The sequence below is a fragment of the Artemia sp. Qi Xiang Cuo genome, chromosome 19 (genome assembly GCF_049724085.1).
Source record: "Artemia sp. Qi Xiang Cuo chromosome 19, ASM4972408v1, whole genome shotgun sequence".
Taxonomy (NCBI): Eukaryota; Metazoa; Arthropoda; class Branchiopoda; order Anostraca; family Artemiidae; genus Artemia; species Artemia sp. Qi Xiang Cuo.
Window position 1 is genome coordinate 32,729,003 of NC_142812.1, and position 144,179 is coordinate 32,873,181.

A 144,179-nucleotide genomic window follows, 5' to 3' on the forward strand; every position below is an offset into this window, starting at 1 on the left:
ACTATTTCATTCATTTGTCATCAACATTTATTGATTTAAAGGTTGCAGTGAAGAAAAAGTCAGATAATAAAACTCCAAATGCTGCCGATGTTCTCTCCTACGAGAACTGTATTCTACACAAACTATTCAAACAAATTAATGTATTTATTAATGGTACTTTGGTGAGCACTAGCAATAATTTATCAAACTATGCAAGCTACATACAATTTATGATGACCATACCACAGGCGTGTAAAGAGCTGAGAGGGACACGACTGTGCTATGAGTTTCGATCAGGTGTTGATACTGATGGTGATAAAGCTGTAGCCCAGCAGTATCATCTAATCTGAATATTAAATAATGAGATATACAATATATCCCAATGGTTACCCCCCCAATGTCAAGACTGACATAAAGTTACTGTTGGCCCCATCGAATTTCATTTTGAGAAAAACACTTCCTGCAGCAACCGATGCAAATGTCATTATCACATCGGCAATTCTCCACGTCCGAAAATAACAGGTTACGAGCTCTGTTGCATTGGCAGGGGAAAAGCTAAGAGCCAATGGTAACAAAATTAAACTTCTTGTCCCCCATACGATCACCAATCAATGTCACATTGCCACCGGCTCTCGTAGCTATAGCGATTTATTATTCATCAATGGAGAAATCCCATCAAAATTTGCTTTGGCCTTTGTGAAGAGTGGCAGTGCTGTTGGATCATGGACTGAATCTTCCCACGATTTAGATTTTTTTGGACTATCTAGCCTCGTTTGCAAAGTGTATGTTATTCCACTATACTCTCTATCGTTTGACCAAAAATCCTTTAGAACTCTCTACGAATTGACCATGCACTCCCTAGATCCGGACTCTTAACTATTTGAAAATGGAATAACCGATTAACTGTTTTCAAAAAATTATGGGGTTATTGTTTTGGATTTGTCGGGGACTCAGGATATGAACAGAGTACGAACAAGGAATGTAGGGTTAGAGTTTACATTTGATGATGCTTTGACTGAGAGTATCACGCTAATATCACTGAGTCAATTTGAAACCTATTGGGAAATCACACCCGACGGCAGTGTTCTACAAGACTTTGCACCGTGAACACAAAGTAAAATATCAACGTATTTAATAAGGATCCTTACATGTCGCAGTACAAGGTTTAGTGCATGCCTTTAGACTTCATTGAAAAAATTCGATGTGTGTGGAATACCTATAAAATTTTCAATAGCAGTCCATCGACTTTGAAGACCGGCCATTGGCCATGCATCTTTCAAACAGCGAAGAATATTGAATTTTTCGATCCTCTTGGCCTATCGTATAAATTCTACACTCCATACATCAGCAACTTTATTGAAAGCAGTGGGAAAACCATTATTCAAAATCAATGAAGAGTACAAGATTTAACGACTAAGACATTTGGCTTTCATGCACTACTCTTTTTCATGTTCAGATGTCGTGGCTACACCTACAAATAATTTCTCGATATCTACGTTGACTTGCCTCGATTGAAGGACTTTCTATTAGAAAATATACTTTCAAGCGTGTTTAATATTTATCTTACTGCCCTAGTAATAAAATTTCTAAAAATGTATGTGAAATTGTTTATTAATAAAAATTTATATAGGTGATAAAACGACTTTTCAACTCTTTAGATTTCATCTTTAACTAGGTATTTGTCGACAACAACTAGTGCAGGTAGATTATCTGAATTCACAGTGTACTGATCCTGATGTACTGCAATGTCAGGGTTACATTTTCTACAATAGAGTGTAAATTCACTCTTGTCATACCTCTTTGTATAGTCAATGATAATATTCTTATTCATTCTATAGAGTTCACATGTTTCAATTTGTTTATTTGAAGTAATGTAACAAATAGTGTCCTCAAGCGGTGAATCACATTCCGTCACACCCAAATAAAAATCAGTGGACTTATAATCATAGTAGTCATTGTCTTCACAACGATGACGTAGAAACCAAATTCTTTTGTTGTTCCAGCAGTTTAATCGTTGACCCGTTTCCTCCTCCCAGAACAATCTAAAACCACGACGATACCAATCTCTTAGCAGTAAACTAAAATCACGCTTAGGATTCTTTCCAATCATACCGGGATATATATTCTCCCACTGATTACATTTATCATAATTGCAACTGCAGCAGAGGTGGCCCCTAGGGTAAGTCATACACCTCTTCATGACAGAATTGACAACCTTCAATTTGTACAGCATATTCTTTATGCAATTTACATGGGTTGCTTAGTATACACTTTTCATCATACCCATCAATCATTGTAAAATTGTCACATGATGACCAGCTGCCCAGTGTGTACATACATAGGGGACATGTATGGAACATTTTTTTATGTGTTGATACTCTCACTGCCACAATGAAACTGAGCTAGCAAAAGCAAAAAAATTTGAGAGAGAGAGAGAGAGGAGTAAATATCTCCGTTGTCTCTGATTGGCTGCCTAAAAAACACGTGTCAGCTCGAAAAGAACCAGTCTGGTTGAAAAAAAAAACTTGGATTTGAAACAAACTTATGGGGGGAATACCCATTCATACTGCTATCTTTTTTGCAATGTTTAGGAACAGGCGGGGAATCCCCGGTCATTTGGAATGGTACCAACGGGACATAAGCAAATACCACATATTTCATAACGTGTCTAATCACGTGTAGAGGTCCCATAAAATAACTATGGAAGGAACATAGCGCTAGAGAATATCATGGGAGGGAACATAAGCCCTTAAAATAGCATGGGAGGGAACATAGAATAGCATGGAAGGGAACATATGCCCTTAAAATAGCATGGGAGGGAACATATCTATGGAATCACCGTTAAACCTTCTTCATGATATTAAACCAATAAGGAAGAAAAGAGTAGTGGCTATACGTCCCCCCAAATTCAATAGATACTTACTACTGAGGAGCGAGACGGTAGGAATAAATTGAAGAAAAAGTAAAGGTGGAAGACGGTGAGTTTTGAAGACGTTTGAGACACCGTAAACGTCAATGAGAACTGAGGTGAGCTGGGAGATCCTCAACTCTTTATATTGGTTGGATATACATTTTGGGAAACCTTTTGTAGAAGAAAAAAACATATGGATCAATTCCCGTCTGAAATCTGATATAAATCTCTAATTCTTTAGATGTAGAATTCTGTTAGGTTAGTATTAAATGACCCAAATATTAATTAATTAATCTGAATTAATTAATCAAACTCAAAACGAGCAGAAATTAACATGAGTTGGGCTCAAAACCCATGTGCCTTCCCAAGGCCAGAACATAATTTGCACTATACTGAAAAAATATAAATGTTTTTACTTTTATAAATTTAGTAAATCAAATAATAATAACATTCTAATTACTAAATATCAGTAATTATATGTACATCAAACTGACAATGCACATTCATTTGTATTTTTTTTTTCAGTAAATTACAAATTATGTTCTGGCATTGGGAAGGCATAGGGGGTTTGAGCCCAAGTCATGTTAATTTCTGCTCGTTTTGAGTTTGACTCGGTTATTTATTGTAATTTCTGTTCGTTTTGGGTTTCGTTTATTTATCGATGCTGATTTGTGGTAGTTTCACGCTTGGTAGATTTTTTTGTTTTATTTTTGCTCATTTTTGGTTTAATGGAGTCCTTTACTTTTCTTTGAAAAACCTATTTTGTGGAAAAGGTTGTTTTTAATTTATTTCGGTTCGTTTTATATTGACATAGTCTTTTCAGGGTAAAGAAAATAATACTCTAAATCTTTTCGTTTTTTTAGACTTTATAGTTTGGCCTGCTATTTGAATGCTGGAGAGAAATTTTCAGCAATTTTTAACAACATACACTCTTTTAAAAATCTGGACACAAATAGTAGTGTTTAATTTAGTTTCATACCTCCTCTAGTTGACCTGTAAAGAAAACTTGATACCATTCGAAAAAAAATGTTTACTTTCTTTGATAGCTTTGATACAATTACGCTATTTTGATTTGGTCAAATTTTAAGAGCAGAAGTAGCCCCGAAAGTTTGAAAATAATACCCTCAGTGGTTCTTGAGATACTGCTGAGATACCTTATTGGGAATTAGCATCAACACAGTGCATTCTGATTTAATCTTAAGGCAACGTTTAGTTTTTAAACATAATGGGCAAAGGAGAGGGTAGGCGAGGGAGGGGGATTAGTTGCCCTCTAATCACTTTCGACTATTAAAAAGGGCATCAGCCCTTTCTATTTTAATTGAATGAGCCCTTTTCGAAGTCCCCATGACAACTCTTTCAATACAAAGTGCCCTGGTCTAAAAAAAAAAAAAAAAAAATACATTGTACCCACATCGATCTTTACTTTAAGAATGTCAAGCCTTCCAATCCCTTTCGACTATTAAAAAGGGCAGTAGGCCTTTCGATTTCCAATCGAATAAGCCTTTTTTTGAGTTTCTACGACAACGCTTTCTATAAACACCTTATATGCTCCCAGGGCATAAATTACAACCCTTACCCTAAGGGCTGAGAGGGGGGTTGTCATCCTCAAAGACCTAATATCCAAAACTTTCAAATACGTTGAGCAAATTGGCTGTCTAAAAATTTTGATTTGATGTGTTTGGGGATATGGTGGGTGTGAGAGTGGCGTTAGTTGCTCTCCAATCACTTTCAATTATTAAAAAAGGCACTAGCCCTTTTAATTTCCAATCAAATGAGCCCTTTTGAAGTTTCTACGACAACTATTTCAATAAAAACCTTATATGCCACCAAGACATAACTAGCAACCCTTGCCCTGAGGGCTGGGGGGGGGGAGGAGGTTGTCCACCACAGACCTAATTTAAAGAACTTTCTAATACGTTGAACAAAATGGCCATCTGAAAATTTTTATTGGATGTGTTTGTGGGAATGGTAGGCGTGAGAGGGGGGTTAGTTACCCTCCAATCACTTTCGACTATTAAAAATGGCACTAGCCCTCTAAATTTCCAATTGAATGAGCCCATTTTCAAGTTTTTACGACAACGCTATATATAAAAATCTTATATTTTCCCAGGGCATAACTTACAACCTTTGCCCTGGGGGCTCTGGGGGGGTTTGCTATCCTCAAATACATAATTTTTAGAACTTTCAAGTAGGTTGAACAAAATGGCTATCTCTAAACTTTGATTGAATGTGTTTGGGGAAATGGTTGGCGTGAGAGGGGGGCTAATTACTCTCCAATCACTTTCGAGTATTAAAAAGGGCACTAGCCCTTTCAATTTCCAATCAAATGAGCTCTTTTTAAGTTTCTACGACAACTCTTTCAATAAAAACCTTATATGCCTCCAAGACATAACTAGCAACCCTTGCCCTGAGGGCTGGGGGGGGGGGAGGAGGTTGTCCACCACAGACCAAATTTAAAGAACTTTCTACTACGTTGAACAAAATGGCCATCTGAAAATTTTTATTGGATGTGTTTGTGGGAATGGTAGGCGTGAGAGGGGGGTTAGTTACCCTCCAATCACTTTCGACTATTAAAAATGGCACTAGCCCTCTATATTTCCAATTGAATGAGCACATTTTCAAGTTTTTACGACAACGCTATATATAAAAATCTTATATTTTCCCAGGGCATAACTTACAACCTTTGCCCTGGGGGCTCTGGGGGGGTTTGCTATCCTCAAATACATAATTTTTAGAACTTTCAAGTAGGTTGAACAAAATGGCTATCTCTAAACTTTGATTGAATGTTTTTGGAGAAATGGTAAGAGTGAGAGGGGGGTTGATTACTCTCCACTCATTCTTAACTATTAAAAAGGCACTAGCCCTTTCAATTTCCCAACGGATTAGCCCTTTTTGAAACTTCTACAGTAAATTTCTATATAAAGCTTATATACCCCCAGAGCAAAGCTTACAAGCCTTGTACTAAGGGCTTTGAGGGGGTTATCATCATAAAAGACGTAATTACCAAAACTTTCAACTACATTGAACAAAACGGCTATCTCAAAATTTTGACTGGACGTGTTTAAGGAAATGCCGGGCGTGAGAGGGGGGTTAGTTGCCCTTCAATCACTTTCGACTATTAAAAAGGGTACTGGCAATTCCAATTTCCAATCGAATGAGCCCTTTTCGAAGTTTTACGACAACTCCTTCGATACGAAGTGCCCTGGTATGGAAAAAGAAAACAAAAAATAAATAATACATTGTGCCAACATCGTTCTTTACTTAGGCAGCGCGACTGCGCTGCCTATGATTGTTAGCTTTTGGTTCGGTTCTTGGTTATGCCTCTGAAAGCTTGTAACTTGGAATTGTACAGAATCTAAGAAGAGGAAGTGTTATCCTTGATAGCATAGTCATATTTTTGGTTTCCTCAAAGAAGCCTGATAATTCGTAAATCAATATAGGAACTTTGGAATTTCCTAAATCCAATTACGAAAATTTCAGCGCAGATACCTAAATTGGATTATAATTTCCATTGTCCAAGTATAGTTTGGGACTTTATTGTCAAGTTTTATCATTGTGGTTGAAGTGGATATTTTTGTATTTTTATGTATGTAGAAAATGTGATTTTTAAGGTTACTTTGGGTAAAATCCCAGTAGAACAGGAACCCTCCCAGTGGAGTTTTCTTTGCACTTCAAGCAGAGTGGCGAAAACGTCTGCATTTCATCATTAAGGCCCCAGGTCTTTATTTCCTCCCAAAAAGAGTTATGTTTTCAGTTAATAAGGAAAGCATTTAATCTAGCATAAACTCTGTAATACCCTGTTTTTCCCCTTCGTCAAATGCTAGTTACTAAACATTCACTTTACTTTAATTTCTCTTCAATTTAATAATTTTTGAAAATTTTTCAATCTGACTTTTAGGCAATTACTTAACAATTAGAAAGGAGGATATTAATTAAAGTTAATTCAGTTTGCGCAATTGACAATCAGGATCGATACGATAGTTTATGAAAGTGATCTTAAGATCAAAGATTGTATATCAAATCGTATCAATTTGGTGGCCAGAAAGTTAAACAAAGTTTATTATAACTCTGGCAAAGACATAACCCCAGTTATTCGCCAAAGAGGGTTTTATCAAATACCATGTGACTGTGGCAACTACTATGGTGGTAAAACCCATCAAAATTTAGATAAACGCCCATAACAGCACAAAGGTGACATAACTAGAGCTTTACATTCTAATTGTACAAATATTTCTTTTGATTCTGCTTTAAGCAGTTAAATGTTTGATGATACTAGCCATAAAATGCTTTTTGAAATAAACTTCCCTATTGGGAACGATTTAGGCATAAAACAGGTTGTTCGAGAGGCAATGGAAATTAGAATCAAAATAAATAGTAATATTTTTGTAAATAGGGATTCGGGAGAATATTCACTTAATGCCTTGTATACACATTTAATTAAAAATGATTTAACTTATTATATTAAAAAACCAGTAAGCGATACCCCTCAGCCTGTTACAGATAGACCTTTTAGGTTGGTTACCAGAAATGCAAGATTAGCTTTAAGAGCTTGTTTATAAATGTTTTTTATGCCATTTGAATGAATTGTCTTTTTTCACTTCGCTTGATGTACCAGTTCTGGTTGAACTTCCCTGAAGTAATGCTGCTAGGACTGTGGTATTTTGATGTGAGATCTTTTATATTTGTTTTGCTGAGGACGGCCTTTGGATATAGGGTTCAAATATTCATTTAAAGTTGCATTCCACTATATATATATATATATATATATATATATATATATATATATATATATATATATATATATATATATATATATATATATATATATATATATATATATATATATATATATATATTTATATATATATATATATATATATATATATATATATATATATATATATATATATATATATATATATATATATATATATATATATATATTTATATATATATATATATATATATATATATATATATATATATATATATATATATATATATATATATATATATATATATATATATATATATATATATATATATATATATATATATATATATATATATATATATTAATAGAAATGATATTAACTCTTCCCAGGATCCCTAAGAAAGCTATAGGCGTTTTTTCAGTGGTTAACCTAAAACTATGATTTTTCTTCTTTCTTTTAGCTATTAATGTTTCCCCACTTTCCCAAGAACCTTGACACAGATCTGAACCTATTGACGAGGCTGACAGAGCTACGCATGCCCCCCAAACCCTCTATATACTACCACGAATATAACTCCTTTTTGCACACATTCCATTCCTTTGCACATATTCCTTTTATCATTTAAATTCTAATTGTACCTGTCTCCACCCCCCCTACCCCCCAATACCATTAAGACGTCTATAAATGATTCTATTACTATTTTAATCCAATATATGATTTCTTATCAATATTTTCTTGTTTATTTTTGAATAGCTATACCTTATCCTTTTAAGAATGGTGAAACAGCTATCGCCCATTCATAAAGCGTCGGATAACTACAAATCACCTTAGCAACAACCCTGAAACAACTACATAGGCTACAACTTTAAAGAATTTTTGCAAATTTTACCTTTCTTATTTATATGTTTTACCCTCCATTTCTCCTATTAATCTGAATGTTTTTTTTTTAGAGGTGGTAGTAAAGACCTAACGGTTTCCATAAGTGCCCTGTGCAATAAAAAATCTTTGTTTTATGCTTCAATAACATGAATATGAAGATTAAAATAATTATTTTCCCTTCAAATTGCCCCATCCCCTATCTTCCACATCGTTTTATTTGCTTAATATGATATTTTATATTTTTTTTTTTTTTAGGTTAATTTATCTTTCTTTTAACGCTGGTTTTATTTAAATAATAACGGATGCTAAAACTACAAACAAACGTAATAGATCTGCTTACATCCCCGATACAGTTTTATCACCTCTTATTTATTCTATGTTTTCTTTAGAGGATAATTTTGTCGGTATAAATTTATGACCAGTACTGATCATAAGCAGATATGTTAAGATAACAATTCTTACTTCATAATATGCATAATAATACTAGTTAACATATTTTCCAGGGGAAATACTTTTATCATCACCATTCTCACTGCTGTACAATTATTTTAAACAAAATTATGAACAATAAACATTTGATTGCATGTTTCTATTTCCAATTATTCTGTATAGGGAAGTTAAACACCATCACTGCAATCTACTAAAAAGATATAAATAGGCTACTATTAATAAATTTACGTTAGATTTGGTTAGATTAGCTAGATGGCTCTTGGGTGTTTTTTTGAAACGATTTTCAAGACTTGAGAAAAGATAGTGAGGATAAAGGTACTCCTTTTGGATAATATGTTAACTAGGATGATTTTTCATTTTATGAAGAAATAATTATTTCTTAACATTTCGCCTTATGAACAGTACTGCTCCTAAATTTATACCATTTTGTCTTCATAACTTTACTTCTAAAACTGTTAAATTTTTAGATTTTGACAACAAATTCTTTTGATTTTAATAAATTCAAGTAATTTTTTTTCACCCTTTCAAAGTTCTAAGTTTTTTCAATTTCCAGATCCAATAACTAAACCCCTAAAATTTCATAAAATTTAAGTTTATTCACAGTATCAGAGTTCTGAGAGCTTTTTATATTCAAATTTTGACAACTAACCCCTTTAAATATCACCAATTTCAAGTTTCACCATAATTTCAGAGCTCCAAGTCTTTTAATCTTCAGATTTTGAAAACCAAGCCCCTTATATTTATAGGAACCCACGGAACCCCTTTTCTTAGAGTTTAAATTGTTAAAATTAACACGAATTGCTCCTTACTTAAAGCTTGTTGTCACGAACTGTTTGATTTATTTTTTATATTTACACGAGGATTTCGTTTTTAAAATCTGAATGTTTCACATCTGCAAGGCTTGTGAATTACCGCGAATAATGAGTTACGAGCCAGATTCGAGGCACCATGAATAAAATTCAGCTTGAATTTCCTTGTTTCAATGGAAAGGTTGTAAGTACACTTCATGTTTATGTTTTCTCGCCGAAATTTAATTGCACAAAATATGAAAATCCTTTCAACCCATAATCATTTTGTAATTGTCTTCTTAGCTATTAATTAAAATCGTTTCTTTATTTTTTATGACTCTAGATTTCAATATGACTAATTTTTTCTCTACCTAAATTTTATTGAATTTTTTCAAAACTGAAACTTGTGAGAAAGATTTAAATTATCTTCAAAAATTTTATAACATACGGTTTGTGGATACAGTTTTTGAAAATTTTGTTGTTGTTGTCGTAGGCTAATCCTTACTATATCCGTTGAACTTCAGTAAACTTATTCAACTTTCATCGGAAATAAACTTCTTTTTCAGAATGCCGAAGGACGATCCAGAAATCACAAAGCTAAAAAATGAGCTTCAGTCACTTATTCAAAAGTTCCAGGTATGATGCTTACTTTAGTACATAAAATAAGTTTAGTATATCACTATATTAAACATAGTTGTTTTTGTGTGTGTGAGGGGGATTCAAGGAGGATGAAAGATTCGTATTTGGTTGTTTATATTGTAGGCATTTTGATGACTCGACTGTAAGTTAATGGGCTGGTAAGTAAATTTGGATTGGAACAAATTTTGGATTAGGCTATATTTGTTTTTCCATTTTTACTGGACTATCCCTTTAGACATTGTTGTTGTGTATTTAGTAAATATTTTCTTTAATAAATAAATAAGCTTAAAATGCGTGTAGTCCCAGGTCAGCGAAGGAGGAAACCAGGAGTGTCATTTAAGGGAAGGGATTGAAGGGAGCAAATTTTATAGGCTAAGGCACAAAATTAGATGTTGAGCGGACAGTTAGGTGGAATAACAGGCGGCGTTGGATAAAACTGCTGACACGGATCGTTCTTTCTGGAAAAATTATAACAAATTTCTAGTATTAATTCCAAAAATATTTTCCATTAAACTTATTTGGAAAGAAAAGCCTTGGTGGACCTTCTCATGGCCTTGTTCACGTAGCCTGAAATTTTAAGTGGATCACAGGGAAAAATCTAGTTTTAGGAACAACAAATCGATATAATTAGAGTTTTCTTCAAAAATTTGCTTTCTTCATTAAGGCTCTTTTAGTCAAGCCTATTAGCCCTGAAAGTTTTTTAGTGATCATGAAAACAAAGTCTAGCCCTTCTTAGGGTGTCACAAAGCTATACAATCTAATTGACTTTCCTCGTTTTGCTGAGTGTATATGCCCAGTAAGCTGCAAGGCAATAGGAGAGAACATATAAGAGCCTCTTTTGGGTATCAGGGATCCAACCAACAATTAGTTTTTTCAGTACTGTTGTCAATTTAAGATTCTCATGTCCCTGCCATCGTACCCTGTAAGTTAAAGCTGGTCTCATATAACATAATTTTTGGCCCAGATTCATGCGTCACATATTGATTCAATTAAATATATTTACTTTCTTCAAATAGTAAAACTCTGTCTCTAATACTTACTGAATTGCTTTTTTTCTGTAGTTGTGACACAGGACAATTAGTAAGGGAAAAGTTTAGTTTTGCATTATTATTAAATTAAAGTTATTGCAGCGTTAAAGCCAGTTTTATCGCAATGTTAATATAAGGTGTATTTCAAGAACAAGTCGCATTTGACCATACATGCGATTTGCTATGCCAGGAGGTAAAAGTATGACATGCAATTAGGAATATTTCACATATTTTCTGAAATGGTGAACTGATACAGCCTTATTTTGTTCAAAAGTGTTTGTGCCCAGATTTTAGGCAAAGCAATTTTGTTGTCTTTTTTTTCAATTGTAATGGGGTCTCCTTTGTCCAAGTAATTCCACACATGAGTTCAAAGTGAATTGAAAAAAATGTTTTCGTATCATTTTGGAAGTTTTTTCAGCACTATTTAGAATTATACCCAGTTTAGACTGGGCCATCTTTTTCTCAAATGAAAAGTTTGGCAAAAGATTCAATTAAAATACATGTCCTGCCAATGCACACAGAATAATAAACTAGTATAGTGGTGAGCATTCTTATTTCTTCAGATTTTTATGAACAATAAAATAAATCTTACTTATAAAATAAAAGGATAAAAAAGAACCCATGCCTACAACTTTTATATTTCAAATGCATAGAAATATATTTTCAACAGATACCAATTACAAAAAACGACAATCTTGCCAATTTGTAAGGCTCATTACGGCACGAAAAGCAATAACATGTGACATTGTAATAAATTTCAAGTGATTTATCCCTGATTTTAATGATTTTTTCTCTCCCCTGTAATAATCTTCTCCTTGCTGAAATATTATCTGATTTGCTGATTATCATACTGATTTACTGAATTCTTTTTTAAATTTTTTTTCTAGAAATATTACTTGCATATATTTATTGGCATCAAAGATAGCAATATGAAATTGAAAGTCGGCTACTCCACAAAAAAAAAAACTTTCCTGCGTAAACGTATCGAAAAGCTCATAATTTTTATGAAACAAAAAAGTAAGAAAACACAATTTTAGTAGTTTTTTATTCTTAGCGATTCTAAGAACATAATTCTGGAAGACTACTCCTCCCTCCGGGCAAGATTAGTCTCCTGTCCTATATGTAAATGTATACTACAGTGCCATCTTCCTTGATTCTTCATTCTTCTAGGATATAAGACTTTAAATAACAGTTCAAATAGGGACGAATCCAATTATTAGGCAGTGAAAAAACAATGAAAAAATGCTGGATATTTTGATCAAATATACAGTGACCGTCATCAGCAGATATACTAATCTGCTTAGATTAGTCATATATATTAGTAGATATATCTTAGTATATCTGCTGATGACGGTCACTGTATATGTGATCGAAATACCCAGTATTTTTCATTTTTTTCACTGCTTAATAAAAGGAATTTATTGCTATTTGAACTGCTTTTATCGTCATGGAAAGGCAGTATCGTCTTCGAAAATACCTACGGTATAAGACATATATTCGAAGATTCGGTCAGGAATTTTTTTTTATCCAGTGGGAAACCTGCTCCACCTCCATATTCTGGCAATATTTTCTCGGAAATCAAAATACTATCACCATATTTTCAAGAATTATTTTTGTATTTTCTACCAGAGTACCACGTGTAAGATAAACCGAATCTCAATTTTGTGTATTTTGCTTTTTATCCTCACTATTTGTTTCTCGTCTTTTTATGTGTTTTTTTTTTTTTTAATTTAGAAAGAGAAAGTAGTTAAAACAGGGATTCTAGAAACTGCATGTGACTTACCTCTTATCTTACCAGTTCATTACTTCGCTTTTCTTCTAGGATGCACAGAAAACAGCAGCAGATACAACCTTGGAAACTGTTTGTGGTAGCATGAGCGATGTCCCCAAAATACGCATGACAACGAAGAAAGTTCTGAAAGGGCATATTAATAAAGTAACCTGCTGTGACTTTGCCGGTGATAGTAGGTAAAGTAATTACCTGGATCACTTTAGGATTACTGAGTAACTTCAACCATTTCATATCATTTGTTTCTCCAAATCTTGCTACCACTGTTTTTAGATTTCTAAACTTTTATTTTTGAGTTAACATTCCTGTTTGAAGACTAAAAAAACACAAAAATAAAAAACTATCCTTGGAACCTCTTGGAAATTTATTTGACTTTGAAGGCTCAAGTACCTATTAATTATAATTAAGTACTCGTATTTTGTGCTTAATGAGTACTTTAAGTACAAGTATTTTAAAAACTCTGCAACACTCCTTTGATCAATGTGCAGTAGCTAAACAGAAACAAAAAACGCAGACAATATTTTTAACTTTTTAAAATTGAATTTGAATTTACTGTTGTGTCAAACCAGAATTTCTAGAAAGCCAAGTGCGAGATCATTATAGCCAGCAAATAAATATTGTCAATAATAATTTTTCTTCCAGTTTGAAAAAAAGTAGTTATTATCAGTAAGGGGTTCAATTAGTGATTTTATTTTAACTTAAGTAATAAGAACTCGTTCAATTACGCAATTATTTAAACTGCTCGGTTTTGGTTTTGTTCTTTCTTTTTTCCTAATGATAGCCAAGAAGCTCAGTGAGGTAGATACTTGATGTTTCTAAAGAAAATTCTGTAAGAAAACTAGTTTTGTCTCAGACTTGGATTTTTTTTGTTTCAGGCATGTTGTTAGTGGCTCGCTTGATGGAAAGCTCATCATTTGGGATGCTTGGACAGGTAATAAAGTCCAAGTGATTCCGTTGAGATCAGCATGGGTGATGTCCTCTGTTTTTGCAAAGAGTGGAAATTTTGTTGGTAAGATCATTTTTCTGAAAAAATATATTCATTTAACAAGTTCCAATTCGAACTTTAAGCTCTAAAATGTAGGCAGTGTCGTATTTTACATAGAAATTGGTTTGGCTGGCACGTGGGGGGGGGTCTAGAATTTTTTTTTCGCTACTCTATCGGGACTCTGAGGGATGTAATCAGAGATTTAAAATCAGGAACTCAGATGTTCTGATACTTTGATACTTAAGGCATCGAATATTAAGGATGCAGCTAGCCATGTCTGAAATCCTAGGAAAAAGGAAGGAAGTAAAGTAGATGAAATGGCCATGCCATGCCCATATCTTAGATGATTACGTGCTTGTAGAAAGAGAGGGCTTCCACAAGAAACTGTTTTCTTGATCTTGCAGCAGGACCAGGCATTTTTCCGCCTCGCCTGGCCTATGAAATCTAGGCGTTACTTGGGAATATGTAAGTTCCCCAGACCGTAATTTTTCCACACTCATTCCAAAAAACTATATACTTACTGGTCTCATTACAAGAATATCCAGGCTATTTATTACCAAAAACAAAAGGGGGTGGATTATAATCAATTTATATTTCTGGTTATTTTGGGGGAGGGGAGGAATGTTAAGTACTATATCCGGGAATATTTGTCCCTAGTTATCATCCATTTATACTAGTGACTTCAATGCCCATAGCGTTTCAGTTTTAGAAATCAATGATAGTATTTTTAACCATATATACGAGAAGTTTATATCTTGCCATTTAAAATATCTATTAAATTTATTAGGGGACCTGGAGTAGAAAGTCTTATTCCTGAGTTTACGTGCATTTAAATTTCTTAGGTGCAAAAGACAGCAAGCTTTCTTAATTTTAGGATCCAAAGAGTAGTGACCTGATGGTGATAGACCAATTTTAGTTTGAGCGCTTTTCTAGTAGTATCCTCAGCCATTTTCCTGCAATGCCATGCTGCTTGCATTGTATTAATTCTACGTCTTGGCAAAAAAAAAAAAAAAAAAAAAAAACTGAGCATGTGTGTCTGTTATTTAACATTTTTTTCAGAACCTAAGCGCAGCCTCAGTAATCTAAAATCCTTATTATTTTTACCGGGTAGGAGCTCTGTAAATCCTTATTCAAACAACAATTAAATATCAGCAAAATTAAACTATATTTGAAATTAAACTTTAGCAAACATCATTTTAAGAAGGAAAATATCCAGAAGGCAACCCTGCATTCAAGCCATTCTTCATCCAGAAGATTTGTACCATCGACTTAGTAAGACTAGACCAGTAGCACCAACTCACGAAAATGTGGGGGGGTTAATTTGGCTTTTTGCAATTATTTGGTAAAGTGATTGCAGTGCTTATGCAAAAAGCAAAGGGAGTAAACACCACCCATCCCCCAATCAATGCCCATAGATCAGACACTATTTTATGTCCGAACACGGAAGCAGAATACAGTGCACAGATACATTGCCAAATGTGTTAAGTATAGGTATGTTCATTCACATCTGTAATGCAAGAGTGAGATTAATGTGCCTTGCAAGTACTAAATTGACAATTCAGTTGGTGCTATGAAACATTTTTGTACATAACATAAAAAAAAACGTTTGAATTTCTTTAAATTTACTTTTGTAAATTCTGGATGGGTTTTAAAAACTCATTTTTTAACTTGTTTTTGGACAAAATTCGTGTCTATTATTCTTTAAAAAAGGGTTTCATTTTTAGAACGCAATTTTAGGCTTATCTTTTATTCTAATGCAATAGTCTAGTCAATTTATTGCTCAGTAGCTGCAGTTTTTTTTCACACTGGAAAAATCAGTAATTTTACAAAAAAAAAAAAAAAAAAAAAAAAAAAAAAAAAAAGAATTATACAAACTTTCACAAGGAGATTATGCCTGAATAGCCGGCTTTGAAGTATCTTCAAATTGAGGCAGGAAAAACTTTGTTAAATACAAAGAAACACATGGAGCATGTTTTATTTTTGGAGCATATATTTTCACTGCTAAAGCAGTGGAAATATGTTTTTTCATGCCTGTTCGTAATGATAGGTCACCAAATTTTTTGTTTTAGCTTGCGGTGGAATGGATAATATGTGTACGGTTTATGACTTAAATAACAGGGATAGCTCTGGAAGTGCGAAGATTGTTCGTGAGCTGGCCGGCTACGAGGGATTCTTATCTTGTTCCCGTTTTTTCGACGACAAGAAAATCATCACTGGATCAGGAGACACCAGACTGTAAGTGTTCGTTACTCCTTGGCTGTATTTCAGCATTTTTTAGTGAAAATATTGCTATGAAAAATCTCAGTACTCCATAGTAAACCTTTAGGCAGTTCAATACTCTCAACCAACATTTTCATGTGAATCTAAAGAGTGACCTAAAGAGCAAACCGATTCCTTTTACAAGCAGGAATAAACCAGTATATCCTATATAGCCCCCACGATTTAAAGGCACTGCTCAACCCATCCGGCTATGACGAGGTATTTGTAAGCTTATTATTGTTGCCACTTTATTAATAAGCTTGAAACTTAAGAGACTATCGTCAAAATTAGTCCGGAAGATGGTTCTTTGCATACTGTTATAGACCTCCAGTTAAACATTATACCTTGTAGAAAGTTATTTATTGGTGAACAGAATCTGACTGATAGTTAAAATGTAGACTTCGAAATCCAAATTTCAAATTAATATAAATTTAACTTTATTAAAATAAAGTGGCGAGCATGTTATTTGTGTTAAAAGTAAGTGGCAGTTGTGGATTCTAGTATAAGATAGAATGTTAATTACTTTGTTGCTGATCTATAGGCTAAAGTCTTTTTAGAGGCCACTTAATTTGCTGGTTACGGTGTTCGAGACGACACAGTCTGGTGGGTCGTTTTATGTGCAGAGACAGCTTCTTTGTCAACGTGGGGTTTCTTGGAAACCTTTACAGGGTAAGAGCTACTCTAAATAGGTTCGTCAAACTTGTGGTATGACGTTGACAGTTTAAAGGTAGGTTGGGCTGTTTTCGTTTCTGTAAATGTATGATCTGTGGGCTTTGTTTGCTGGACAGAAATGGGAAGTTCGGACTTGGCAGTCTTTGCAATCAAGAACGAAACAGTTACGACATTAACTTTTGTAGAAATTAAAATACCGTTATATCTGCGACGATAAAAAGCTTATTAATGATGCACCAACAACCATTTTTAATAAAAGCCAACATGAAACTTGGCACTTCTGTACGTTATTATAGCTAGACTTTTAGATCTTACGTTTAATTTTATTTCAGCTTTGGATTTTTAGTCCATTCCCGGTTATTTCGTGGATGGTGCTGGGATTTTTGTCTGGGTCGTACCGGGAGTGTGTTCAAACTTCTCTTTTTTTGGAGCCTTTGCTTTCTTTTCCTTCTTGGCTGGTGTATAAAAGATATTGGACACGGCATATGTATTTGATTCTTCATCTAACAATACAGTAATTTCGATGACATCCGAATTGTCACTTTGTAACTTCTACGACTCCCTTTCGATTGAATGTTTAATTTCAAAGTCTTAGAACTATAGTTCACAGCAACGCCGTCCATGGTTTCACATTCTCTCTGCTAGCGACCTCCGTATCTTTCATAGCTTTTTTGGGTTTTCAATGCCTAGGTTCTCATATTTCAGTATATTGTTGGAGATAGTTAAATAAAAACGATTCTAGTTGGAATGACGGGCCGTCTTTTCTAATTATATCATATAGTCATATATCTTTACTTGCTCCTGGGGGACCTTGTCCCTGTGGGTCCATAATAGAAACTGGGGCACTTTCGCCCGGGGTCATAAATACAGGCAAATGTCGAAGAAGACCCTTCAAATGTAAACTCAACAGGGCCCACTAGCTCTGCCACAAGTCCCAGATATAGCAGACCCTTTACTCTCAATGGGTTATATTGAAAAGTAATGAAAGTGCCAACATAGCGAGATTTCCTAATAGAGAACCACTTCAGCAGTGCGTAAAATCCAGATATTTACACAGTAGCCTCGTCAAAGCGCTTCCACAACCTTTTTGTGGTATCTGCGAGACTTGAGACTTTGCGGTCAACTCTATTTCTTACTGAGGGGTGGCACCCACCGAGGATATCATAGCCTAGTAAACGACATAGCATTCGCACGGGATTCTGATTAATGGACAATTCTTCTGGGCTTGGTTTGTTTTCACGGGTGTCTTGGGGCTGAACAACCTCTTCCTAGCTAATTTATCTATTATGGGCTGCCTCCCCGTGCTAGCATAATATTTGTAGGCATGAATATATAATGAGTCGGAGGTAATAGGCTTGAGATTGTCTGTGCAGGATTTCGACTCTTGTTGATAGAAGAGTATCGCCAAGGGCTGAAAACCATGTTGTGACCAAGATGGGTCAAGGATTGCACAAAGCCTCCATTCATAAAGGTCCCAGGGACTTCTTGCTGTCCGGTCCTAAACCAGCTTAAGCACTTCGGTGTAGACTTGAGAAGATACGTGATCCCCGTCCTGCACTGGTATCCGGGATCATTGCTTTTCCTGAGGCGAAAATAATTTCAGTGATTTAAAAAACATGAAAATTGGAACTTGGAATGTTACGACGTTAAGAAAAATGACTATCATATCGACATTTTGACTGACGAATTCAGACGATTTGAACTAGACTTATTAGGAGTTTCAGAAACATCCCAGGGGTAGGAAGAATGAAATTAGGCGATATAGAATTTGTTTACTCAGGCAGAAAGGATGGAGTACATAGACAGGGAGTAGCTAAGTCTAAGCAGTAGCTAGACTTAGCAGTAGCTAAGTCTGCTATGTCTTGTTTAGGCTGGGAAGATATTAATAATAGAATACTAATTGCTCATTTTATGACTAAAAAGTTCAGGGTATCAGTCATAGTAGTATACGCCCCTGTAGAACGGACTGACGGAGATACTAGTGAGTCAGATGAATTTTACTTACAGTTACAGGAGCAAATAGACAGTGTCCCAGGTAGAAATATGATGTTATTACTGGGATATTTTAACGCCCAGGTTGGTAGAAATAGGGATAGATGATATCCTAGCCTTGGTAATTTTGGTGTAGGAAAATAAAACAGTAATGGATACAGACTTTTGCATTTTTGTAGGTATAACAATCTAGTTATAACCAATACGGTGTTTGGTCATAAAATGGCTCATAAGTTAACATGGCATTCAGGTGATGGCAAGACAGCAAACCTTATTGATTATGTAATAGTAAACCGAAGACTCGCAGGATCAATACAAGATGCTAGGGTATATAGGAGTGCCGTTATTGATTTTAAAAGTAAATATCATCATCTAGTAGTGGCAAAGATCAATTTAAAGCTGAAATATCTGAAGGGTAACTACCTCCCCGGAAGTTATGATGTTAGTAGACTTCAGGATCAGAATTTGAGAGAAACTTTCCAGGAACAGTTGAATACTAAACTTAAGTGTTTAAAATTTGATAATGTGGAAGATGGTTGGAATCATTTTAGAAAAAATAATTTGTGAAGTTGCTGAAGGTGTATTAGGGAAGAAAGCTAGAACTGCAGCTAAGAATATTAGTGAAAAAGCTTTATGTTTAATGAAAAGGAGAAAGGCCGTGTACAGGTAATATCTTAGCAACCCATTATATGTAAAAAAGGATTGTAAAGAAAATTGAAAAAGTAATAAGATATGAACTAAGAAGGCGTGATGTGAAGACTATGCATAAAATTGTTAATGACCTGGAAGATACAGCTAGATGATACAATAGTAAAATATTGTACTGGCATGTTAATAAATTCAGAGGGAGTAGTCAATCCGGACTGGGCCCAGTTAAAGATAAGAATGGGGCCGCAATTAGCGATAATGAAAAAACTAGAGAGATGGGCCGAACATTTTGAGAATTTGTTTAACCGAGATAGAGTTGCATGAAAAGATATAGAGGAAAATGAAAAAGTTTGTGATACCTTGGATGTGAAAGAAGATATGTTTTGTGAGGAAGAATTAGCAACGGTACTAAAAGGATTAAAAAATAATAAGGCCCCAGGTGCTGATAGGGTGGTAAATGAGTTTCTTAAATATGGTGGCTCTGAGGTTAGAAATAAGCTAGTGAAAATTATGAATATGATTTTTTAAAATGGGGAAGTGCTTAGCTATTTTAGGAAAACCTTAATTAAGCGACTCTATAAGAAAGGTGATAAAAGTGAGTGTGGTAATTATTAAGGCATTAGCCTGGTCTTTGTAGATAGTAAATGATATAATAATATGATACTTTTTAGACTGAGAAATGCCGTTGACAAAGTTATAAGAGAAGAACAGTGTGGATTTAGAAAGGGTAGAGGATGTGTTAACTAAATTTTCACTCTTAGGCTAATAATCGAGAAGTACGTGATTTGTCAAACACCTTTGTCCTCAGTTTCATAGATTATGAGCAAGCGTTCGATGCTGTTGATAGAAGAGCTTTAGTAAAGGTTTTATCCCTTTATAGTATACCAGACAAATACATTAAAGTGATTAGTGCTATGTACGAGAATAACACCGCTGCGGTTAAGGTAGGAAATATGGTTAGCAGCTGGTTTTGTATTAAATCAGGAGTTAAGCAGGGTTGTGTTCTATCCCCCTTTATATGGTGATGGGAGACCACGGAATCAAATGGGGACGAAAAAGTCTCCTGGAATTGGATAATGCTGATGATTTAAGCATCCTAGATGAAAGTGTGAGCAAAATGAATGACGTATTAGAGGTTTTGCGAGTTCAGGGTGCTAGAATTGGTTTGAAAATTATGGTAGGAAGACTAAGTCACTAAGGCTAGGAATAAGTGAAGATGAAAAGGAGACGTTGGGTAAGGAAAAGATTTATCAGGTGGGCAGCTTCACTTCCCTTGGTAGTATTATTAGTAAAGATGGTGGGAGCAGTGAAGATGTTAAAAGTAGAATAGCCAAGGCTCAGGGTGTTTTTTTCACAGTTAAAAAAAGTTTGGAAGAATAGGAAGATAAATCTTCAAACGAGGATTAGAATATTAGAAGCTACAGTGATAACAGTGGTCAAATATGGCTCTGAAGCATGGACGCTCCGAAAAGCGGATGAAGATTTGCTAGATATTTTCCAGAGAAATTGCTTAAGGATTGTTCTGGGTACCCGGCTGATTTACCGTATTTCAAACAATAGGCTATACGAAAAGTGTGGGTCAATACCGCTCTCTAGGGCTATAATGAAAGAAAGGTTGAGGTGGTTAGGGCACGTTGTGCGGATAGAGGATGACAGATTGTTCTTTTTAGCCAACCGTCTAGGGCTAAACGGAAAGCAGGTCGTCCCCGTTCTGGGGTGGGTGGACGTCATAAAGAAAGATTTAAAGGAAATGGGAACTTCGTGGGCGGGTGTAAAAAGGGAGGCTTTGAATAGATTGGGGTGGAGGAGGAGCGTGCGTAGCTGTGTTGGCCTCAGGCGGCTTGGCGCTGCGGTGAGTTGTTAGCAGTAGTAGTAGAAAAAGGGCTGCTACTTCACTCAATTCAGTTTAAATTGTGTTGTATTTGAGATTAAACACATGTTCAAAAGTATATTCTTTTTAGTACTTTTTTTTAATTATTTTTTAGAACTCCATACTGTATCAGAAAAACATTTTTATCATTAGTAAAATGCATTGCAAATAATGCAAATAACGGACTTATCTTATGTAGCGGAGTTCTGTCCATGTTGCTATTCAGTTTCTTAATCGTTTTATCTTGATTTATTTTCATACCTAGATGAGCAATCAAAATTGAAAAAAATAAATGTGAGAAGTAATCTGAGAAGCAAACCTAAATGAGAAGTGAATTTTTTCAGCTTGCTTTAAATGTTTAAGCATCATATTAGAACTGCTAGAACACCTCAAATTTTAAATACATGTGCTTTCTTACTTTTAGTCTCGCACTTAAGACATATTTTGTGAGAAAATATACAACAATAATTTTAGGACTGTTTGGGATCTAGAAAGTGGCAAAAAGTTGCAAGAGATTAACTGCGCTCATGCAGGAGATGTTTGTTCAATGTCTATGTCTTCAGATCAAAATACACTGGTAACAGGATCAGTTGATAGAACTATGAAAGTATGGGACATGAGAAATATGACTTGCCAGCAGACCTTCTTTGGTCACGAGTCTGATGTTAACTCCGTCTGCGTAAGTAGTTTTGTTTTCTACACCAGTACCCAACTAATGCCGAACCGTATGACATGAGATTCTATCCTTCATTATTCTAAGTTTCTTGAGCATATTACTCATAACATATTACCGGAAAGTTAGCATGTGTTTCACCCATGTGAATTCCAGACCCCTCCCCCCCTAAAAATGATTGACATGTATCTAAAACAATATATGAAGTCATGATCTGAAAAATTGTTGACTTAATTAGTTTTCAGATTGACTCACATATGAAGATAGTTTTCCATAAGTTCGAAAGTTCGATAGTTCGAAAGTTAAAAAGCTGTGAGTTTCGCCTTAGATGAGTCTCCCACTAACGGCTATGAATCTTTCTCATTGAATTCATTCTTCTTCTTTTTTCGGTTCTCTTAACAGCACACGAATATTCGTTTCCATAAAAAGCGTACATTCTGGGAAATTCTTCGCTAGGCCTCTGTTTCCAGCCTGGATATTCCTCAGTTATTTTAATGTTATTTTAGAAAAAAAACTTTAATCAATGTTAGGCTGAACAGATAAGTGTCTAATCCCAGGATTCAAATTATAAGCCATTATAACATAATCCTTTTTTAATCTGCATATTATTTGTTCTTACAACTAAAAAGGTGGGAGAAAGGTATTGGGGGGGGGGGGGGTTAAAGTCAGTATTAAGTGTGGCTGACTACATGGACCTAATACCCTTATCTCATGAAATTGACTCTTCAGATTGAACGAATAAGTACCTTTGGACAGGCTTTTTTCACTGGCAAAGCTTCTCTGATTTACTACTCTATATAATCGTGTTTTTTTAGATTTTAAAAAGAATTTGACCGGTATGTAAGCATCCGCTGTTGCATAAAAATATGCATTTAAAAAAAAAGCTCTGAATATCACTGATTATGCTGTTACATAGCAAAATAAAGCTTCGTTAGCATTACTAATTTTCTTAATTATAGATGCATCCTAGTGGATTTGCCTTTTGTTCAGCGTCAGAAGACAAAACAGCACGATTTTTTGACATTCGCGCTGACCAGCAAATTGGCTTGTATCGCCCACCTACATCAAATTCTGGATTTACCTCGTCTGGCCTTTCTAGGTCTGGCAGATACTTATTTGCTGGTTCTGACGATTCAACAGTTCATGTTTGGGATATAGCGAAGGCTCAGCATGTTGGTAAGTCGTACAATAGTTTCCTTCTTAAATTCATATCCTTACCTATGTTCAATTGACCATAATTTTCTAGTTTTAATATGTTGCGGTTGCGAGTGTCATCACTGGCAACCAAACATACCTTACTTTTTTTTTATTATAAGTGTTTTTATTAGTCAATTTATGCCTAAACATAGACACGTAAGAAAGTGTGGGAATTAGGCCTTTATGACATCTCTTCGGATCTTTGCTGAGTAGTCACCAAATATACAAGCCATGATGCCACAAATAAATAGGCTCTATAAAGGCTGTTCAAAGTAGCAGAATTAATAAGCGATAATAACCCACTTAAGTGAAAATTGTGATGAATTTAAAGAGTAATTTTAGCTTTTGCTATTACTTTTTCTATTTTCTAAATGTTTATAGATTATGCACATCGAAAGACAATCAACATTCGTTGTTTCAGTTGAAGTTTTGCCCATGCTTCGAACTTCACACTAGAGGAAGTTAGTGAGCTGAACCACGATCAAATGGTATAGATCTCTTCGCTAGAGAATAAAAAATAAAAACCACAACTTCTCATTATTAAAATAATATTACTCCATTTCGTAAAAATGTTGACTTTTTTCAAAGTGATGTTTGTATTGCCTTCAGACACTTTCGCAGGAGGGAGAGTCTTCGATTCTATGTCCCCTCTTCCCCCGAAATCTTGAGGTTACTGCAACTTCCTATTATTTTTATGTTTTTGCATCATTCCAAATGTTTTTAATTTTGGCAATAGAAAGCTGTTTGGCAATAGAAAGATGGCAAAAAAAGCTGTTTATGACAGAAAAGTGTCATGTTTTTATCTTTTGGCCTTCGAGGGGGAGGTGGGAGCTCTGTGGGTACTCTTGAGTAAAATTCTTTGTCTTTCACTAAAAACAACAAGGTAACTTCCAGATTTATTATTATAACCCTTTTAGAACTTATTCCAATTATTGCATCTCATAAAAATATTGAGGTCAGTATATTTGAGACTATGTATATTATGTTCCAAGAGAGAGAGAGAGAGAGAGAGAGAGAGAGAGAGAGAGAGAGAGAGAGAGAGAGAGAGAGAGAGAGAGAGAGAGAGAGAGAGAGAGAGAGAGAGAGAGAGAGAGAGAGAGAGAGAGAGAGAGAGAGAGAGAGAGAGAGAGAGAGAGAGAGAGAGAGAGAGAGAGAGAGAGAGAGAGAGAGAGAGAGAGAGAGAGAGAGAGAGAGAGAGAGAGAGAGAGAGAGAGAGAGAGAGAGAGAGAGAGAGAGAGAGAGAGAGAGAGAGAGAGAGAGAGAGAGAGAGAGAGAGAGAGAGAGAGAGAGAGAGAGAGAGAGAGAGAGAGAGAGAGAGAGAGAGAGAGAGAGAGAGAGAGAGAGAGAGAGAGAGCTGGTGCCATTGATATAGCAAATATATACGGTAAATAGTGAGCCAAATTGGCGGTAATTTACGGCATTTAATAATGTCTCTTCTAGCACCAAGAAATATAGTTTCATGGATCTCCATAACTCTTTAGCGTCAATTATAGAACAAATTGGGTTCCAAGGCCCCCAATGAAAAATAGCAAGCATCGTCTCTATGCTTGTTTAGTGTGGCATAGTCGTTCATAAGATAACAATACAAAAGGGGATGGTCTATATAGCCATAAATTTTCGTCTATTTTCATATTTCAGCGCACGTAGTTCTGTTTGCCCATAAATATGTAGGAAAAAACCTTCCACAATTTTCAAAATCGCAGTGAATTCTGCAAAACGCGGTGTATGAGAACTAGGGATAAGGCTGAGTTCCAAAAAAGTTCAAAATGTCAAGGAGAACTTTTTAAGAACTCAGTAAATTTGAGCTTCGGAACTATATAATAAATTACATTGAACCTTGGACCATGGTGTCTCCCAAAAAAAGATGCATTTATGCTCGTGGAGCTGCCTAGTTTTAGAAATTTTTTTTTTAATTTTTTTTTTATCACGGAAGGCTATGATTTTTGGTATTAAATATTATTTTTCAGACTCTGAAATATTATATTTCAGAGTCTGGTCATTTCATGATCAGACTCTGGTCATGTTGATCATTATTATTATTATTTTTTTTTAACAAACAATTTTTTCTTGAAGCATACAGATGGAAAAAAAAAACGAAAAAATCCCTGTCACGATCTTCAACGGTGTGCACTTCAGCCAACAATTGCTTGTGAAAATAACCAATAAACAAAATCGTCGTTAGAAGATGAAAAACTTGCTGAAAAACTTGCTTTATTTTATTAATAGTAACAAACAAAAAAATTTTACAAGTTTGAATCCTTGTACTTAGCAAGCTATTATCAACAACACTTGTAAGAGTCATAACAAAAAGGCAACTACAACTAAAATAAAAGAAAAAAAACGACCCTAGCCTAATAGATGTGAATTAACATTGATTTTTCACTGACAAATTTCCATGGAACAACGACTGAGTGAGGAACTGTGCAATGGAGACACTGGACCAGCATTTGAGAAACTTTTCACCAATCAGATTCAAATTAAGAGAACTTAGAATGGCTCGTGACTTTGTCCAGGACCTGAACTCTACCTAAAGATACTGCTAATGTTATATATTATTATCCTTTATGATACGATAATAACAGTTTTTTTTTTAACCAGGTTAAAAAAAGTTCAACAATCAAAAGAGTCATAATAAACTCTTGTCAACTATTTTGTTTCCTTTTCAGGGAACATGCAAGGACACGAAAACCGAATAACATCTCTTTCTGTCTCAGAAAATGGAATGGCAGTTGCAACAGGATCTTGGGACAACTACGTAAAAATCTGGCTTTAATCAAAGCTATCCCCAATTTAAATTAGTTATGATTTCTTGCCATGACAGAAGTATTTCGAATTCAAGTATTTGAATTTTACCTTGTTCAAGTGTCGAAATAAATTTTTAAACCACAATTGTTTTTTTGGGCAAAGAATAAAACTTCCTTGAAAACGTAAGATAAAAAAAACGTCTCAATTTTGTTACTTTGACGGTATTTCTCGTTTATACGAAAGTCAGTAAACTTTGATTTAATTTCTTATCAATTACAGTAGTAACATATAAGAGTTTGTCTTTCTATCTTTTTTTCGTTTTATTGCAAGATTTGTGGCATCATAAATAACCTAATTAAATGATTCTGGTCCTGGGTATCGTCATTCTAGATAAGCAAAAGCTTCGTGGATAGCGTTTTTTAAATTACATAGAACTTTTTCAATGCATAAAATTTTAGAATGCTTAATGAAACTTTTCCAGTCAAATTAAAAATAGGACTAAAATTTACCCATGGGCCACATTTATTGCCAAATGTTTCTTTAACATTTATAATCCAAAATATAGATACATCGACTTTGCCAAAAAATAAACCTCAATTTCAAGGCTCCTGAAGAAGCTATTCACTCTGAAATTTGTCTAATGGTAGAAAATATATACTCTTTTCGTCTGAAACACCAACCCGTTGGCTCCAAAAGGCGAATATTGCTGTTCGAGAAAAGGTATATTACGCACAAGTTCTGTGACTGTTCGTGTCTAAAGAAAACCCAGACTGTGGTTTTGGTGTTTTTTGGCAGCTCAAAAAACCAACAAAGAGAAAAATCTATAAAAAAAAACAAAAAAAAACAAACAAACGAGACTGTGGCCAGTGGAGAGAAAAGAAAAACAATAGAAAAAACCCTACAATTAAGCAAGCCTCCAGAAACTTTCGTTTCAGCTTTAGCAGAGCATATTTGGCTTCAACCAGATCATTTTGTAAAATTTGATGAAGCCTTGGCTATTTCTAATGATAAGGGTTACATCCAATGGGCCAGGGAAGCCATAGAAATTAAAAACATATGTTTGCTAACTTTTCCATAAAGAGGGACATGGGTAATTTAAATATTGACCCAATTTATGATAACCTTCTAAAGAGTGAATCAAAATTCAATAAGGGAGTAAAGATTTTAAATAATCACCAGGGGACTATTTTACCTGCTAGACCAAAACGATTTGCTTCAGTAATAGCTAACAAAAGGATTATTTTTCAACTGAATAATTAAAGTAATTTATATGTTTTTTTATTTTTACACAGTTAATCTGGTTTCCTCACTTAATTAAATAAATTTTAGCATCTTTTCCCAACGGTGTTATTTTTGTGCCTATTTTAAATTTTTTTTTTTTTTTTTGGGTTGGGTTTTATTGGTTTTTAGTTTTATCTTGTTTTTTTTTTTTTTTGGTTTTTTTTTTTTTTCTTTAGTGCTGAAGACGCCTTTTTTGTATAAAGGCGAAATATACCCGTTGTTTTGTTTGTGTTGTTTTTCTTTTCTCTCCACTGGCCACAGTCTCGTTTGTTTGTTTTTTTTTAGAGATTTTTCTCTTTGTTGGTTTTTTGTCATGGCTGGCCAGTTCGGCTTAAGATCTTTCATTTTTGGCAGCTGCAGGCACCCTTCGGGTCGCATTTTTTCTAAATGATGGAGCCATATGCAATGTAGTCTTTGGTACGAGTCCGCGCGTTTCGTAGTGTGCAAATCTGGTACCGCAAAATACCTCTCCTCTTCATTATCATTGGGTAAACAAATTTTTATTCATTTCTGGGATGATGAGAAAACTTTTTGGTTTTCGCATATCAGTATCGGTTAGCTTCATTGATTACAAAATAATTCTTATACAAAATATAGACAATGGATTTTCAGAATCCCAGTTCGGTTACTATTGACGGACCCGGCTCAATAGTAACCAAAACTCTAAAAAACAGAATTTTGATATATCAAAAGAGTCGGCTAATTATGCTGATTTCAAATATATAAGTTTCATTAAGTTTAGTCTTACCATCAAAGGTTACGAGCCTGAGAAAATTAGCATGGCTTTCTAAATAAGGGGATAACACCCCCTAAAATATCTTAATCTTAATGAAAATCACACCATCAGATTCAGCGTATCAGAGAACCCGATTGTAGAAATTTCAAGCTCCTGTGTGATAAATGTGGAATCTTGTATTTTTTTGTCACAACAAAGATCACGGATGCAGGTTTGTTTATTCTTTTTTCCCCCAGGGGTGATCTTATCGACCCAGTGGTTCTAGAATATTTTGAGAGGGCTCATTTGAACGGAAATTAAAAGTTCTAGTGCCCTTTTTAAGTGAACAAAACATTGGAGGGCAACTAGGTCCCCTTCCACGCCCCTTTTTCTTAAAATCGTCCGCTCAAAATTCTGAGATACCCATTTTGTTCAACATGGTTGAAAGGCCGAGTAACTTTACCTTTGGAGATATGATGACTACCAACAGCCCCTCAGGAAAGGTCTTTAAATTAAATAATTTGTCCATAGTTTACATAAAGTATTTATTATTGCGAAGTATGCATACATTTTACGGATGTGGGGGGGATGAATTTTCTTCTGGGGTGATTTTCCACAGAGAGAATTTGCCAGAATTCCTATATAAAATTCTTCTTATGGCTTGCTTTCTCTTTGCAGACTCAATTTTACGCGTGCAGATGTTAAGGGTAATTGCCCGGGAAAAATTTAACCAGGATTGAAGTGTATAGAGAATATATCCGTGGGGAGGAGAAATTTGTCCGTGGAGTTGGAGCCAGATTTCTTGGTATTATTTAAAAAATGATTAGAAATTAAATAAACATACAAGTTTTTTAACTGAAAGTAAGGAGCAACATTAAAACTTAAAACGAACAGAAATTATTAAGTATATGAGGGGGGTTGCTCCTCCTCAGCACTTAGCTCTTTACGCTAAATTTTCAGTTTTGCTGAAGTCCTTAAGAACAACTCCTGAATCACAAGGTTCGTTTAATTAGAACAATAAGGTTTTTTTAAAAGTACTAAAAACTTTAGAGTAAAGAGCAAGGTGTTGAGGAGGAGCAACCCCCTCATATACGTAATAATTTCTGTTCGTTTTAAGTGTTAATGTTGCTCTTTGCTTTCAGTTGGAAAAACGTGTAAAGCTCTCAAGGGTAAGCAAACTGCAGCTTAGCCCTTGCTTCTGTAAATTTTATAAAGTTATTTGACAGAAAGACAATGAATTTCTCAACAAATTGACACATGGCTTTGTTTCAACGTTAATAGAAAAATTTACTGAGCTGCTGGAAGTACAAACATTTTCTTTTCCAAATCCCTTATGAAATATACCACTTAAATACTTTCGAGCTTTAAAAGGTTCAGCGTTAATATCTACACTGAAAAGAAGATTTCCAACTAAAAGTGTGAGACTCACACTTTGTTCAGACTTGACAAATCATGGGCAATTTTGGCGATGAGGAGCCTCGAGCTTCAGCTAGTTCGTGTTCTGATAATTGGTAGCTGAAACACAACTGAGGCTTAGAACAATTGGTTTCTATTCCTATAACAGAAAGTGATTAGTAAGAAAGATGTGTAGAGCATAAATCTACTAATTATCTGACAGGTGGATAGTCCAAATTAAAGATAACTCTTTTGAAAACATTATAAAACAACTCTATAACTTCTAGAAAGGTACATACTGATATTTTTCCTCTTTGACATCACAAATACCAGTTACTTTGCATACATTTCCCCCTGGTTTAGCATGACATTCTGTGGTTCCATGCCACCATTCATTAATATTTTTATAATAGCTCTTTTCATCACTACTATTCATTAGTTTCTCACACAGAAGGTTAAAGAATGAATATGTTTTTAAGCGTCCTTGTCTTCGCCACAGAAAATGCTCTAAGAACCGGGAGCTATTTTTAAAAACAGAGAGAAGCTCTTCTGCTAAATGTTTGGGACTTGTTGATGCGTTGACAAATATGAAAGACCCTGGGGGCGATAATGTTTGATAATCTTCTATGGATGGTCCTAACACCACTGGAATCCAATCAAACCTAAAAATAAGAATATAGAGAAGGCTGAAAACACAGAAAATAAGCTCAAATCACATAAAAATAACATTGGGCCGTCATCCACAAAGCTAAAACTTGCGATATATTCTTGACCTCACGGTGGGCTACTTATTAGTAATAAGAACATGTAAAGGTGCAAAGCAGAATTCACAAGTATGTACAATACAATGTAATTTAATCTAAAAATTCGCTTAAAATTGCCAAAAAACTTAAGAGGAAGAAGATAAATGATTCTTCGAAAAAACCAGCTCCTCTGATTTTAGGTTTTACAAAACCCAAAACAAACAGAAATTACAATAAATAACCGAGTCAAACTCGAAACTAGCAAAAATTAACACGAGTAGGGCTGAAAACCCCCATGCCTTCTCAAGACCAGAACATAATTAGCACTTTACTGAAAAAAACAACAAATGACCATGGATTTTCAGTTTAGTATGTGTATGCTGATATTTATTCCTTAAAGTTTTGATAATTTAATATTTATTAAAGTAAAAATGGTGAAAACATTTAAATTGTATTTTTTTTTCAACAAAGTGTCAGTTATGTTCTGATCTTGAGAAGGCATGGGGGTTTTCAGCCCTACTAATATTGAGTTTAACTCGGTTATTCATCGTAGTTTCAGTTGGTATTGGGTTTAATTTATTTGTTGATTATTTCTGCTCATTTTTTGGCGTAATGGAGCTCTTTACTTTTGTTTCAAATAACTTGTTTCGTGGAACAATTTTCAAAATTAATTTCTGTTAGTTTTGTATTGACACATTCTTTTCATAGGAAAAAAAATTATACCTTTTCGGTTTTTTCTATAACGAATCCATAGTTTGGATTGCTATTTGTATTTTTGAGAAACTTTTTCAACGATTTTTAATCTGGACAAAAATAATATTGTTTAATTTCATTTTATACCTCCTTAAGTTGATCTGAAAAATTAAACTTAATTTCACTCCCAAAACATTCTATCTATGCTCTTTGACAACCTGGATACACTTACACTCTTTTGCTTTATTTAAATGGTAGGAGAAGAAGTAGTAATAGTAGTAGCCTCGAAAGTTTCAACTTAATACCCCCAGGCGTTCTAAAGATATTACTGAGGTTAGTTTTAAAGCACAATTGGTCGATTGCTCAATTGTGGGGAATGATCGTTTTGAAACGACTGATATACGACAACACGAACGTTCTTCTTCGGTGAAAAGGTTTGGTCAGAATTAAGATGTCATAACGTAAATATTTATATTGGGGCATATCATCAGTTTTCTAGTTGTGGACTTTATCAGTGTAAAGCAATATCAAAGATCGTTTTACTAGACTCCAACTGCGGGCAAGGTTATATTAAAAAACCCGAGAGGAATTAGGTTTTTAGTGTACAAAATACACATAATTTGGTAAATGAATATCCCTTATTTCATCTTACAAATAAGGTATATCTAACGTGTATTCTGCCCAGAAAGATAAAACACGTGGGGACCCTTTGAAATAATGTTATTAGGTCTTCAAAATAATGAAATATTGCTAAGATGGATAAGATCTCTTTTCCAAAGAGCTTTTTCTTGGCGACAAAATCAGTTTTTGATATAGATTTCATATGTTCTTTCTAATAAGTGCTTCCTTGGCGTATTTTCCCTCTTATTTTCTACAAGATCATTTACAATTTTTATCTATTTTCTTTAGTCCAGTGATTGAAGCATCGATGAAAAAGTTCAATCCTTGGATGTGCAATTTTTCATGATTAAGGGCTCTTTTAGTATACTAATACAAATTTTGGCATCATGCACGGAAAAGTAAAAATGAACACATCGTAAAAATATTCTTAATATTCAATATTAGCTTCGATCCTTCTATGTAAAATATACTTATTTGATTCTCTGTGAAGACTTCAAAATTTCAACTTGCTACTTAACTAACTCTCCAGATACTAAGCTATGTTGCTAAGCTACTTTTTTCAGTATGTTTGTTCGGTACCTGATCTTTCATCCATCAAAATGCTACGCTGCAGCCTATATTTTCTACTTTACTCTGTATTAGAAAAAAATTCAATACCAAAACATTGTCTTACCCAAGTCCGATATCGAAGAATTTTTCAGTTATGTATTCTTTACAATGTGAGTTTTCAAACGCCAAATAAAAGCTATATGTATAGCTCAGTCTTCTGATACAATCCTCGCTCTCAGAGGTATTCTTAGGACAAATACTGTTATTTCCACATTTTCCCAGAATATCAACGGCCATAAATTTTTGTAGCTCTCGGACAAATTCCAATCGTTGGTTGCTTGCATCGCAATTCGAAACAAACCACGCAGCCTGAAGAGATGAGATTAGCAAAATGCGAATGAGAAACGAAATAGGCACTAAAAGATGATGCTATGTTTGAGTATGGTCAACTACACAATGGTTAGCAACCTCTGCTCAGTCACCTGAGCTTGACCATAACGGGTGTCGAAATATTTGAAAGCTGCTACTACCTATGTTGAGGATAAATAAATGCTCATTAATGCTCCCTTGTTTATTAAACAGTTTTTACTCTGGATAATTTCTATCTGCTGTTCAGGTTACCCCCCCCTTCCGTATACAGCTAGTAAATATCCAATCACCAAGACTTGTGGCATATCGTCAGGTGCTTGAGTTTAAAACGAATAATTAATAACGGAATATTTATGGATATGTGGTTTTTTAAAATATTAATCAATTATCAATAAAAATATTAATCAATAATCAATAAAAATATTAAATTATCAGGAAAATTTACCCACTTAAAGTGTTATTTTTATTAAAAAGTCATTTCCTGATTGCTCATGCTTCCTTTTACAGATTTAATGTCCTTAAATATTGTTCCCACCTTATTTATTGACGGATTCTGGCTGATTCAAAATTAATTAATATCTCAGGCAAACTTTTAAATCCCGTTTCTCTTCCTTTTAAAAGCAGACAATCGAACTCACCGCTTTTCTGAATTTTCTGACAATAGCTCCTTACAATGTATCATTACATTTATATCTTCAAACACATCAAACTATGTAAGTCTATTTTGAATAAAAATACTGATCAGAAGAAATTATTCACGAAATAAGACATGCACGAGCAGACTCTAAACAACTGCTGAAGTTCCTTCATTTTGCCCTCTTTTTGTTTATTCCATAAAAAATTTAAACATCCGTAAAAAATTTAAACAGCTTGCTTAATAAAAAATTTAAACAGCTTAAAATGGCTTGGAGCCCTCCTAAAATAAAACATTGACTACTCTTTATTCCTTTTTTAAGACAAGGAGTAATAAATATACTTTTATAAATTGTATGTCAATTTCAAACCCCTTTTCAACCCAATACTCCAACACAGGGACTAACTAAAATACTTGTATGCTCTATGCGCCAATTTAAAGCTACATATCCAGCTACACGTTGTTTTTCCTATTGAAACCATTGAAGAGAAAACTAATATGGCGAAAGCCTTATTTTTACTCTCCTATAAGATTGTGAGCATGTGATGAGTTTAGACCCGATGATTTGGAACTATCACTAATAAGAAAAGCCTTGCTGAAAAAGAGTAGACTTCTTTGCCCAAAAATAAATACTTTAGTTTTCCTCTTTATTTTGGATCCAGCCATTCATCAAAAACAAGATTTAGAAATGATCTGTCTCCTTCATTGATGTTAACGTCACCTTGCGCTGCAAAAGTAGATAATTCAAGCAGACAGAGCCTAGTATTGTAAAAAAAAAACTCCATCCCCCTTGCAGAACATTGGGGATGGGGGAAACTTTTAGAAAGAAAAACGTAGGCATACCTTAAAATATACCATAATATTTCGATTCTCGTACATGTAACGCCTGTACTTCATTTAATTATCGCTTTCCAAAAAAATTTTCTTTGACATCTTCAAGAAAAGAGCAACGCAAGGTGAAAGAAACAACATAAATGACCGCTTCTTTGAAAGCACACTTTTGAGTTTTAGTTGCTTGAAAATTAATTTGCTTATAACAATCTATTTGAGCAGGAAAAGGAGAGTGACAATAGTAAAAAAAAAAATTATAGAAATCGAATAAATAAATAAAAATCCACTACAACAAAATGAAAAAAAAATACATCGAACCAATTGAAAAAAAGGTGATAAAGGACATAATCACATACAAGCCTCTTCTTTTAACTTTGAATCCCAATTATTATGAGACATTAAAATATCATTAGCCCCTAACTTGCGAACAATCCTTCGCTGTCTCTAATACCTAGGCATAAACTATGAGGGTTTGCATTACTTAAAATATTGCTTGGTTCCATCTATACTCAGTTGCAGCTGATGCAGTATATATGACGGGAACTATAAACCTCTGGTTAAGGGTTTGCAACGATGAAACTTTTTGTGTTTATGTCTATATGGTTCCTAAAATTGTGTACTCAGGTACTCTGGAAATGGCATTAAAAAGTGCTATTTTCGATGGCATATGGCACTTAATTCAAGTGCTATCAAGCAAGGGCGTATCTAGTTTGTTTGCTTGTTTTTTTTTGTTTTTTTTGGGGGGGGGGGAGGGTTAAAAATATCTTTAAAAACGCGTCGAAATTTGTTTATATACATTTTTTTTAATTTTTAACTGGTCAGGCAGAAATTCCGGGGAGGGGGGGGTGTCTTCAAACCTAGTACCCCTCCTTTGGATACTATTTTGCTATCAGGACAATTTTTTAGAGCCTAAAACTGCGTAGATGTAAGCATTACTTTTCAAATACGCCCTTAACCATACCTTTGTGTTATTCTAGCAACCTGCTAGCACTGGCGAAAAGACGAAGATGAAGAAGAAAAAGAAGGAGAAGAAGAAACAGAAGACATATTAGTGGTGCCCTTGAACAAATGTGATTCTTCTTGTTTTCCAAGCTGGGGGACTGTAAACCACTAGTTAAGGGTTTTCAATAATAAGAGTTTCAATGGCATACTTATCAGTTGGATCTGATGTTAATTCAGAAGTGTTTCCAGCACCTTTCTCAAATGTCAATATTCTCAGAAGTAATATCAAACAGTTCGTGGTCGTATTGCCAGAAGAAAGATAACGGATGCGCGTTTATTTGTTTTGTTTTGTTTTTTTCCCTAGGGGTGATCGTATCAACCCAGTGGTCCTAGAATATCGTAGGAGGGCTCATTCAAACGGAAATTAAAAGTTCTAGTGCCCTTTTTAAGTGACCAAAAAAATGGACGGCAACTAGGCCCCCTTTCACGCTCATTTTTTTCCCAGTCACCCGATCAAAATGTTGAGATAGCCATTTTGTTCAGCATGGTTGAAAATATAATAAAACTGTCTTTTCGGATAACTTAATCCCCCAAAGTCCCCCGGGGAGGGCTGAAAGTTATGAACTTTACCCAATGTTTACATATAGTATTGGTTATTGGGAAGTATATAGACGTTTTCAGGGGGGATTTTCTCTGGTAATGGGGGGGGGATGGGTAGGGGGGTATGTGGGAGGATCTCTCCATAGAGGAAGTTTTCATGGGGGAAGGGACATTGCCATGAAGGGGGCGTCAGATTTACCAGCCTTATTTAAAAAAAAAACGATCAGGAATTAAATAAAAAAAACAAGTTTTTCGACTGAAAGTAAGGAGCAACATCAAAACTAAAACGAACAGAAACTATTAAGTATATGATTGGGTTCACTCCCTAGTCAATACCTCACTCTTTAAGCCAAAGATTTTTTAGTTGTTTCATAAGAGCTATTTATTCTAATTAACGGCCTTTGTGATAAAGGGGTCCTTTTTAAAGAATTGGAACAGAATTCAAACTTTAGCGTAAAGAGCGAGGTATTGACTAGAAGGTGAGCCCCCTAATACACATATTGAAAATATATGAATATAGAAGTTCATTACGTAAGTTAATTCGTAAGTTACGTGTATTTATTACTAATAAAAACGTTCGTAAATAAAATTAAACAACTTTCGAGAAAGCCATTTGTCTCCTCCTCAATACCTTGCTTTTTACGCTAAAGTTAGACTCTTTCTCACAACGCTATTTTTTAAAACAATAAAAAACTTTAGATTAAAGAGCGAGGCGTTGAGGAGGGGACAGCCCCTTTCATATACGGAAAAATTTCTGTTCGTTTTAAGTTTTAATGTTGCTCCTTACTTTCAGTTAAAAAAACTTGCCTTTTTTTATTTAATCACATTATTAAAAATCGCTAATCCTGAATGGAAATTCCTATTTACAAATAAGTGTCAATCGAAAAATATTTGTCACCAGGCAGTTTCATTTAAATACATTTTTGAAATTTCGGCTACTATGGCTCTGATGTTTTATAGTTGCTGCTTAAACTATGGTAATATGATAAAAAAAAAACAAATCAGAAACAAAAACAGACTGCCCTTTTTCAAATTTTGCGCAAGCACTGCAGCAAGCGTTAAACTAAAAACTTATTTGATACAACAAAACTGAACAAAGGCTTAAAAGGAAGAGGATCAAGTTTCAATTAAAGAGTTGTTGGAGCAAGAATATTGAGAAAGAGTTGTTGGAGCAAGACTATTCAATTCAAGAATTATATTATAATAATATATTATTATAAATAATAATAGTACTAATAATATTTTATTTAAACCCTCTATAACAAGAATTATAAAAATTCTGAAAAGAGGAGTAAAGGGTTAGAGAGAAAAAAAGACACACAATACACACAGACTGGAAAATTACAAAACTAGAAAATACGAGAAATGAACAAAGAAAAATTAGAACAAACACAAACATATAAGGAGTAAGAAATACTAACAATTCAACACACTATCAAACATCTTTATTAGAAGGACATAAAAATTTATGGATCTAATTAATTAACGATACCATTTGAAAGTTAGGAATTTTACTATTCCTACAAAGGAAACGGTTATGAGCACCTTTCATTTTATAAAGTATATTAAAAATACTAAATACTAATAACATTCTGCTGTTTCAATACCACGGAGGTAACCGTAAAAAAAACTTTGCCAATTTAAAATACACTGAATTCATTGATCTTTTTTCTAGAATCAAGAAAAAAGGCCACACAGGGGCCAAAAAGAAAATATGTCGGCCAAAGAAAATTTTATAAAGGTGGCCTAGTGTACATCGGTCGGACTGACTGTTCGATATGACTTTTTTTTAGGCTGGCACGTACGCAGAAGGGGGGGCCTCCGACCCCTTTTTTTATTTTCCAATAATTTTCTGATAGTTGTCACAGAATAAGGGATTTGAAGGATTTGCCCCCCCCCTGAAAGAAATTCCTGCGTACGTGCCTGCTTTGAGGCGTTTTGTATCACGAAGATTTTTGCCACAAGGAAGACAAAGATATACCAAAGACTTTTCTTCAGGAACTACGGTCCCGTCTATATTAGTAGAGAGAGGACCTCCAATCTGTCGGTTTATACCAAAAATTAAAAAGTTTTGGACAGTGCAATGGGTAACTCTATGGAATTTAAACTCCTAGAAATTAAAGTCACAGCTTCCTGCAACCCAGATAGATTCTCACCTAATAATAGAAGGTCATCAGCGTGTGAAATATGACTGATTTCAAGGCCATCTAGAGTGACCAAAGGAAGCAAAACCGTTGCAGCCGAGCGAAGACCTACATTAAAAATAATAGGGCTAATCACTGACCCCTGTTTAACCCCTTTGGGTGTCTTGCTCGAAGTTAAACGGCAAACTCTAATTCGACTGGTAGAATTTTGGTTCCATGACCAAAGAGACTTGCAAATGAACTGATTCACCCTAGTTTCAAAATATATAAAATGGATTGGAAGTGCAATATAGATTCAAATGCTCCAGATATATCGAGTGCGCAAGCGAAAGTTCTTTCTTGGAGTACTCATACTGACGAAGAACTGAAAGAAGTGTTCCGTGAGTATTCTGAATACCAGGACCTCTGCGGAACCTGAAGTGATTGTCCCCCATATTTGCTTTATCATAAACCTGGTCAACAATTATTTTTTCTAAAAGCTTCCCAAGAACCGAACAAACTGTAATAGGCCAGTAGGAAGATCAAACAGAAGGGTCTTTACCTTGGCTTGGAATACAAGAAGTTAGGCCTCCAAAAAAAGACTTTCACACATAATTCTGAGACAAAGCAGCTTGAAAGAATAAAGAAAAATGCAAGAAAAGCTTGCGAGAGCCATGCTTCAAACTTTCGGACATTATCCCATCAAGACCCACAGACTTGCCAGATTTCAGAAGTCGTACCCGGTTTTCAATACCAGAAGGTGAAACTGTAATAAAATTCCTATGGGGATTTAAATCACGAAAACACGATAATAGTTTTGATTTAAAGATGGTGTCTTGAGGAGGAGGGTCAGATGCAAAAACCTTAGAAAATTTTTTGATCCAATCATTTATTGAAATAACATTTGGAGAAGAGGTTGGAAAGGATGTCAATTTAAACACGTAGTGCCATAAATGGGAAGGGTTATTACTGAGATTAGATGTTAGTTCAGTGATTTGATACTTTTTCTACAAATGGACAAGCTTACGGAATATATTCTTTGTATACTTTTGAAGATGGAAAACGACCCCAGACAGTGGTTTATCAGCATCAATCCACACATTAAGACAAAAACAGTGACGTTCTTTTGCCTCTTTAAGGCCTGGATACATTGACCAGCCTATTTTCCTGGTATTCTCCTTATTCTTTCAAGAGGAACGGAAGCAGTGGCTGCGATTTTTAGTGCGCGAACTATCTGGACAAGATAAAGTCTAGGAGATCAGATGAGGGAGAAGTAGCTAGAAGATAGAAGGGACTTCAATTTTATCTAGTAGAGAGTCTAGAGTAAGCTGATAATAATATAGATTAATATGATTCCAATCCAGTTTTTCGAACCATTTGGGCACGGGGTTAGTAGGCAAGGGGGACTAGCAGCTCTAGATGAGAATGGTCATTTAAAACAAGTTCATCAGAGACGACCATCGAAAGAGACCGTAACTTGGATATATTGGTCACCGCAAAATCTATATTAGAAACGCTTCCAGAAAAGTATAAGTGAAAGAACGTATTTTGTCCATAATAAATAAGTCACTGGGCAAAGAGGACAACAAAATTTGTGAACAGGGTGGGGAAATTTCGGTCAAATCAGTGTTAAAGTCACCCAAAGCTAAAATCAATTAATTATTTACCCTTATTTTTGTTAATAACTTGAAAATAAAAAAAATAAACACATACTGCCGCAAATCTCTGATCTGAGGGAATATTGCGGTAATTTGTTGGTAAATAAACACAAATAATAACAAATTTATCCAAATCAACAGCCAGAAAAAATCTGAAAGTTCAAATGTGGCATTCACAAATGTGAATAGCAATCCTTAGAATTGCTAATTCGGCTCATAGAGATTTTTTTATCGGTCCAAAAATCAACTAGAATAACAAACAAAAGACCAGCAGTTACTGCTACACTTACCTTGAATTCCTTCCCTTTGATATTGGGCAATGAAGTATAAGGTTCTAACGACGATGAGTCGAAAAATCCATAAGGGGTAGGGATATCACTATCCAAGCGATATGTAGATGTCCAGTTGATTGCATTCTTATTGGACAATCTAGCGAAGTTGGTATGTAAGGGGGACTCGAGAGATCTGAAAACAAAGACCTGTTCGAAATTTAATATTTCCAAACAGGAAAAACCAAAACTACAATGAAACAATAAATAATTTCTTAGACCAAAAAGCCTTTCTATTTATAATTGAAATGAGGTGGAAATATATTCACAGATAAATCTTTTAATCTTTCAATGAATATTGAAGAATTGGTTGAAAGTAAGTGTAACGAACTGTAAGTAAGTGTAACGAACTGTAAGTAAGAAGCGACCCGGATCAATAGTAGCCGAAACTCTAAAAAATGGAATATTGCTACCAATAAATATATCAAAAGAATCGGATTTTATATGCTGATTAATTTAAAAAAACAAAGTTTTTCCGAGGGAAGTAAAGAGCGAAGTTGAAACTTAAAACGGACAAAAATTATTACTCCACAGCCTATTTAATATATATCAATAAAACTAGTATAAATAAACTAACTAATTATGTTTCTCTATGCTTTTAGGATTATACAAAACTAGCACTTTACTGAAAACACAAAATAATTTAGGACTATGGTACAGTAAAAGCAAACCAATTAAGAACGCTTTTTATAGAATCAAAATATTATCAATGCCTTTTTGGATCAATCCCTTTCAAGATAAGGGAACAATCCATTTAGGATTTTCTTTATTATTTTAAGTTTAATTTGGTGTCACTTCTGAACAATGGCTCAGTCGAATAACAGGCTCTCGTTTTGGTTCTTAAAAGGACATGTCATGATTAGTCAAACAGTTCGTGGTAACGAACTGTAAGTAAGGAGCGACCCGGCTCAATGGTAACCGAAACTCTAAAAAACGGGATTTTGATACCAATAGATACATCAAAAGAATCAGATTTTAATTCTGATTTCAAATATATAAGTTTCATTAAGTTTAATCTTACCCATCAAAAGTTACGTGCCTGAGAAAATTTGGCTGATTTTCGAAAAAAGGGGGAAAGACCCCTAAAAGTTATGAAACCTTAATGAAAATCACACCATCATATTCAGCGTATCAGAGAACCCTACTGTAGAGGTTTCAAAGTCCTATCTACAAAAATATGGAATTTTACATTTTTTGCCAGAAGAAAGATCACGGATGCGTGTTTATTTGTTTGTTTGTTTGTTTGTTTTTTTGTTTTCTTTTCCCCAGGGGTGATCGTATTAACACATTTATAATAGAATATCGTTGGAGGGTTCAATGGAAAGGCAATTAAAATTTATAGTGTCATTTTCAGTTGACCAAAAAAAATTGAGGTCAAATAGGCCCCCTCTAACACTCATTTTTTCCCCAAAGTCACCTGATAAAAATTTGGAGATAACCATTTTTTTCAGCATAGTCGAAAATATGATAAAAATGTCTTTTAGGATGACTTGATCCCCCACAGACCCCAGGGGGAGGGCTGAAAGTTATGAACTTTACTCAATGTTAACAAATAGTTTTGGTTATTGGGAAGTATACAGAATTTTTCAGAGGTAATTTTTTCTGGTAGGTGGGGGAAGGAGAGGGTCGTGGGCTATATGAAAGGATCTTTCCATGATGGAAGTTTTCATGGGGGAAGGGATATTGCTATGAAGGGGGTCCCGGATTTCCCAGCATTATTAAAGAAAAAGATCAGGAATTAAATAAAAAAAAAACAAGTTTTTCAACTGATCAACTGATTGTGATTAAGAGGTCATTTTTAAAGAACTGGAAAAAAAATTCGAACTATAGTTTAAAGAGCAGGGTATTGACTAGGGGGCGAACCCCCTAATATACGTGTTAAAAATTTATGAATATAGAAGTTCGTTACGTAAGTTAATTCTAAGTTACGTATATATATTACTAATAAAAACGTTCGTAAATAAAATTAAACAAGTTTCGAGAAAGCCATTTAACCAAATATAATATGCAAATTTTGTTTTAATTATTCATGTACGGTGAGCCAAAATCTAAACCTGTATTAATTCAAAAAAGTTCAAAAATTAAATAAAAAAAACAAGTTTTTTTTATCTGAAAGTAAGGAACGACGTTAAAACTTAAAACGAACAGAAATTATTCCGTATATGAAGGGGGCTATCCCCTCCTCAACGCCTCGCTCTTTACGCTAAAGTTTGACTTTCTCACAATTTTATTTTTTTAACGATAAAAAAACTTTAGCGTAAAGAGCGAGGCGTTGAGGAGGGGACAGCCCCCTTCATATACGGAATAATTTCTGTTCGTTTTAAGTTTTAACTTCGTTCCTTACTTTCAGATAAAAACTTGTTTTTTTTATTTAATTTGTACACAAGCTCGAAGTAAGGCCATATTGATAGTATTAGGACTATTGACTGGCTTTAGAATTTGCATCATAGCTTGAAATTCACTCTTGTATAGAGAGAAATAATCGGATTAGTTCATATTAATGTCTTATTTGATATTCATTTCAACTGATTAAAGCATATTTCTTACAATTTAAGACTGTATATTACCCACTATTGGTATTATAGCTGGTGAGAGCAAAATGCTACTTGATAAATCAATCCAATATTTCTGTATGCTGTTCATTTACTTCGCGGTTATTAAAAAATATTTAGTTTTACGCTTATGTTTTTAAGATAATTTTAATTGTATACTGAAAGTTACTAATGTCGAAACTGGTGTACGTCTATGAAAAGCTTTATAGATTCGTTTAGTGTTGTCAGGATACATACTCATTTTTGACTCTTAAATCAATAATCCTGTTTTTTATGCTTGACTTTTGTGTTTTCAGTAAAGCGCTAGTTTTGTATAATCCTAAAAGCATAGGGAAACATAACTAGTTGGTTTATTTATACTAGTTATATTAATATATATTAAATAGGCTGTGAAGTAATAATTTTTGTCCGTTTTAAGTTTCAACTTCGCTCTTTACTTCCCTCGGAAAAACCTTGTTTTTTAAATTAATCTTAGTTCCTTTTTGATTAAAATTTAACGCAGAAACAACGCTGCCATGATCTTTTTAATTTATACGGAATAAGGTACGCTCGTTTTAAGTTTTAAAGTCACTTCTTAGTTTCAGTTGAAAATACTCACAAACATGACCTATGATTCAAGTAAACATACGACTCGATGGCTATTTTTTAGGTTTCTTCCGAATATAATAATTGTTTTTGGCACAAATTGAATTTTAAACCCTTATGAAGAGAAGCTGTAACCACTCTATGCATATTCCTGCCTTTTTTATATATATATTTTTTTATATAAAGTTTTTCCATTTTTCTTCCCTACTCATCTTATCAAAAACTTGCATTTCCCCCTTAAATCAAAGAACAGTATATTTCCGCTATTCACCGAAACAATTGATAAATAGGAGAAAACACTCCATAGAGAATACGGAGAAAATAGGTCACATATATTGATAGCTTGTTCTATTCAAATATTTGATCATATTTACTTTACTAAGGCAGCCACTGAAGCTATAAAGAATTGCCCCTTCTCTCTCTGAAGAAATAAAATTTCAAACAAAATATCAGTCAAAACATTGAATATAATAAGAAATCACTAATATTCTACTGAAGGGAGTGTGCCGGAGAAGCAGGCTTGCCACCCCTAGTGATTTATCACTATTTTTAGTAATTTTTTATGTTGCAGTAGTGATAGTGTATAAGGTTTTAATTGCACATGGAATTACACAAGAATATACAGTGCAGTTTCACGATAGATGGTATAAAGCGACCAATCCTTTTATATTATATACCTATAAAGTGATCAAACACGTTTTGAAAGTATAATTGAGATTGTATAACGTAACCAGACGGGTTTTTGAGGCACTTTCATCATGTTTTTTTTAACCAAAAACTAGAAATTGTCAAACACGTCTTTACTGCAATCAGACGGATTTCTGAGGCAACACCTATTTTTTGGACAATTGCCTTAACTCGAGACTAGTTTCTTAGGAATGTGTGGTTACTAATTAAAAAATCGGATGCTACACTCAGAATTGTTTGATTGACATATGCTGTTAATAGCTAACTCTATTTGCAAAAAGGGATAAGGGATTAGCGAATTGGATTGTACGAACGATCTTATTTGAATAATAGGGAAAAAACAGAGCTAGGTAACATTTGCGAATTGGATCATATGAAGGTGGAGAAAAAATAGGGTTAAACCGATTAGCAGTTAAGGTAACCTTGAAGAGCATGTTAACTCATAGCTTATTTATTATAAATTTGGAACAATATCAATCTATGGAAATGGTTAATGATGATAAAATGGTCTTATGACTTGACCTAGCTTTACTTCTTCGATGTGTTCTGTATAATACACAAGTTGCGTTTGAACAGTGTTTTCAATTTAAAATAGAGTTTAACGTTATAGTATACGAAAAAATTGATACTAAGAGATGTGTAGATGGCAAGAAAAGAATTTTAATAATGAAATTGAGAACAATCCATAGAAATCCTTACAAATCAAGTAGTGAGGTGTATACGAATACGAACCACCAAGGATCATAAGCACCAATGACCCTAACCACCAGGGAACTCAGCCCCAAAGGTCCCTTATCCCCAAAGTCGAAGGGGGCCCCCTCCCCTCCAACTTTTTGTTTCCCCCACCCATTTTTTTTTGTTTTTTTGAAGTTTTTTTTAACTTTTTTTATTATTCTTTTTAACATGTTATATTTTTTCAACTTTTTTTTACATGTCTTCGAATGAGATGAAACATAGTAAAAACATTGAAAAATCACATTTAATATTTTACAAACTCAAAATGAGAATGGTATGGATATCTTAGTCATGACCTTTACTATTAGAAAAATAATATTTGTAGTAACCCTTTTTTTTATTGGTCAAAATTTTTTTTTGGACTTCGAAATTATTCAACTTTTTTTACGTATCTTAAAATGACGTGAAATATGCTTATGGTTCTAACAATTGTACTCTATGCTTGCTCAGAGACACGATGCGGCTTTCCCACTGGTACTTTATGGCGGGTTATCGACACTACCTAGTTTATTCCATGTATTAAATCAGTATTTTTTACGCAGTGGAACGATAAACACATAAGTCATATGTTTAAAAAAGTGAAGATGGAACATTTTAATAAAGTGTGTTCACATGACAATGTTATTGTAGCATTGAATGCCGACAAAAAGAAGTATTTAAACTATGAAACAAGTACAAGTGGTAGCACTATTGGAAATGTATGCATGCATTGTCATGACAGTAAGGAATTAAATTTCTGTGGAGTACCGAAAAACTTCAACTCTTATGTTGGTGGACATGCGAGATTGAGATCTCCAGAGATGATTGGACTCAAAGAGAATGCCAACAAAAAAATAATCTTTGATGATAGAGGACAAATCCTTGCTACTGTTGCAGGTAACACATTAACTACTGATGCATCTTATCGTCAGCTTTCGGGTATTAGCATTCAACGGAAGCTCAAAAAAGAAAGGCCTACTCTTCGGCTGATATCATAAATCATATCTTGTCTACCTGTCGAAACTGTTACCTGTGTGAAAATAATGTGATAATAAACAGTGAAATTGCCAGAAAAATAAAAAGGGCAATGGCAGAAAATATCACCATGGAATATAAAGATAAATCGATGAAAAACAAAGTACCAGCAAACGTTACTGTCATTGATCAAACAGTCAATGAACCAAATAATACCAAAGACGAAAAGCATATTGAGCCTCTCGATGACACACCAGTAAAAATTGTGTATGATTCAAAATAGAATAATGATTATTCTACTGATTACGAACTAAGAGAAGACAATAGCTGTAATATCAAGAGAGAAAATGGTGAACGATTTTATGGAACAGATACAAAATGTCCAAAGTTGATCATTGATATTAGTAATGTATCATAATATATTTTTTTATTAATATTCTACATCGGATTATTTCATTAGAACTATGCTATGTATTACCTTGTTATGTGTTCAGTATTTTTAGAGTATGCAAGCGTATCAAACGTTTAGAATATCTATTAAAATATCGGAGATGTAAAAAAAGGAATGTGATTACATCTACTGTCAGACACAAAGGATAACATTTACAAAATCTTGGTATCAGAATGAATAAATTCTTTAACAACATCCGTTGTTGGATATGTCATTATGAAAAAACTATAAGTAAGTAAAAAACTCTTTCTTGAAGTCACCTCTTGGATACACAATGCAGAAATTTCATTTAAGAAATTAGGAAAAAATTGTAAGTAACTAACCAACTCTTTCTTGAAGTCACCTCTTGGAGACAAAATGCAGAAATTTCATTTAAGGAATTATGAAAAAATTGTAAGTAAGTAGCAAATTCTTTCTTTAATTCGCCTCCTGAATAAATAAAAAAGACATTTAATTCAATAAATTATGGCAAAATTCTAAGTAAGTAACAAACTCTTTATTGTTTTTACCTCTTGGATACACGATGCAGATATTTCTTTCAAGAAATTATGAAAAAATTATAAGTGAGTTTCAAACTCTTTCTTGAAGTCACCTCTTGGATACACAATATAGAAATTTCATTTAAGAAATTATGAAAAAAATGTAAGTAAGTAGCAAATAATTTCTTGAACTCGCATTCTGGATAGACAAAAAAAGACATTTCATTCAAGAAACTATGATAAAATTCTAATTAAGTAACAAACTCTTTATTGTTTTCACGTCTTGGATACACGATGTAGAAATTTCATTCCAGAAATTATGAAAAAATTCTAAATAAGTAACAATCTCTTTCTTCAATTCCCCTCTTGGATACAAAATACGGAAATTTCATTCAAGAAATTATGAAAATATTTGTAAGTAAGTCACAAACTCTTTATTGATTTCACCTCTGTGATACACAATACAGACACTTCAGTCAAGAAATTATGAAAACATCGCAAGTAAGTAACAAACTCTTTATTGATTTCACCTCTTGGATACACAATGCAGAAACTTCATTTAAGAAATTAGGAAGAGAAATGTAAGTGATTAAGTAAGAAGCTCTTTGTTGAATTCACCGTTTGAATGCACAATAAAGAAATTTAATTCAAGAAATTATGAAAAAAATGTAAGTAAGTAACAAACTGTTTCTTGAAGTCCGCTCTTGGATACACAATGCAGAAATTTCATTTAAGAAATTAGGAAAAGAAATGTAAGTAAGTAAGTAACAAACTCTTTCTTGAATTCGCCGTTTGGATGCACAATAAAGAAATTTAATTTAGTAAATTATGAAAAAATTGTAAGTAAGTAACAAACTCTTTCTTGAAGTCACCTCTTGGATACACAATGCAGAAATTTCATTTAAGAAATTATTAAAAAAATTGTAAGTAAGTAGAAAATTATTTCTTGAATTCACCTCCTGGATAAACGAAAAGGACATTTCATTCAAAATATTATGACAAAATTCTAAGTAAGTAACAAACTCTTTATTGGTTTCACCTCTTGGATGCAAGATGCAGAAATTTCATTCCAGAAATTATGAAAATATTTGTAAGTAAGTAACAAACTCTTTATTGATTTCACCTCTTGGATACATAATACAGATATTTCATTCAAGAAATCATGAGAAAATTGCAAGTAGGTAACAAACTCTTTATTGTTTTCACCTCTTAGATACACAGTACAGATATTTCATTCAAGAAATTATGACAAAATTGCAAGTAAGTAATAAACTCTTTCTTGAAGTCATTTCTTGGATACACAATGCAGAAACTTCATTTAAGAAATTATGAAAAAATTGTAAGTCAGTCAGTAAGTAAGTAAGTAACAAATTATTCCTTGAATTCGCCTCCTGGATGAACAAAAAAAACATTTCATTCGAGAAATTACGACAAAATTCTAAGTAAGCAACAAACTCTTTCTTGAATTCACAGTTTGCATGCAAAATACAGAAATTTAATTCAAGAAATTATGAAGAAAAAAAACTGTAAGTAAGTAACAAACTCTTTCTTGAATTCTCCCCCTGGATACACAATACAGAAATTTCATTCAACCAATTATGAAAAATTGTAAGTAAGTATAAAACTCTTTCTTGAAGACACCTTTTGGATACACAATGCAGAAACTTAATTTAAGGGATTAGGAAAAAATGTAAGTAAGTAAGTAAGTAACAAACTCTTTCTTGAATTTGCCGTTTGAATGCACAATACAGAAATTTTAATTCAGGAAATTATGAAAAAAATTGTAAGTAAGTAACAAACTCTTTCTTGGGGTCAACTCTTGGATACACAATGCAGAAATTTCATTTAAGAAATAATGAAAAAAATGTAAGTAAATAGCAAATTCTTCCTTGAAGTCGCCACTTGGATAAACAAAAAAGACATTTCATTTAAGAAATTATGAAAAAATTTTAAGTGAACTCTTTATTGTTTTCACGTCTTAGATACACGATGCAGAAATTTCATTCAAGAAATTATGAAAAAATTCTAAGTAAGTAACAATCTCTTTCTTGAAGTCCCCTCTTGGATACAAAATACGGAAATTTCATTCAATCAATTATGAAAAAATTGTAAGTAAGTAAAAAAATCTTTCTTGAAGTCACCTTTAGGATACACAATACCGAAACTTCATTTAAGAAATTAGGATAAAATGTAAGTAAGTAAGTAAGTAACAAACTCTTTCTTGAATTCGCGGTTTAATGCACAATACAGAAATTTAATTCAGGAAATTATAAAAAAAATATAAGTAAGTAACAAACTCTTTCTTGAAGTCACCTCTTGGATACACAATGCAGAAATTTCATTTAAGAAATTATGAAAAAAATGTAAGTAAGTAGCAAATTCTTCCTTGATTTCGCCACCTGGATAAACAAAAGACATTTCATTTAAGAAATTATGAAAAAATTGTAAGTAAACTATTGTTTTCACGTCTTAGATACAAGATGCAGAAATTTCAAATTCTGAAAATATCTGTAAATAAGTAACAAATTCTTTATTGATTTCACCTCTTGGATACACAATACATATACTTCATTCAAGAAATTATGAAAAAATTGCAAGTAAGTAACAAACTCTTTATTGTTTCCACCTCTTGGATATACAATACGGAAATTTCATTCAATAAATTATGAAAAAATTGTAAGTAAGTAACAAACTCTTTCTTGAAGTCACCTCTTGGATACACAAAGCAGAAACTTCATTTAAGAAGTTATGAAAAAATTTTAGGAAAGCAAGTAACAAATTCTTTCCTGAATTCAACTCTTGGATAAACAAAGGAAATTTCATTCAAGAAATTATGACAAAATTCTAAGTAAGTCTAAGTAATACGGAAATTTCGTTCCAGAAGTTAGGAAAGAATTGTAAGTAAGTAAGTAACAAAATCTTTCTTGAATTCAACTCATGGATACACAATACAGAAATTTCATTAAAGAAATTATGAGAAAACTGTAAGTAAATAACAAACTCATTGGATACATCAGATAACATACATAAGATCCAAGTTCTATTTATTTTGACTTTATGCATCATTATGTTGAATTTAGGTTAGACCGGTTATAGATAGCAGCACACCCGCTCAGAATCACAGTCATAGTGAGAGACATGCAAAAAGTTGGGTTAATTCAGGTTCACTTAGAGTGGGGCCACTCTAAGTGAACCTGAATTAACCCAACTTTTTGCATGTCTCTCTCACTATGACTGTGTGTCTGAGCGGGTGTGCTGCTATCTATAACCGGTCTAACCTAAATTCAACATAATGATGCATAAAGTCAAAATAAATAGAACTTGGATCTTATGTATGTTATGTGATGTATCCAATGAGTTAGTTATTTACTTACAATTTTTTCATAATTTCTTGAATGAAATTTCTGTATTTTGTATCCACGAGTTGTATTCAAGAAAGATTTCGTTACTTACTTACTGACAATTCTTTCCTAATTTATTGCACGAAATTTCAGTATTGTGTGCTCAAGAGGTGAATTCAAGAAAGAGTTAGTAACTTACTTAGCATTTTTTTTAATTTCATGAATGAAGTGTCTGTATTGTGTATCCACGAGGAAAATTCAAGAAAAAGTTTGTTACGAACTTGTAATTTTTTCATAATTTCTTGAATGAAATTTTCGTATTGTATATCCAAGAGGTTTATTTAAGAAAGAGTTTGTTGCTTACTTACAATTTTTTATAATTTCTTGAATAAAATGTCTGTATTGTCTATCCAGGAGGAGAATTAAAGAAAGATTGTGTTACTTACTTAAAATTTTTTCATAATTTCTCGAGTGAAATTGCTGTGTTGTCTGTCCAGGAAGCGAGTTCAAGAAAGAGTTTGTTTGAAATTTTTTACATAATTTTCTGAATTAAATTTCTGTATTTTGCATCCAAACGGTGAATTCAAAAGTTTGTTACTTAATTGGAATTTTGCCATAATTTCTTGAATGAAATGTCTTTTTGTTTATCCAAGACGCGAATTAAAGAAAGAATTTGTTACTTACTTAATTACAATTTTTTTATAATTTCCTAAATGAAGTTTCTGCATTGTGTATCCAAGAGGTGACTTCAAGAAAGAGTTTGTTACTTACTTACAATTTTTATAATTTCTTGAATGAAATTTCCGTATTGTATATCTAAGATCTGAAAATAATAAAGAGTTTGTTACTTACTTGCGATTTTTTCATAATTTCTTGAATGAAGTATCTGTATTGTGTATCCAAGAGGTGAAATCAATAAAGAGTTTGTTACTTACTTACAAATATTTTTATAATTTCTTGAATAAAATTTTCGTATTGTGTATCCAAGAGGGGACTTCAAGAAAGAGATTGTTACTTACTTGGAATTTTTTCATAATTTCTTGAATGAAATTTCTGCATCCTTTATCTAAGACGTGAAAACAATAAAGAGTTTACTGACAATTTTTTCATAATTTCTTAAATGAAATGTCTTTTTTGTTTATCCAGTTGGCGGATTTAAGGAAGAATTTGCTACTTACTTACATTTTTTTCATAATTTCTTAAATGAAATTTCTGCATTGTGTATCAAAGAGGTGACTTCAAGAAAGAGTTTGTTACTTACTTACAATTTTTTTCATAATTTTTTGAATTAAATTTCTGTACTGTGCATTCAAACGGCGAATTCAAGGAAGAGTTTGTTACTTACTTACATTTTTTCCTAATTCCTTAAATGAAGTTTCTGCATTGTGTATTCAAAAGGTGACTTCAAGAAAGAGTTTTTACTTACTTACAATTTTTTCATAATTGATTGAATGAAATTTCTGTATTGTGTATCCAGGAGGTGAAATCAATAAAGAGTTTGTTACTTACTTAAAAATATTTTCATAATTTCTTGAATGAAATTTCTGTATTGTGTATCCAAGAGGGGACTTCAAGAAAGAGATTGTTACTTACTTAGAATTTTTTTCAAAAATTTCTTGAATGAAACTCCTGCATCGTGTATCTAAGACGTGAAAACAATAAAGAGTTTACTTACAATTTTTTCATAATTTCTTAAATGAAATGTCTTTTCTTTTTATCCAGGTGGCGAATTCAAGGAAGAATTTGCTACTTACATACATTTTATTCATAATTTCTTAAATGAAATTTCTGCATTGTGTATCCAAGAGATGACTTCAAGAAAGAGTTTGTTACTTACTTACAATTTTTGTTCATAATTTCCTGAATTAAATTTCTGTATTGTGCATCCAAACGGCGAATTCAAGAAAGAGTTTGTTACTTACTTACTTACTTACATTTTTCCCTAATTTCTTAAATGAAATTTCTGCATTGTGTATCCATGAGGTAACTTCAAGAAAGAGTTTGTTGCTTTCTTAGAATTTTGTCATAATTTCTTGAATGAAATGTCTTTTTTATTTATCCAGGAGGCGAATTCAAGAAAGAATTTGCTACTTACTTACAATTTTTGATAATTTCTTAAAGGAAATTTCTGCATTGTGTATACAAGAGGTGACTTCAAGAGAGAGTTTTTTACTTACGTACAATTTTTTCATAATTGATTGAATGAAATTTCGGTATTGTGTATCCAGGAGAATTCAAGAAAGAGTTTGTTACTTACATACAGTTTTTTTTTTCATAATTTCCCGAATTAACTTTCTGTATTGTGCATCCAAACGGGAATTCAAGAAAGAATTTGTTACTTACTTAGAATTTTTTCATTATTTCTTGAATGAAATGTCTTTTTTGTTCATCCAGGTGGCGAATTCAAGGAAGAGTTTGTTACTTACTTACTTACTAACTTACTCACAATTTTTTTTTTCATAATATCTTAAATGAAGGTTCTGTATTGTGTATCCAAGAGGTGACTTCAAGAAAGAGTTTGTATCTTACTTGCAATTTTCTCACAATTTCTTGAATGAAGTATCTGTATTGTGCATCCAAGAGGTGAAATCAATAGGGTTTGTTGATAACTTACAAATATTTTCATAATTTCTTGAATGAAATTTCCGTATTTTGTATCCAAGAGGGGACTTCAAGAAAGAGATTGTTACTTACTTAGAATTTTTTCATAATTTCTGGAATGAAATTTCTACATCGTGTATCCAAGACGTGAAAACAATAAAGAGCTTGTTACTTACTTAGAATTTTGTCATAATTTCTTGAATGAAATGTCTTTTTTGTTTATCCAGGATGCAAATTCAAGACAGAATTTGCTACTTACTTACATTTTTTTTCATAATTCCTTAACTGAAATTTCTGCATTGTGTATCCAAGAGGTGACTTCAAGAAAGAGTTTGTTACTTATTTAGAATTTTTTCATAATTTCTTGAATGAAATTTCTGCATCGTGTATCTAAGAGGTAAAAACAATAAAGAGTTTGTTACTTACTTAGAATTTTGTCATAATTTCTTGAATGAAATGTCTTTTTATTTATTCAGGAGGCGAATTAAAGAAAGAATTTGCTACTTACTTACAATTTTTTCATAATTTCTTAAATGAAATTTCTGCATTGTCTCTCCAAGAGGTGACTTCAAGAAAGAGCTTGTTACTTACTTACAATTTATTTCCTAATTTCTTAAATGAAGTTTCTGCATTGTGTATCCAAGAGGTGACTTCAAGAAAGATTTTTTTACTTACTTACAATTCTTTCATAATGAGATATCCAACAACAGATGTTGATAAAGAATTTATTCATTGATACCTAGATTTTGTCAATGTTATCCCAAGTGTCTAACAATAGATGTATGCAAATTCCTTTTCTTACATCTCCGATGTTTTAATAGACATTCAAAACGTTTGATATGCTAGCATAATCTAAAAATAATGAACACATAACAATGTAATGCATAATATATTTTTAATGAAATAATGCTATGTAGAATATTAATACAAAAATATATTATGATACATTATTAATATCAATGATTAACTTTGGACATTTTAAATCTGTTTCATAAAATAGTTCACCATGTTCTCTCTTGATACTGTTGCTATTGTCTTCTCTTAGTTCGTAATCAGTAGAATAATCATTATTCCATTTTGAGTCATACACAGTTTTTACTGGTTTGTCATCGACAGGCTCAATATGCGTTTCGTCTTTGGTATTATTTGGTTCATTGACTGTTTGATCAATGGCAGTAACGTTTGCTGGTACTTTATTTTTCATCAATCCATCGTTATATTCCATAGTGATATTTTCTGCCATTGCCCTTTTCATTTTTCTGGCAATTTCACTGTCTATTATCACATTATTTTTACACAGGTAACAATTTCGACACGTAGACAAGATATGGTTTATGATGTTAGTAGAAGAGTAAGCCTTTCTTTTTTGGACCTTCCGTTGAATGCTAATACCCGGAAGCTGACGATAGGATGTATCAGTAGGTAATGTGGTACCTGCAACAATAGCAAGGAGTTGTCCTCTATCATCAACGATTTTTTTTATGTTGGCATTTTCTTTGAGTGCAATCATCTCTGGAGATCTGAATATTACATATCCACCAACATGAGAGTTGAACTCTTTCAGTACTGCAAAGAGATTTCACTCCCTACTGTCTTGACAATGCATTCAAACATTTTCAATAGTGCTACAACTTGTACTTGTTTCATAGTTTATACTTCTCCTTGTCGCCATTAAATGCTACAAATAACATTGGCATATGAACACACTTTATTAAAATGCTCCATCTTCACTTTTTTAAAGATATGACTTATGTGTTTATCGTTCCACTGCGTAAAAAATACTGATTTAATATATGCACTAAACTAGGTAGTGTCGATAACCAGCCATAAAGTACCAGTGGGAAAGCCGTATAGTGTCTCTGAGCAAGCATAGAGTACAATTGTTAGAGCCATAAGCATATTTCATGTCATTTTAAGATACGTAAAAAAGTTGAATAATTTCAGTCAAAAAAAAAAATTTTTCCAATAAAAAAAGTGCTACTACAAACATTATTTTTCTAATAGTAAAGGTCATGACTAACATATCCATACCATTCTCATTTTGAGTTTGGAAAATATTTAATGTGATTTTTCAATGTTTTTAGTATGCTTCATCTCGTTCGAAGACTTGTAAAAAAAGTTAAAAAAATATAACATGTTAAAAAATAATAATAAAAAAGTTAAAAAAAACTTCAAAAAAATTTCAAAAAATGGGGGGGGGCAAAAAATTGGAGGGGCCCCTTCGAGTTTGGGAATAGGGGACAATTAAGGCTGAGGTCCCTGGTGGCTAGGGTCATTGGTGCTTATGATCCTTGGCGGTTCGTACTCGTATACACCTCACTACTTGATTTGTAAGGATTTCTATGGATTGTTCTCAATTTCATAATTAAAATTCTTTTCTTACCATCTACATCTCTCTTAGTATCAACTTTTTAGTATACTATAACGTTAAACTCTATTTTAAATTGACAACACTGTTCAAAAGCCACTTGTGTATTATACAGAACATATCGAAGAAGTAAAGCTAGGTCAAGTCTTAAGACTATTTTATCATTGTTAACAATTTCCATAGATTGATATTGTTCCAAATTTATAATAAATAAAATACGAGTTAACATGTTCTTCGAGGTTACCTTAACTGCTAATTGGTTTAACCCTTTTTTTTCTCCACCTTCATTTGATCCAATTCGCATATGTTATCTAGCTCTGTTTTTTCCCCTATTATTCAAATAAGATCGTTCGTACAATCCAATTCGCTAATCCCTTATCCCTTTTTGCAAATAGAGTTAGCTATTAACAGCATATGTCAATCAAACAATTCTGAGTGTAGCATCCGATTTTTTAATTAGTAACCACACATTCCTAAGAAACTAGTCTCGAGTTAAGGCAATTGTCCAAAAAATAGGTGTTGCCTCAGAAACCCGTCTGATTGCAGTAAAGACGTGTTTGACAATTTCTAGTTTTTGGTAAAAACAAAACAAAAAACATGTTATGATGAAAGTGCCTCAAAAACCCGTCTGGTTACGTTATACAATCTCAAATATACTTTCAAAACGTGTTTGATCACTTTATAGGTATATACTATAAAAGGATTGGTCGCTTTATACCATCTATCGTGAAACTGCACTGTATATTCTTGTGTAATTCCATGTGCAATTGAAAACCTTATACACTATCACTACTTGTTGCCTAGTGATTTTTTTCTAGCTAGTGATTTTCGTTCTAAAACTAGTGATTTTTACCTAAATCTAGTGATTTTTCACGAGATAGCGCGTAGATTCATGATTCAATTGAATAAATGATACAACAAGCTAACTATTAAAAAAAAGAAGACACAATAGTGATTCACTACAGTTCCTAATATGTTCCAGATTAACGTTTATGCAAATATACCGCCTTTGAAAGCACGTAGATATGAGAAAAACTTTCTAATGAGCAATAAAAAAGGGAAAAAAGGGAGACAGATCAGTGCTACCCATGCAAAAAAGTCAGTTTCCTTGGTGTTCAAGGTGGGGGACTGTAATTATCCTAACGAAGGTTTTCGACCATGCTGATTCCAATGGTGCACTTTTTATTTGCATTTGACGCCATTTCAAGGGGTTTCAAGCTCTTTTTCGAAATCACCATAAATGTCTTTGCGAAATAAACTTTTACTTCTAAGACAAACAAAAATAATAGTTACCATTCCTAAATTTTAAAGAGTTCATAGTGAGTTCTTCCAACGGACTAATGAGACTTACTAAGGGGACTGAGAGGGGGAGTATACGGTGAGGGTCCCTTGTAAATCTGCAATTAAGGGTTTTGGACCATTATTATTACAATGGTACCGCTTTATACTTCGAAGCTTTTCAACTTAAGAAGTGGTACAAAAGGTGCCATTTTTTTGTGCTATTTGGCACTTACGGATGGAAAAACTGATTAAAATCACGTAGATATGAGCAATAGCTTTAAAATCAACCATTAAACATCTCTCTAAGAGGTTCTGGCAAGTAGAAAGGGGGGTGCTACTCCCACAATTCACCCCTGCTGCCATCTACAATTAAGTTTAATGCTGACGGGACATAATTAAATGAAGGATTATCGATCCACGAACGGGTCAATGACCTCTTTTTCCAAGGTCGATTTATTTGTTGTTGTTGTTGTTTTGGCCAAGTGCATGCTCGGGGCGAATGTTAAGATCCAGGAATAGGAAACAGGATCACGTGTTTCGTGAATCAATAATTCCCCTTAGAAACAACAAATTAATTCCCCTTTCTTGACAAATCAATCAACCATGACATCATTGGTCAGACATTAAAAAACTTCGCCCAGAAACAATTCTCCAGGAATAAACCCAAGACATTAATAAACTTCGCCCCGGAAACAATTCTACTGGTCGAACTCCAAAGATATTAATAAACTTCGTCCTGGAAACAATTCTCCAAGAAACATCTTAGAGATGAATAGATAAACGCGGGAAAGGGTTTCCTAGTAATTTGAAATGTGACAGCGCAGGGATGCCAAAAACAAAAGGAACATGCAGAAATTACGTTTAGGGTTTATTTGGGGAAAACCGTTTTAAACATTTTATGGAATTATTTCGGCAAAACCGTTAGAGACATTTTAAAAGATGATTTTAGAAGAGGTTTTAGAAGAGGATTTGAGGGTGAAACTCTATGGTCGTTATAATACGCAAATTATATTTGAACAGTTTCGTGGGGTCCTCTACCCCCACCCCAAAGGCCTCCGATCCCCCTACCCCAACCCCGAAGGAACCCCCCGGTCCTCAAAGGTCCCCCGGGCTCCCAAAGGACCCCGATCCCCCTAACCCAACCCCAAAGGGCCCCGATCCCCCTACCCCAACCCCGAAGGAACCACCCGGCCCCCCAAGGGCCCCGGACCCCCAAAGGCCCTCCCGGGTCCCCAAAGGACCACCCGGCCCCCCCGCACACCCAAAGCCCCACCGAGGCCTTCCATTCCCCTTGCTTATTGAATTTTTTTGTTTTTTGGGACTGAATTTTTCAGACTTAGAAATTTTCCAACATTTTTCAGGTTTTTTCTGTAACCCATTGGCATAGAGTTTTAGCCTAGAGTCTTAGCTTAGTTTTATTTAGAGCTGAAGTTTACTTTAGTTTTAGTTAAGAGTTTAGAGTTTTACTTAGAGTCTTAGCTTAGAGTTTTTGTTAGAGTTCTAGTTTAGTTTAGTTTTAGTTAAGAGTTTTAGCTTAGAGTTTTAGTTAGAGTTGAAGTTTAGTTAAGTTATATTTAAGAGTTTAGAGTTTTACCTTAGAGTCTTAGCTTAGAGTTTTAGTTAGAGTTGAAGTTTACTTTAATTTTAGTTAAAAGTTTAAAGTCTTAGCTTAGAGTCTTAGCTTAGAGTTTTGTTAGAGTTCTAGTTTAGTTTAGTAATAGTTAAGAGTTTAGTTTATAGCTTAGAGTCTTAACTTAGATTTTTAGTTAGAGTTGAAGTTTAGTTTAGTTATAGTTAAGAGTTTAGAGTTTTAGATTAGAGTCTTAGCTTAGAGTTTTTGTTAGAGTTCTAGTTTAGTTTAGATATAGTTAAGAGTTTAGAGTTTTAGCTTAGATTCTTAACTTAGAGTTTTTGTTATAGTTCTAGTTTAGTTTATTTATAGGTAAGAGTTTGAAGTTTTACCTTAGAGACTTAGCTTAGAGTTGAAGTTTAGTTTAGTTTTAGTTAAAAGTTTAGTTTTACCTTAGAGTCTTAGCTTAGAGTTTTAGTTAGAGTTGAAGTTTAGTTTAGTTTTGGTTAAAAGTTTAGAGTTTTAGCTTAGAGTCTTAGCTTAGAGTTTTTGTTAGAGTTCTAGTTTAGTTTAGTAATAGTTAAAAGTTTAGTTTTTAGCTTAGAGTCTTAACTTAGATTTTTAGTTAGAGTTGAAGTTTAGTTTAGTTTTAGTTAAGAGTTTAGAGTTTTAGCTTAGAGTCTTAGCATAGAGTTTTTGTTAGAGTTCTAGTTTAGTTTAGATATAGTTAAGAGTTTAGAGTTTTACCTTAGAGACTTAGCTTAGAGTTTTAGTTTAGTTTAGTTTTAGTTAAGAGTTTAGAGTTTTTTAGCTTAAAGTACTAGCTTAGAGTTTTAGTTACAGTTTTAGTTTAGTTTATTTATTGTTATTAATTTAGAAGTTTAGCATAAACTCTTAGCTTAGAGTTTATGTTATAGTTGAAGTTTATCTTAGTTTTAGTTAATAGTTTAGAGTTTTTATATGTTAGTCTTATCTTAGAGTTTTTGTTGAAGCTCTAGTTTAGTTTAGTTTTAGTTAAGAGTTTAGTTTTTTAGCTTAGATTCTTAGCTTAGAGTTTTTGTTACAGTTCTAGTTTAGTTTAATTATAGGTAAGAGTTTGAAGTTTTACCTTAGAGACTTAGCTTACAGTTTTAGTTTTGTTTAGTTTTAGTTAAAAGTTTAAGAGTTTTTTAGCTTAGAGTCTTAGCCTAGAGTTTTTGTTGAAGTTCTAGTTTAGTTTAGTTATAGTTAAGAGTTTAGAGTTTTTAGCTTAGAGTCTTAGCTTAGAGTTTTATTTAGAGTTCTAGTTTAGTTTAGTTACAGTTAAGAATTTAGAGTTTTAGCTTAGAGTCATAGCTTAGAATTTTACTTAAAGTTGTAGTTTTGTTTAGTTTTAGTTAAGAGTTTCGAGTTTTACCTTAGAGTCTTAGCTTATAGTTTTAGTTAGAGTTGAAGTTTAGTTTAGTTACAGTTAAGAATTTAGAGTTTTAGCTTAGATTCATAGCTTAGAGTTTTACTTAAAGTTTTAGTTTGGCTAAGTTTTAGTTAAGAGTTTTGAGTTTTAGCTTAGAGTCTTAGTTTAGAGTTTTTTGTTAGAGTTATAGTTTAGTTTAATTTTATTTAAGAGTTTGATGTATTACCTTTGATTTTCAGATAGAGTTATATTTTATTTTAGTTTTAGTTAAGAGTTTTACCTTAGAGTCTTAGCTTAGAGATTTAGTTAAAGTTCTAGTTTAGATTAGTTTCAGTTAAGAGTTTCGAGTTTTACCTTAGAGTCTTAGTTTAGAGTTTTTGTTGGAGTTGAAGTTTAGTTTAGTTAAAGTTAAGAAATTAGAGTTTTAGCTTAGAATCATAGCTTAGAATTTTACTTAAAGTTTTAGTTTGGTTAAGTTTTAGTTAAGAGTTTCGAGTTTTAGCTTAGAGTCTTAGTTTAGAGTTTTTTTGTTAGAGTTCTAGTTTAGTTTAATTTTAGTTAATATTTTGATGTTTTACCTTTGAGTTTCAGTTAGAGTTCTAGTTTAGTTTTTTTTTAGTTAAGAGTTTTTTGTTTTAACTTATAGTCTTAGATTAGAGTTTTAGTTAGAGTTCTAGTTTAGTTTAGTTTTAGTTAAGAGTTTAGAATTTTAGCTTAGAGTTCTAGTTTATTTTAGTTTCAGTTAAGAGTTTAGAGTTTTTAGCTTAGAGTCTTAGCTTAGAGTTTTTGTTGAAGTTCTAGTTTAGTTTAGTATTAGTTAAGAGTTTAGTGTCTTAGCTTGGACTTAGAGGTTTAATTAGAGTTCTAGTTTAGTTTAGTTTTAGTTGAGAGTTTAGAGTTTTAGTTAGAGTCTTAGCTTAGAGTTTTTGTTAGAGTTCTAGTTTATTTTAGTTTTAGTTAAGAGTTTAGAGTTTTATATTAGAGACTTAGCTTAGAGTTTTAGTTTAGTTTAGTTTTAGTTATAGTTAAGAGTTTGGAGTCTTAGCTTAGAGTTTTTGTTACAGTTTTAGTTTATTTTAGTTTTACTTAAGAGTTTAGAGTTTTAGCTTAGAGTCTTAGCTTAGAGTTTTTGTTAGAGTTCTAGTTTAGTTTAGTTTTAGTTAAGAGTTTAGAGTTTTTAGCCTAGAGTCTTAGCTTAGAGTTTTTGTTGAAGTTCTAGTTTAGTTTAGTTTTAGTTAAGAGTTTAGAGTTTTAGATTAGAGTCTTAGCTTAGAGTTTTAGATAAAGTTGAAGTTTAGTTATAGTTAAGAGTTTAGAGTTTTAGCGTAGAGTCTTAGCTTAGAGTTTTTGTTAGAGTTCTAGTTTAGTTTAGATATAGTTAAGAGTTTGGAGTTTTACCTTAGAGTAATAGCTTAGAGTTTTAGTTAGAGTTATAGTTTAGTTTAGTTTTAGTTAAGAGTTTAGAATTTTAGCTTAGAGTCTTAGCTTAGAGTTTTTGTTAGAGTTCTAGTTTAGTTTAATTTTAGTTAAGAGTTTAGAGTTTTTAGCTTAGAGTCTTAGCTTATAGTTTTTGATGAAGTTCTAGTTTAGTTTAGTTTTAGTTAAGAGTTTAGAGTTTTAGCTTAGAGTCTTAGCTTGGAATTTTAGTTGGAGTTTAAGTTGAGTTTAGTAATATTTGAGATTTTATAGTTTTATATTGGAGTCTTAGCTCAGAGTTTTTGTTAGAGTTCTAGTTTAGTTTAGATATAGTTAAGAGTTTGGAGTTTTACCTTAGAGACAGCTTAGAGTTTTAGTTTAGTTTAGTTTTAGTTATGAGTTTAGAGTTTTTTTAGCTTAGACTCTTAGCTTAAAGTTTTTGTTAGAGTTTTAGTTTAGTTTTAATTAAAAGTTTAGAGTTTTTAGCTTAGAGTCTTAGCTTAGAGTTTTAGTTAGAGTTCTACTTCAGTTTAGTTTTAGTTAAGAGTTTAGAGTTTTACCATAGAGTCTTAGCTTAGAGTTTTAGTTAGATTTAAAGTTTAGTTTAGTTACAGTTAAGAATTTAGAGTTTTAGCTTAGAGTCCTAGCTTAGAGTTTTACTTAAAGTTGTAGTTTAGTTAAGTTTTAGTTAAGAGTTTCGAGTTTTAGCTTAGAGTCTTACCTTAGAGTTTTTGTTAGAGTTCTAGTTTAGTTTAGTTTTAGTTAAGAGTTTAGAGTTTTACCTTAGAGTCTTAGCTTAGAGTTTTAGTTAGAGTTCTAGTTTATTATAGTTATAGTTAAGAATTTAGAGTTTTAGCTTAGAGTCATAGCTTAGAGTTTTAGTTAAAGTTATAGTTTAGTAAAGTTATAGTTAAGTGTTTAGAGTTTTACCTTAGAGTCATAGCTTACAGTTTCTGTTAGAGTTCTAGTTTAGTTTAGTTATAGTTAAGAGTCTCGAGTTTTTAGCTTGGAGTCTTAGCTTAGAGTTTCTGTTAGAGTTCTACTTTAGTTTACTTCTAGTTAAAAGTTTAGAGTTTTAGCTTAGAGTCTTAGCTTATAGTTTGTGTTAGAGTTCTAATTTAGTTTAGTAATAGTTAAGAGTTTAGAGTTTTAGCTTAGAGTCTTAGCTTTTAGTTTGTTTTAGAGTTCTAGTTTAGTTTAGTTATAGTTAAGAGTTTGATATTATATCTTAGAGACCTATCTTAGAGTTTTAGTTTAGTTTTAGTATAGGTTTTAGAGTTTTAGCTTGGCGTCTTATCTCAGACTTTGAATTAGAGTTCAAGTCCAGTTTAGTTATATTTAAGAGTTTATAGTTTTTAGACTAGTGTTTTAGATTAGATTTTTTTTTAGATTTGTAGTTAATTTTATTATTAGTTAAGAGTTTAGAGTTTTACCTTAGAGACTTAGCTTAGAGTTTTAGTTTAGTTTAGTTTTACTTAATAGTTTATAGTTTTAGATTAGAGTCTTAGCTTAGAGTTTTTGTTAGAGTTATAGTTTGGTATAGTTTTAGTTAAGAGTTTAGTGTTTTTAGCTTAGAGTGATAGTTTAGTTTTTTTGTTGTAGTTCTAGTTTAGTTTAGTTTTAGTTTAGAGTTTTAGCTTAGACTTAGAGTTTTAATTAGAGTTCTTGTTTAGTTTAGTTTTCGTTAAGGGTTTAGAGTTTTTAGCTTATAGTCATAGTTTAGTTTTATTTAGAGTTCTAGTTTAGTTTAGTTTTATTTTATATTTTAGATTTTTAAAATAGAGTGTTAGATTAGAGTTTTTTTTAGAGTTAAAGTTTACTTTAGTTACATTTAAGATTATAGATTTTTAGCTTTGAGTCATAGATTAGTTTTACTTAAAGTTATAATTTGGTTAAGTTTTAGTTAAGAGTTTCAAGTTTTAGCTGAGTCTTAGCTTAGAGTTTTTGTTAGAGTTCTAGTTTAGTTTAGTAATAGTTAAGAGTTTAGAGTTTTACCTTAGAGTCTTAGCTTAGAGTTTTTGTTAGAGTTCTAGTTTAGTTTAATTTTAGTTAAGAGTTTGATGTTTTACCTTTGAGTTTCAGTTAGAGTTCTAGTTTAGTTTACTTTTAGTTAAGAGTTTAGTGTTTTAGCTTAGAGTGTTAGCTTAGAGTTTTAGTTAGAATTTTAGTTTAGTTTATTTTTAGTTAAGAGTTTAGAATTTTAGCTTAGAGTCTTAGCTTAGAGTTTTTGTTAGAATTATAGTTTAGTTTAGTTTTAGTTAAGAGTTTAGAGTTTTTATAGTATAGTATTATATTATATTTTTTTTTGAATTTCTAGTTTAGTTTATTTTTAGTTAATATTTTATATTTTTAGCTTAGAGTCTTAGCTTAAAGTTTTTGTTAGAGTTGTAGTTTAGTTTAGTAATAGTTAAGAGTTTAGAGTTTTAGCTTAGAGTCTTAGCTTAGAGTTTTTGTTAGAGTTCTAGTTTAGTTTAGATATAGTTAAGCGTTTGGAGTTTTAAAATCGAAACTTAGCTTAGAGTTTTAGTTTAGTTTAGCTTTAGTTAAGAGTTTAGAGTTTTTAGCTTAGAGTCTTAGCTAGAGTTTTTGTTAGAGTTCTAGTTTAGTTTAGTTTTAGTTAAGAGTTTGGTGGTTTACCTTAGAGTCATAGCTTAGAGTTTTAGTTAGAGTTCTAGTTTAGTTTTAGCTTTAGTTCAGAGTTTAGAATTTTAGCTTAAAGTCTTAGCTTAGACTTTTTGTTAGATTTCTAGTTTAGCTTAGTTTTAGTTAATATTTTATAATTTTAGACTATATTCTTAGATTATAGTTTTTGTTGTAGCTATAGATTAGTTTAGTTAATAGTTTAGAGTTCTACATTTGAGTCTTAGCCTAGAGTTGCACTTAGAGTTGAAGTTTAGTTTAGTTATAGTTTAGAGTCTTAGCTTGGAGTCTTAGCTTAGAGTTTTAATTAGAGTTCTAGCTTAGTTTAGTTTTAGTTAAGAGTTTAGAGTTTTACCTTAAAGTCTTTGCTTAGAGTTTTATTTAGAGTTCTAGTTTAGTTTAGTTTTAGTTAAGAGTTTTAAGTTTTACCTTAAAGTCTTAGATTATAGTTTTAGTTATGGTTGAAGTTTCGTTTAGTTTAGTTATAGTTGAGTTTATAGTTTTAGCATAGAGTCTTAGCTTAGGGTTTTAGTTAGAGTTATTGTTTAGTTTAGTTTTAGTTTTAGGTTTCTCCACGTTTAAGTTAGGTTAGCCTACGTACGCGCGCGTAAATAGGCTAACCTAACCTAACCTAATCTAACCTGACTTAAACGTAGATAAACCTAACCTCTGACCTAACCTAACCTAATCTAACCTATGGTTTTGGTATTTCTATGCAATATTGTGGAATTTTGTGGTTATGCTAGTTTAGACTAAACTTCAACTCTAACTAAATCTCTAACCTAAGATTCTAGGCTATACCTCTAATCCATAACTCTTAAATAAAACTAAACTAAACAATAACTCTAACTAAAACTCTAAGCTAAGACTCTAAGCTAAAACTATAAACTCTTAATTATAACTAACTAAACGAAACTTCAACCATAACTAAAACTCTAATCTAAGACTTTAAGGTAAAACTCTAAACTCTTAACTAAAACTAAACTAAACTAAAACTCTAACAAAAACTCTAAGATAAAACTCTAAGCTAAAACTATAAACTCTTAACTGAAACTAAACTAACCTAAAACTCTAATTGAAAATATAAGTCTAAGCTAAAACTCTAAACTAAACTAGAACTTCAACAAAAAACTCTAAACTAATACTCTAATCTAAAAACTCTAAACTATTAACTAAAACTAAACTAAACTAGAACTCTAACAAAACTCTAAGGTAAGACTCTAAACTAAAACTCTCAACTCTTAACTAAAACTAAACTAAACTAAAGCTCTAAGCTAAGACTCTAAGGTGTAAAACTCCGAACTCTTAACTAAAACTAAACTAAACTTGAACACTAACTAAAACTGTAAGTCTAAGCTAAAACTCTAAACTCTTAACTATTACTTAACTAAACTAGAACTCTAACACAAACTATAAGCTAAGACTCTAAGCTAAAACTCTAAACTCTGAACTAGAAGTAAACTAAAGTAGAACTCTAACAGAAACTCTAAGCTAAGACTCTAAGCTAAAAACTCGAGACTCTTAACTATAACTAAACTAAACTAGAACTCTAACACAAACTGTAAGCTTTAGCTCTAATGAATAGATTTATGCAAAAAAGTAAGCATTTACTATACTAATACTTTTACTGAAATAATGATCATTAGCTCTAATATGAGACCCAAAGTTATTAGTTGTAACTAAACTAAACTAGAATTCTGACAAAAACTCTAAGCTACGACTCTAAGCTAAAACTCTGAACTCTTAACTAAAAATAAACTAAACAAGAACTCTAACAAAATCTCTAAGATAAGACTCTAAGCTAAAACTCGAAACTCTTAACTAAAACTTAACTAAACTACAACTTTAAGTAAAACTCTAAGCTAGGACTCTAAGCTAAAACTCTAAATTCTTAACTGTAACTAAACTAAACTTTAAATCTAACTAAAACTTTAAGCTAAGACTCTATTGTAAAACTCTAAACTATTAACTAAAACTAAAATAAACTAGAACTATAAATAAAAATATAAGCTAATACTCTAATCTAAAAACTCTAAACTCTTAACTAAAAATAAACTAAACTAGAACTCTAACAAAAACTCTAATCTAAGACTCTAAGCTAAAAAACTCTAAACTCTTAACTAAAACTAAACTAAACTAAAACTCTAAGCTGTCTCTAAGGTAAAACTCCAAACTCTTAACTATATCTAAACTAAACTAGAAGTCTAACAAAAACTCTGAGCTAAGACTCTAATATAAAACTATAAACTATTAAATATTACTAAACTAAAATTCAACTTCAACAAAAACTCTAAACTAAGACTCTAAGATAAAACTCTAAACTATTAACTAAAACTAAACTAAACTACAACTTAAAAAAAAACTCTAAGCTAAGACTATAAGATAAAAACTCTAAACTAAAACGAAACTAAACTAGAACTCTAACAAAAACTCTAAGCTAAGACTCTAAGCTAAAATTCTAAACTCTTAACTAAAACTAAACTAAACTAGAACTCTAACTAAAACTCTAAGCTATGACTCAAAAGTAAAACTCCAAACTCTTAACTATATCTAAACTAAACTAAACTTTAACAAAAACTCTAATATAAGGATATAATATAAAAATATAAACTATTAAATAAAACTAAACTAAACTTCAACTCTAACACAAACTCTAAGCTAAGACTCTAAACTATAAACTAAAACTCAAATAAAACTCTAACAAAAACTCCAAGCTAAGACTCTAAGCTAAAAACTCTAAACTCTTAACTAAAACTAAACTAAACTAAAACTGTAACAAATACTCTAAGCTAAGACTCCAAACTATTAACTATAACTAAAACTAAACGAAACTAAAACTCTAAGCTAAGACTCTAAGATAAAACTATAAAATATTAAATAAAAATAAACAAAACTAGAACTCTAACAAAAACTATAAGCTAATACTCTAGGCTAAAACTCTAAACTCTTAACTAAAACTAAACTAAACTAGAACTCTAACTAAAACTCTAAGTCTAAGCTAAAACTCTAAACTATTAACTAAAACTAAACTACACTAGAACTTCAACAAAAACTCTAACCTAAGACTCTAAGCTAAAAACTCTAAACTATTAACTGAAACTAAAATAAACTAGAACTCTAACAAAAACTCTAAGCTAAGACTCTGAGCTAAAATTCTAAACTCTTAACTAAAACTAAACTAAACTAGAACTCTAACTAAAACTCTAAGCTAAGACTACAAGGTAAAACACCAAACTATTAAATAAAACTAAACTAAACTAGAGCTCCAACTGAAACTCAAAGGAAAAAAATCAAACTCTTAACTAAAATTAAACTTGACTAGAAATCTAAAAAAAAACTCTAAGCTAATACTCTAAGCTAAAAATCAAAACTCTTAACTAAAACTTAACTAAACTAAAACTTTATGTAAAAATGTAAGCTATGACTCTAAGCTAAAAATCGAAATTCTTAACTGTAACTAAACTAAACTTCAACTCCAACTAAAACTCTAGGCTAAAACTCTAAGGTAAAACTCTAAACTCTTAACTAAAACTAAACTAAACTAGAACTCTAACAAAAACTCTAAGCTAAGACTCTAAGCTAAAACTCGAAACTCTTAACTAAAACTTAACCAAACTACAACTTTAAGTAAAAATCTAAGCTATGAAACTAAGCTAAAACTCTAAATTCTTAACTGTAACTAAACTAAACTAGAACTCTAAATAAAACTCTAAGCTAAGAATCTAAGCTAAAAACTCTAAACTCTTAACTAAAACTAAAATAAACTAGAACTTCAACAAAAACTCTAGGCTAAGACTCTAAGCTAAAAAACTCTAAACTTTTAACTAAAACTAAACCAAGCTAAAACTCTAAGCTAAGTCTCTAAGGTAAAACTTCAAACTCTTACCTATAACTAAACTAAACTAGAACTATAACAAAAACTCTAAGCTAAGAATCTAAGCTAAAACTCTAAACTCTTAACTAAAACTAAACTAGAACTTCAACAAAAACACTAAGCTAACACTATAATATAAAAAATCAAAACTATTAACTAAAACTAAACTAAACTACAAATCTAACAAAAACTCTAGGATAAGACTCTAATCTAAAATTCTAAACTCTTAACTAAAACTAAACTAAACTAGAACTCTAAAAATAACTCTAAGCTAAGACTCTAAGCTAAAAAACTCTAAACTCTTAACTAAAACTAAACTAAACTAAAACTCTAACCTAAGTCTCTAAGGTAAAACTCCAAACTCTTAACTATATCTAAACTAAACTAGAACTCTAACAAAAACTCTAAGCTAAGACTCTAAGCTAAAACTCTAAACTCTTAACAAAAAATTAACTAAACTTCAACTCTAACTAAAAAACTAAGTTAAGACTCTAAGCTAAAAACTAAAATCTTAAATATTACTAAACTAAACTAGAACTCTAACAAAAACTCTAAGCTAAGACTCTAAGCTAAAACTCTAAACTTTTAACTAAAACTAAAGTAAACTTCAACTCTAACTAAAACTCTAAGCTACGACTCTAAGGTAAAACTTTAAACTTTTAACTAAAACAAAACTAAACTTCAACTCTAAGCTAAGTCTCTAAGGTAAAACTTCAAACTTTTACCTATAACTAAACTAAACTAGAACTATAACAAAAACTCTAAGTTAAGAATCTAAGCTATAAACTCTAAACTCTTAACTAAAACTAAACTAAACTAGAACTCTAACAAAAACTCTAAGATAAGAATCTAAGCTAAAACTCTAAACTCTTAACTATAACTAAACTAAACTTCAACTCTAACTAAAAATCTAAGTTAAGACTCTAAGCTAAAAACTAAACTCTTAACTATTACTAAACTAAACTAGAACTCAAACAAAAACTCTAAGCTAAGACTCTAAGCTAAAAATCTAAACTTTTAACTAAAACTAAATTAAAATTCAACTATAACTAAAACTCTAAGCTAAAATTCTATGGTAAAACTCTAAACTTTTAACTAAAACTAAACTAAACTTCAACTCTAACTAAAACTCTAAGCTAAGAATCTAAGCTAAAACTCTTAACTAAAACTAAACTAAACTAGAACTCTAACAAAAACTCTAAGCTTATATTCTAAGCTAAAACTCTAAACTCTTAACTAAAACTAAAGTAAACTTCAGCTCTAAATGAAACTAAGCTAAGACTCTAGGCTAAAAATCTATGCCAATGGGTTAAAGAAAAAACCTGAAAAATGTTGGATAATTTCTAAGTCTGAAAAATTCAGTCCCAAAAAACTTAAAAAAAATTCAATAAGCAAGGGGAATGGAAGGCCTTGGTGGGACTTTGGGGGTGGGGGGGGGCCGGGTGATCCTTGGGGGCCCCGGGAGGGCCTTTGGGGGTCGGGGGGCCCATGGAGGGCCGGGTGGTTCCTTCGGGGTTGTGGTAGGGGGATCGGGGCCCTTTGGGGTTGAGTTAGGGGGATCGGAGTCCTTTAGGAGCCCGGGGGACCTTTATGGACCGGGGGTTCCTTCGGGGTTGGGGTAGGGGGATCGGAGCCCTTTGGGGTTGGGGTAGGGGACCTCACGACACTGTTCAAATAGAACTTGTGTATTATAACGACCACAGAGTTTCACCCTCAAATCCTCTTCTAAAACCTCTTCTAAAATCATCTTTTAAAATGTCTCTAACTGTTTCGCCGAAATAATTCCCTAAAATGTCTAAAACAGTTTCACCCAAATAAACCCTAAACGTAATTTCTGCGTGTTCCTTTTGTTTTTGGCATCCCTGCGCTGTCACATTTCAAATTACTAGGAAACCCTTTCCCGCGTTTATCTATTCATCTCTAAGATGTCTCTTGGAGAATTGTTTCCAGGGCGAAGTTTATTAATATCTTTGGAGTTCGACCTGTAGAATTGCTTCCGGGGCGAAGTTTATTAATGTCTTGGGTCTATTCCTGGAGAATTGTTTCTGGGCAAAGTTTTTTAATGTCTGACAGATGATGTCATGGTTGATTGATTTGTCAAGAAAGGGGAATTAATTTGTTGTTACTAAGGGGAATTATTGATTCACGAAACACGTGATCCTGTTTCCTATTCCTGGATTTTAACATTCGCCCCTAGCGTGCATTTGACCAAAACAACAACAACAACAAATAAATCGACCTGGGAAAAAGAGGTCATTGACTCGTTCGTGGATCGATAATCCTTGAATAAATTATGTCCTGTCAGAATTAAACTAAATTGTAGATGGCAGCAGGGGTGAATCGTGGGAGTAGCACCCCCCTTCTACTCTGGCAGCCCACTAGCTCCTACCTTTTCCACTTAAGACATGGCATCAATAGTGCTATTTATAGTCCTATTTGGCAGTCGCGGGTGGTTGAATTTATAAACAAAACTTATATATGAGAAATAACTTTTTGAGCTATTAAACATCTGTATACGATGTTTTTGTAGCCCGCTAGCCCCCCCCCTTGAAAAATGGCAAATAATGTGCCGTTTTTGTGTCATATGGCACTTGCAGATAGTGGAATTTATAAAAATCATATAGATGTGAGAAATATCTTTCTAACGAGCCATTAAGCATCTCTCTATGATGTTCTGGTAAACTACTAGCCCTGGAAAAAAAGGGAGACAGATCAGTGCTACCCATGCAAAAAAGTCATTTTCCTTGGTGTTCCAGGTGGGGGACTGTAATTATCCTACAAAAGGTTTTCGACCATGCTGATTCCAATGGTGCACTTTTATTTTTCTATTTGACGCCATTTTCAAGGAGTTTCAGGCTCTTTTTCGAAATCACCATAAATTTCTTTTCGCAATAAACTTTTACTTCTAAGATTAACCGAAACAATAGTTACCATTCCTGATTCAGTGTCAAATGGAATTTTTTCTCACTAGACAGTCTTTTTTAAAACACTTTCAACTTTTGATTACTATGAGCTGTGGTTCGCTCTTTACTAGGTTGCAGCTGCTGCTGCAACCATGATTTCAAATAAATGTTTCATTAGGTTTTGTCTTACCCATCAAAGGTTATGAGCCTGAGAAAATGTACCTGGTTTTTAAAAAAGGGGCAAGCAACCCTTAAAAGTCATAGAATTTTAATGACAATCACACCATCAGATTCAGCGTATCAGAGACCTCTACTTTAGAGATTTCGAGCTCCTATCTGCAAAAATGTAGAATTTTGTATTTTTTGCCAGAAGAAAGATCACGGATGCGTGTTTATTTAATTTTTTTCAGGGGTGATCGTATAGACCCGGAGGGCCTAGAACATCGAGAGAGAGCTCATTCTAACGGAAATGAAATGTTCAAGTGCCATTTCTTAGTGACCAAAAAGATTGGAGGGCAACTAGTCCCCCTTCCACGCCACTTTTTTTTCCAAAATCGGCCAATCAAAATTTTGACATAGATATTTTGTTCAGCATAGTTGAAAGGCCTAAACTACGTCTTTGGAGATAACACGACCCTTACAGCACCTGCGAAAGGTCTTAAAGTTATAAAATTTGCCCATTGTTTACGTATAGGCTAGTATTTGTTATTGGGAAGTATGCATACATTTTTCCAGTGGGGAGGGGAGGACAAATTTTCTGCTGGGGGATTTTTCACGGGGAGAATTTTCCACGGAGATGGAAGTATCAAGGGGGGGGGGAACTTTCCACGGAAATTTTATACTGGGGGAGTTCGCCAGAATTCCTATACGGAACTTTTTTATGTCTTGATTTCTCTCTACCGACTCAATTTTACGCGTGGAGATGTTAAGAGTAGTTTTCCGGGGTAAATTTTCACCAGGATTGAATTGACCATATGATATTACCGTTGGGAGGGGAAATTTTCCGCCAGAGTTCCTGGTGTTATTTGAAAAACGACAATAAATTAAATAAAAAAAACAAGTTTTTTCAACTCAAAGTAAGAAACAACATTAAAGCTTAAAACGAACAGAAACTATTACGTATATGAGGGAAGTCCCCCCTCCTCATCATCTTGCTCTTTACGCTAAAGTTTAAATGTTGTCCTAATTCTTTAAAAATGACTCCTGAAGGACAAGGGTCGTTTAATTAAAACAATAAGTAACTCTTTCAAAAGGGCCGAAAAACTTTAGCTTGAAGAGCGAGGTGTTGAGGAGGGGGTAACCCCTTCATATACGTAATAATTTCTGTCCGTTTTAGGTTTTAATGTTGCTCCTTACTCTGAGTGCAAAAAACTTGTTTTTTTTTGTTTTTGTTTTTTTAATTTAAGAGTAGGCCTATGTACAAAACAGAAAAAAATTAAGTTACGTGATATCAAAGAGCAGTTTGATTTGCCTCTTATTTGTATTATTCTTTTTAGACTTCCTTGGCAATGCCCGATGAGCATAAATGATGATCATTCAATTCAAAAACTGATTGATTAAATTAGCTTAATTTTGGTGAATTTAATAATTATTCGGGAATTTAAATGTATTCTTAATTGAAAAATAATACAGATACAACTATAACAAGGTTAAAGAATGAAACAATAGGGCAAAGGATTTTCAACTATAACCAAATATTTAAAAAATTGACAATAATATAAATTGAAAACTTGTTTGAATTTGCAAACAATTTTATCCATTTGTAAAACCGGCCTACCAATATGCTGTTGTAACAGTGGATTCGACAACAGTAATGCAGGAAGGTCGCTAAAATCCAATGAAAATGGGGCTAAATTCTGTCTTTCCAATTACTTAAAACCACCAAGCATTTTAAATAATTTAGAAACTGGTTTGAATAACTTTATTAGTAAGTGGAGCAAGAAAGTGTTTTAGACTTTCACAGTGATAGAAGGAGGCCATACCCATACTCTTGTTTGTGGTGATGTTTGTTCGTTTCAAGCTTGATTTGCATATTCAATTTAAGTTTCACTCGGTTTAAGATTTGTTTATTCATTTACATTAATATCTATTGTATGTTTGTTTGTATTGATTGTTTATTTAATTTCTGTTCGTTTTAAGTTTCATTTATACTTCAATAGGAAAATATTTTTTTTCGTTTTAAGCTCGATTTTCATATTAAATCTAAGCATTAAATCGCTTTAAGATCTATTTATTCATTTATATTATTACTTGTTGTATGTTTTTGCTATGATTGTTTATTTAATTTCTGTTCGTTTTGGGTTTCATATATTCTTTAATAGTAATTTCTGGTCGTTTTGAGTTTGAATTTTAAAAGGTTTTTGTATCTGCTGACCTAAGTTTAAAATGGCCTTAACTTTTCTTTGAAAAACTTATTTTTCAGAATTTTTCTTTTTAATTAATTTTTGTTCGTTTTTGATTGCAAAAAATTTCAAGTTTTCAAAAATTCCTTATTTCAAAATCAAACTTAAAAAGAAAAAAAAATCAAATATTCATCAAAGTATCAAAACTGATATCAAAGTAACAATATAAAAGTGAAAAAATTGGTTTTGTGTCAACCTCGAACTTTTTATTATCTGATGTTTAAACTATTTTTAACAAAATTGCTATCTCAAAATTTTTATCGGATCGGTTTGGGAAAAAGGGCATGGGGGGACTAGATTAAGCTTCGGTCTCTTTTGACTCTTTAAAATTGAACTGGAACTTTCAATTTTCAATCAAATGAACCCGCTCTGAAGTTTATACGAGTATCCCTTCTATAAGAACCATATATATCCCCAGAGTATAACTTACAACGCCTCTCCCTGGACCCTGGGGGGTTGTGTCGACCCTGGAGTTTTAATCTCTGATGGTTGAACTATTTTTAACAAAATGGTCACCTGAAATTTTTATCGGATGGGTTTATCCATACGATACACCCAAAGGCGTGGAGAGCGGGAGAGGCTAGTTGCCCTCCGATCTTTTTTCACTCTGAAAAAAATTAACTACAACTTTTAATTTCCATTCAAATAAACCCTCTCTAAAGTTTATACGAGCATACCTTCCATAAGAACCATATATGCCCCCAGAGCAATACTTACAACGGCTGTCCTGGCCCTGGGGGGGGGGTGTTGACATAGGAGTTTTTCTTATCTGACCTTTGAACTATTTTTAACGAAATGACCATACGGAAAGGAGTTTTTGTTATATTAGCTTTGAACTATTTTTAACAAAATGGCTACCTCCAATTGGGGGGGGGGGCAGTTACCCTCTGATCACTTTTGACTCTTAGAATGGGCGCTCGAACTCTCGATTTCCAGTCGAATGAGCCCCCTTTGAAGTTTATAAGACGACCCCTTATATATGAAGTGCCTCTGGGAAAAAAATTTTATCGGATGGGCTTGGGGAAAAAAGGGTGTGTGTGGGGGGGGGGCTAGTTGCCTTCGGATATCTTTTGACTCTTAAAAATTGAACTGGAACTTTCAATTTCAAATCAAATGAGCCCTCTCTGAAGTTTTGACGAACATCCCTTTCATACGAACAATATATGCCTCAGGGCATAACTTACAACGCCTGCCCCCGGGCTGTGGGGGATTGTGACGACACCTGAGTTTTTGTTATCTGACTTTTGAGCAAATTTTAACTTAATGGCTATCTCAAAATTTTTATAGGATGCGTTTGGGGGAAAAGGGACTTGGCGGGGGGGGGGGGCTAGTTGCCCTCCAATCTGTTTTGAGCACAGTAGGTGGCAACACTATACTTCAAAATTCGGGCGCACTTTCCACAGTGCAACGATCAAGCTCTGGCAATGCTTCTAGGAATAGAATTCATTTCGGACATATCGCTACTGTGCACAAAGAACACAATCCCCTAAGGTAATTAAATCTATCTGTCTGAGTCTCTGTACTTATTAAGTAACTAAATACCAAGGGAATTTATGATCAAGCAGCAAAAATGTCAATAGCAAGTAAATAAAATAAGCCGATTGTAAATATCTATAGGGAATCGCACAGGTCGCACAGGTTGACAGTCCTGTGGGCTCTCAACCTTCGGATATCTTTTGACTCTTAAAAATTGAACTAGAACTTTCAATTACCAATCAAATGAGCCCCCTCTGAAGTTAATACGAGAATCCCTTGCATAAGAACCATACATGCCCTTAGGGCATAACTTAGAACGCCTTCTCCTGTGCCCTGGGGGGTTTTATTGACACCAGATTTTTTCTTATCCGACCTTTGAACTATTTTTAACAAAATGTCTATTTCAAAATTTTCATCAGATGGGTTTTGAAAAAGAAGGCGTGGCGAGGGGGGAGGGCTAGCTGCCCTCTGATCTATTTTGACTATTAAAAAGTTAGCTCGAACTTTCAATATTCAATCAAATGAGCTCTCTCTGAAGTTTTGACGAGCATCCCTTTCATACGAACAATATATGCCCCAGGGCATAACTTACAACGCCTGCCCCCGGGCCCTGGGGGATTGTGACGACACCTGAGTTTGTTATCTTACTTTTGAGCAAATTTTAACTTAATGGCTATCTCAAATTTTTTATTGGATGCATTTGGGGAAAAAGGGAGTTGGGGGGGGCTAGTTGCCCACCAATCGGTTTGAGCAACACTACACTTCCAAATTCGGGCGCACTTTCCACAGCGCAACGATCAAGCTCTGGCAATGCTGCTAGGTGAAGAATTCATTTCGGCCATATAACTGCTGTGCGCAAAGAACAAAATCCTCTAAGGTAATTAAATCTATCTGTCTGAGTCTCTGTACTTATTAAGTCACTAAATCCCAAGGGAATTTTATGTTCAAGCAGCGAAAATGTCAATAGCATGTAAATAAAATAAGCCGATTGTAAATATCTATAGGGAATCGCACAGGTGCTTAAAAAGTGAACTAGAACTTTCAATTTCCAATCAAATGAGCCCTCTCTGAAGTTTGTACGAGCATTCCTTCCATAAGAACCATATATGCCCTCAGGGCATAACTTATAACCCTTGCCACTGAAGACTGTGGGGGGAGTGTCCTGCTCGAACATATAATTTCCAGGACTTTCAACTACGTTGAACAAAATGGCTATATCAAAATTTTGATTGGATGTGTTTGGGAAAATAGTGGGCGTGGAAGGGGTATGAGATGCCTTAGAATCACTTTCGACTATTAAAAAGGAACTAACCGTTTAAATTTCCAATCGAATGAGCCCTTTCTGAAGTTTCTGCGACAACGTTATCTATACAAAACCTTGCATGCCCACAGGGCATAACTTACAACCCTTGACCTGAGGGCTGTGGGGGAGTTGTCATCCTCAAATACCTAATTTTCAGAACTTAAAACTACGTTTAATAAAATGGCTACTTCAAAATTTTGATACGATGTGTTTGGGGAAAAGGTGGGCGTGAGAGGAGGGTTGGTTGCCCTCCAATCACTTTCGACTATCAAAAAGGGCACTAGCCCTTTGAATTTATAGAAGGTTTTTACCTTCTATAAAAACCATATATATCCCAAGGCATAACTTAAAACCCTTGCTTTGAGGGTTGTTGGGGAGTGTCCTCCTCAAATAATATATTTTCTATGTGGAAATCAACTACGCTGAACAAAATGGCTATCTCAAAATTTTGATTGGATGTGTTTGTGGGAATGATGGGTGTGGAGGGGGGGGGGGGGCTAGTTGCCCTTCAATTACTTTCGACTATTAAAAAGGGCACTAGCCCATTGAATTTCCAATCGAATGAACATTTTTTGAAGTTTCTACGACAACGCCTTCTATAAAAACCTTATATGCCCCCAGGGCATAACTTAAAACCCTTGCCCTGAGGGTTTTTGGGGAGTATCCTCCTCAAAAACATATTTTCTGTCTGGAAATCAACTACGCTGAACAAAATCGGTATCTCAAAATTTTGATTTGATGTGTTTGGAGGAGTGATGGGCGTAGGAGGGGGGGGGCTAGCTGCCCTTCAATCACTTTCGACTATTAAAATGGGCACCAGTCCTTTGAATTTCCAATCGAATGAGCCTGTTTTGAAGTTTCTACGACAACGCCTTCTATAAAAACCTTATATGCCCTCAGGGCATAACTTAAAACCCTAGCCCTGGGGGTTGTGGGGGAGAGTCCTCCTCAAAAATATATTTTCTGTCTGGAAATCAACTATGCTGAACAAAATGGCTATCCCAAATTTTGATTGGTAGTGTTTGGGAGAATGATGGGCGTGGGGGGGGCTAGTTGCCCTTCAATCACTTTTGACTATTGAAAAGGGGACTAGAACTCTCGATTTCCAATCGAATGAGCCCCCTTTGAAGTTTCTACGACGACCCCTTCCATATGAAGTGCCTCTTGGGAAAAAATAAATAAATAATAAAACATTAGAGCCGTATGGCCTTTACTATAGGCAACGGTATAGCGTTGCCTCTGATTGTTTTCATTTATGGTACTACAGGACTTATCCTTTTAATAAAGGAAGGTTTCAACCTGTGCGATTCCCTATAGATTTTTACAATCGGCTTATTTTATTTACTTGCTATTGACATTTTTGCTGCTTGAACATCCATTCCCTTGGGATTTAGCGACTTAATAAATACAGACTCAGACAGATAGATTTTATTACCTTAGAGGATTGTGTTCTTTGTGCACAGCAGCGATATGGCCGAAATGAATTCTACACCTAGCAGCATTGCCAGAGCTTGATTGTTGCGCTGTGGAAAGTGCGCCCGTGTAGTGTAGTTTGGAAGTGTAGTGTTGCCACCTACTGTGCTGACTGAAAATAAGCCAAAATTCAAAAGTAGTTTCCGGAACAGAATACTCATAATATATATTAGGCAATAAGCAGAAGAAAGAACGGTTCCTGCCGCAAGCACCGTATGTACCTGCCGGTATTTAGTTACCCTTAAATTCCGGGTAATTGGTGAGCGGGTCCCGACACTTCCCTTGTTCCTAGTATTGGGTGATTCAGTGGACTTTGGCTGTTTTTGAGTGAATATGATGACTTAAAAGCTGGTATTCAGCTCAGTTCTCAGCTTTTTGAGCAGATCACTCACTGAAGGGGTGAAATTCGATCAGATTGTGAAAAGTACAATAAACTATTTCGAACATGATACAGTCATACAAGCTGAAAGAGTGAGTTGGACATTCAAAGCCGGATGGTTTCGAATGCCAAAGATGAGGACAACATTACTGATATGTGCAAGTCTATAATATGACCGTCCATAGTCCCTGGGGAAAGGGATGTACGCTGTATCGGTATCTGACGTGTCGATATCACGTGTATCGGTATTGACGTATTGTTATTGGGCGTTTTGGTATCGCCTGTATCTTAGAGAAATTTTTAGTAGGTCATATAAAAGATATTGCTCATACATACGTCCGTCCTTCCTATAAATTCCACCATCAGCAAGCTCCAAATGGTACTAAAAAACGGCGTTTTGAGTGCCCTGTCTCAAGTGCAAAAGCTGGGACTACCAGAAAAGCTATTGGGCTACCAGAACTTTTTAGAGTGACGTTTAATGGCTCAAATTGAAAGCTATTTCTCATATCTTCATGATTTTTATCAATTCTACCACTCGTAAGTCCTATGTGTGATATAACACTAAAAACAGGATCGTAATTTCGTCAAAACCCGGGGTGGGGGGGGGGGCAAAGGTTGACCAAACTTCCCAGATCAAGTGAAGATGAAAGATAGTTTTCGAAAATTGGCAGAAATTTGTTATTACTAGTGCTCATAATAATATAAATACACTAATACAAATACTCTTAACAGAGACTCAATATTTTATAATAGTTATATAAAGCAAGCAGTGAGTAATTTACACAATAATTTATAATTGTACCAGTAGATAAAGCTAACAACAGTTTGACTATCAAACAGTTCGTGGTAACACTGTAAGTAAGGAGTGACGGCTCAATAGTAACCGAAATTCTAAAAAACGGAATTTTTATACCAATATTTATATAAAAAAAAATATATCAAAAGAGATATATCGCTAAAGTTTGAATTTTGTCCCAAATCTTTAATAATGACTCCTGAGACACAAGGGTCGTTTAATTAGAACAATGAGACACTTTTTCAAAGAACTAAAAAACTTTAGCGTAAAGAGCGAGGTGTTGAGGAGGGAGAAACCCCCCTCATATACGTAATAATTTCTGTTCTTTTTAAGTTTTAACGTTACTCCTTACTTTCAGTTGAAAAAAAACTTGTTTTTTTATTTAATAAATTGTAAAAAGCTGTATTGTGATGTTTTATCAAAGGAACTAGTTACAGCAAAGACTTGTGAAAAAATTAATTTAATTCAAGATATAGATGAAATACTTTTGCAAAATTTAATATTAGATTTATTGATTAATATAAGAAGTTTCATTTCTTATAATGGACTGCAAAATTTAATAAAAATCAGCCAAAACCTCGTTCTATTGTTGGGACAGCTGGGTGTCAAAACCGAACTTTCGAATGAAAGTTCAGTTTGGCTAGCCGATACTTACCTCATACATTGGTACATCTATTAACAAAAGCTCCTCCGGTTTTGCAGTACAAAGACAGGGTCAAGACACCACAAATCCTCCGAAAAACAAACGTTTTCACAACGATCCAGTTCTTCTGCATAGCCAATTCAGATCAGTTTCTGTTTTGAACTAAATCCTTTATCATTCCTTAACTCTTTATGAGCGGGGAGTAGGGAGGGACTCTATGTGCCAACTTATGGGGTTAGTATTGTTTAGCAAAACTGAACTTTACTTTAAAAATTTGGGTTTGGCATCACCTTACCACTAACTTTGGTATATTTATTTACAAAAGCTTGAATTCCAACTTATTTGGTGGTGGGTTCCTAGATCAGCTAATTTAAAATATTATTTTCAAAGTCAAATATTCAAATGTATAAACTATAAAACTGTCTGAACCGCAACGAAATGTAGAGCATCCGTTCGATCTTCTATCTCATGAAGGTAGTGTTGTCTGGGAGTAGACCCCGAAGACCAGCCGGCAGCACTCATTATATCAGCAAGTGGTACTGATTTTGATAGTGCCCATGACGCCGCCATGGATCTTGTGTCGTGAGCTTTCCCTTTTCTACACTCTTGTTTTGCTGCACCATATGCCATAGTTATGGTGTGCTTTATCCAAGAAGAAATGGTTCCAGCTGCCACCTCTCGTGGTGCTGTTTCAGAAAAAGGAATGAAGAACCCTTTTCTCCCTTTTCTGACCGCCACATTAGCCGTTCGCTGTGCGTAGGCTGATAGTATTCTCACTGGACACAAAGCTGGATTTACATCTAGCGCGAGAAGAAGGATAGGAGAAGGTATCTCATGAGGTTTCACGGTTTTGGGTCTAAACGATGGGAGAAAGCAGAAAGTTACTGAATTATCCGAAAATTGTGCTGTACTGAAAGACAAGGCATGGATTTCACTCCTTCGACGACCAGATGCGATGGCAGTAATGAATACCGTGTTAAGAGTAAGATCTTTCATATCAATATTCCACAAGTCAAGAAATCATGAAGTTCTAAAATACATTTGAACAAGGCCAAGATCCCAGGCAAGAGTATCATCTTGTGTCCGCGGTGACTCGTGCCAAAAATGTTGTATCATTTTCGTCAAACAAGTATCTTAGCTGATATCTCTTCCTGTAGCTAGAGCTAGCGTTCCGCATATTGCTGCTTTATAACCTTCTATCGTTGATGGTGCGAAGTTTCGACCAGTCTTTAGATATATCATGAATTCTGCAACTGTCAGAGTACTGGTTCCGAGAGGATTAATTTTCCTTTCACTACACCAACCCACCAACACTTGCAATTTTCCATTGTACAATTCAATGGTAGATCGTCGCTGGGGCCGGGCAATTGCGCGAGCTGATTCCTTAGAAACACCTCTCTTTTCGAGTCCACGCTCGATATCTTCCAACCGTGTAAATTTAGATTCCTTAGTGCTGGGTGGTAAAGTCGACCCTGCTGGAGGAGATCTGACTGATCTCCGAGGGGTATAGGCAAATCTACTAGCAGGTTGCGAAGATTCGTGTACCAAGCTTGGTGAGGCCACCGCGGAGCAATTAGCGTTAATTGACAGTTCACAGCCTTTCGAACCTTCTCCAGAACCTTTGGGATCAGGGCAAATGCAGGGAAGGCATAGCTGTGTTTGTTCGAGCAATCGTGGACAAGGGCATCTCTGCCGATCGCAAGAGAATCTAGAACTGGTGAGAAATATACGTAGATCTTGCAGTTCAATGGAGTCACGAATAGATCGACTTCTGGCAATCCGTACTCTTTTGACAGGGCTCTGAAGACACTCTCGTTGAGACTCCATTCTGTGGGTAGACCTTTTCCTTCTCGTGACAGTGTGTCGGCTGCTAGATTGAGTGACCCGGCGATGCGTCTTGCCCTCAAGTGAACGTTCAGGGCCATCGTAATCTCGAAGAGCTTTATGGATTCCTCCTCTAGGGAGGAAGAATAGGTTCCACCCTCTTTACCTATGTAAATGACTAATGTTGAGTTGTCCGTCGCTATCATGACTACCTTGTTTCTTAGCTCCTCCGCAAAGGCTTTGATTGTGCTGGCTACGGCTCTCATCTCGAGGCAATTTATATAAAGAGATTTCTCTTCTGGAGACCAAGTCCCCAAAGTGTCTTGATGTGGGTCGTCTAGATAGCCACCCCACCCGTAGGTTGAACTGTCGGTGAATATTGTTTTGGATACAATAGGGGGCTTGAGAGGAAGGCCTTGACTAAGCCAATCTTTATTCATCCACGGTGAAAATGCCTCTTTCATCTCTGTCGCAATTAGGATGTTTAAATCTATGTTGTTCCAAGACCTGTCCCACAATCTGAGCATTAGCAACTGACATTTCCTGAGATGTAGTCTGTTGAAAGGATTTGCTCTTGAGCCCGCATTGATGAGCCCCAATCAGCTTCATCAGTTGCCTTATTGAGGTATGCGATTTTTCCAGAGCTGCCTTGATTGCATGTATCAAGTTCTGAATCTTTTCCGGGGTTAGGTACATCCTCTTTACCTCCAGGTCTACCAGAAACCCGAGAAATATGATCCGTCGAATAGGTGGCAATTCTGATTTCTCGGCTCAGCATTAACCCAAGTCTGTGCAAGGGAATCATCATGGTCCTTACATTGCTCTGTACTACCGAATTTCGGCAGTCGTGCAGAAGCCAGTCATCCATGTAAGCATGCAGTTGGATGGCTTGAAGGTGTCAATAGCTCACAATGACACCAATCACGCAGCAGAAAACAGCTGGACTTGGTGTTAGTCCGAAAGGGAGCACCTTGAACTGATAGATCTGGTTTCTGAAGGTGAACCTTGGATGTTTCCAATAGCTCTTGTGAATGCCGATATGCCAGTAGGCGTCTTTCAGATCTATTGACGCTGCCCAATTTGATTCCAGCATCGCAGTTAGTATTGTGGCCTGGTTCTCCATTTTGAAAGTTGTTACGTCCAAGAATTTGTTTAGGCAAGATATGTCTATTACTGGGCGCCAACCCTTATTTTCCTTTTTCGGAACCAGAAAAATCCGACTGTAAAAACCTGGAGACGAATGAGTTTGGAATTCCTCTATTACGCCTTTCTCGAGCCTTACGGCAATCTCTGATTCCAAAATTAGCAACTGATTGCTTGACATATTTGATTCGTTGATCGGGTTGCGTACTAGAGGAGGGTATTTTTTTAAGTCCAGACGGTAGCCGTCTTTGATGACGTTCAGAACGAATTTGTCGTCTGTTATGTTTTGCCAATTCTGTACAAAGTGTGGCCAAACGGTTTCCTACGGGGATAGGATTTTGGGTTGGTGCCAGGATCAAGTCATTGAGTATTTGACTGTTTTCTTTCTCCCGTTTTTGGGGCTGAAGTGAAGGTGCGACCTTTTTGAATGAGGGTTGGGAAACTGCCTACTTTCAGCCCTGTATCGCCTCATTCTATGAGCCAGGTCCTTAAAGGCGGCGGAAAAAAAGAACTCACTTTCCAGTGATGATGACCTCAATTCATTCCTAATCTCTTGAGCCAAGTAAGGGATTGATTTCGAGACGTTATCCCTTCTCATGAGCATCAAATTTGAGCATATTCTAGAAAGAATATTTGAAAGGTGTTGCTGACATCTATTGATAGATTCCAAGAGCTTCATCAGTTTTGGAATAGTGTCAGGAGAGACATTCTCTGCCTTTAACATTTTATGACAGTATCTAACATAAGGTCACTGTATGACATCATGCTCATAGCCGCTCGGGTGGAAGACTCTAAGGTCAAGAATGACTTTCTTTCGACCGATATGAATTTTCTGTCCTCTACTTGTCCAGTTGGTGACAACAAACTGAACTCTGGGTTGACGCGTGGCGCCTGTGAAGCCAAATGTGTGTCATGACATTTGTAAGCTTTGGCTCGGCCCGGTATGTTGAGAGGATCAAAGAAAATACCATGTTCTGAGAATGAGTTATTCTTTGTTGTTGACTGCAGTTCTTCTGAGCGCTGCTTGAAGAAGTTTTTTAGCATTGGGGAGAAAGGTAACGTGATCAGTTGTTTTCTCTTGAATGTCTCAATTGCTAAAACCAGCTCTACCGCCGAGTGAGGCTGTTGGACGGTAATATTAGGCCTGGGGCAAATGGTGTCACCCTGTACTTCGTATACAAGGTCCAGCGACTCTGCCAAAGAGACCTTGTCATCTGTTCCGGGATCGGTGTCTACTATCGACTGCTCGTCATCAAAATGCAAAGAATCATTGTCCTCATTCTCAGAATTGCCATCACCTGTATCTTCTCGGTCTCTCGAGCCTATTGTTGAGGGGCCCTCACCCCTGTTAGTGTTGGAGGTGTGGTCGCGCTCGGAAAAGGATCTTCCATCATTTTGCAAACAAACAATCTATGATTTCATATTTTTCATTTCATCCTGTAGTGATTTCAACATTTCCAGAACTACATCTTGATTATTCATCTATGAAAAAAATTAAAGTTATTTTCAATTTATTATTTTTTTAACATATTTAAACAATTACAATATTATAAATACATAATTTTATCCATCTATAAAATCTTTATAATTAGACACTGGGACACTGGTTATTAACAACTGTCAAAAACTGAAACACATTTTCCAGATTTTTCCGGCTTTCTGTCAAAACTTTTCAAAGTACTCAGTGCAACTGTCAATATTAAAATAAATTTTTGAAAGGTAAAGCTATTATTATTATTATTTTATTTATAACCCACTGTACAATAAATGTAAAATAGTGGAGTAATACAAACACAAAAAAAAGAAAAAGAACAACGACAATCTAACCACAAATATAAACACTAATAAAAAAAACGGATAAGACTGTGATGTGGGCCCAACCGAAAACAAGCATCCTGACTGATCTTCGCTTGCACCATTTCAAGCGAGGACAGAATTTCTGTTGCACCATAGCGACCAACAAGGCACCTATTGCGCACAGCAAGCGGCAAATATAATAGGAACTTACAATACCTAAAATAATTAACCTTCATTTGTTTCAGATCATGCTTAGTAAAAAGCGGATACAGCCCAGAAGCGGATAAAATCGCATGGTCACAGAAACTACAGTAGAGTTTAGCAAGACCATGCCTATTAAAACGTCCACGGTTTGCAACAATTTTCCCATAACCAGCTTTAAGCTTATCCTTCGAATCACAAATAAATTTACGTCGGATACTTCCTACGGATTCACAAATGGAAATACCAAGTCATTTAATAACAGAGACCCTAGGTACGGTAAAGGTATTGCAAGCAAGGGGAGTAGCAGGGGGATTAACAGCGTTAAAGAGTAAATATTCACATTTCAAAGTATTTAATGATAGGCCTAGTTCACTAAGCATAGATCCCACCATGCTAACATTCCATTCAAGCCTCCTTTTGTAACGACTAATCAGGAGGAGTTAATCAGCATATGCTAAATAAGACACTTCCGAAAAACCAAAAAAACAACTGGAGGGAATCTTATTAATCACACTAGAAATACAAGCATTAAAAATATAAGGCGGAAGAACTCCTTCTTGCCTAACCCCTCTTTTAACAGGAATATTTCCAAAAACACCTCCATTCAATTTCAATCTAACATATGAATTCGAATACCAAAACCGTAGCAGATAAATACTCGATGGATTTATACCAAGCTGATGTAAAGACTAAAAAGCCTGAGGGTGCAAAACACTGTCGAAAGCTTTAGATTTGTCAAAAGCACATATATGTAATGATTGACCTTTCATTTGTGCATCCTTAAAAAGGAGAGCAAGCACCCGATGTGCATAATGGCAAGAAATCCCCTTTCTAAATCCAACCTGATTAGCATCATAATTCACAAAATCAATAATATAAGGAAGAAGCACATATTCAAAAAGTTTGCTAATATTGCAAGCGACAGTAATAGGCCTATAAGAATCACATTTATTTACGTCTTTTCCTCTCTTTACAATTGAGGTAACAGTACCACATAGGAAACTATCAGGCACTAAAGAACAACAAAGACACATTTGAAAAAGTAGCTGCAAATGTTTTACTAGTTCCCGAGAATCTTTCTATAAATGAAAAACGCTTATACCATCAATATCAATAGACTGAGACTTCAGCCGCCTGATCGATTCAGTAATTATATCAGCTGACACACGAAGGACATGCTTTTGTTGCATTTTTCCGGGAAGGCACTTAGCAAGGAGTTGGGAATATCGGCTATGTACAGCGAAATTAACACGGGAAAAAATATTAGAATAATGTTGGATCCAAGCTGATTGCGGAATATTATCACTCTTATAATCAGTAAACTTAGAAGAATTCGTCACAAACTTCCACTCTTTCGAACTGTTTGGAAAATTAACTCCAGCTTCACGGACGGGCTGCAGTTGTCTTTTATAAGCTGTTTTCGTTTTACGTTTAATATCAAAAACAGTACCACGAGAGGGACGCCCACAAGCAATCCAAATACGTAACCATAGCTTTGCCTGATTTTTCACTTTTTTCAAAAGAGGGTCATAATTCCAAACAAACTTTCGCGTGTTGGACCGAATACTTTCAATTGGGACAGCTACTTGTTCGGTTTTTTTCAAACATAAAATGATTTGATGATAATACGTATTCAATTGCAAACGAGCACTAGGTGAGCTAACTCAACAACAGAGGAGGTTATAAGGCACATTAATGGTACTCAGCAGGCTTGCAAGCGTGGCCACATATAAAGGCCAATCACAACGATTCCAATTTCGCCGTTGAAACCACTTTTTTTTCTACGGATTTGGGAGTATTTATCACTAGTTTAGATGTGACTAACACACACAAAGATATGGGTATGTGATCATAATCTCTTTCATCTTCATCAACATGGACAGTTGAAGTTGTAACACCAGCAGAGCATACACAGTGGTCAAGGTTAGACCGGGAGCCACTGGCATGTATGTAAGTAAATGGAAGATCTTTTGTCAGAATCCGGAAACCAAGGGGGAGGCACTCGAGCAGTGAATCGGATCGGGGGGAGGACATTGTAATATCACAGTTCATGTCACCCATTAGTAGCCAATCATAACCAAGTTTCTCAATACCCGATACCAAATTTTTCAGTTTTTTGCACGCTTTAACAAAATGGGTGAATGACGCAAGATTATTCTTATTATGCGGCAAATAAACATTAACTAGTACAAGATCACCAATCCTGACGGCTAAATAAATATCATCAGATCCGTAACACTGTGGGGAAAGGGAAGAGAGTTTCCGATTCAGCACGCAAGCCAACCCACCGGAGGGACGACCACGAGTTCTTCGGGCATTTGTAGAAAAAAACAATGTGACCGGGGCTACGTCGAAGGAAATTTACGCTCGCAGCCGGCAATAAATGTTCTTGAAAAAGGACTACACCAAATGTATCAAGAAAATTATCAATACAAATGTCCTTATCTTTGGTCCCATTAATATTAAAAGAACAAATAGAGATAGGCAAAGATATCATTTGGCAATACCTTTGGTAGCAATAGCACGCAACTTGGGACATCGCAAACTATATGACACATGGTTTCCACCACAGTTAGCGCATTTAGGGGACAACTGACAGGGAGAGTCCTTTGATGATTCGTGGGGATCGGAGCATCGGGAGCATTTCACGACTGGGCTTCTGCAATTGGCAACTACATGGTCAGGAGAACGGCATCTATGGCAACAACGCGGGATTTGAAAATACTCAAAAACGCGCAAAAATTCGTCATCAACTTTCAATCCATTTTTAATGGCATTGATCTTAGTTGCAACATCTACAAACGAAATTCTGAGTGCATGGGAAGTTCCAAGCCTTGTTACGTCAGAGACTCCAGGGTATTTAGTAAGGCAAGAGATATCGTAATCAGTGCCTATACCCTTTAATAGACCAACATATTTCTTTTCGATAAGTTTGGCTTTAGAGTTCGCTAAAACTGAGGGCACAGCCTTGCAAAAATCATTCACGGCCACATGATCAATTCTTACAACAAGTTTATCGTTAGACGACCGTATGCTGCTAATTGCCTCATGACCAGAGATCTTGTCAATTACCTCTCTACGTTTTGCTGGGTTATTCAAAACCTTAGGCACATTCAAGATAACAACTGTGGCTAGAGTATCATTCGCGTGGACAGAAGGTAATGCCGGGAATTTCATATCATAATTTGTGAGCTTAGAATCAATAACTTCTAGAGTTCGGCCAATATCATTAATCTTGGTAGCTAAGCGTGAATATGCTACAGCCGGTATGGTAGGAACTTCGGTTGGAAGTCGGATCAAATAAATAGGAATATTTATGTTCTCAGAATCACATTTCCGGATTAAATCAATCATATCTCTGATATTGTTTGTAATTGCTTTATTGCCAACGCGCTTAGGACAACAGTCATCTGGAACTGTAGCTGAATAAAGTTCAATCTTTGCAGTTGAAACGGCCGAATTCTCGAAAAAATCAACCGCATGACTCACAATAATACCGTCGTCAATTCCCGCTTCGAAATTCACTTGGATAAAGTTCAAAACAGGCGAATAAACATACCTGTCATTATCGCTTGCAGCACTCATAGTCCGCTTTAAACCGGTTTATCTAAGCAGGCAATTCACATCACGTCTTGTCTTGGCAAGAGCTAAATGAATACTGATGATCCCGAATATATTTTTGCTACACCTTTAACATAAAAAAGTACTTTTACAACCAACTGGTTATTAACAACTGTCAAAAACTGAAACATATTTTTCAGATTTTTCCAGCTTTCCTTGCCAGAAGGCCTATACGCTGTACGCCTTATAACCTTATGTAATGGTGGTCTGTACTCCCTAGGCGTTATGACCTTATGTAATGACGGTCTATACGCCCTAGGCGTCATGAATTTATGTAATGAGGGTCTGTATGCCCTAGGCGTTATGACCTTATGTAATGACGGCCTTTACGTCCTAGGCATTACGACCCTATGTAATGCAGGACGTTACGCCCTAGGCTTTATGACCATATATAATGACGGCCTAAACGCCCTAGGCTTTATGAACTTATGTAATGACGGCCTATAACCCCTAGGCGTTATGACCTTATGTAATGACGGCCTTTACGTCCTAGGCGTTATGACCTTATGTAATGAAGGTCGGTACGCCCTAGGCGTTATGACCTCATATAATGACGGCCTATACGCCCTAGGCGTTATGACTTTATGTAATGACGGTCTGTACGCCCTAGGCGTTATGACCTTATGTAATGACGGCCTTTACGCCCTAGGCTGTATGACCTTATGTAATGACAGTCTGTACGCCCTAGGCGTTATGACTTTATGTAATTACGGCCTACATGCCCTAGGCGTTCTGACCTTATGTAATGTCGGTCTATACGGCCAAGCTGTTATAACCTTATGTAATTTGTAAAATATAAACTTATGAAAGGTATTATCCACACCCAAATACTGGAATTACCGCAGCTAAACCATTAAAATACAAATAATTATCTGGCCTACTAAACACCAGGCTCATACAAAAACAAAATTATGAACTCATTTTCTTTTTTACGAAATAAAAAATGTTTTATATGTTGTATTAAAACCAAGAAACCACCTTGGATAGTGTATATCCGTTTAACCCCGTGTACCACAAAACAGAAACTGATCTGAATTGGCTATGGAGAAGAACTAGATCGTTGTGGAAACGTTTGTTTTTCGGAGGATTTGCGGTGTCTTGACCCCGTATTTTTATTGCAAAACCGAAGAAGCTTTTGTTAATAGATAAACCAACGTATGGGGCAATGGCGACGCCAAACCAGAATTGCTGCGACTGATTTGTCTCTAATATGTGGGAAACTGGAAATAAGTTTAAAACCATTTTTTTCAGAATTAAAAGAATTCAAATTTTAATCCATATTGGAGTGTCACTAATTCATTAAAGGGGATTGACTGTTCGGGAACAAATTCAGGTAAAAGAGTGGAATCCTTTGATTTTACCAAATTACATACAAGTTTATCCCTTAGTTTAGACCTTGACGTTTTAAAACTGTTATCAAAAAATCTTTTATCTTATCTCGTAAAGAAAAATTCAGATGGACCGTCATAGGTCTATCTTCTTTCATAGTACAACTGAACCAAGATGTTAAAGCTTGGAGATGGTTTTGATTTTCTGTATTTTGTTCTATTTAATACATTTATAAGATTTAATGTTAGTTTGTATAAACACATTATAGGAATTCCTATGTGAGGTAATAGTAATTTATTGCAGACTTGTTCTTAAGCCAATTAGAATATAACTGTATGATAAATTAAGTATCACCGAAATAATATTATGTGTTCTCTCTAAAGTAATAAAGATACTTAGATGACCTTTTGGTTTTAAACTGTGATGTGTTTATTAAATAAAATATTTACCCATCCGAGTAGATGCAGGAACCTAGTCATAGTACATGTTTAGAAGATTCCTTCTTGGATTTAAATATTAGTATTTTTGGCAATTCAAACCTCAGCTAATTAAGCTCTTATTCACAATTATTTAGGCATCAAAGAACACGCAGAAATTAGATTTTAAAATTAGATGTCAAATTAAAGTAAGACCGTACCCAGGATTATTTTTCGGGGGGGGGGGGGGGTGCTCAAAGATTTTTTTTTCGGGGGGGGGGGGTTACACAAAAAAACTCAAAAACACATACAAAATTCGATTATATCCATTTTTGTTGCGTTTTTACAAGTCAAAAATATTTCGGGGGGAGAGGAGAGGTTCAAACAAGTGACCAAAAAAGATCAGATGGTAACTAGCCCCTTCTCATGCCCCGCTTTTCCCCAAATACATCCGATTAAAATTGTGAGATAGCCATTTGATTCATTATAGTTGAAAGGTCCAATAACTATGCCCTTGGGGATGATAAGACCCCCATATCCTCTGGGGAAAGAACCAAAGTTGCCCAATTGCTATTAGAAAATGTAAGATTTTTTGGGGGGTAAGGGGGAATTTTCCAAAGGTAAAGTTTTCTGTGGAGAGGAAAGTTTCCGGGGAAAGTTTCCAGGGATAATCTTAAACGGGAGAGGGGATTCCCTGGTGTGATTTGAAAAATGGTCAGAAATTATACAAAAAAATAAGTTTTTTCCTTAGGTGAGCAGCAACATCATAACTTCAAACAAACAGTAATCATTCCGTATATGAGGGGGGGTACCCTTCAACCGTCAGTCTTTAAGCTAGAGTTTGACTTTTCGTCACATTTCTTTAAGAAAGACCCCTAAAACGCAAGGGCCGTTGAATTTGAATGAGAAGTATTTAAAACAAAATGACTTTAGCGTAAAGAGCGAGGGTTGAGGACGGGGTGAACCCCCTCAAATAAGAATAATTTTCGTTCTTTTTAATTTTCATGCTGATCCTTACCTTCAGTTTTAAAAAAACTTGTTCTTTAAATTTAACCAATCAAAAGAACGACCCATGGACATACAAACTCATTATAAAATCATTAGTTTTAATATTAAACATTTCGTAGAAAGAATTTTGTCCAATGAGTTAATGTTTATTAATTACGCCACAGTGCCTTGGTAACCAAATTAGTACTCTGGAAGTAATTTGCATAATGACAATGTGGTACAAAAAACCGAAGACAGCATTCCCTAAAAATAATTGTGGGATTTCAAGCGTGAATTCATAAACTTTTACTGAAGAGTTGCTCTCAAATAATTGTTTTTGTCTTATATTGTCGGTCCATTTTTTAAGTTTACATTCTTAGATAAAAATAAACACGCATACCAAAGGATGGGAATATATGCGCTGGGTAAATGAGACCACAGTTGTTATTACTTTCTCTGCATGATTAGTAGGCTTTTTAAGGTGGAGATTGCATGGTGTATTACATGGCAATGATCATCAATGGTGCTTGTCGGAGAAACCAGCATCACATAAATAGCAAGCGTGCCTGCAAACAGAGTTTCAGCCGAATTACCTCCCCCTTCTAAGATCAGTTTAAAGAGTCTACCTAATAGTGAAATATTATGTCTAAAAATTACCTTCGGTACTGGTGCATTATGCGGGCCCACCGCTATAGACTGTATCAAGGAAACCAGTCACAAAACCCGTCAAACAGGCTATTTGTAAGAGGCTACTATAGATAAATGACTGCACAACGTTGTTTCTCAATGAGTTACAAATTTAGTAAAATTCTACTTTAGCTACTTTTAAAGGAGTTAGGGTAGGAAAATGAAACTTTCAGGGATGGGTCTACAGCGTAAAGTATGTCCCCTGAAGGTATTTTGAAGTACCTACATCCACTCCTTCTTCCTCTAGAAGGCCCTGAAATTTGCTTACATGACTGAAATTTTGACAAAACAACATTTTACCTTAATTTTCAATTATCAGTTTCTTTTTCTCTGGCTTTAGTTCTGAAAATGTAATTTCTGTTATTTGAGTAGAATTTTCAGCCATATCAATGGTTTTTTTTTTCAAAATTTAGGAATTGTATTGTCATATCTTTAAAACCTTATAAATTGGGATTGAGCAAAGTTGTGAAGCTGAAAAAAAAATTGTTGTACTTCATTTAAGCAGAAAATCTATTTTGCAAGGTTTCACTTTTATAACACACAGATTGTTAAAGGTTATCAAAGGTCAGGATCCTTCAGAGGGAGGAGTGGAGGTAGGTGCTTCAAAATACATTCCTGGGACATACTTTAGCCTGTAGATCCATCCCTAAGTTTCATATTCCTAACCTACCCCCTTCAAAAATAGCAAAAAGCAGAATTTTACGCAATATTTAAACGACTGTTTAAATATTGTACGTAACCTAACCTCGGTACCTAGGTTAGGTTACATATTTAATATATGCTATGCTTTATCCCCCCACGCTAATGTGCAAAAATATAGCCCAAATTTGTTTTAAACTATTGTATATTCATCCTATTTTATTTCATTAGCATTAACCAAACTTGACTTCTTCGCGATGCCCAGCAAGATGCACCAGTACCCTACCTTCTTTGAACTCGACCATCCCCAGCCCACAACCAACGATACTTTAAAGCCCAGCGCCCGCTAGCGCCCAAAGAACCCAAATTCATTAATACTTTAGCGCCCAGAACCCACAGCTCCCAACTTGAAAAATAAACACTAGCATTACCTTTAGCACAGCAAATTTATAGTCAATTTCTTATTTAATTATCGATTTAAAAAAGTGTCATACCTAAAGTTAGCAAATCACAGATGCTACAGGTATACACAAAAGAATTCTGCTACTCACAAAGATATATTCAATTTATGTCAGCAAGTGCATTGTGTCGGCAAGGTGAATATGGCAAAAAGAGATCATTATCAATTACAGGAGGGGAGATTTGACTTCTGTCGGCAAACGCATTTCACAAAGAGGCAATTTGCGTGTTACAAATATTCGAGATATGTCATTCAGTGTTGGCTCCCGCACCATCTGTGATTTGCTAACTTTAGATATGATATTTGGCTTCTGTCGGCAAACACATTTCGCAGAGACATATCAAGTTACAGGAAAGATCAAATTTGGGTTCTTTCTGGGCGTTCAGAAATATTTCAAATATGTCATTCATTTTTGGGTTCTGATAAATTAAAAATGCTTGTATTACATACATGCGGGCGTTAGCCTTGCTTGGGCTTATGATGCCCTATACAGTGTTTTTGTTAAGTAAAAAATAATTTATACTTATATTGTCGGCCAAATAATTATTCAAATAATCAATTTTTTGTCTGTATCATTTTATTTTTGACTTGAGCCCCAGATTGAAAGGTAAATAAACACGAGATCGTAAGGGCTTTTGCGAGGTCGCAAGGATCTTGTACTTTTTATTGTTTTCCTCCAGTAAAAATCGCTATTTAAAGAAAAAACAAGAGTTTGCTGTACCAAAGGTAAAATAACTTAATATTTGGTTTTATGGGTTGATATTTGGATGTGCTTGTATTTATCTTCCAAGTTGGGAGCTGTGGGTGCTATGGATTCTTTGGCACTAAAGTAAATGTTGCTTTGATCCTGGAAGCTAGATCTGGTTTCAGCAAAGGTTTATATTTACCTTTGAATCTGGTGCCCAAGTTAAAAATAAAATTATACTGACAATAAATTGATATTTTGAATACTTATTTGGCCGAAAATATAAGTATGAATTATTTTTCACTTGATAAAAACACTGTATAGGGCATCATAAGCCCAAGCAAGGCCAACGCCCAAAGGCCCAAGCAAGCAAAGGTTTTTATTTACCTTTGAATCTGGCGCCCAAGTTAAAAATAAAATTATACTGAAGATAAAAAAAAAACCAACACTCGAAAATCAAGGAGATCGGCCTCAAGGATAAGCCTCAGAGGCCCTTCCGTCCCGCTGGTATGAGGGCAGGGGAGGGGGGGTTAATTTTGGAGGGAAAACAAAAATATCCTAATAAAAAATAAATCGTGCACTGCCTCAAGGAGAAAGCTCCGTGGCCCCTCCTTCCCCCGTTTCTGAGGGCAGGGGGGGGTCAATTTTGGAGGGAAATCAAAAATGCTCAGAATCTAAAATAAAGGGTGATATCCATCAAGGGGAAGGCTCAGCGGCCCTTCCTTCCCCCATTTCTGAGGGCAAGGGAGGGGGGTCAATTTTTGAGGGACAAAAAAAAATACTCAGAGCCGAAAATAAACGGGATCTGCCTCAAGGGGAAGGTTCAGAAACCCTCCTTCCCCCATTTCTGAGGGCAAGGGAGGGGAGGGGCACAATTTTTTAAGGACAACCAAAAATAATACGACCCGAAAATAAACGTGTCATTCCTTAAGGGGTAGTTAAAGCGGCCCGTCTGTCCACCAGTTTTGAGGGCAGGGGAGGGGGGTAAATTTTTGAGGGAAAACAAAAAATTCACAGGCACTAAAAATGCTATGGCAAACCCCTCCCGCGAAGTTATCGAATTTTTCGCCACTTCACAGCAGAGATTTTTGTTTTCAAACCATTTGCTTGCTATTATTAAAGAGAAACTTTAAAAGATCCATGCCTTTTTTCTTTTCTTTTTTTGAGGAATTCGTAGGTGCAATGTCGATTTCTGTCGGCACCGTTTCGTCGCCCCCCCCCCTCTAAAGGAAAATTGCTAGCAATGCCCCTGGCCTTCGCTACAACTAGAAGTATTCGAGACAAGAGTATACTTTTATTTGGCAACCGCGCGTCAATCCCCCCCCGGAAATCATAGATCTGCCACTTTTTCTATGTTGTAAATATTATAGAAAATTCATTTTTTTTTTGTATGTACTCAGTACAATTTACCACAATGACGTAGAAAAACTTTTTGAAGTTCCCCCCCGGCCTGTTCTATCATTATACCCCTGGCCTCGACCTAATTATTTAATTAGTAATTTTCCATGCTTTTTTAATAATTTTTTGTTACTGATTTTTCAATGCAATGCTAATGCAAAAGACCCCCCCTCCCCTCTGTTGTTTTTGGGGTTTAGGTGGGGGGGGGAGGTAACTAGTTTAGGTTACGTATTTAATATATCTTATGCTTTACCCCTATATTTTATGCTTCACCCGTATTTAATATATTTTATATTCGACTTTTGTATTTAACAAAACCAGTTGCCCAGCGCCCAAGAACCCAAACAAAGATAGATCATATCAAGTTACAGGAGGGGAGATTTGACTTCTGTCAGCAAAAGCTTTTCACAGAGACGTATCAAGTTACAGGAAAGATCAACTTTGGGTGTTACAAGTATTCAAAATATTGCAGTCAGTGTTGGGTCTCATAGACATATTATTAAATAAACACCATATCGTATGGGATTATGTAACTTTGCAAGTTTCTTTCAATTGTTATTCCTTGCATCTAGTAAAAATCACTAATTAAAGTAAAAAGAAGACTTTGCTGTACCGTAGTTGATATAAATAACTTTATGCTATTAAGACTTTATTTTTGGTTGTACTGTACTAAGGGAGAGGCTCTTATCACAATACCTCTTCCTTGGCGCTAAATTTTTGCTTTGCTAGAATTTTTTAAATGTGTTATTATGAAATTTAAACTACCCTTGTGTTTTATGAGTGGTTTTAAATAACTGGGGAAAAAAGGAAAAATTCATCGCAAACCGTGAGGTTTTAAGGTGGGCGCTACCCCCCCCCTCCTATACGGAGTAATTTCTGTTCGTTTTAAGTTTTGATGTTCCTCCTTACTTTCAGCTGAAAAAATAAATGTTTTTTTATTTTATTTCTGATTGTTAAGGAATACTGACGGGAAATCCGGCTCCCCCACAGTAGAATTCTTTTGTGTATGCCCACACCATCTGTGATTTGCTAACTTTAGATATGATATTTGCACCTACGAATTCCTCAAAAAAAGAAAAGAAAAAAGGCATGGATCTTTTAAAGTTTCTCTTTAATAATAGCAAGCAAATGGTTTGAAAACAAAAATCTCTGCTGCGAAGTGGCGAAAACTTCAATAATATAACTGTAGTAGTTTGCCTGAGCATTTTTCGATTCTTAGAATTTTTTGTTTTCCCTCCAAAATTGACCCCCCGCCCCAATCCGCCGAACTAGGGGACGGGGGGGCCTCTGAACCTTCTCCTTCAGGCATTACCCTTTTAGTCTAGATTCTGAGTATTTTTTGTTTTCCCTCCAAAATTGACCCCCCCCGTCCCCTGCCCGCCGAAGTGGGGGAAGGTGGGGCCGCGGGGGCTTCCCCTTGAGGCAGATCACGCGTTATTTTCGGTTCTGAGTATTTTTTTCACCTCCAAAATTGACCCCCCTCCCCTGCCCTCAGAAATGGGGGAAGGGGGGCCTCTGAACCTTCCCCTTGAGGCAGATCCCGTTTATTTTCGATTCTGAGTATTTTTGGTTTTCCCTCCAAAATTGACCCCCCCTCCCCAGCCCTCCGAAATGGGGGGAGGAGGGGCCGCTGAGCCTTCCCCATGAGGCAGATCACGCTTTATTTTCGATTCTGAGCATTTTTGATTTCCCTCCAAACTTGACCCCCCCCTGCCCTCAGAAATGGGGGAAGGAGGGGCCGCTGAGCCTTCTCCGTGTGGCAGAACCCGCTTTATTTTTGTTTATGTGCTTTATTTTTCCCATCCAATATTGACCCCCCCCTCCCGAGCCCTTCCAAAATCGGGAAGGAAGGGCCTCAGAGCCGTATCCTTGAGGCCGCTCTCCTTTGTTTTCGAGTGTTAGGTATATTTTTATTGTAATTCTAATTTTATTTTTAAATTTGGTGCCAGATTCAAAGGTAAATAAAAACCTTTGCTTGCTTGGGCCTTTGGGCGTTGGCCTTGCTTTGGCTTATGATGCCCTATACAGTGTTTTTATCAAGTGAAAAATAATTCAAACTTATATTTTCGGCCAAATAAGTATTCAAATTATCAATTTATTGTCAGTATAATTTTATTTTTAACTTGGGCGCCAGATTCAAAGGTAAATATAAACGTTTGCTAAAACCAGATCTAGCTTCCAGGATCAAAGCAAAATTTACTTTAGCGCCCAAGAATCCATAGCGCCCACAGCTCCCAACTTGGAAGATAAATACTAGCTCATCCAAGTATCAATTCATAAAACCAAATATTAAGTTATTTTACCTTTGGTATAGCAAACTCTTCTTTCTTCTTTAAATAGCAATTTTTACTGGAGGTAAAGAAGAAAAAGCGCAAGGAACTCGCTAACTCACAAAATCCCATGCGATCTGGTGTTTATTTACCCTTGAATCTGGCGCCCAAGTTAAAAATAAAATTATACTGACAATAAATTGATTATTTGAATACTTATTTGGCCGAAAATATAAGTATGAATTCTTTTTCACTTACTAGAAACACTATATCGTGCATCATAAGCCCAAGCAAGGCAAACGCCCGCAAGCATGTAACACAAGCATTTTTGATTTATTAGAAAACAAAAATGAATGATATATGTGAAATATTTCTGAACGCACAGAAATAGCACAAACTTGATCTCTCCTTTAACTTGATATGTCTCTGCGAAATATGCTTGATGACAGAAACCGAATTTCCATTCGTGTAACTTGATCTGATCTCTCTATGTCAAGTACCCTTTCCCGACTCATTGGTTTGCTGACTCCAATCTTTGTGACTAGTAGAATTCTTTTATGCATGCCAGCACCATCTGTGATTTACAAACTTAAGTTAGGAAAATTTTTTAAATCGGTATTTAAAGAAGAAAGAAAATTTTGCGGTACCACAGGTAAAATAACAATATTTCGTTTTATGAATTGATACTTGGAGATGCTTGTATTTATTTTTCAAGTTGGGAGCTGTGGGAGCTATGGGTTCTTGGGTACTAAAGTGAATGTTTTGGGTTCTTCGGTACTTGTGGGGGTTAGGCTTTAAAGTATCGTTGGTCCGCCCACAGCCCAGGTCCTATCATGCAGAAAATCCTACCTGATCAAGTGAATGTCTTCTGGGAATGTAAAATAGATCTTCAATAACAACTACATCTGCGTAGTGCACTTTCTTAGCTCCTCCTTCGGTAAAACGGCAACTTCCGATCTGTATATCTTCCTTTTTCTCATTTTCAAATCTTAAATTATCATATTTTCGTGAATAAAGTAAAATGTAAAAATTGGACTCGCTATTTCTTGCATACTTAACACTTATAAAGGAGATTAAAGCACAAAATAAAGCACTAACAAAGACAATGAGTTTTAACATAATGGCTTGGATTTATATACTGATCCGATACTGATCAGAGAGTGAAAGTTGCCATTGAACGCTGAACCTGCCGATAAATAATTTTGTTTGTGACGGGTATTTTAGATAAATGCTTTAGGCCTATTTTGCGATTGAATCGACACAAGAAGGTGGCGGCACTAGTGGTGGATTTAACAAACACGAAAGGTAAACAAATATCTCTAGCGCACATCAGGAGACCTAAAGAGAAATTAGGAATATATGCGAGTAAGTTATTCAGGGTAATCATATACCTTCATTCCCATTCTGAAGAGAACACGTACAATACAGTACAATATACGGCACTTGTATTATTAATTAAAAAAAAAAAAAGTTTTCCGATGGAAGTAAAGAGGGAAGTTGAAACGTAAAACAAACAAAAATTATTACTTCACAGCCTATCTAACATATATATATATATAAAAAAACTAGTGCAAATAAATCAATTAGTGATATTTCCCTATCTTTGTAGGATTACAGAAAACTAGTGCTTTACTGAAAATACAAAAACCAAGTATAAAAAACAAGAATATTGATTTAGGAGTCAAAAGTAAATACGTAGCCTCACAACAATAAACCAATCTATAACGCTTTTCATCGTCCTACAGGAGCTGTGATGTCAGTAACTTTCAGTATACAATTAAAATTATCTTAAGAACTTAGACATAAAAATAATAAGTTCACAGTCATTAAACAACATAAAAAGAATGGATTGATTATCGGGTATCCTCCAGGTCTCACCTAGTATTACTCGAAATGAAGAACACATCAACAATAATATGGACTCTGAAGATGCAGTTATTTCTCTGTGTAAAAACGGAGATTTTCAAGTTGTGATACAAATTTTAAAGTGAGTCTGTAGTCTTAATACTACAGTAATAAGATTCCTTCATTTCGAACCCGTCTACAAAATAATCATGGAATATCTTTCTCAGATTCAAAATGACAGTAAATCATTGAACTGAGCTCATTGTGCCAGTGGTGGATCCAGGGGAGGGGTGAGGGGGCGCCCCCTAACGTTGTCTAAAGTAGGGTAATTTACTCAATTAACGCCAGCTTGCGTTGAATAAACTTGCTCCTAGTGCAAGTTTATCAGATCAACCTATTTTGCCCCCCCCCCCTAATAAAATAATCTTGGATCCGCCCCTGCATTGTGCAGAAGTGATGCAAATTAAATGAAAAAATAAATAAATAAAGCAACAATCTGAAAATGCTTTACTTTTATACTGTTAAAAGTGCCCTTAAAGGTTTATTTTTACCGTACCAAAACTCTTATATTGTTTTGTGTTTTCAGTAAAGTACTAGTTTTCTCTAATTCTACAAACATAGGAACATATCACCAGTTGATTTATTTGCACTTGTTTTATTGATATATGTTTGATAGGCTGTGACGTAATAATTTTGTTCGTTTTAAGTTTTAACTTCACTGTACTTCCCTCGGAAAACCTCTGCTCGTTTTTGATTAAAATTTAGTTTAGAAACAACACTGCCATGAAGACCCCGGTGCCGCGCCGATGAGGGAAGACCGGCGGCGGCGGGGCCAAAAACAGCGCGCCGCGCCACCGGTAAGATGTCGGTTGCGCGCCGCCGGCGCGATCAATGTTGACCGCAAACATTAATGTTTTCATCAGTCTTTCTCAAATCACAGCTAAAATTTACAACAGATTCGAGCCTATTCATGAGTTCAAAACTTCCCAAGTCGCTGGCTGGAAACTGGTCTTCTTTGTTATTGATCAAAAGAAGTAGACATCGGGTAGACACGAAATGGTTCTGGCGTTTCAGAACCCTTGCATAATAGTTGAAGTATCTATTAGCTATGTATTCTTAACATAAATAATTATCAAAATTAGTAGTTTTTTAATCGAGCATTAGGCCTACTGCATACAAAATTTCAAATACCGTATCAAAAAATTCGTCAGTTATATGGGTAAAAACTTTGAATATAAGTTTGAACTTAGAAGCTTAATTTTTTTCATAATGCCCTTTGCCAATATCTGCTTTGTCACTTATAAAACAGTTGAAATGGGCGACTTTGATATTGATCGTTTTTTTTGCTCTTTTGGATTCCTAAAAAGCCTTCCTTGTATTAAAAACGGGTTTTAATAACAATTAAAAAAAAATACATTCAGTATAACTCACGAAAATCTTGTTAATTTTTAAATTATCATAGGGGTTGGACAAATATGTTGTACGGCGTATTTTTGCTTGGCTTCTTCGTATTTTAATTTACATGTGTTGATTCATATTTCAAAACATTATCCAACTGTCGAAATATACCATACGTAAAACATAAAACAATATTTAAAATACACAAAAGAACTTACAATTGCAAGCAGAAATATATGTAAAACACAAAAACACATCAACCTGTCCTACAGATTTTTCCACAATCATTTATAGGCTAATCATTTTGAATAGGATAAATTAAAATTTCACCTTAAAAAATAATCAAGCATCAGTTCCCAATGACGAAATGTGGATGACCCACCTCCGTAGGCTACTGGAAGGAAAATCGAAGTTAATTTCCAATGAATGTGTCAGTCTCAAACAATTAGCTTGGTCGAACTTGAATGAATTTATATAATGGACGATATCAGAAGATTTAACACTTTTCGAAGAGCATGCATAGCAATTCAACGTAACCTTGTATGATTCGAATATGTTTCTCAATTATAATTAAACTAAAATGAAAACATTATGACGTTAAAAACTTTTAACTAAGACAGTGAACGTTTAGAAATTTTCCTTGGGGGTATTCTCATTGAATTTCCTTTCTTTTAAGATCGTGGCAACGCGTGAGGGGTATGCTGGTATACTAATGAAATTCCAAATATTAGTATGTGTAAAAAAAGGTATATTTCAAAATAGTATGGAGGGACAAAAAATCTAGGGGTCAACTGGCTGAAAAAAATTCCTTCAGTCAAACTTGGAAGTCTATTCTAACTGCAGGATGTGGCTATAATTGTCATGAATAAAAATCAACTTATCAATTTTGTTTGGACTGGGGCTGCTTTCAATAAGAAAACTCAAGATATTATTATTTGAATATAATAATTCCCTACCCCCCCCCCCCTCTGGACACCACCTTGCTAGGATACAGTCTCTGCTTTAAATTAAAAAAAAAATAACTTTTTGGCATCCCCGCTTTCAATAAAAAAAAAAAAAATCAAAGTACTATCACTTAAATATAATAACTCCCTATGCCCCCGCTCTGGAAACCATCATCTTGATAGGATACTGTCTCTGCCTTAAATAAAAAAAAATAATTAACTTACTGGCATCCCTACTTTCAAAAAAAATTGAGGTATTATCATTTAAATATGATAGCTCCCACCACCACCACCACCCCTCTGTATACCACCTTGATAGGATGCTGTCTCTGCTTTAAATTAAAAAAATAACTTTTTTGGATCCCTGCTTTACTTAAAAAAAATTCGAGATACTACCATTTAAATGTAATACCTCCCTACCCCTCCCCCCCTCTGGATACCACCTTGCTAGGATACCGTCTCAGCTTTAAATTAATCAATAATTTATTAAATAATTAACTAGGTCACTATATGGTTCAAACAAACACCCGAAATAATGTTAAACAGCTTAGTGTTCCTTGAAAAAAATTAAGGGTATGAGTAAAGGGGTACGAAGACAACATCAAAAAAGACGAAATTATTCAGATATTCCACAAACTATTGGAAAACTGAGTTATAGATTCGCCGTGGCATTCAATAAGATCCAAAGAATCTAATTAAAAGGGAGCACACACAAAAGCCAAATTAGGCCAGTAGCCTATGAGAAATCGCAAAATACCCAAGACAATGAACAAGTCCCAAAGGGGGGCCCTCGGTCTATTAAAATATTTCAATGGTTTCCCAGGGAATTTGATAGTATTTTCTTCCATCTCCGTTTTAAATGAAAAAATAAATATCTTTTAGGCATCCCTGCTTTCAGTTAAAAAAAACAATGAGGTATTATTATTTAAAAATGATAGCCCCCTACCCCCTCCCCCCTATAGGCAATAATTTACAATTTTTTTATGAATCATATTTTTGGGGTAACTTCCGTTTCAATCTTTAATTCCCCAACCTTGTACATAGCTTAGTCTATAGCTAAATTTTGTCTCAATAGAAAGTTTTTTGCGTTTTATTTTTTTTGGGGGGGGGGGGGGCTAAAATATTTTTCAGATAGAAGATTGTGTCTTCTCTAATCTATCAGGCGTTCAACAATTGAGTATTAAACATTAAGAAAATCTTATCTAAAAACAGCAAAAGAAAAAAAATTCTGCTAACTTACCATTCAGAAGTAGAAACGATCTTTCTGCTATCAATTTCAAAATCATACTGTAGTAAATGTTGCGTTCTATAATTCTATTCAACTTGAAAATAAAATTCTTTAATACGAATGATGTAAGGAATTGCAAGTGGGAAACTGGATTCGGAATGATTTAACCTCATTTCATAAAGACGATACTTCTTTTGTCAGCATATAAAGAATTGTGTATATTGCAATATTTGCAATGCAATTGCTTATTGCATCTGTCTGGTTTTTATGCAAAGTAACAAGAGACGAAAATTAACGAACCAGAGAGTAGTGAAGAATTATGGTATGCAAAGTAATATTTGACAGGGAAAGTCACTGGTGATAAATCGCTAGGGGTGGCAACGTGATTGCGTAATTTTCAGGGATTCGGGGAACCAAATTTTTTTTCGGGGTGACGCATAGATTTTCTGGGAAATACTCGAAAATTCGGGGATAGTGCAAGCCCTGCTTGATTTCTAATCAGGAAAATCGAAATACTATACACGAGAAGGAAAAGCTCCGACTTTGCGGTTGACGCAATAAAGAATTGCTGCAAAATTAATTTAAAGTCGACCGAGCGCCGCCACCTTTGCCGGCTGAGGCGCGCCTGCGGCACGCCGGCGGTGTTGCGACACTTCGGCGGCGTCCGACCGGGCCTCTTGTCGGCGGCGTTCGGTCGATCTGCCGGCGCGGCGCCGGGGTCAACTGCCACGATCTTTTTGGTCACTGAAACAGGTCAGCTTTCTTTAGTACATCTTTACCTTTTTTGTTACTATATGGCTCGTTTTTAAGTTTTCTCTACCATTTTCACTTGATCTAGGAAAATTGGCTCCAGATATTACCCCCCCCCACACACACAGTATTTTGACAAAATTACGCCATGCATTGGGGTATGGGTTTAGTGATCTACTAAGAATATCGTTGGAAACCATGAACTGGATGACCTCTTTTCCCTTTTGAATCAAAATACTCGACAAAATACCTTCCCGAGACATGCTTTAAAAATGATTGCATCACACTTATAAAAACAGTGAAATTATCTGGAAATGATCATGTAGAAGGGGACAAAACCGTGAATGAAAAAAAAACATTAGAAATTTAACCCAAGACACTCTAATTTGAAGTCCACCGATGTACTAACAGAACCACGCCACTAATAATCTGATTTGATATATTGGTTTTTGTACCTTAATTGCGTAGCTTATTAAGGGGGCTTGGAGGAGGAACATACGGGAGGTGCTCTTTCAATCCTCCAGTTGGGGGTTTTGAACTATAATTATTGCAATGATGATATCGTTTTATACTTCCAAGCCTTTTAAACAGTTCGTGGTAACGAACTGCAAGTAAGAGGCGACCCGGCTCAACTTTAACCGAAACTCTAAAAATCGGAATTTTTATATCAATGATACATCAAAAATTGGATTATTATGCTGATTTTAGATACATAAGTTTCATCAAGTTTAGTCCTACCCATCAAAAGTTCCGAACTTGATAAAATTTGCCTTATTTTCGAAAAAAGGGCAAAAAAAACCCCTAAAAGTCATATAATCTTAATGGAAATCACACCATCAGATTCAGTGTATAAGAGAACCTTACTGTAGACGTTGCAAGCTCCAATCTGCAATAATGTGGAATTTTATATTTTTGGCCAGAAGAAAGATCCCGGACGCGTGTTTATTTGTGTTTTTCTTTTTCCCAGGGGTGATCATATCAACCCAGTGGTCCTAGAATGTTACGAGAGGGTTCATTAAAACGGAAATTAAAAGTTCTAGTGCCCTTTTTAAGTGACCAAAAAAATTGGAGGGCAGCTAGTATCACTTTTTACAAAAAACAGCATTTTCATGTACAAGCTATGCTCACCATTCTATAATCGGAGACTCTTGACCATTCTTCAGTAACCGCAGTAAAAAGTGCAACTTCATTTCTCTAGAGTGTACCGAAAAATGAACAAGTACCACTCCATTATTATATTTTTATTTTGTCTTTTTTCCGCAGCTAGTTAAAGTTGACCCGGATGAGGTCCGAACCCGATGCGTAGCATTATAAGACCTACGCTTTATTGACTGAGCCACCAATGCTTCTCTATTAAGAAAGAATATACATTTTGAGACAATATCGAAAAAGGGCTACATAAAAGACCGATACAGTTCATTATAAATGGCCTAAATGGGGCCTATGATAGTTTTATTGGATATAGCTGAAAACCTAATAAAGAACAAAACACGGCACATAGTAGCTAAAAGTTAAGATAATTACACAAAAGATTGATATAAAATCATTTTGATGAATTCGTTTGTAGATTTTACTTATATGTTTGAAATATTTGCCTTATCTACTGAAGAATTGACACCAAAAGTGTTGTTTTTTGTCAGGGCGTAATTTGTTATGGGACACACTTACGACTTACGAGTGGTAGAATTGATAAGTTCACGAAGATATGAGCAATAGCTTTCAAATGAGCCATTAAACGTCCCTAAAAAAAGTTCTGGTAGCCCCAGCTTTCCCATTTGAGACAAGCACCTGAAATGCCGTTTTTTAGTGGCATTTGGAGCTTGCTCATGGTGAAATTTGAAGGAAGGAAGGACATATATATGAACAATATCTTTTACATGAGCTACTAAAAATTTCTCTAAAATACAAGCGATTCCAAAACGCTTAATAACAATACGTCCATACCGATACGCGTGATATTGATACGTTAGATACCCATACATCGTACATCCCTTTTCCCAGCGACTATGGAAGGTCATATTATCACTGAAACCATAGATATTGGACCTTTGAACTATGTTGAACAAAATAGCTATCTATAAATTTTGATTGGATGACTTTGGGGGAGGGGTCATCTAGGGAGGGGGGCTAGTTGCCTTCCAGTTTTTTTGTCACTAAAAAGGGCAATTGTAAATTTAATTTCCTTTCGAATGAGCTATTACACGTCTTTTTATGATGCAATGGCCACCCCATAGCCCTGCTAGAAAAAAAAGGAAGAAAGAAAGAAAAAAACGGTAGACAGTGCTACCGTTGTAAAAAAGCGATTTTCTTTGTTGTTCAAGGAGGGGGACTGTAATTTCCCTGTACAGGGTTTTCAACCATGCTAATTCCAATGGTGCATTTTTAGTTTTGATCTGACGCCATTTGCGAGGGGTCTCAGGCTTTTTTCGAAATAACCATAAAATTCTTTTCGCAATAAACTTTTACTTTTAAGATGAACCGAAATAATAGTCACCATTCCTGAATCAGTGTCAGATGGCAATTTGTTTTCACTAATTAGCTTTTTTTTAAACAAGATTTTTAAATTTTGGTTACTATGCGCTGTGGTTCGCTCTTTACTAGGTTCGCAGCTACCGCTGCAACCATGATACAGTCCCGACCACTCAAGTTGTTCATCCATTGACGCCATGTAGAACCGGGTTTTATCGCTAGTTTCTTTCAGCTTAGTGTAAGACAAGATAAAGAGAAGTGCCAGAATAGATGGGAAATATATAATTTGGGCTACATATTTACACATTGGGGGGTGGGGGTGGGGGTAAAATATTTGGACAGTGTGAAGTTAGAAAACTATTCTTACTTCATAATATGTAGAATAGTTGTACCTAACACATCAGATATACAGACCCGGTATGCTTTACCCTCCCCCTAATGTGCAAATATATAGCTCAGATTTGTTTCTAATGTATTATATTTTTATCATACTTGGGTATATTTCATGAGGATTGAGCGTCAGGTTCTACTTAGATGAAGAATATTAGGTCGGGGCTATATCATACAAAAACATGATACACATCTACTTCTTTAGCAAGGAGAAAACTTACTATCTTATTCTTCTACTTCCAACTTTAGAAAGCTAATTATATGGCTACTTTTTAGTTAGTTGGTGTGTTTGTGCTATATTTTCTTGGAGGTGGTACATTTGATTTTGTTATCAATCCAAACAGTCGAATTGTTCAGGATGAAAATAAATTTCTGACTTTAAATCAAAAATTTTTCTTTTCTTGCTTGCTAGCATAAATTCGAAAAAGTAAAAACGTATGTTACTCCTTCTGCTGTGGCTTCCACCTTCAGAAGTAGGTTAGCTCAGGTGAACCTGGTTGCATTTAGTAACAAAGTGATCGCGAAAATTTCTTACGCTGGTAAGATGAAACTTGCAAAATGCGGTATTTTTGTTTCTAAAAATCTGACCCACCAACGGTGGGATATTCCTAACAAAACTCCTGAGAAATACGCCAATAAGTATGCTTGGTCGCTCAAAAGACTTGTTTTTTCCACTTCATCAATGAGAACACCCCGCGCAGACTTTGGTGAATGGAAGAGATCATTTAGCCTTTATTTTCTATCCTTCTTTTCTTTTTTCTGTCTATGTTTATGCCATTATATTTGAAGTTACAATGGTGAATTATTTTATGATATGGTTTTATACAGGGACGTATTTCCATCATTTTTATTGGGGGAGGGGGGGGGGACAAGAACGGTCCACATCCAGGGAGTAAGGAGGCATGGGATATCCCTAAGGGGAAATGGGTTTTGGAACAATTTTGAAAAACACAAGCCTAAATGTGTTTTCAAGATGTCTGAAAGCTTGTTTTAGAAAATTATTTTATAATGAATACTGAAGATGAAAAAAAAAATTAAACCAAACAAAGTGAAAAAAAGTAAAGTGATATGTGCCTGCCTAACTCTTCAATAACACATTTTTCTTCGAACAGCAATGAAGAAAAGCGACTATTTAGCAAAGGTGCTACTTTGTTAATTCCAAACATTACACAACATTTACTAAATAATAAACACACATTAAACAAAAAAAAATCAGTACTGGTACTCAGCTTTTATGAAAATTATCAGCAATGAGTTGCAGCAGACAATAGTAGTATAATATAAGCAACCTTAGTAGTGTCTTATATAAAGGTACTGAGTAAACATGGAATTACACAGGCCTGAGGCATGGATACGTGTGCAGCTTCACACCTAAACACCTTACCATGGGTCAGTCACCTATTATCCTATGCCTGAGGCATGGATATGTGTCCAGTTTAACCGGTACATTGACTTAAGCGATCAAATACATTTTTTTGGAACCAGAGACGAGTTTGTGTAATGCAACCAGACTGGTTTCTAAGGCAACACCTATTTTCTGGATAATTGCCTTTAGAATTGTTTAAGTTGAAAGTTATAGCATTTGCGTAAACTAACTCAATTTGCTTAGGAATGCATTGCTGGTAATTAAAGAATGGGATGCTATACTCAGAATTGTTTCAGAACATTCGCGTAAACTAACTGAATTTGCGAAAAAGGGTATTCAATTGGCATAAATCTATGGAAATGATTAACGATGACAAGATGACATTGTGACTTGACCTAGCTTAACTTCTCAGATGTGTTCTGTATAATACACAAGTACCATTTGAACAGTTTTGTCAATATAAAATATGCACTAACATTGTAGTATACTTAAAAGTTGATACTAATAGAGATGTAAACGCCAAGAAAGGAATTTTAATAAAGAAAATCAGAGCATTCCTTCGAAATCTTTAGAAATCAAGTAGTGAGGTGATTATAGGTTTGAAGCATCATGGATCGCAATCATCAATGACCCTAACCACCAAGAACCTCAAACTCCAAAGGTCTCGTACCTCCAACCTCCAAGGGGCCCCTCCCCCTTAGTTTTTGGGCCCCTCCCATTTTTTATACTTTAATTGAAGTTTTTTTTAAACTTTTTTCTCATTTTTAAAAACATGGTATTTTTTCAACTTTTTTTACATCTCTTAGAATGACATGAAACATACATAAAACATAAAAAATTCACATTTAATATTTTCAAAACTCAAAATGAGAATAGTATAGATTCTACGAGTGATTGCGTAATATGACTACTGGTATATGCCTTAGCAGACAGGTTTCTGACTCGACAGTCAAGCCGGTCAGATTTCAGACCATTTAAGGTAAGTTTATTATCCCAAAAAGAGAAAAAAAGAAAAAAAGACGGTCCATCTTGGCTAGAGCTTAATATATTCAGTTTTTGAGTATAAGATACAGGTCCAAATTAGAATTTTGTACAGTTTGAAAAGGTAACTTCAAGGAAGCACGGTGTTTTCGATTGTGAATTCATTGGTTTGAAGAAGTCAGCTTGTGGGGTGATTTTTGAATGTGCGATTTTATTGCTGACTACAGATCCCAGAAAAGTCTCTTGTTATCACTGGCATATCAACTACAACATGTATGCTTACAATAGAGACATTTGGCACAATACGTTATGTGTTATAAACAAACTGGGTTTATATGATAGAGTGATACCCCTATTCTATGATGGAGGGAAGGATCTATCCATGGAACGAAATGAAGTTGGAGAAATATGTAGTTTTTTGGTGTGACAGCACTATACGTGAAAGGGAATGTACCCACTGATAAACTTTTAATCGACAATTGCAAATCTGATATACCACTATTCAACTTGGAAGATTTTAATTGTGAGGTATTTCCGAGTAAAATACACAACCCGGAGGACGAGGTTCAATTTTTTAGCAGATGGGTGCCGATAAAGATTACTTCTCAGAATATATGTATAAGATATCCCAGGAAGAAGAAGAACAACCAAATTTCTGATATTGATTGGGATTACACCAAGTGGATGATGAACGATCATGAATTTTTATAACACCCATCACCCCCATGACTATCCAACGGTCTTTTTAAAGACCGTCAAATCTATAAAAACTTCGTAACCATAGTCTTATGAATCTTTTCTGTGCCTTGACAGAAATCAAAACATCGCATTGTACTAGTCTGAAATAGTTTTTTTTGTACATTGTGAAAAAATTTCACAAAGGGTTTAATGCAAAAAACGGCTAGTCAGATCAACCCTCGGTATTAGTTACCAAAACTCAAAAAACTGAATGCTTAAAAATAATTAGGCACGAAAGATAGTTTAGTTTTAATTCTTTATCCAAATATGTACAGTTTACTAGGTTTTAGACTATTTGTTAAAGTTACAAACAAAAGCCAATCCTCATAAATTAAAGAAAAAGGGGGAACACCCCAGTAGGGACTGACTTTCATATCTTGAGTTGAAGTGCCCTTTTTAAACATTACAAGATATCATGCAACGACAAAGTGTCGTTTACAACTGGTTTGTACAGCAAAACAAACATTTTGACCTAAATACAAGAAAAAAGCTATCAAGCATTAAGGCTACGAGGAAGGTAATCAACTTCAAATTATCGAAAAAGTTTGCACAAAATATTTTATTTTCTGAAGGCAGGTTGCCAACGCGACATTTTTCATATTTGAGCATAAAAGCAGTAAGTTAAAAGTGAAATACTATTATAGGCAATTGTTCGGAAGTTTCATTTTGATGTGATTTTGATGTTGGATAAAATTCAAACATTTTTAAAGAAACTGCAATAGTTTCACGGAAATTATCTTTCAGCGTGTTCTAAGATTAAATGAAAAGTATAAAATGAAAATTAAATTTGATTTTGATGTTGGACAAAAATCCATCCATTCTTATAGAAACTACAATAGTTTCACGGAAAACATCTTTCAGCGTATTTTAATTTTAGATGAAAAGTGTTAAATGCAAATTCATTTTGATTTTGATGTCGGGTAAAAATTCATTAATTTTTATAGAAACTGCAATAGTTTCACAGGAAGCATCTTTCAGCGTGTTTTAAGTTTAAATGAAGCGGGAAGCATCTTTCAGCGTGTTTTAAGTTTAAAAGAAAACCATTAAATGGAAATTCATTTTGATTTTTATGTTGGGTAAAAATTCAGTCATTTTTATAGTAACTACAATAGTTTCACGGGAAGTATCTTTCACTGTGTTATAAGTTTGATTTTTATGTTGGAAAAAAAAATTCAGTCATTTTTATAGAAACTGCAATACTTTCACAGGAAGCATCTTTCAGCGTGTTTTAAGTTTAAATGAAGAGTATTAAATGCTAATTCATCTTGATTTCGATGTTGGATAAAAATTCCTTCATTTTTATAGAAACTGAAATAATTTCGCGGGAATCATCTTTTAGTGTGTATTGAGTTTAAATGAAAATTATTAAATTCAAATTCGTTTTTATTTTGATTGTTGGATAAAAATTCCTTTATTCTTATAGAATTTGCAATTGTTTCATGGGACGCATCTTTCAGGGTTTTTTAAGTTTAAACGAAAAATAGTGAATACAATTTCATTTTGATTTTGATGCTGGATAAAAATTCATTCATTTGCATAGAAAGTGCAATAGTTTCACGGGAAGCATCTTTAGGCGTATTTTAAGTTTAAAAGAAGTGTTAAATCAAAATTAATTTTGATTTTTATGTTGGAGAAAAAATTCAGCCATTTTTATAGAAACTGCAATAGCTTCACAGGAAGCACCTTTCAGTGTGTTTTAAGTTTTCCAAGTTCTATTCATATTGACTTTTTTTTACCGGTTATAGATGGCAGCACATCCGCTCAGACTAAATCAGTTGTCGGGTATATCGGTTAAAATTGACAAAATATAAGTATCAGATTGATTAAATTCAATAACAATATCCCTTTCTCGAATACATGGGATAAAATTGACAAAATCAATTTTAAGTGTCAGAGTGAATAATTTTTTTTATCAACAGGAATTAAATTTCTGTATTATGAATCCAAACGGGGAATTCAAGAAATAGTTTGTTACTTACTTCGAATTTTGACATAATTTCTTGAATGAAATTTCAGTATTGTGTTTCAAGGAGGTGAATTCAAGAAAGAGTTTGCTACTTACTTACAATTTTTTCATAGTTTCTTGAATGAAATTTCTGCATTGTGTATCCAAGAGGTGAATTCAAGAAAGAATTTGTTACTTACAATTTTTTCATAATTTCTTGGATGAAATTTTCGTATTGTATATACAAGAGGTAAAAACAATAAAGAGTTTGTTACTTACTTGCGATTTTTTAATAATTTCTTGAATTAAATTTCTGTATTGTGTATTCAAGAGGTAACTTCAAGAAAGAGTTTTTATTTTGTAATTTCTTGAATGAAATGTCTTTTTTTGTTTATCCAGGAGGCAAATTCAAGAATGAATTTGTTACTTGCTTAGATTTTTTTCATAATTTCTTAAATGATGTTTCGATAAAGAATGTTAATAAGAAATTCGTTCAATTTGATACTTAAATTAAGCATACTCTAGAAATAATGAACACATAACAATGTAATACATAATATATTTTTAATGAGATAATGTCACTTAGAATATTAATACAAAAAATAAATCATGATACATTATTAATATCAATGGTCAACTTTGAACATCTTGAATCTGTTCCATAAAATAGATTACCATGTTCTCTCTTGATATTTTAGCTATTGTCTTCTCTTAGCTCGTAATCAGTAGAATAATCATTATTCCATTTTGATTCATACACAATTTTTACTGGTGTGTCACCAGTGCATTTTTACTGGTTCTTCTCTCTATGATGTTCTGGTAAACTGCTAGCCCTGGAAAAAGAAGAAGACAGATCAGTGCTACCCCTGCAAAAAAGTCATTTTCCTTGGTGTTCAAGGTGGGGGACTGTAATTATCCTAAAAAAGGTTTTCAACCATGCTGATTCCAATGGTGCACCTTTTATTTCGATTTGACGCCATTTTCAAGGGGTTTTAGGCTCTTTTACGAAATCACCATAAATTTCTTTTCACAATAAACTTTTACTTCTAAGATTAACTAAAACAATAGTTACCATTCCTGTTTCAGTGTTAAATAGCAATTTTTTCTCACTAGACAGTTTTTTTGAAAACACTTTTTTCAAGTTTTAATTACTATGGGCTGTGGTTCGCTCTTTACTAGGCTGCAGCTGCCACTGCAACCATGATATACAGTTTCATACTTACCTGATGAACCAGAAATGCCCTTTGTCCGACACATGACCAGCTTGTTCTAATTGAATAGGGACAGTATAGCCATGTTCAACTTATGCGAGTAATCATTTGGAATGTCTAGGGTGTGAGAAATAAGGTCAAACAAGTACTGAAGGACCTAGGTGGTTTTGATATTATTCCGCAAACGTGGCATAATGATGATACAGTGCCTTACTTTGAAAGATACTGGGTAGAAAATGTTACGCGTAAACCAGAAACGAATATGAGATATTATGGTGGTTTTTTGTTGCTAATTAAGCAAGGTCGTTTCCGCAAACATTCTCGTATTTGTAGTTTATCGGGGAATATTATATGGGTTCGGATTCATCTAGTTATTGGTAAAAGTTTGATTTAAGGTGCGGTGGATATTGCCCCCCAGAATAGTTTGTATGTAGTAAAGCGTCACGGGATTTACTAGAGGAGGAGCTTAGGCAATTGCGATCTCGTTTTGATAATGAGTATTTTTTGGTGGTGGGGGACTTTAATGCTCATAAGGGAATATGTAAGGAGATTAGTCAAGTTTTATTTGTTGATACATCGGACCTAATACCTGATATTTATAAGACATCTAGAAGGAGCAAAGATATTGAAAGAGGGGTTAATTGTTGGGGTAAAAGGCTTCTGGAAATGTATTCAGATAATGCATTAGTGATTGGAAATGGAAGATTGGGAAAGATGTGGAGGAGGGTGAGTTTACCTGTCTGTCGGGGACAAATCCTAGTTTAATTGATCATGTTTTGGTTGGTATTAAGCTCGTGGCCCTCAAAGTTGATGTTGAGGTTCTTAGGGTCGTATGTTCTGACCCCTTACCAGTTGAGATTAAGCTTTGCCTTGAACAAGAAAGGTGATAGACCTACTACTAGGGTAACAAAGGATCTTTGTTTTTCAGGGATGTTTTAAAGAGTGAACGGAGTAAAGATGAGCTGGAGTTGATGATTGAGGAGTTTTTGAAGCTTGAAATAATTGAAAAAGTTGAAAATCTGCATGAAGAAATAAGAGATATAGATGAAATTTTAGAAGATTTGTGATTTGTGATTTATGAGTGTGCTCGTTTGTCAGAGAAACCAAATATGAAAAGTAAATTTTTTTTTTGATGAATTTACCTCTTTTAAAAAGGAGCTGGTGGAGTTATTAGATTTAGCAAATGCCTGCTCTGTAGAGGAAGAAAGACAGAGTTTGTTTTTACGGTTTAAGGCAAGGAGAAGGGAATATAGTTGGCTGAAATGGAGGAAACAACGGGAGAAAATTAGAGTGAAACAGAAAAAGATAGAGAAGCCCTATATGGTATTGGATACAAAGCAATTTTGGTCAGGAAAAAATAGACAAGGAAAAGGTCAATTACAAATTCCTGAAGCCAGGGGCAGATCCAGCCTTTCGTTCTAGGTGGGGACTCTTACCTAAAAGAGTGGGGGCAGTGTCCTTTTTGTCAGCCAAACAAGGCTGATTTTTTTTTCGGGTTTTAATTGTCCCTGTTGGTCTCTTATTTAACGGAAATGGGGTTTTCATATATTACAATAATCCTTACAAGAATTGTACTTAATCAACTGACAACTGTTTTACAAGAAAAATTCCAGCTTCCTGGCTCCACTCTTCGCAAACCTGTCGATTACCCTGTCAATGCTGATATCGATGTTACGATGCACATTAAGGAGGACCAAACTACTGAATCTAGTTTGCCCCATCTGTGCTCTGAGTCAGGTTTTCAGTTTGCGTAAAGCTGAGAAGCTACGCTCGGCAGATGCCACGCTCACTGAAAGAGATATGAAAATAGCAAGAAGTGAGCTGACATAAGGATATAGGCTTCTGTCACATGCATTAGCAGTTTCTTCCGCTGAACAAGGGAAAATACCTTCTTCTCTTAACCCGAAGACATCTACTTCTTCACACATGCGCTTCTGCCAAAACAAGCGTTGTGCTGGTAGACAGCACGGTTAAGCCAAGAAGTTGACCGTACATGCTAGAGATCTTCTTGATGGAAGGTTGCAGCAATCATCAGTACAATTCACAATATCTGATGGCAGCAGTACGGTTAACCGGATAGAGTTCAGCGTGTCTCTTCAGACTCAGCTCTTTAAGTCACTTATGACTGAGTCGAGCATAGGTAGAAAAGCAGCACGTCGATAATATTCTTCAGGCGTAGTATGAGGAGGATTATTTCGATGAACCTGTCTTTGGGTAATCATCGGAACTTCAACAGACGATTAGATTTCATCTGACAATTCTTTTACTTGTTCGAATACTAATGCGAACTCTTCGTCACACGTTTCCCGTCACTTTTCCAGAACATCTAAAAGATCGGAAACGTGGCATTTGGCAGCACCCAAGTCCAAAGTCTTCTTCTGGAATAGCCGACTAAGAAGCAAGGTCAAAGCGAAAATGCTGCGTAGACACTGAAGGGAAACCACGAATTCCGCACTATATAACACTGTCACAAGCGTCTTTGCTTTCGAAGCGGTTACTAATTAGCTTTGTCTGAGTCGTTGTCGAGGTCTTTTGGGGTAAGGGAAAATTTATTTGGGAATCCCAAGGATTGCTGCTTCCTGATGCCTTGAAGAGTAGGTTGCCACAGTCTATTTGTCTAGTGGGAAGATATCTTGATCAGTTTTTTTGCAAAAAGAAGAGAGTAGTTTTTATTTCTTCTTTATTATTTTTAAGACTGTTGTAATTCGTTAATATTAAATTTTGTTTGTGTAAATGACCATATTTTTGCTTGAAATACACGTTATCTAATCTTACCTTATTGCAAAGAAGCATATCGTAATAATCCTTAAAAAAATTTACCGAAGAGAAATATAGCTTATACTTATAAGTTGATGAAAAAAAAACTTGACATTAGCATCATGCATACGACTGTCATCCAAACACCTGTTAACTTTTAAATCTACTCATGCGCTGTTGTATGTGAAGAGTGTGATAAGCAAACAATAAATTTTCGGTGTCGCTTCATCAGTCCATTATTTTAGCAATTACTTCCCACTGGAGTGCACCTGAATAACAATCTAATCAAGGTTGTCAATAAAATTTACACGATTCTTACCATGCTTTAATTAAATACTGCCTTATTCTAGGTACACCAGAAGTTTTAAACATAGATAAAACTAATTACTCAAATTTAAACCTACTTTTATTCCCTCTCATATCCCTTATTTTCTTTTGCTTCATCTCTCTCCCTCTTTGTTTTCATTGGCAATAATAATAAAGGTGACTTGAATAAAAACAAGTTTTTTAAATAAAAAAACAAGTTTTTTTTTCAACTGAAAGTAAGAAGCAAAATTAAAACTTAAGACAAACAGGAATCCTTACCTATATGAGGAGGGTTCCCCCCCCCTCAACACATCAGCCTTCGAACTAAAGTGTTTCAGTCCTTTAAAAAAGGCTTCTTGTTGTTCTAGTTAAACGACCCTTGTGTTTCGGGAGTCGCTATTACAGATTTGGAACAAACGTCAAACTTTAGCGTAAAGAGCCAGGTGTTGAAGAGGGGGACCCGATCTCTTTGGTCGCTGAAAATGGGCGCTAGAACTTTAAATTTCAGTTCGAATGAGCCTTTTCCTGATGTTCGAGGACAATCGGTTTGATACGATCACCCCTAGGAAAAAAAGCAAGACAAAACATGTAAACACACATCCGTGATCTTTCTTCTGGCAAAAAATACAAGATTCGATATTTTTGCAGATAGGAGCTTGAAACCTCTACAGTACGGTTTTCTGATACACTGAATCTGACGGTATGATTTTCATTCAGATTCTTAGACTTTTAAACAGTGTTTCCCCCCTTTTCCGATATCAAGCAAATTTTCTCAGGCTCGTAGCATTTGATTTGTAACGCTAAAGTAAATAATCTTAAATATTTGGAATCAGCATAATAACCCATTTTTTTTATATATCTATTGATATCGAAATTCCGTTTTTAGAGTTTCATTACTATTGAGCCGCATCGCTCCTTACTTACGGCTCGTTACCATAAACTGTTTGATTTATTTCTTATTGCCACAACGCAGAAAGCTTTCGCATGTCACGCAGACAAATGGCAAATTACAATTTGTCAATTGTAGTACTAAAATTTGAAAGATGGCTACGGTTTTCCTTCCTTCTGTCGTCTTAACAAATTTTTGTCTTTAAAAAAAAATAATAATAGAATACAATCCTTTCATTAAAAAAAAGAGTAAATTACGTTAAAAAAAACGTTGGGCAATTGATATCTATTGATATCCTTTCAATCAGGACCGCCCCTCTCCTGTGCGGAAATTTTTTACTCCCTTAAGTTTTAATGTTTAAGGAATAGAGGGCTGGAGGCACCGTGTACGAAATCATTTTTTTTAAGGTCGTAAGAACTTCAGAGGGGAATCATTTGATCGGAAATTTAAAGTTCTAGTACCCTTTTTAAGAGTTAAAAAGGGATTAAAGGGATACTAACAGTAGAAAGACCCTAATGACTCCGAGATATACATAATTTATGCATGTTTTTATGGTTTTTGTCACTGAGAATGAAAAAACAGGATTTTTCTCACTTTGATGGATGTTTCCTGGATGTCAACAACAATTGAAGGACATTTTTTGGATGTCAACAGCAATTTATGCATGTTTTTATCGTTTTTGTCACTGAGAATGAAAAAACAGGATTTTTATCCCTTTGATGAATTTTTCCTGGATGTCAACAACAATTGAAGGATGTTTCTTGGATGTCAACAGCAATTTATGCATGTCTTTATGGTTTTTGTCACTGAGAATGAAAAAAGAGGATTTTTCTCACTTTGATGGATGTTTCTTAGAAATCAACAACAATTGAAGGATGTTTCTTGGATGTCAACAGCAATTTATGTATGTTTTTATGGTTTTTGTCACTGAGAATGAAAAAAAAGGATTTTTCTCACTTTGATGGATGTTTCCTGGATGTCAACAACAATTGAAGGATATTTTTTGGATGTGAACAGCAATTTATTCATGTTTTTATGGTTTTTGTCACTGAGAATGAAAAAAAAGGATTTTTCTCACTTTGATGTATTTTCATGGTTTATTAATGTCTAATGGATGATGTCAAGGTTGATTGATTTGTTGTTGTTGTTTGGCCAAGTGTAATGACACGAGGGGTGATTTACATAATCGCTAGGGGAATAAGGGGAGAGAATTTCCGGAGACTCCATAAATGGGAGAGGATTTCCGAGAAATTGATTGCGTAATCGAAGGGGAGAGGATTTCAGAGAAATTGATTGCGTAATCTAACCCAACCTTATTGAATACGGGGGGGGGGGGAATCCATATATGGGCATAGAATTTCCGAGAAAATGATTGCGTAATCGAAGGGGAGAGGATTTCAGAGAAATTGATTGCGTAACCTAACCTAACCTTATTGAATACGGGAGGGACTCCATATATGGGCATAGAATTTCCGAGAAAATGATTGTGTAATCAAAGGGGAGAGGATTTCAGAGAAATTGATTGCGTAACCTAACCTTATTAAATATGGGGGGGGGCCCATATATGGGCATAGAATTTCCGAGAAAATTATTGCGTAATCGAAGGGGAGAGGATTTCAGAGAAATTGATTGTGTAACCTAATCTTATTGAATACGGGGCGGGACTCCATATATGGGCATAGAATTTCCGAGAAAATGATTACGTAATCGAAGGGGAGAGGATTTCAGAGAAATTGATTGCGTAACCTAACGTAACCTTATTGAATACGGGGGGGGGGCACCATATATGGGCATAGAATTTCCGAAAAAATGATTGCGTGATCGAAGGGGAGAGGATTTCCGAGAAATTGATTGCGTAACCTAACCAAACCTTATTGAATACGGGGGGGGGGAGACTCCATATATGGGCATAGAATTTCCGAGAAAATGATTGCGTAAACGAAGGGGAGAGGATTTCAGAGAAATTGATTGCGTAACCTAACCTTATTGAATACGGGGGGGGACTCCATATATGGGCATAGAATTTCCGAGAAAATGATTGCGCAATCGATGGGAGAGGATTTCAGAGAAATTGATTACGTCACCTAATCTAACCTTATTGAATACGGGGGGGGGACTCCATATATGGGCATAGAATTTCCGAAAAAATGATTGCGTAATCGAAGGGGAGAGGATTCTAGAGAAATTGATTGCGTAACCTAACCTAACCATATTGAATACGAAGTTGAATATGAAGTGCTTGTCTTTCTCTGCTTATGTATCTGATTCTATTTGTTTGCATGTCTGGGTTGGTGTTTGCAAGTCCAAGTATTTGTCGTTGTTGCTTTGTATATCTAAAGTGCATGTCTTTCTCTGTTTGCATGTCTGATTCTATTTGTTTGCATGTCTGAGTTGGTGTTTGCAAGTCCAAGTATTTGTCTTTGTTGGTTTGTATATTTAAAGTGCATGTCTTTCTCTGTTTGCATGTCTGATTCTATTTGTTTGCATGTCTGGGTTGGTGTTTGCAAGTCCAAGTATTTGTCTTTGTTGGTTTGTATCTCTAAAGTGACTGTCTTTCTCTGTGTTAATGTCTGATTGTCTTTTTTGGTATCTCAGGTTTGGTGTTTGCTAGTCCAAGTATTTATCTTCGTTGGTTTATGTATCTAAAGTGCCTATATCTTTCTGTTTGCATGTCTGATTCTATTTATTTGCAAGTCCAAGTATTTATCTCTATTTGTTTGTACATCTAAAGTTAATGTATATTTCTTTTTGCATATCTAATTCTATTTGTTTATATGTCTGGGATAGTGTTTGCAAGTCCAAGAATCTGTCTTTGTTGGTTTGTATATCTAAAGTGCCTGTCTGTCTCTGTTTACATGTCTGATTCTATTTGTTTGCATGTCAGGGTTGGTGTTTGCAAGTCCAAGTATCTGTGTTTGTTGGTTTGTATATCTAAAGAGCCTGTCTTTCTCTGTTTGCATATCTGATTCTATTTGTTCGCATTTCTGGGTTGGTTTTTGTAAGTATAACTATCTGTCTTTGTTTGTTTGTATATCTAGAGTGCATGTCTATCTATGTTTACATGTTTTATTGTGCTTTTTTGTATGACCGGGTTGGTTTTTTATAGTAGAACAATTTGTCGTTGTAGCTTTGTATGTATAAATTTCCTATCTGTCTCTGTTTTAATGTCTTAGTCTATATGTTTTCATGTCTGTGTTGATGTTTGCAAGTACTAATCTTTTTCTATGTTGGTGTATATATGGACAATGCCTGTCTTTCACTGTTAGCATGTTTGATTTTATTTTTTTTCATGAGTGGGCCGGTTTTAGCAAGTCCAAGTATCTGTCTTTGTCGGTTTGTATATCTAAATTGCCTATCTTTCTCTGTTTGTATGTCTGATTCTATTTGTTTGCGTGTCTGGGGTGGTGTTTGCAAGTCAAAGTATTTGTCATTGTTGGTTTGTATATCTAAAGTGCCTGTCTTTCTCTGTTTACATGTCTGATTCTATTTTTTTGCATGTCAGGGTTGGCGTTTGCAAGTCCAAGTTTCTGTCTTTGTTGGTTTGTTTATCTAAAGAGCCTGTCTTTCTCTGTTTGCATGTCTGATTCTATTTGTTTGCATGTCTGGGTTGGTGTTTGCAAGTCCAAGTATCTGTATATGTTGCTTTGTATATCTAAAGTGCCTGTCTTTCTATGTTTGCATGTCTGATTCTATTTGTTTACATGTCTGGGTTGATGTTTGCAAGTCCAAGTATTTGTCGTTGTTGGTTTATATATCTAAAGTGCCCGTCTTTCTCTGTTTGCATCTGATTCTATTTGTTTGCATGTCTGGGTTGGTGTTTGCAAGTCTAAGTATCTGTCTTTGTTAGTTTGTATATCTAAAGTGCCTGTCTTTCTCTGTTTGCATGTCTGAATCTATTTGTTTGCATGTCAGGGTTGGTGTTTGTAAGTCCAAGTATTTGTCTTTGTTGGTTTGTATATCTACAGTGCCTGTCTTTCTCTGTTTACATGTCTGATTCTATTTGTTTGAATGTCTGGGTTGGCGTTTGCAAGTCCAAGAATTTGTCTTTGTTGCTTTATATATCTAAACTGCCTATCTTTATCTGTTTGAAGGTCTAATTCTATTTGTCTGAATGTAAGGATTGGTGTTTGCAAGTCCAAGTATCTGTCTTTGTTGGTTTTTATATCTAAAGTGCCTATCTTACTCTGTTCGCATGTATGATTCTATTTGTTTGCATGTTTGGGTTGGTGTTTGCCAATCAAAGTATTTGTCTTTGTTGCTTTGTATATCTAAAGTGCCTGTCTTTCTATGTTTGCATGTCAGATTCTATTTGTTTGCATGTCTGGTTTGGTGTTTGCAAGTCATAATATTTGTTTTTTTTTGTGTGTAACTCCTTCAATACTGACTTTCTCAGTTTCCGGTTTTGTTTCTAAAGATCCTGCTGTGTTTGTTGGTGTTATCAAGTCCCAGTGTTTGTTGGTGTTGGTTTGTATGTCTAAATTGACTGCATTTTGCTGTTGTGTTTTTGATTCTATTTATTTGCATGCCTGGGGTGTTGTTTGCAAGTACAAGTATTTGTAGATGTTGCTTTGTATATCTAAAGTGCCTGTCTTTCTATGTTTACATGTCTGATTCTATTTTTTTGCATGTCAGGGTTGGTGTTGGCAAGTCCAAGTATCTGTCTTTGTTGGTTTGTATATCTAAAGTGCCTATCTTTCTCTGTTTACATGTCTGATTATATATGTTTTCATGTCTAGGCTGATTTTTGAAAGTCGAAGTCTCTTTCTTTCATGATTTTAATATATAAAGATACTCTCAATATATGTTTAAAGATTTGATTTAATATTTTTGCATGTGTGGGCTGATGTTTGCAACTCCAAGTATTTGTCTTTTTTGGTTTATATATCTAAAGTGCCCGTCTTTCTCTGTTTGCATGTCTGATTCTATTTGTTTGCATGTCTGGGCTGGTGTCAGCAAGTCCAAGTATTTGTCTTTGTTGGTTTTTATATCTAAAGTGCCTATCTTTCTCTGTTTGCATGTCTGAATCTATTTGTTTGCATGTCAGGGTTGGTGTTTGTAAGTCCAAGTATTTGTCATTGTTGGTTTGTATATCTAAAGTGCCTGTCTGTCTCTGTTTACATGTAAGATTCTATTTGTTTGCATGTCAGGGCTGTTGTTTGCGAGTCCAAGTATGTTTCGTTTAAGGTTTGTATATTAAAATTGCTCATATTTCTCTGTTTGCAGTTCTGATTGTATTTGTTAGATTGTATTGGTTGGTTTTTGCTAGTCCAAGTATTTGTCTTTGTTGGTTTGTATATCTAAAGTGCCTATCTTTCTCTGTTTGCATGTCTGATTCTATTTGTTTTCATGTCTGGGTTGGTGTTTGCAAATCCAAGTATTTGTCTTTGTTGCTTTGTATATCTAAAGTGCCTGTCTGTCTATGTTTGCATGTCAGATTCTATTTGTTTGCATGTCTGGGTTGTTGTTTGCAAGTTCAAGTATTTGTCTCTGTTGGTTTGTATATCTAAAGAGCCCGTCTTTCTTTGTTTACATGTCTGATTCTATTTTTTTTCATGTATGGGCTGGTTTTAGCAAGTCCAAGTATTCATTGTTGTTGGTTTGTATATCTAAAGTGCCTGTCTTTCTCTGTTGTGTGTCTGATTCTATTTGTTTGCATGTCTGGGTTGGTGTTTGCAAGTCAAGGTATTTGTCATTATTGGTTTGTATATCTAAAGTACCTGTATTTCTCAGTTTGCATGTCTGATTCTATTTGTTTGCATGTCTAGGTTGATGTTTACAAGTCCAAGTATTTGTCTTTGTTACTTTTTATATCTAAAGTGCCTATCTTTCTCTGTTTGCCTGTCTGATTCTATTTGTTTGCATGTTTGGATTGGCGTTTGCAAGTCCAAGTATCTGTCTATGTTGCTTTGTATATCTAAAGTGCCTGTCTTTCTATGTTTGCATGTCTGATTCTATTTGTTTACATGTCTGGGTTGGTGTTTGCAAGTCCAAGTATGTGTCTTTGTTGGTTTATATATGTAAAGTGCCAGTCTTTCTCTCTTTATAAGTCTGATTCTATTCGTTTGCATGTCTGGGCTGGTGTCAGCAAGTCTAAGTATTTGTCTTTGTTGGTTTTTATATCTAAAGTGCCTGTCTATCTCTGTTTGCATGTCTGATTCTATTTATTTGCATGTATGGGTTGATGTTTGCAAGTCCAAGAATTTGTCTTTGTCGGTTTGTATATCTAAAGTGCCTGTCTTTCTCTGTTTGCATGTATGTGTTGGTGTTTGTAATTCCAAGTATTTGTCTTTGTTTGTTTGTATATCTAAAGTGGCTATCTTTCTCTGTTTGCATGTCTTATGCTACTTGTTTGCATGTCTGGGTTGGTGTTTGCAAGTCCAAGTATTTGTCGTTGTTGGTGTTCATATCTAGAGTGTCTATTTTTCTCTGTTTGAATTTCTGAGTGTTTATGTTTATCGGTGAGGGTTGGTGTTTGCAATTCAAATTTTTTTACCTTGAATCGTGGTTTATCTATAGAGAATATATATCTCTGTTTGAATGTCTGATTGTGTTTGTTTGCATGTCTGGGTTGGTGTTTACAAGTCCAAGTATTGTTTTAGTTGGTTTCTATATCGGCAGTGTCTATCTTTATTTGTTTTTGTGGCTAATTCTATTTGTTTACATGTCTGGGGTGGTGTTTGTTAGTCCAAGTATTTTTCTTAGTTGCTTTGTTTATCTAAAGTGCCTGTCTTTCTCTGTTTGCATGTCTGATTCAATTTGTTTGCATGTCAGGGTTGGTGTTAGCAAGTCCAAGTATTTGCCGTTGTTGCTTTGTATATCTAAAGTGCCTGTCGGTCTCTGTTTGGATGTCTGATTTTATTTGTTTGCATGTCTGAGTTGGTGTTTGCAAGTCCAAGTATTTGTCTTTGTTGGTTTGTATATCTAAAGTGCATGTCTTTCTCTGCTTGCATGTCTGATTCTAATTGTTTGCATGTCTGGGTTGGTGTTTGCAAGTCCAAGTATTTGTCTTTGTTGGTTTTTATATCTAAAGTGCCTATTTTTCTCGTTTTGCAAGTCTGATTCTATTTATTTGCGTTTCTGGGTTGGTGTTTGAAAGTCCAAGTATTCGTCTTTGTTGGTGTATATATCTAAAGTGCCTGTCTTTCTCTGTTCGCATATCTGATTCTATTTGTTTGAATGTCTGGGTTGGTGTTTGCAACTCCAAGTATATGTCTTTGTTAGTTTGTATATCTAAATAGCCTGTCTTTCTCTGTTTGCCTGTCTGCTTCTATTTGTTTGCATGTCTGGATTGGCGTTTGCAAGTCCAAGTATTTGTATTTGGTGGTTTTTATATTTAAATTGCATGTCTGTCTCTGTTTGCATGTCAGAATCTCTTTGTTTAGTTTTCTGATTTAGTGTTTGAAAGTCTAAATATTTGTTTTTTTAGGTTTAAATATATAAAGTGACTTTCTTTCTCTCTTTGTAAGTCTGATTCTATTCGTTTTTATGTCTGTGCTGGTGTTTGCAAGTCCAAGTATCTGTCTTTGTTTGTTTGTATATCTAAAGTGCCTGTCTATCTCTGTTTGCATGTCTGATTCTATTTGTTTGCATGTCTGGGTTGATGTTTGCAAGTCCAAGAATTTGTCTTTGTCGGTTTGTATATCTAAAGTGCCTGTCTTTCTCTGTCTGTATGTCTGTGTTTTTGTTTGCAAGTCCAAGTATTTGTCTTTGTTGGTTTGTATATCTAAATTGGCTATCTTTCTCTTTTTGCATGTCTGATTCTACTTGTTTGCATGTCTGAGTTGGTGTTTGTAAGTCCAAGTATTTGTCTTTGTTGGTTTGTATATCTAAAGTGCCTGTCTTTCTCTGTTTGCATGTCTGATTCTTTTTGTTTGCATGTCTGTGTTGGTGTTTGCAAGACCAAGTATATGTCTTTGTTGCTTTTTATATCTAAAGTTCCTATCTATCTCTGTTTGAATGTCTGATTGTGTTTGTTTGCATGTCTGGGTTGGTGTTTGCAAGTCCAAGTATTGTCGTTGTTGCTTTGTATATCTAAAGTGCCTGTCTTTCTTTGTTTGCATGTCTGATACTATTTGTTTGCATGTCTGGGTTGGTGTTTGCAAGTCCAAGTATCTGTCTTTGTTGCTTTGTTTATCTAAAGTACCTGTCTCTCTCTGTTTGCATGTCTGATTCAATTTGTTTGCATGTCAGGGTTGGTATTTGCAAGTCCAAGTATTTGCCGTTGTTGCTTTGTATATCTAAATTGCATGTCGTTCTCTGTTTGCATGTCTGATTTTATTTGTTTGCATGTCTGAGTTGGTGTTTGCAAGTCCAAGTATTTGTCTTTGTTGGTTTGTATATCTAAAGTGCATTTCTTTCTCTGCTTGCATGTCTGATTCTACTTGTTTACATGTCTGGGTTGGTTTTTGCAAGTCCAAGTATTTGTCTTTGATAGTTTGTATATCTAAAGTGCCTATCTTTCTCTGTTTGCATGTCTGATTCTATTTGTTTGCATGTCAGGGTTGGTGTTTGCAAGTCCAAGTATCTGTCTTTGTTGGTTTGTATATCTAAAGTGCCTGTTTTTCTCAGTTTGCATGTCTGTGTTGGTGTTTGCAAGTCCAAGTATTTGTCTTTGTTGGTTTGTATATCTAAAATGCCTGTCTTTCTCTGTTTGTGTGTCTGATTCTATTTTTTTGCATGTCTGGGTTGGTGTTTTCAAGTCCAAGTATCTGTCTTTGTTGGTTTAGCTATCTAAAGTGCATGTCTTTCCCTATTTGCATGTCTGATTCTATTTGTTTGCAGGTCTGGGCTGTTGTTTGCAAGTCCAAGTATCTGTTTTTATTGCTGTGTATATGTAAAGGGCCAGTCCGTCTCCGTTTGAATTTATGATTCTTTTTGTTTACAAGTCTGTGTTGGGGTTTGCAAGTCCAAGTATTTGTCTTTGTTGGTTTGTATATCTAAAGTGCCTGTCTTTCTCTGTTTGCATGTCTAATTCTATTTTTTTTGAATGTATGGGTTGGTGTTTGCAAGTCAAAGTATTTGTCTTTCTTGGGTTGTATATATAAAGTGCCTATCTTTCTCTGTTTGCATGTCTGATTCTATTTGTTTGCATGTCAGGGTTGGTGTTTGCAAGTACAAGTATCTCTCTTTGTTGGTTTTTAAATCTAAAGTGCATGTCTTTCTCTGTTTGCATGTCGGGGTTGGTGTTTGCAAGTCCAAGTACATGTCTTTGTTGGATTATATATATAAAGTGCCTCTCTTTCTATGTTTTCATGTCTGATTATATTTGTTAGCATGTCTGGATTGGTGTTTGCAAGTCCAAGTATCTGTCTTTGTTGGTTTTATATCTAAAGTGCCTATATTTCTCTGTTTGCTTGTCTGATTCTATTTGTTTGCATGTCTGGGTTGGTGTTTGCAAGTTCAAGTATTTGTCTTTGTTGCTTTGTATGTCTAAAGTGCCTGGCTTTCTATGTTTGCATGTCTGATTCTATTTGTATGCATGTCTGGGTTGATGTTCGCAAGTCTAAGTATTTGTCGTTGTTGGTTTGTATATCTAAAATGCCTGTCTTTCTCTGTTTGTATGTCTGATTGTATTTTTTTTCATGTCTGGGTTGGTGTTTGCAAGTCCAAGCATCTATCTTTGTTGGTTTGCATATCTAAAGTGCCTGTCTTTCTCTGTTTGCATGTCTGATTCTATTTGTTTGCATGTCTGGGTTAATGTTTGCAAGTTCAAGAATTTGTCTTTGTCGGTTTGTATATCTAAAGTGCATGTCTTTCTTTGTTTGCATGTCTTGGTTGGTGTTTGCAAGTCCAAGTATTTGTCTTTGTTGGTTTGTATATCTAAAGTGCCTATCTTTCTCTGTTTGCATGTCTGATTCTACTTGTTTGCATGTCAGGGTTGGTGTTTGCTTGGTGTTAGATTAAGTTAGGTTAGGTTAGGCTAGCGTAGGTTAGGTTACTTTAGGTTAAGCTAGGTTAGGTTAGGTTAGCCAACGGCAGCGCGCGTACGTAGGCTAACCAAGCCTAACCTAACTTAACCTAACCTAAACTAACTTAACCTAACCTAACTTAACCTAGCCTAACCTGACCATACTCGCCGGAAAATCCCCGCAGGTCGACTTTATATTTCTCTCTCACTATGCATGCTTGCGGTTGTAGCAAAACGTACGCGCGCGTATGTATGCTAACCTAACTTAACCTAACCTAATATAACCTAACTCAATCTAGCCTTGGACTTGCAAACACCAACGCAGACAGGCAAACAAATAGAATCAGACATGCAAACAGAGAACGACAGGCACTTTAGATATACAAACCAACAATGACAGATACTTGGACTTGCAAACACCAACCCAGACATGCAAACAAATAGAATCAGACATGCAAACAGAGAAACGCATGCACTTTAGATATACAAACCAACAATGACAAATAATTGGACTTGAAATCAACAACCCAGATATTCAAACAAATAGAATCAGACATCCAAACAGAGAAAGACATGCACTTTAGATATACAATGCAACAAAGACAGATACTTGGACTTGCAAACACCAACCCAGACATGCAAACAAATAGAGTCAGACATGCAAACAGAGAAAGACATGCACTTTAGATATACAAACCAACAAAGACCTGGACTTGCAAACACCAACCTGGACTTGCAAACAAATAGAATCAGACATGCAAACAGAGAAAGACAGGCAATTTGAATATAAAAACCACCAGAGATAAATTCTTTGACTTGATAACACCAACCCCGACATGCAAACAAGTAGAATCAGACATGCAAACAGAGAAAGATAGGCACTTTAGATATACAAACCAACAAAGACAAATACTTGGACTTGCAAACACAAACCCAGACATGCAAACAGAGAAAGGCATGCACTTTAGATATAAAAACCGACAAAGACAAATTCTTGGACTTGCAAACATCAACACATACATGAAAAAAATTAAAATCATAACTGCAACTAGAGAAAGACAGTCAATTTATACATGCACAAGCAAACCGAAGAAGACTTTTACATGGAAACCTAACCCAATATAGGCAATAATATAGATTCAGAAATGAAAAAATAGCAAGATAGGAACTTATTATATCAAAAGCAAAACAAAAAATAGTTGGACATGCAAAAACCATCCCAAACATGCAAACAAATAGAATCAGACATGCAAACAGAGAAAGACAGTCACTTAAATATATAGACCAGCAAAGACAGATACTTGGACTTGCAAACACCAACCCTGACATGCAAACAAATAGAATCAGACATGTGAAAAGAGAAAGACAGGCACTTTAGATATACAAAGCAACAAAGAAAAATACTTGGACTTGCAAACACCAACCCAGACATGTAAACAAATATAATCAGACATGCAAACATAGAAAGATATGCTATTTAGATTTACAAACCAATAAAGACATATACTTTGACTTTCAAACAACAACCCATACATGGAGAAAAAAATAATCATACATGCGAAAAGAGAAAGACAGGCACTTTAGATATACTAACCAACAAAGACAAATACTTGGACTTGCAAACACCAACCCAAACATGTAAACAAATAGAATCAGACATGAAACAGAGAAAGATTGGCACTTTAGATATACAAACCAACAAAGACAAATACTTGGACTTGCAAACACCAACCCAGACATGCAAACAAATAGAATCAGACATGCAAACAGAGAAAGACAGGCACTTTAGATATATAGACCAGAAAAGACAGATACTTGGACTTGCAAACACCAACCCTGACATGCAAACAAATAGAATCAGACATGCGAAAACAGAAAGACAGGCACTTTAGATATACAAACCATCAAAGAAAAATACTTGGACTTGCAAACACCAACACAGACATGAAAAAAAATAGAATCAGACATGCAAACAGAGAAAGACAGGCACTTTAGATATACAAACCAACAAAGACAAATACTTGGACTTGCAAACACCACCCCAGATATGCAAACAAATAGAATCAGACAAGCAAACAGAGAAAGAAAGGCATTTTAGATATACAATCCAACAAAGACAAACACTTGGACTTGCAAACACCAACTCAGACATGCAAACAAGTAGAATCAGACATGCAAACAGAGAAAGACAGGCACTTTAGATATACAAACTGACAAAGACAAATTCTTGGACTTGCAAACATCAACCCAGACATGCAAACAAATAGAATCAGACATGCAAACAGAGAAAGACAGGCACTTTAGATATACAAACCGTGAAAGACAAATTCTTGGACTTGCAAACATCATCCCAGACATGCAAACAAATAGAATCAGACATGCAAACAGAGAAAGACAGGCACTTTAGATATACAAACCAACAACGAAAAATACTTGGACTTGCAAACAACAACCCAGACATGCAAACAAATAGAATCAGACATGCAAACAGAGAAAGACAGTCACTTTAGATATACAAACCAACAGAAAAAAATTCTTTAACTTGTAAACACCAACCCAGACATGCAAACAAATAGAATAAGACAAACCAACAGAGAAAGATAGGCACTTTGGATATAAAATCAACATAGACAAATACTATGAATTGTTTACACAAATCCCGGCATTCAAACAAATATAATAAGACATGCAAACAGAGAAATATAGGCACTTTAGATATACACACCAACAAAGACAGATACTTGGACTTTCAAACACCAACCCTGCCATACAAACAAATAGAATCAGACATGTAAGCAGAGAAAGACAGGCACTTTAGATATACAAACCAACAATGACAAATACTTGGACTTGCAAACACCAACCCAGACATGCAAACAAATACAATCAGAGATGAAAACAAAGAAAGACAGGCACTTTAGATATAAAAACCAACAAAGACAAATACTTGGACTTGCAAACACCAACCCAAACATGAAAATGTACCGTGTACAATGTATACTTTAAAATATGAAAAATTTATTTTGTTCTAACCACATTTCCAACGTAAATCAAACTCCCTTAATTAAGTTTGAAATTCCGTTTTAAACTCTCATTTTTTAACCAGCCAAATATCCCTTCGAAAAGCACCAAATAAGAGATGATTAAATTCGAATGCCAAGGATTTCAAAAGTACTTTGTTGTACTCTGTATAGATTCGCATTCTTTGTTCTACAAAACAAAAGAGTCTCGAACATTTTCATGCGCTATTGACAGATTTGAAAAGAAGAAAAGGTACGGGTTTTTCACAAGATAATGCAAATGAGATGGAGAGGAATGTCATAAAAAGTATTAGACAGACAGAGTAGGACATTGTCTAAAACTTAATATGATGTTTTTATTAAGAATATGGGCATTTAGTGATTAGAATATTGCGAATAAACTATTGGGTAGTTTAGCAGCATAGTAGTCTGATCTTGTCAGCATAAGAGTAAAGTGGCTAGCCCTCCGCGAGGAAATGGGCCAATTGGAAAATAGTGATTATTGCTCAGAATCAGAACTTGTGTTATAGAGGAAAAAAGAAGTGTTTTTCGGGCGATATAGTACAATTCTTGTATTTGCCATCGCCATTGCGAGTAGTATTACTGCTATTGCCTATTGCCCTTTACCTGTTGAAGTATTCTGAAGTTTGATGCTGTACAATTAAATATGTAAGTCTAATAAATCTGTTACTTTTCTAGTTATATTGTTTTATTTTATATGCCTGTATCTAGCATCCCAGAGTAGATAACTAGTTCGAATGTTCTCCATTGGTACGCTCTCAAGGAATCTGATAATTTTACGAAGATTGATTACACGCCTGGATTAATGGCTCCCCGACCCAATTGATCACCTCATAAGGGAAATCAAATTTATTAGTTAACCTATTTTTATTTCTCCCATAGGAAGTGGCGCGGTCAAACATTTTATTCTCTCCCCCATTACAAGTGGTGCCAAGAAAATATAACGCCACACATGGTGCGATCTCTTACGCCACACAAACAAATAGAATCAGACATGCAATCAGAGAAAGAGAGCCAATTTAGATATACAAACCAAAAACTACAAATACTTTGAATTGCAAAGATTAACCCAGACATGCAAACAAATAGAATCAGACAAGCAAACAGAGAAAAAAAGGCACTTTAGATATATAAACCAACAAAGACAAATACTTGGACTTGCAAACACCAACCCTGACATGCAAACAAATAGAATCAGACAGGCGAAAAGAGAAAGATAGGCACTTTAGATATACAAACCATCAAAGACAAATACTTGGACTTGCAAACACCAACCCAGACATGCAAACAAATGGAATCAGACATGCAAACAGAGAAAGACATGCACTTTAGATATACAAACCAACAAAGACAAATAATTGGACTTGAAAACATCAACTCAGACATGCAAAAAAATATAATCAGACATGCAAAAATAGAACGAAATGCACTTTAGATATACAAAAAAAAACGACAAATACTTGGACTTGCAAACACCACCCCAGACATGCAAACAAATAGAATCAGACAAACAAACAGAGAAAGACAGGCACTTTAGATATACAAAGCAACAAAAACAAATACTTGGACTTGTAAAAACCAACCTAGACACTTAAACTAATAGAATCAGACATGTAAACAGAGAAAGACTGGCACTTCAGTTATACAAACCAACAAAGAAAAATACTTGGACTTGCAAACACCAACCCAGACATGAAAACAAATAGAATCAGACATGCAAACAGAGAAAGACAGTCACTTTAGATATAGAAAGCAACAAAGACAAATACTTGGAATTGCAAACACCAAACCAGACATGCAAACAAATAGAATCAGACATGCAAACTGAGAAAGAGAGACACTTTAGATATTCATACCAACAATGACAAATACTTGGACTTTTAAACACCAACCCAGACATGCAAACAAATAGAATCAGACATGCAACAGAGAAAGACAGGCACTTTAGATATACAAACCAACAAAGACAAATACTTGGACTTGCAAACACCAACCCAGACATGCAAACAAATAGAATCAGACATGTAAACAGAGAAAGACGGGCACTTTAGATATACAAACCAACAAAGACACATACTGGGACATGCAAACAACAAACCGGACAATCAATGAAATAGAATCCGACATGCAAACAGAGAAAGACAGGCACTTTAGATATACAAACCAACAAAGACAAATACTTGGACTTGTAAACACCAACCCAAACATGCAAACAAATAGAAAAAGACATTCATACAGAGAAAGATAGGCACTTTAGATATACAAACCAACAAAGACAAATCCTTGGACTTGCAAACACCAACCCAGACATGCGAACAAATAGAATCAGACATGCAAACAGAGAAAGACAGGCACTTTAGATATACATACCAACAAAGGCAGATACTTGGACTTGCAAACACCAACCCAGACATGCAAACAAATAGAATCAGACATGCGAAAAGAGAAAGATAGGCACTTTAGATATACATACCATCAAAGACAAATACTTGGACTTGCAAACACTAACCCAGACATGTAAACAAATAGAATCAGACATGCAAACAGAGAAAGACAGGCACTTTAGATATACAAACCAATAAAGAGAAATACTTAGACATGAAAACACCAACCCAGACATGCCAAAAGAAAAAATCAGACATGAAAAAACAGAAATACATGCACACTCGATATCTAATCCAACAAAGATAAATACATGGACTGGCAAACACCAACCCAGACATGCAGACAAATACAATTATATGTACAACCATAGAAAGACATTCCATATTGTTATATAAACAAAGATCGACAAAAATATTGAATTGCAAACACCAAAACATAAAGAAACGACATTACAATTGGACACGCAAAAAGAAAACGACAGTTACATAAAAGATACAAACCATCAGCTAAACTTTCTTTGACTTGCAAACACCAACCTTGACATGCAAACAAATAGAATCAGACATGCAAACAGAGAAAGACAGGCACTTTAGATATACAAAGCAACAAAGACAAATACTTGGACTTGCAAACACCAACCCAGACATGTAAACAAATAGAATTAGACATGCAAACAGAGAAAGATAGTCACTTTAGATATATAAACCAACAAAAAAAGATAGTTGTAATTGCAAACACCATCAAAGACATGAAAACAGATAGAATCAGACATGCAATCAAAAAAACACAGTCTCTTTAGATATACAAACCAACAACGACAAATACTTGGACTTGCAAACATCAACCCAGACATGCAAACAAATAGAATCAGACATGCAAACATAGAAAGACAGGCACTTCAGATATACAAAGCAACAAACACAAATACTTGGACTTGCAAACACCAACCCAGACATGAAAACAAATAGAGTCAGACATGCAAATAGAGAAATATAGGCACTTTAGGTATAAAACCAACAAAGACAAATACTTGGACTTGCAAACACCAATCCAGACATGTAAACACATAGAATCAGACATGCAAACATAGAAAGATAGGCACTTTAGATATACAAACCAACAAAGACAAATACTTGGACTTTCAAACACCAACCCTGACATACAAACAAGTAGAATCAGACATGTTAACAGAGAAAGACAGGCACTTTAGATATACAAACAAACAAAGACAAATACTTGGACTTGCAAACATCAACCCAGACATGCAAACAAATAGAATCAGACATGTAAACAGAGTAAGACAGTCACTTTAGATATACAAACCAGCAAAGACAAATACTTGGACTTGCAAAACACCAACCCACAATTACAAACAAATAGACTCGGACATGCAAAAAGAAAAAGACGGGCACTTTCGATAAACAAACCAACAAAGACAAATATTTGGACTTGCAAACACGCCTTAATATGGTCCATATTAAATACATTGATTATTTGACTGGTGTTCATGGTGCAAGGTCTAGTAGAACACTGCCTTCGGGAGTAATATCCCAATAGGTTTTAAATTGATTTAGCGAGATTAGTGGAATACTCTCAGCTAATGGGTCGGCAAAAGTACACTCTAAACGCACACTCCCTGTTCGTATTATACTCATATCCTGGGTGCCAGACAAATTCAATACAATGATACCATGTGTTTTGGCGAACATGTCTTCGGTTATACCATTTTCAAGTAGTTGTGAATCATGATCTAGGGTTTGCATGGTCAATTCATACAATGTCCTATAGGATTTATCAAAAGATAGATTGTAGAGTGGGATTCCATTTTCTTTGCAGACAAGAGATGAAAGCCCAAACATCTGAAATTTATGTGGGCATCCAGTCCACGATCCTATTGCGCAAATCAGACACTACTATCAGCTCACAAGTAGTATACCAGAGTCTGAAATAGGTAAATTAGGATTGAGTCTGAGAGAGATAAATCGGATTCTTCTTAGGGTTAGAGACATATGAATTGCAGATTTATCAAGATATAGTCAAACACAGAAGCTACTATCAGTTTACAAGTGATATACTAGAGACTGAAATAGGTGAATTTGGTATTTAACATAGTCTGAGAGGTGAATTGAATTCTTTTTAGAGTTAGAGACATATGAAGAGGAAATTTATCAAGATTCAGTCTGACACAGAGACTGCTAAAAGTTTGAGAGAGATGAAACAGATTCTTTTTCGAGTAAGAGACATATGAAGTGGGAATTCATCAAGATTTAGTTAAACACAGACACTACTATCAGCTGACAAGTGTCATACCAGAGTCTGAAATATGTGAATTAGGATTTTACCATAGTCTGAGAGAGATAAATCGGATTCGTCTTAGGGTTAGAGACATATGAATAGGGAATTTATCAAGATTTAGTCAAAAACAGAAGGTGCTATTAGCTTATAAGTGATATACTAGAGACTGAAATAGGTGAATTAGGTTTTTACAATAGTCTGAGAGATGAATTGAATTCTTTTTAGAGTTAGAGACATATGAAGTGGAAATTTATCAAGATTCAGTCCGACAAAGAGACTAAGTCTGAGAGAGATTAAACGGATTCTTTTTCGAGTAAGAGACATATGAAGTGGGAATTCATCAAGATCTAGTTAAACACAGACACTGCTATCAGCCCACAAGTAATATACCAGAATCTGAAATAGGTGAATTAGGGTTTTACCATAGCCTGAGAGAGATAAATCGGATTCTTCTTAGGGTTAGAGACATATGAATTGGGAATTTATTACGATTTAGTTAAACACAGAAGCTACTATCAGCTCACAAGTGGTATACTAGAGACTGAAATAGGTGAATTAGGTTTTTACCATAGGCTGAGAGAGATAAATCGGATTCTTCTTAGGGTTAGAGACATATGAATTGGGAATTTATCTTGATTTAGTCAAACACAGAAGGTACTATCAGCTTACAAGTGATATACTAGAGACTGAAATAGGTGTATTAGGTTTTTACCATAGTCTGAGAGAGATAAATTGAATTCTTTTTAGAGTTAGAGACATATGAAGCGGAAATTTATCAAGATTCAGTCAGACAAAGAGACTACTAAAAGTCTAAGAGAGATGAAACAGATTCTTTTTCGAATAAGAGGCATATGAAGTGGGAATTAATCAAGATTTAGTTAAACACAAACACTATTATCAGCTCACAATTTTTTGCTTTTTAAAGTCATAAAGGACTGTTAAGATGATTGATAAAAAAGCTGTAATCACGCATAATCCTTCTTCTGGCAAAAATACAATGTTTCGAATGAACCCTCTAACGCTATTCTAGAATAACTGGGTCGCTTTTATAACGACCCTTTGTGTTTCAGGAGTCATTCTTAAAGAATTGGGACAGAATTTGAACTTTAGCGTAAAGAGCTAGGTGTTGAACACATTTTTTCATTGAAATGCTAGACTTGGAATATTTTGTTGTGGTTTACATAGCAACTATTCACAATAAACGAAACCCAAACGAACAGGAATTAAAATACAGAATTGTATTAAAAATAAAGATAACAGATATCATTCATTAACATGAATGGGGGTATGTTTTTTTTCAATATCTAGGGGAGTAAATTTTTCGTTTTTTTCAAACAACATTTGTATTTGATTTGACCCAGGGTATACGTAGGGTTTTTCATGAGTTAAATTTAAAAAAAAAAGTTTTTTTAAATAAAAGTAAAGAGCAACATTAAAACTTAAAACGAACAGACATTATTACGTATATGAGGGGGTTTACCCCCTGGTCAATACCTCGCTCTTTACGCTAAAGTTTTTTTTCAGTACTTTCAAAAGAGCTATCTATTCTAATTAAACGGCCTTTGTAATTCAGGGGCTTGTGATTCGAACAAAATTCAAACTTTAGCGTAAAGAGCGAGGCATTGACGAGGAGGTGACCCCCCTCATATATGTAACAATTTCTGTTCGTTTTAAGTTTTAATGTTGCTCCTTACTTTCAGTTGAAAAAACTTGTTTTTTTTTAATTTAACTCATTAAAAAACCCTACGTATGCCCTGGGTCAAATCAAATACAAATGTTGTTTGAAAAAAAACGAAAAATTTGCTCCTCTAGATATTGAAAAATACATACCCCCATTCATGTTAATGAATGATATACGTTATCTTATCCTTAATACAATTCTGCATTTTAATTTCTGTTCGTTTGGGTTTCGTTTATTCATTGATAGTAATTTTTGGTTCATTTTAAATTTGAATTTAAGTAGAAATTTGTTTCTGCTTGACTTAGGTTTTAGCATTTCTCTTCACTTATCTTTAAAAAACTTCTTTTTCCGAAAAAGTTTTGTTAAATTAATTATTTGGAAAAGAGGATAAACCTCTTTTGAATTTACGCAACACAAATGTAAAAGTATGCGAAAAATAAAAATCAATTCAAGCCATTGAAACATTTGTGCTTTAATATGTCTCTCAGTGTAATTCTTTCATCTGGATCCTCGTTCAAACACTTGCTTAGCAGGTCTTTTACTTGTATCGAAATGGTGGGCGTTATGTTCTTTATAAAACTTCTAACGCTTTTTATAACTAACGCTTCTAACGTTTCTTTATAACTAACCGCGTATGGTGATTCGAGTTTTGCAAAGATATCTTTCCCAGTGAGAAGGCCAGCCAAAACCAAGCCCAAGGACCAAACCGCCACAGCCTCAGGTTTGTATATTTCTTCGCGTAAAAACTCAGGCGGTAAATAAAGTGTTGTGGCAACAAGATTCTTTAGAGCCCTATCAATATATGTGGCACTTCCAAAATCTATTAATTTTATGGTTGCTTCGGATGTGATAATAATATTTTCTGGCTTTATGTCTCTGTGGATAATTTTACAATTAAACAGTCTTTGGACACAGATGCAAATTTCTCTAAAGATGAAAAGTGCCTCTTTTTCACTAGGCCCTGGTTGACACTTAATAAAACTATTTAGGTCAAACGCATTTTCAAAAAATTCCGTGACAAGCCAAAATTCATCACCCATTTCAAAGAAGTCAATCATTTGAACGAACCCATCTAGGCCTTTGATTTTTATCAGTATCTCAATTTCCATAGGAACCACTTTTCCTCTTTCGTTCACAGTGGAATCGTATATTTTGCGTTTCTTTATTTTCTTAATGGCTACTTTTCCACCCCCAGATTTATCCACCCCAAGATAGACTTTCCCAAACGATCCACTTCCAAGCTGCTGGTCAGTAACAGAGAAGCGACTATCAAATCGACGTTTTTCTTTTTCGGTGAGCAAGCAGATTTCGTCTAAATCCATGCCACTTTCATCAAAACTAGCCCCAATCTCGCCAATGTAGCCATAAAAGTCGCTGTCAATTTCTTTAATTCCTTCTGGCTCAAAAAAAGTGGAATTCGATTTTTGAATCCGAACAGTAGATACTCCATTACTCATCCTAGGCATGATCGCTTCTTACTAAGAAAAATGTAGCTTTATAATATTTTATTACCGTTTCTTCATATTAATTATAATACTTGCTCTTCTCATTAGCGTCATTTTTAAAAGTCAAGTAAATAATAAATCTACATGACATTTTAAACTTCCAAAACACTGTTAAATTGTCAATATTAACTTAACAATAATTATGCGCCAATTTTTTTTTTTAAATGAAACTTGTTCCTATGGTTAAGTGTGAGGTAGCTAAATTTATTTTTGGGTATATCCTATCTTGATATCCCCATGACATCATGATGTCACGAGTGTCTATTACGACACGTGTGTCATGCATCCAGAGAAGATATCTCTAATAATGCTACAGGTGACACATCGCTCTTTACTTATTCAACCGCTTTGTGTTGAACTGACAATAAATGATTCTAGATTAAAAAAAAGATTTTGAGCCTCTGAACTATATTCAATAGTGTAACACTGAGCAAATCTATCTTCATTCATAGTTTGTGTTTGTAATTTTCGAGCGTAAATTGAATTGTTTGGGCTGAAAACAAGACAACATGACAAATATGACGTGATAACAAGCGCGCAAGAACCGATGGCGTGAGCGAGCAGGAAGGAAGCAACGAAAAGTTGAAGAATCTGGGTTTTTGCCAGATCTTTGGCTAGTCTATATAAAATCAAGTATGTGTATGTTTCTACTCAAAAATAGCCTAAACTAATCAAGCAAAAATGTGAAAATTTTGGTACCATAAGAATGTGCATAGGGCATAAAAATTCAAAAAATATACACAGAAAAAATCAGGGATTTGATGTAAAAATAGCAATCGTACGAGGGCAGAAGGCACAAGCAAAGCGACACCACATTTGTGAATGTAGCGGCCCATACTACCAACCGTAAAGAAAGAAATGAGTGGAGAGAGGCAACATCAGGGAAATTACATTTGTGAGTTCTGAATACCAAGGCGACGGGAGGGAGTTGCCAAAAAGCCAGTGAAGCTGGCTGTTTCAAGCATTAATATTTTTTTAAGTATCTTGTTCCTTTCCAATCCCTTATAAAGGGCATTTGAATTTTTGATTTCTGTTTGAATGAGCCCTCTTCCAATTTTTTAGGACTATTAGTTTGATACAATCATCCCTGGGGAGAAAATTAAATAAACACGCTTCTGTAATTTTTCTTCTGGGACGAAAAAAAAAACAAAACAGAATCCCCACTTTTGCAGATATAAATATTTAACAGTAGTATTATAAGCCTCTACAGTAGGATTTGTGATATGCTGAATTTTATACTATTATTTTTCATTAGAATCAGTTGAAATTTCTGGGGTGTTTCTCTCGTTTTTTTTGGAAATCAGGGAATGTTTCTCATGCTCGTAATTTTTGAGTAGTAGCATTAAAGTGAATAAATTTTATATAACTAAAATCAGCGTAACAACCAATTCCTTTGGTACATTAATAGTTGTCAAAATTCCTTTTTTAGTTTCGGTTACTATTGGTCCCAGTCGCCCTTTACTTACAGTGCGTTACCACGAACTGTTTAAAAAAGGAACATGCTCAAGGATAAATCGTATCTAAAAGCACGTGCAAACTCAAAAATCACGGGAAACGCGGTAAGTAACTCGGAAAAAATCTTCGGAGAATGACGTCATTGTTTGACACGTGAAAGAATAAGACAGTTATAAACGCTAATAGGGATGACGTCATTGGTTGCATCTTAGGATCAGGATGTCACAAATATGTTATTAATTGACATTTCTAGAAGTAGAGGCTAAGTCCGAAACTTCTTACTGTAATGACACTCTTAGTAAGCAGACTCCGTTTAGAATACAGAAGGCTTGAACCGCAGGATTCAATTGCAAGAGAAAACTTTTGAGCAAAAGAGGTGAAAAATAGGTTTTGGGTGTTTTTGCTTTTAAACTTCATTGTTTTTTTAGAAATTCTTCCCTAGATAAAGTAAATAGTACTTACATATTGGGTCAGGTAGAGCCCCTTACGACAGCTTTGACAACCTTTAGGCCCAGAGTATACGCACTCGCCACATGACACGTGACATTTTTTGCAAATCCCACCATCTTGGAACCAACCACTCTCACAATGGCGAACACACCAATAGCCCTGAATCAGTCTCGTTTTATCCTTGCAAGAATCACACCGCACAGACCGGCTATGGTTCTGGGTTAGGTGGCACGAAGCACATGTTCCATGACAAGCTATAAGAGTCAAGTAGATAGACCTAAGTATTGAACAATAAATATGACAACATTCTCTAAAACCCATGGTTTATTCTGTTTTATAGTTCCAAGTTTTTTTTTTACGTTGAGTACGTTTAGTTATTATTCTTCCCTGACATAAAGTATTGATTTTTTTTTAGAGCAAGTTCCACACGGCTAAATCTATGGCCAAAGTTAGTTAAAGCCGCACTTTTTATGTATATGAAAGCAGGCCACCGTTAAAAAACATAAGGTACTGACAAAGAAAAATAAAACATATTTATTTACTCCCAAGAAATGCGAATTCAATGAGATTCAAGGTTTGAACTTGAGACTCATTGGTCCAGTTATCTGAAACTGGTGGTTCTAGCCCTACTTTCTTAGAGCTCATGGTCGAGACTACCTAGACTGACGTGTTATATGAATGAGACTGATGGAACACGTTCGCCCACCTGTGATTTCAGTTTATCCTCTTCCATAAACTGTCTAGTCTCCTTCAGCCCCACCAGATACACTATTATAGGAAGGACTATAGAAGCAAAACCCTCACGAAGAGCCAGAGAAGAAAAACCTTCATTAGGGACCAGAGAAGTCATGCTCATATGAATAAAAGTAATCAACTATTTGCCAAAAAGGGGAATATGTTGCTAAAATGAGGCAAGTTTTTTTCTTTTCCACAACAATGTCTTCCAAAGCTTGGAAACGTGTCGAGGGAGGGGAGAGGGCGAGGCACCGATCCTAATATCCCTGTTATGATTATTTCTCTTGACGCATGGTCTTTTAACTGGTTTTTAATACTTTAGCAATTCCTTTTCCCCTAAAAAAAACAGACTTGCCTGTTTATAATTTCTTTGAATCCTGAGCCACTGAGAAAAACGTGATACGTGGATGACGTTTTGAGCCAAACAACTTTCAGTGTCATTTTTTTTTATTTACTGCTCTTCATTAGATTCGTGGTTGTTAACCTAATGACTTTGAATAGTTCGTGATGAATTACCATTTACAGGAAAGTCGGTACTTATGTATTATACGGGCTCCACGAAAGAAGTTAAGTTTGGTTAATGCTAATGAAATAAAACAAAATAGGATGAATATATAATAGTTTAGAAACAAATTTGGTCTGTATATTTGTACATTAGGGGGGGGGGGGAGATAAAGCAGAGCATATATTAAATACGTAACCAAACCTAGGTACCTCCCCCCCCCTAAACCCCAAAAAACAATCGTTTAAATATTGTAAACTCGATAAGAAACCCCGCTTTGCAATAGCAAATACCGTTTGACGGGTCGCCATGTCTGGTTTCCTATACAGTATATAGCGGTGGGTGCCCGCATAGTGCATAAGTACAGGAAAGTCTTTAGTAACTCAAAAAGGTTAATTTTTTTACTTTTATAAAATAAGCCATAGTGGTGTATCGTTGTTTGGTCCTTAACTGCTGAAACATTAATTATTTTGCAAAGATGATACAAAAATACTTCAAAAATAATGACATGATGAAACATAAATGGCTCATTTTTCTACAAATAAGGTTTCATGTATTCTATTACTAGACAACAAAACATTTGTTAATTGCAGCAGGGACTCAAGGCCTATCTTTTTTGCTTTGATATACTACAAAGATTCAACATTTTTTTGCTTTGTCATATGGGAGCCATAATTTTCTTTACGTTAAGACCTGTCCGTTATGCTGCTGCTAAATATATACACAAAAATTGTGTTCTATCAGATTCTAGACACAACCACTTAAGGTTGCTTATACCATTATTACAAAATTAATTTAAGATAAAAACGTTTTCTTACAAAAATAAAGCGAAGTCGGGAATTAAAACGAAAAAAAATGTAATGCTTCGCAGATTACACAAGATCTATTACCTTTTAGAATTGTATAAACTAGTGCTTTAATGAAAAAAAACAACCCCCCCCCCAAACAGGATGTCTTTTGGGGGCAGAAAAATTCCATGAGTAATATTAAGAAAATAAAAGACCAATCTATAAGTCTCTCAATAGTCTTTCACCGACCATGAACCGATAACTCTTAGCATATAATGTTAATATTCTAAACACTCAAGAAGCTCAGTTATCAATAAAACGCTAGATTTTAGAATTGTACAGGAGAGTGCCACGAGTCAGTTTATTTGAGTTAGTTTTGCATATCTTGCATAATCTGCGAAGCAATAATTTCTATTCGTTCTAAGTTTCTGCTTCGCTCTTTACTTCCACGAGGAAAACGTTTTTTTTAAATTAATTGTTGCTCTTTTTTCTAAGTACACACAATAAACCTCACACAAAGGTCCCTGTTTAAATTTAGACGATAAAACTGAACAATTCGATATGGTTTTTGTTTAAATAGGGCATTAAATATAGCTTTTACTTCCTACCTCCCATAGTCTTTCCAAAATGATAGGTTGTAAACGGGTAGGTAAGTCTAAAGGGTAGGTTGTCAACGGTATCATTGAGAATTTATACGTAATAAATTAAAATATTTTAATAAAATGAAAAACAAACAAATGGCATTTGTTTCATAAGGCAGATTTTTCAAAACATGCGTTTTTTAGTTTTTGCTAACTAAAGGGGCTGGGAAGGGGTTTGCAAGATGAGGGATTGCAAACCTCTGGTTTCCACCAAGAAGAGGGCAATGGTGCCCTTATTTTGCTTCCCAGTATTTCTTCATCAGAAATGGACAAACTCCATAAGAGGCAAATGGAAAGAGGCAGTAGCTTTTGAACGAGCGATTAAACATCTCCCTGTAATCCTGCCGTAAGCTGCTAGCCTGACAGAAAAAAAGAACTAGAAAAAAAGCCTGCAAAGAAAACAACAATTTTTCCTTGTGTTTCGGATGGGGGGAGGGGGGCTCAAAACCTTCAGGGGGGTTTCAGATCATTACAAATTGATTGGCCTTCTCAGAATTTGCATTCCCTGGCACTTTACCCGGCCACTTCGAATGAAAGAGATCGTATAGAGAGCAACTTGGTAGGAGGCTCCTTTGGCTGGGAATTGTAAATTTTAGTGTCCTTTTAAAAAGGCCAAAACTGATTGGAGGACAAGCATCCCTCTCTTATGTAATTTTCCCCCCAGGAACCCCCAATGGCATTGAATCAGTATTGTGTGACAGCAATTTTACTCTGAGTGTTCAAAAGATCATAAAATTTCCCTCCAGAGGGACGGGTAACATACCCGTGAAGCCAAGATGGCAATGGTTACAGATTGTAGAAGTGACCCATTCTTCACAGATATCATAGGCAGCGCGCTAGAACTGCCTAAGTAAAGAACGTTGTGGGCACAATATGTTTTTTTTTCTTGACCCGGGCACTTCGTATCGAAGGAGTTGTCGTAGAAACTTCGAAAAGGGCTCATTCGATTAGAAATTGGAGTGGCTAGTGCCTAGTTTAATAGTCGAAAGTGATTGGAGGGCAACTAGTCTCCCCACGCCCGTCATTCCACCAAATACATCCAATTAGAATTTTGACATAGCAATTTTGTTCGGCGGAGCGGATTTCCATATGGAAGATATGTTTCTGAGAAGGGCACTCCCCCACAACCCTCAGGACAAGGGTGTTAAGCCATGCCCTGGGGGCATATAAATTTTCTATAGAAGGTGTTGTCGTAGAAACTTCAAAACAGGCTCGCTCGGTTGGAAATTCGAAGGGCTAGTGACCTTTTTAATAGTCGAAATTGATTGGAGGGCAACTAGCCCCCCCCACGCCCATCATTCCCCCAAACACATCCAATCAAAATTTTGAGATAACCATTTTGTTCAGCGTAGTTGATTTTCAGATAGAAAATATGTTTTTGAGGAGGATACTCCACCACAACCCTCAGGGCAAGGGTTTTAAGTTATGCCCTAGGGGCAGATAAGGTTTTTACAGAAGGCGTTGGCGTAGGAACTTCAAAAAAGGCTCATTCGATTGAAAATTGAAAGGGCTAGTGCCCTTTTTATAGACGAAAGTGATTGGAGGGTAACTAGCCCCCATACGCCCATCATTTCCCCAAACACATCCAATCAAAATTTTGAGACAGCAATTTTGTTCAGCGTATTTGATTTCCAGATAGAAAATATGTTTTTGAGGAGGACACTTCCTCACAACCCTCAGGGAAGGGCTTTAAGTTATGCCCTAGAGGCATATAAGGTTTTTATAGAAGGCCTTGTCGTAGAAACTGCAAAAAAGGCTCATTCGATTGGAAATTCAAAGGGATAGTGCCTTTTTTAATAGTCGAAAGTGATTGTAGGGCAACTGTCCCCCCCCCCAATTCCCATCATTTTCCCAAACAAATCCAATCAAAATTGTGAGATAGCCATTTTGTTCAGCGTAGTTGATTTCTAGAAAGAAAATATAGTTTTGAGGAGGACACTCTCCCACAGCCCTCAGGGCAAGGGTTTTAAGTTATGCCCTGGAGGCATATAAGGTTTTTAGAGAAGGCGTTGTCGTAAAACTTAAAAAAGCTCATTCAATTGGAAATTTAAAGGGCAAGTGCCCTTTTTAATAGTCGAAAGTGATTAGAGGGCAACTAGCCCCCCCCCCAGGCCCCGCAGTTCCCCAAACACATCCAATAAAATTTTGAGATAGCCATTTTGTTCAGCGTAGTTGATTTCCAGATAGAAAATATATTTTTGAGGAGGACACTCCCACAACCCTCAGGGCAAGGATTATAAGTTATGCCCTGGGGGCATATAAGGTTTTTATTGAAATCTTTGTCGTAGAAACTTGAAAAAGGGCTCATTCGACTTGAAATTCAAAGGGATAGTACCCTTTTTAATAGTTGAAAGTGATTTTAGGGCAACTAACCCCCCTCTCGCGCCCACCTTTTCCCCAAACACATCCAATCAACATTTTTAGATAGCCATTTTATTCAACATAGTTGAAAGTTTTGGAAATTAAGTCTTTAAGTATTACAACCCCTCCCCCCAAAGCCCTCAGGGCAAGGGTTGTAAGTTTTGCCCTGTGGCATATAGAGATTTTAATGAAAACTTTGTCGTAGAAACTTCAAAAGGGCTCATTCAATTGGAAATTGAAAGGGCTAGTGCCTTTTTAAATAGTTGAAAGTGATTGGATAGCGACTAGAGCCTAGAGTCTTAGCTTAGATTTTTGTTAGAGTTCTAGATTAGTTTAGTTATAGTTAAGAGTTAAGAGTTTTAGCCTAGAGTCTTAGTTAGAGTTCTAGTTTAGTTTAGTTTTAGTTAAGAGTCTAGAGTTTTAGCCTAGAGTCTTAGCTTAGAGGTTTTGCTAGAGTTCTAGTTTAGTTTTAGTTAAGAGTTTAGAGTTTTAGCTAAGAGTCTTAGCTTAGAATTTTAGTTAGAGTGGAAGTTTAGTTTAGTTATAGTTAAGAGCTTAGAGTTTTAGCTTAGAGTCTTAGCTTAGAGTTTTAGTTAAAGTTTAGTTTAGTTGTAGTTAAGAGTTGAAAGTTTTAGCCTAGAGTCTAAGCTTAGAGTTTAGTTAGAGTTGAAGTTTAGCTTAGCTATAGTTAAGAGTTTGGAGTTCTTGTTAAAGTTCTAGATCAGTTTAGTTTTAGTTAAGAGTTTAGAGTTTTACCTTAGAGTCTTAGCTTAGAATTTAGTTAGAGTTCTAGTTTAGTTTAGTTATAGTTAAGGGTTTAGAGTTTTAGCTTAGAGTCTTAGCTTAAAGTTTTAGTTAAAGTTCTAGTTTAGTTTTAGTTAAGAGTTAAGAGTTAAGAGTTTTAGTTAGAGTTGAATTTTAATCTAGTTATAGTTGAGAGTTGAGAGTTTTAGCCTAGAGCCTGAGCTTAGAGTTTAATTAGAGTTGAAATTTAGTTTAGCTATAGTTAAGAGTTTGGAATTTCAGCTTAGAGTCTTAGCTTAGAGTTTTAGTTAGATTTGAAGTTTAGTTTAGTCATAGTTAAGAGTTTAGAGATTTAGCTTAGAGTCATAGTTTAGAGTTTTTGTTAGAGTTCTAGTTTAGTTTAGTTTTAGTTTAGAGTTTTACTTTAGATTCTTAGCTTAGAGTTTTAGTTAGAGTTGAAATTTAGTTTAGTTATGGTTAAGAGTTTAGAATTTTAGCTTTGAGTCTTAGCATAGAGTTTTTAGTTAGACTTCTAGATTAGTTTAGTTTTAGTTTATAGTTTTAGCTTTGAGTCTTAACTTAGAGTTTTAGTTTGAGTTGAAGTTTAGTTTAGTTATAGTTAAGAGTTTAGAGTTTTAGCCTAGAGTCATAGCTCAGAGTTTTATTTAGAGTTCTAGTTTAGTTTAGTTACAGTTAAGAGTTTAGAGTTTTAATTTAGAGTCTTAGCTTAGGGTTTAGTTAGAGTTTTAATTTAGTTTAGTTTTAGTTTAGTTTTAGCCTAGAATCTTAGCTTAAGTTTTAGTTAGAGTTGAAGTTTAGTTTAGTTATAGTTAAGAGTTTAGAGTTTTAATTAAGAGTCTTAGCTTAGAGTTTTAGTTAGAGTTCTAGTTCAGTTTAGTTTTTGTTTAGAGTTTTAGCTTAGAGTCTTAGCTTAGAGTTTTTTTTAGAGTCCTAGTTTAGTTTAGCTTTAGTTAAGAGTTTGGAGTTTTACCTTAGAGTCTTAGCTTA

At 34.7% G+C, this 144,179-nt stretch overlaps 3 protein-coding genes across 5 annotated transcripts; 1 reads left to right on the forward strand and 2 right to left on the reverse strand.

The window, feature by feature from the left end:
• Positions 1-6,424: 6,424 nt before the first annotated feature.
• Gbeta76C (guanine nucleotide-binding protein subunit beta-2) lies at positions 6,425-27,264 on the forward strand. The gene is made up of 8 exons (XM_089105661.1): positions 6,425-6,476; positions 10,289-10,358; positions 13,212-13,357; positions 14,054-14,187; positions 16,233-16,398; positions 22,079-22,283; positions 23,237-23,453; positions 26,141-27,264. The coding sequence occupies exons 2-8, from the start codon at positions 10,290-10,292 to the stop codon at positions 26,245-26,247; spliced, it is 1,044 nt and encodes a 347-aa protein (XP_088961787.1). The 5' UTR covers positions 6,425-6,476; position 10,289; the 3' UTR covers positions 26,248-27,264.
• Positions 27,265-27,776: 512 nt separating this feature from the next.
• Positions 27,777-100,946, reverse strand: LOC148940748 (core alpha-(1,3)-fucosyltransferase-like). Of its 3 annotated transcripts, none has more exons than XM_089104792.1 (5): positions 100,892-100,946; positions 99,038-99,101; positions 39,664-39,838; positions 32,341-32,585; positions 27,777-30,272 (listed from the first exon to the last, which is right to left on the reverse strand). In XM_089104792.1, exons 1-5 carry the CDS (start codon positions 100,935-100,937, stop codon positions 29,894-29,896), a joined length of 909 nt encoding a protein of 302 aa, XP_088960918.1. In that variant the 5' UTR covers positions 100,938-100,946; the 3' UTR covers positions 27,777-29,893. The 3 variants fall into 3 exon arrangements, with proteins under 3 accessions (XP_088960918.1, XP_088960917.1, XP_088960916.1); XM_089104791.1 differs by lacking the exon at positions 100,892-100,946 and adding an exon at positions 96,314-96,452 and having other exon boundaries at positions 39,664-39,852; positions 99,038-99,079; XM_089104790.1 differs by lacking the exons at positions 99,038-99,101; positions 100,892-100,946 and adding an exon at positions 96,314-96,594 and having other exon boundaries at positions 39,664-39,852.
• Positions 100,947-134,433: 33,487 nt separating this feature from the next.
• On the reverse strand, positions 134,434-135,456 carry LOC148940749 (serine/threonine-protein kinase pim-1-like). The gene has a single exon (XM_089105345.1). It carries the CDS (start codon positions 135,454-135,456, stop codon positions 134,434-134,436), a length of 1,023 nt encoding a protein of 340 aa, XP_088961471.1.
• Positions 135,457-144,179: the final 8,723 nt, after the last annotated feature.

Bases quoted from the DNA above. Each gene is read 5' to 3' on its own strand.
- Gbeta76C (XM_089105661.1), top strand. From the start codon at position 10,290: ATGCCGAAGGACGATCCAGAAATCACAAAGCTAAAAAATGAGCTTCAG. The intron at 16,399-22,078 runs GTAAGTGTTCGT...CAATAATTTTAG, and splicing joins GGATCAGGAGACACCAGACT to GACTGTTTGGGATCTAGAAA. The intron at 23,454-26,140 runs GTAAGTCGTACA...TTTCCTTTTCAG, and splicing joins AGCGAAGGCTCAGCATGTTG to GGAACATGCAAGGACACGAA.
- LOC148940748 (XM_089104790.1), bottom strand. From the start codon at position 96,583: ATGTTAAAACTCATTGTCTTTGTTAGTGCTTTATTTTGTGCTTTAATC. The intron at 39,853-96,313 runs GTAGGATTTTCT...AATTTCGAACAG, and splicing joins GAAGACATTCACTTGATCAG to GTCTTTGTTTTCAGATCTCT. The intron at 30,273-32,340 runs GTAAGACAATGT...TCTTATTTTTAG, and splicing joins TTCTTCGATATCGGACTTGG to GTTTGATTGGATTCCAGTGG.
- LOC148940749 (XM_089105345.1), bottom strand. From the start codon at position 135,456: ATGCCTAGGATGAGTAATGGAGTATCTACTGTTCGGATTCAAAAATCG.